The sequence below is a fragment of the Musa acuminata genome, chromosome BXJ1-7 (assembly GCF_036884655.1).
Source record: "Musa acuminata AAA Group cultivar baxijiao chromosome BXJ1-7, Cavendish_Baxijiao_AAA, whole genome shotgun sequence".
NCBI lineage: Eukaryota > Viridiplantae > Streptophyta > Magnoliopsida > Zingiberales > Musaceae > Musa > Musa acuminata.
Window position 1 is genome coordinate 6,735,869 of NC_088333.1, and position 121,932 is coordinate 6,857,800.

At 38.2% G+C, this 121,932-nt stretch overlaps 11 protein-coding genes, 1 non-coding gene and 1 pseudogene across 21 annotated transcripts in view; 3 read left to right on the forward strand and 10 right to left on the reverse strand.

Annotated features, from left to right (window-relative positions):
* Positions 1-3,976, reverse strand: part of LOC135582673 (uncharacterized) — a 20,604-nt gene extending 16,628 nt beyond the window's left edge. The window contains exons 1-3 of one of the 3 annotated variants that reach the window (XM_065191400.1): positions 3,782-3,976; positions 3,469-3,643; positions 1,003-1,054 (exon numbers count right to left, since the gene is read on the reverse strand). In XM_065191400.1, coding sequence (XP_065047472.1) covers positions 1,003-1,054; positions 3,469-3,596 — 180 coding nt within the window. In that variant the 5' untranslated portion in view covers positions 3,597-3,643; positions 3,782-3,976. Of the gene's footprint in view, positions 1-1,002; positions 1,055-3,468; positions 3,750-3,781 lie in introns of those variants that run through there. The other 2 variants (XM_065191399.1, XM_065191401.1) reach the window with 2 other exon arrangements.
* Positions 3,977-10,749: 6,773 nt separating this feature from the next.
* LOC135678504 (protein NRT1/ PTR FAMILY 4.6-like) lies at positions 10,750-15,733 on the forward strand. Its single transcript, XM_065191402.1, has 5 exons — positions 10,750-10,907; positions 11,005-11,110; positions 11,775-11,992; positions 13,998-14,441; positions 14,516-15,733. The coding sequence occupies exons 1-5, from the start codon at positions 10,905-10,907 to the stop codon at positions 15,488-15,490; spliced, it is 1,746 nt and encodes a 581-aa protein (XP_065047474.1). The 5' UTR covers positions 10,750-10,904; the 3' UTR covers positions 15,491-15,733.
* A 4,254-nt stretch (positions 15,734-19,987) lies between these two features.
* On the reverse strand, positions 19,988-25,641 carry LOC135678505 (RNA-binding protein 1-like). Its single transcript, XM_065191403.1, has 6 exons — positions 25,485-25,641; positions 23,940-24,052; positions 23,607-23,856; positions 23,454-23,515; positions 20,596-20,677; positions 19,988-20,298 (listed from the first exon to the last, which is right to left on the reverse strand). Exons 1-6 carry the CDS (start codon positions 25,492-25,494, stop codon positions 20,210-20,212), a joined length of 606 nt encoding a protein of 201 aa, XP_065047475.1. The 5' UTR covers positions 25,495-25,641; the 3' UTR covers positions 19,988-20,209.
* Positions 25,642-26,538: 897 nt separating this feature from the next.
* Positions 26,539-39,632, reverse strand: LOC135678506 (uncharacterized). 5 transcript variants are annotated; one of them, XR_010514977.1, is made up of 14 exons: positions 39,399-39,632; positions 37,602-37,776; positions 36,434-36,517; positions 35,321-35,562; positions 34,984-35,224; positions 34,769-34,848; positions 34,447-34,531; positions 31,454-31,585; positions 31,260-31,373; positions 30,762-30,806; positions 29,088-29,169; positions 27,443-27,539; positions 27,253-27,303; positions 27,078-27,140 (listed from the first exon to the last, which is right to left on the reverse strand). XR_010514977.1 is itself a non-coding variant. In XM_065191406.1 (13 exons), the coding sequence occupies exons 1-12, from the start codon at positions 39,599-39,601 to the stop codon at positions 27,264-27,266; spliced, it is 1,557 nt and encodes a 518-aa protein (XP_065047478.1). In that variant the 5' UTR covers positions 39,602-39,632; the 3' UTR covers positions 26,539-27,140; positions 27,253-27,263. The 5 variants fall into 5 exon arrangements, 3 of the variants coding, with proteins under 3 accessions (XP_065047478.1, XP_065047476.1, XP_065047477.1); XM_065191406.1 differs by lacking the exon at positions 27,443-27,539 and having other exon boundaries at positions 26,539-27,140; positions 29,054-29,169; XM_065191404.1 differs by lacking the exon at positions 27,443-27,539 and having other exon boundaries at positions 26,539-27,140; positions 29,034-29,169.
* Positions 39,633-41,975: 2,343 nt separating this feature from the next.
* LOC103991206 ((S)-coclaurine N-methyltransferase) lies at positions 41,976-48,152 on the reverse strand. Its single transcript, XM_009410568.3, has 8 exons — positions 47,871-48,152; positions 45,553-45,661; positions 45,221-45,445; positions 44,154-44,253; positions 43,971-44,081; positions 43,532-43,615; positions 43,112-43,170; positions 41,976-42,415 (listed from the first exon to the last, which is right to left on the reverse strand). Exons 1-8 carry the CDS (start codon positions 48,055-48,057, stop codon positions 42,223-42,225), a joined length of 1,068 nt encoding a protein of 355 aa, XP_009408843.2. The 5' UTR covers positions 48,058-48,152; the 3' UTR covers positions 41,976-42,222.
* Positions 48,153-53,358: 5,206 nt separating this feature from the next.
* Positions 53,359-79,597, forward strand: LOC135582680 (uncharacterized). Of its 3 annotated transcripts, XR_010514980.1 has the most exons (23): positions 53,359-54,514; positions 58,755-58,870; positions 59,547-59,755; positions 62,139-62,258; positions 63,044-63,172; positions 63,303-63,428; positions 65,542-65,597; positions 65,719-65,818; positions 65,925-66,042; positions 67,021-67,230; positions 67,402-67,723; positions 70,477-70,570; positions 72,031-72,139; positions 72,348-72,619; positions 72,701-72,828; positions 73,002-73,236; positions 75,163-75,351; positions 75,447-75,736; positions 75,880-76,060; positions 76,162-76,404; positions 77,360-77,477; positions 77,692-77,806; positions 78,978-79,060. XR_010514980.1 is itself a non-coding variant. In XM_065191407.1 (22 exons), exons 1-22 carry the CDS (start codon positions 53,661-53,663, stop codon positions 79,319-79,321), a joined length of 4,332 nt encoding a protein of 1,443 aa, XP_065047479.1. In that variant the 5' UTR covers positions 53,360-53,660; the 3' UTR covers positions 79,322-79,597. The 3 variants fall into 3 exon arrangements, 1 of the variants encoding a protein (XP_065047479.1); XR_010514979.1 differs by having other exon boundaries at positions 77,360-77,806; XM_065191407.1 differs by lacking the exons at positions 77,360-77,477; positions 77,692-77,806 and adding an exon at positions 79,174-79,597 and having other exon boundaries at positions 53,360-54,514.
* A 396-nt stretch (positions 79,598-79,993) lies between these two features.
* LOC135678507 (GDSL esterase/lipase APG-like) lies at positions 79,994-83,003 on the forward strand. Of its 2 annotated transcripts, XM_065191408.1 has the most exons (7): positions 79,994-80,353; positions 80,573-81,008; positions 81,132-81,450; positions 81,523-81,653; positions 81,746-81,979; positions 82,052-82,307; positions 82,366-83,002. In XM_065191408.1, exons 3-7 carry the CDS (start codon positions 81,189-81,191, stop codon positions 82,560-82,562), a joined length of 1,080 nt encoding a protein of 359 aa, XP_065047480.1. In that variant the 5' UTR covers positions 79,994-80,353; positions 80,573-81,008; positions 81,132-81,188; the 3' UTR covers positions 82,563-83,002. The 2 variants fall into 2 exon arrangements, with proteins under 2 accessions (XP_065047480.1, XP_065047482.1); XM_065191410.1 differs by lacking the exons at positions 79,994-80,353; positions 80,573-81,008 and having other exon boundaries at positions 81,171-81,450; positions 82,366-83,003.
* An 850-nt stretch (positions 83,004-83,853) lies between these two features.
* Positions 83,854-88,482, reverse strand: LOC103991771 (beta-galactosidase-like). Its single transcript, XM_009411318.3, has 18 exons — positions 88,328-88,482; positions 88,126-88,221; positions 87,915-88,027; positions 87,750-87,816; positions 87,570-87,662; positions 87,294-87,437; positions 87,007-87,095; positions 86,808-86,913; positions 86,619-86,706; positions 85,964-86,082; positions 85,711-85,875; positions 85,334-85,506; positions 85,132-85,241; positions 84,925-85,034; positions 84,677-84,787; positions 84,493-84,594; positions 84,183-84,388; positions 83,854-84,091 (listed from the first exon to the last, which is right to left on the reverse strand). Exons 2-18 carry the CDS (start codon positions 88,219-88,221, stop codon positions 83,980-83,982), a joined length of 2,004 nt encoding a protein of 667 aa, XP_009409593.3. The 5' UTR covers positions 88,328-88,482; the 3' UTR covers positions 83,854-83,979.
* A 5,036-nt stretch (positions 88,483-93,518) lies between these two features.
* LOC135678509 (beta-galactosidase-like) lies at positions 93,519-98,260 on the reverse strand (annotated as a pseudogene).
* Positions 98,261-99,691: 1,431 nt separating this feature from the next.
* Positions 99,692-104,590, reverse strand: LOC135678508 (beta-galactosidase-like). The gene is made up of 18 exons (XM_065191411.1): positions 104,322-104,590; positions 104,120-104,215; positions 103,909-104,021; positions 103,738-103,804; positions 103,558-103,650; positions 103,282-103,425; positions 102,992-103,080; positions 102,793-102,898; positions 102,607-102,694; positions 101,975-102,093; positions 101,721-101,885; positions 101,347-101,516; positions 101,157-101,266; positions 100,951-101,060; positions 100,703-100,813; positions 100,519-100,620; positions 100,212-100,417; positions 99,692-100,125 (listed from the first exon to the last, which is right to left on the reverse strand). Exons 1-18 carry the CDS (start codon positions 104,526-104,528, stop codon positions 100,014-100,016), a joined length of 2,208 nt encoding a protein of 735 aa, XP_065047483.1. The 5' UTR covers positions 104,529-104,590; the 3' UTR covers positions 99,692-100,013.
* A 1,793-nt stretch (positions 104,591-106,383) lies between these two features.
* LOC135585599 (beta-galactosidase-like) lies at positions 106,384-111,479 on the reverse strand. The gene is made up of 18 exons (XM_065191412.1): positions 111,042-111,479; positions 110,840-110,935; positions 110,629-110,741; positions 110,464-110,530; positions 110,284-110,376; positions 110,010-110,153; positions 109,723-109,811; positions 109,527-109,632; positions 109,371-109,458; positions 108,729-108,847; positions 108,476-108,640; positions 108,103-108,272; positions 107,906-108,015; positions 107,700-107,809; positions 107,453-107,563; positions 107,268-107,369; positions 106,961-107,166; positions 106,384-106,873 (listed from the first exon to the last, which is right to left on the reverse strand). The coding sequence occupies exons 1-18, from the start codon at positions 111,246-111,248 to the stop codon at positions 106,762-106,764; spliced, it is 2,208 nt and encodes a 735-aa protein (XP_065047484.1). The 5' UTR covers positions 111,249-111,479; the 3' UTR covers positions 106,384-106,761.
* Positions 111,480-115,881: 4,402 nt separating this feature from the next.
* On the reverse strand, positions 115,882-115,953 carry TRNAQ-CUG (transfer RNA glutamine (anticodon CUG)). Its single transcript has one exon. It is a non-coding gene; the product is annotated as a tRNA-Gln (tRNA).
* A 634-nt stretch (positions 115,954-116,587) lies between these two features.
* Positions 116,588-119,565, reverse strand: LOC135678510 (uncharacterized). Its single transcript, XM_065191413.1, has 3 exons — positions 119,348-119,565; positions 117,372-117,487; positions 116,588-117,237 (listed from the first exon to the last, which is right to left on the reverse strand). Exons 1-3 carry the CDS (start codon positions 119,456-119,458, stop codon positions 116,784-116,786), a joined length of 681 nt encoding a protein of 226 aa, XP_065047485.1. The 5' UTR covers positions 119,459-119,565; the 3' UTR covers positions 116,588-116,783.
* Positions 119,566-121,932: the final 2,367 nt, after the last annotated feature.

Here is a 121,932-nt window from a genome sequence, read left to right on the forward strand (position 1 = left end):
AACCAAAATAAGAAAAAAAATTTCTTTGCATTTCTTTTAATGTCAAAGAAAGAAAGCATCAAAGAAAGTAGAAAGTAAAAATTTGTTCTTTATAGAAATCAATTGTGTAGCAGAAAAAGAGACCTTTCAATTCAACTTTTGCAGTCTACCATCTTTGAAAACAGAAAATAAACAAAAGACTGAAAATGTCTTGTAATTTAATATTTTCTTTCCTTTTCATCTCATTGAGCATTGGACATACGGAAGCCTATCCATGTTGATCCTCTTTTACTTCAGTTTTTGTTCTTACAAGTTGTTTCCTTTTTGCACTTCATGTGGACTATAATCTGGTAGTATCCATTTTTTCTAGTTTTTTAGCAGACCCCTAAAGTTTTGGATTATCTACAAAATCCTTTGTTTCTAAAACATGGAAAGAGATAATATTCCATTTTCCACATATCTCAATCATAGAGCACGCCAAAATTACTGTCATCAACATGGATTGAGTTGGTGATAAATTAGAGCACAAGTTATTTTCACAATCACAATTTTAAACTTCAAAATGAGAGAAAGCATATTGCAAAACCGTGAAGAATCCAAAGGCTGAAATTATCTATTAGTTATCATTGATTTGTATGAATCAATGCAACATGTAAAAATGTCTTCCCTATAAACTAAACCTTAATAAAAATAAGATAGATTAAAAAGTAACACACAAAATATTTTGAAAAACAAAAAATCACAAGATCTCAAATTCATAAATTTCCAGATCCCACAAATTTATCAGAAAGGGCCAAAACCTTACATATTAGTCCCTTCTGTATACAAAGAAAAATAGTAGTGTAAATTCTGCAGTTAATCTTGAGTAGATTTCCAATTTACTAATAACCAACAAGTGACTAATCGGTAAGATAGGATCAAATAATTTTTTATTGTCTTTTGCTTCAATGACAAGGAAACATAATATAGAAAAAGGCAAAGTAGAATAATGTTCTTTAGATAACATCAAGCTGTGGGACTTACCACTATAGCCACAACATTAACATAAAAATCAATCAACGTCGCAACCATCCACCTAAACAAGATAATGAAGCACAATTATAAATATACAGATATGGACAAGAACATGCAGTTCATGAGTCATATTTGTGTTGACAAATACTTCATGCACTTATGTAATAATAGATATATGCAGCACTGCTTAATCATGTAAGCAAACATTGTGAACATGTAAACCATGGTACACTAAGTCCACAATATATTTTCCAAGTTGTAATAGAGTTTTCAGTCTAAAAATATTAGACACTTCTAAATGCCAAGCATTTGTACTTAGATATTAGCTATATCTATATTATTGTGTTCCCTATGTAAAATGATATGGTATTAGTTAAAACAAGGGAAGCATAATTCTTGACCCTAAAAGACAGGATCATCTAATTAGAAGGAAACTTGAGAAAAATGTCTATGCATGTCATAAAATACAAGGGTTGAACTTATAATCCGTAAGGCTGTTGCAATAGAAATATGATAATACAATTTCTTTTTTGTTTTTTGTGTTTTGCAGTCACTAGTTAGTCTTTGTCTGCAGAAAATGCTACTCATCATACTATTTTTTAATGGAGAAAGAGAACTGAATAGAATTGATGTCAGGATCGACCGGAAATGGATCAATTGGAATCAACAAGGTCGGTTGGTCCATGTTGGTCAGCTCAGAGTCAGCCCAGAAAATTAAATTAAAATAAATAAATGACTAAAAAATAATAATAATAGGGACAAACCAATCCACGTGGTTCCCACTAATATACGATTTTGATAGGATAAATGTATGCAACCTTACCTCTATATTTAAAGAGATTATTTCGGAATAATCATATAAAAAAATATTAGAAAATTTTATAAATCATATTTGAGAAACAATAACAATTATACATGTAAAAAATTACCTTCAAATTTCTCAAAATATCTTAAGTTGAAAAGAGACATAAATTGGTATGCAGAACACAAAACCCTGTAATATAACAATAAATGACAAATAAAACAACATATCTATTCTATAATTCTTATAAATCACACAATGATTTTTTTTTATAATAGGCAATTATTATACATACGTAATAGAGGAGACTTAAAAAACTTATTCAACTGCAGCTATGCATACAGTGATGGAACCAACTGTAATCACAATGTTTCTTTAAGCACCATCAGATTAAGTGTTAGGTAATGCAAGGACAAATTAGAAAAACTTCATTAACAAAATCTGATATTAATCATGAAATCATAAATCTCAAAACATCTCTCTTTTCTACCATCATATAGTTACTTACTAATAGATTGGGGATTACTCTTAAAAATCCTTTCCTCTTAATTTTCCCAGTGATGGACAATGAACATCAACATTGGTGGCAGACAATAAATTGAATAGTTGTAGAAAATAACAAAAATAATAACAAAAGTATCTCCTCTAATCCCACAATCATTGTTCCAGGTTTCTTTTTTGCCTTTCTTTCACTTTGACCTTCATCTTCTTCTTTTCATTCCTTCAACCTTTCTCTTCTTTTTCATTTTTTGAGTCAGTCAAATTGCTTTTGCCACTACTTACATATTACAGAAAATGGATATTGTTGATTACGTTGAACATTGGTGCAAAAGATAAAAGAATATAGAAGAAAGAAACTAATAAGTCCAAAGTCCAAACCAAACAAAAGAGAGAAAACTCGCAAAGAAATAATTAGTAAGTTATTAGCTTTAAAAGTTACTCTGAGAATCATTATGCTTTAAGTTAACCGAGTGCTTCTAGTCCAACTAAATGGTCATGAAAAGCAATTAGGTTATGTATTCTACACTAATTGTTAATCAGGAAATTGCATATGCAATAATAATGGTTGAACATAGATTATTCCTAAATATTTCGGTCCAGAAGTTCATTCTTGCCTGCTCTTGATCTCTAAATTCACAACCTTAGAAACAGAACCTCCATATCTAAATTTACCATATACCCCACTAACCCATTTTATCCAATATGTTTCAAATTTGTTTTCTTTGCCTTAGGTTCCCACTCTCAAGCAATACCCACGTATTATATCAATGCCATTCAAGTGTCATCAAATCCTTTTGAAGAGTTTAATAACTCACAACATCGTTTGCAAGAAACATTTGTATCACCAGACCTCACATCCTAATCGACAGCTTCCTGTCACTCCTATTAACTAAGTCATGTAGCTTTAGTTTGTCAGATATGGAGGGTTCCATAAACAAAAAGTTGACTTTGGATCAGTTATACACACGTCAAGTACAACAGCAGTCATTCCTAATTCCAAAGACATCATTGTAGATTGTTGTTCATTATACACACCATGCCTTACAAATGAGACAATGACAAGATCTGTTACCATGCAGGTCCTTATCTATCATAATCCTATACGACACATGGTGCCAATCACAATTGAACAGGAAAACAAAATTAGTATAATCGTCAAAAAGAGAACTTACGGTGTCAAGAGCTCGATTCGGAAAGGTGACCCATCAGTCACAGTGGTGTAGATGAGGGTTGCCAGCATGAAACAACCTAGTGCAAAGAACACAACTTTGTAGGCTACCATGTTCGCAGATGCCGCCATGCCCTCTTCCAGAGAAATGTCGCGAAAATTCCACTTTTAGGGATTCTCTAATGCCGGCAGAAGGAAAGAAAGAGGGGAAGCCGAGAAATTAGAACGTGGAGGAGAACAGTACACGTCACCGCAAGAAGAGGAGTCGTCCCGTCCACGAGAAACCACAATAGCCGCAACGTGAACTACAATCCTACCTTCGAAACATCACATTCAAGATGAGAGTGGGGAGTCGTCGGACGGCAACGTCTATCGCCATCCGGCGTCAAAGAACCCGAAACCACGCCGCCTTTCGCACCAAATATCGTCTTCACGAAAGAGTTGACTGGTCGCAGTTGGAGCGCGCCATCTGGGGCGAGCACTGGATCTCGAAGGTTTCCTTTCCGCCTTCGACCCGTTTGAGGATTTTCCACTTAAAGAGTGAGATAAACCACAAACAAAGCGCACCACAACAAAGCGGTCAGTTAACACGATTTAACTAACAACGAACATGTCGAATTAACGCGACAAAACAATATCGTATCTTTCCTCGGGCAGCATCTTTGTATGCGCTTTGACGAACGAGGACCAACTTGACACGTGCACCTTCCTGCCACGTCAAGTAAGTCTTGTCAGTTCGCTTCTTGAGTCATGCTTCAATTCGTCGTTCGGACATGGATTATTAGGATAGCGGAGTTTACATTATTTATTTTTTAAAATTATATATATATATAACCACTTCTAATCATAGTAATCAATTAGTTTAGAAAATAATTTGGATTAGAAAGTAAATTAGAATTCCAATATCTAGGATTAACTACAATGGCATTTGTAACTATGAATTTTGTCGGCATATATATAGGTATATATTCTAATATGTGAATTTAGATGGACAGAATCACTACAATTTTGCCTTAAGATAAGTACAAATAAGTGGGGAACTAAAAGATTAAAGTGAATTGTATGTCATATTATGCACAAAAGTGTGATTCAAATTTAAACACTATAATAGATTTATTAGAGCAAAATCTATAATAAAGATTTCTGGATTTCTTGCATCAATCAGTCCCATTAGGTTGGACCGAATCGTCCATTCATTCATTTATTGATCAAGGAAAAAAACACAAATTTAGGCCGTCAGATTATCTCTCTGTTAAAGATTCAATCTAATTATTGGATTAATAGAAGATTCTCATATCAAAAGTCCTGCCTATTATTAAGTAGGCAGAAATTACGTCACATACAACCCATCAAGAAATTATGTTTTCGAGAGTTTTTGATCGTATGATAAAAAATCATACTCCATAAAATTAATAAAAAATTTGATAAGTCTTAGATTAAATTGGATTAATAACATACTAAAACACACTAAAAAATTAATATACACATGCATAAAGAATTGGGATTTCTTCCTTTCCATTTCCATGGTGTCTAATTTAGTGTTTAGAAGTAAGGTTTGTTATTTTGATACCATTTAATACAAATGATATATATCGATCGAACAAGCGATCGATATGCATGATACATTAAAATGCCATTATATATTATATGTTAAATATATTCAATAATAAGTATCGTCTTGATAGCGGATGGATAAGAATCGATAAGGCAAACCATGTCATCAACTTCTTCTATGTCTATCTTAATTTTAGGTAGTAAAAATAAAAAGAAATTCTTTAATTCTCTGTTGATGCAATCTTAATTTTTTTTCTTTATTATTTTATACATGGGCCGGTTCATGCTCCAATTTGGGCTTCTTTTCACATGAACAGGTAAAATTTCAAAGATTGGAAATAGTGTATTTACTCTTATAAAAATTGATACACAGCAAATATCCATCCAAATATTAAGATTATACATGTATTCCTCATGTAAAGAAACCAGCCAAATACATAAGATCAATCATGGCTAATTGTAGTTAACATTAAACAATTTAATTTTAAAAAATATATAAAATATAAAATAACCTAATATTATTACATTATGAGTTTTAAAAGAGTACAAATATATTTAGGTTATGGAAATTAAATATATCTGGCTTTTGGATTTTACAAGAATATATATCCCAAACTAGGAATACATATGAAGATATCTTATTTTTAAAATTGATATATATATATATATATATATATATATATATATTAAAAGACATAGATTTATAGGGATAAAAATAAAAAATAACTTATTAGTTGAGGAGAATAAAAGTCCTTTCTGAGGGTCCTATAAACAAATCTACCGGATAAGATAGGATCTATGGTTCAGAAGATTTTGGATTGATATTATACAATATTATACTTTATTATTTTAAAGGTAAACAATGGAGGTGAAATTTGATCCTGCAAACTTTGCATTCATTTATGGCCTTCGCTGTGGTAAACATCCAATTACTACTATTTCAATGAGAAGGAAGATGGTTTTTTATACGCCAGTGTGGAATCCTGCTTCCCATGTCCTCTCGACACATCATTCTCGTGCATTTTCCATGAGTATTCTTCGACTCCAAAAGCAACTTTGTAAGTGGTGGTACAAAGTAGATTCTACTCTTTCTTACTGAGAATCTCCTTTTTCTCAAGGAAAAAAAAAAGGGGCAGTAATATGCCACATTTTTATTCAACCACTCTTTCCCACTCACAAAGTTGGGGCACTTTCAAGATTTTTGTTCTTTTTAGTAGGAGTTTGGTGCATTAGATTTTTTTTGTTTGTTATTTTGATGTATATTTTCATTCATCCATATGTCATCCAATGGAAGCAATAAACTCAGATTCAGGGAAAAGTGAAGTGAAATCCGAACTAATATCGTTTGAAGTAATGATGATTGATATACATCCGCTTTTGCCTTTCCCCTCTCTGCTTGAACTCGATCTTTACTTGTCAAGTTCTTCCAGATCCGTATAGCTTTAGGAGATATTATTGTCTGCGAAAGAGAACATATCGCAGGAAATAAGACCATTTCGCAGATATGATTTGATCACTAGCCGTGAAGAACATGCATCTATTAAACAAGAATAAGGATCTACATCTTGTCAGCTGTGAATTTTCTGCGAATGCAGAGAGACTTGGCATCTTCAATGTCCAGCAGCAGGCCCAGAATAATTCTGCAGTCAGTGCTTTGCTTGTGAAATGTTCGTTCCCTGATGTATATTTTGCTGCCACTCCGAAGTCAACTCAGGATTCCCCTTGTCGATCCTGTCATCGACGCTGACATATTTGTTAGATTACAATCCAATCTTGTAAGCTTCTTTGCAGAGTTGATGTGCACCATGGAAGGTTGACATCAGAGCTGATACTTGCATACCAGGCTTTCGGCAGAGTCGGATCGTAATCCTGGTCTACTGCTTAGATGCAGGAAGTGGAAGGCTAAGCAGAGGAATTAATTCCAGGAGACCTTGCCGAGGGGGTAACATGTCCCTTTCCGGTATTCCTGGATCTATGTGAGATAGCAAGAGCCGTATCTTGCTCAGATCTCTTTGCCCGACTTAAAATAAACATCAATTAATAGGCGCCCCTAGTTTTGTAGTGGTGGACCTCCTGTTTTCTCTCCTGTTCTTCGCAGCCCGAGACAACCTTGCAGCATCTTGGGTAAACATCTCGACTTCAACCCCCATGTTCATCTGTGATCCTCCTATATGCCGTCGCAGTTGCTGTCACCTGTGTTCTCGGTACAAATTAATGGAGAAGTTTGTCCTCTAGTTCACGTGGCATTTTCCTTCTGGTAGATTGCGCGTTCACCTCCTCTAAGCAAGCAGCTAATCTACGCTGCGAAGGTTGGATAAGACTTCTCAGCTTCGACTTTATGGTCCAAAACAACCTTAGAGAACTTTCAGCAAGCATCTCGACTGCAACTCCCACACCTGTGTTTTCGGTCCTAATTAGTGAAGCTTGTCCTCCACTTGCAATTTACCTTGTGAGAAATCGGTGGCTCATGCCTCTTCGGAAAGGTTGTTGACGAAAGAGCCCACGAAAGGAAGGCAATGAATGGTACTACAGAATTTGAAGCAACGCCCATAGATTGCAAAGCTTGGATGCAGACATTACAGCTTCAAGTTTGTAGTCCAAGACAACCCAAACTTCTCAACCGCAACACCCGCATTTATATGTGACACATGCATGCTTCATCAGTTGTCGTCACCTGAGCTTGTCTCCTAGTTCATCAGGTAAAACTCGAAGCGACACTCGTAGATTGCAAAGCATGGAAGAAGACATCCACTGCTATGATAAGATTTTGCCTGTACAACTTTATTTATTGGAAGAAAGCCAGCTGCTTCTTGGTCGGTACTAATATACTACTTTTCATTGCCTGAGCTTCCAAGCATGTGTGCAGGCAATTCATCTTTAGCCTCACAGCCTGCTCTCTTCTTTTGCTCGATGAGCAATGTCGAAGGGCACAGGGATGTCCTACCTTCCTGATGGCCATGTCGAGGTGTTTGATCTCCGTGCTTGGTTGGCCACACATCTACATGAAACCTACTGAAGTTTACATGGGGATAACACAAAGTCAACCATTAGAGACATGATTAATTAAGAACTGCATCATCAGATAACAGCCTTCGGTGAGTAAATTACTTGCAGACATTTGCAGAATCATATAAGCTTGAAACTTCAGAGAGAATGGAGAACATCCACAAGAAGCATATAGGATGCAGTAATTGCCAATCACACATTTCAACATGTCAAGCGCATTAAACCATGCCACAGCAAGCTAGATTGGACCATACAAGGACAAAGTTGTAGGATTTGTTGCTCACGTTGAGTTTACTTCCAGCAAGCATTAAGCCACTTTGAAATGATGAATAGTATGCATCCTAACATGGAGTTTACTGTACTCAGACAGTGACATGAATTACATGTCATATCATGATGATTTTATATCGTGCTAAATATCTCTTGAATCCCTGTGTTGCAGATACGCAGGAACAGAATTGAAGATACAAAGCAAAATCAACTGGCAACTAATATATCAGCTCATAACTTCTCGAGTGGGTGAGCAGTGACCTCTCCCCCCCCACACCCCCACCCACCAAATCCTTGACATTTCTGTGCTCTGCTTTTTGTTTGCTGTGAGGTGTGAGAGGTGAGTTTGCTTTGAAAGATATGTTTAGTGTTAATGGACAAGTAATATGAGCATCGATAGAGTTCCAAACTACATCAATGAGAACTATGCAGTGTTGTCCGATGCATCTGACATGAGTCTTTAGAATTTGGCAAGGTGAGAAAGAATTCTAGAGGATTCAGTGAGACCACTGTAGCTCATTGTTTGGCTGAACTGCCAATAGATTAGAGCTTTAAATCTGATTGATAGGTGGTCCAAATCAAACTTGTGGACAAGTTCCCACAAATCACTCGACGGGCCAAGTCGAGCACTGTACAATAGCAACGTGCCTGTGCAGAATGCATGCATGAGAATATTATCGATCGCATTCGTTTCATCAAGATATTGTCCTAACATAAGCTGCTCGTTTAGAAGGACACAGATGTTTTGATGTTAACCCCAACACACCCCCCCCCCCCCCCCCTTTTCATTCTCAGCTACTCAATCAGTCATGCTCCTGAAATGAGTTCTTGATGAAATATGATGAATGCTTTATTTGCACATGATATTTTTGTTAATGCTTTACAGTCTCATTTTACCTTGAGTTTGATTTGTCTAACGATATGAATTCTTGATTTGTCTGTCCGTAAGTGAAAGAAAAAGTCAAATTAATCATCTTTTTATCAGCATAATTTGTGCCTTTATGATGTCATGCTTCATGATATGCAGGTCAGCACTGATTGCACACATACCGATACAATATTTATATTGCTTCTCCAAAAGCATAGGAAGTTTGATGAGGTAATTGTCTTCCCATCTTGGCTGGAACTTATCTATTGATTGTTTGACCAAGAACATTAAATTTTGGTTCCTCAAGAGTCACATTTGATGTCTGTCCCTGTACACATGTATGCCTTTTTTTTAATAGAAAGCTGTACACGCTTCTCACACTTGCTATAATTCAAAAGACTAACTTATCTGCCTCCATGGATTTGAAGGGAAAAAAATTAAAACAAAAGACTTTAAGCTAGAGATTTGAAAGCAAAATTTCTAGCAGATAGTGATTTCTTGCCAACTTTGACCAAATTCTACATTTATGAGACAGCAGCACTGTTCAAATGTCAAAGGGCTTCTTTCTTTTTTTTTTCTTCAAGATTCCTATGCTTCCTATAGTGAGAGAAAACATAAAATTGGGAAGAAATCATGTTCATCAACCAGTCTACTCATTGTTTTACTGTGTCTTGGTAGTTCTACATAATATTGTTGAGCTGGTTTCATTCTGCAATTAACATTACACTATGCATCTCACACTGGATATGGTATAGAAGAGTCTCTTATAAGATTTGATGACTTCGACACTCATGATATATTCTTAACTTCCACAAAAATAATTCAAGGCCCTGTTTATTTTATTACCTAGAGAAGTTGTGCGATGCAATATCTTTTGAGTTAACATTTGCATAGGAGTTGGATCAAGTTGACTTTTCATATAACAAATACTTAGTCGGTTGATGTGCATTCATGGAGGAGCAAAACTTCCTCTGGTTCTGGATTACAAAATGATAAATTAGTTCATGGATAGGGGAATCATGTGGCAGGATGCAAAAAACAACCTTGAAAATAATTTTCATTGACCTTTCTTCCGATCAAGTTCACTGAACTGACAAGGCAGATCCTGTGGCTTTGTGCTGAAGTAATCAGAAGAAAAAAGAAGAGTAGAGAAGCTCCTCTTTTTCATGTCTTATAACAAGTTGTTTATAGGATGGCCATGACAGTATGGTTTTGCATTAAATGAGCCTAGAAATTCAAACTGGAAGAATGGGATAAGATTCCTTCACATTTTTGTATGATTCCTACACCTTTGTCTGGATATATCTCTAATGCCAAGCAAGAGAAGATAAGAACCTTTGTCTATGTCATCTATCTTAACCTTCCCCCCTGCTTTAGGTGCTTTGGAGGGGAGTTTCCTGCTTCTAGGTGAAATTTTTGGCTGGAGTCAACATGCAAGACATGGCAAGAGAAGGGACAAATACTGGAGAAGATAAATTAACCTAACCCAGAAAAAGGAAAAAGGTGATAAAAGATTGAAAGGTAGCAAATCTAAGGGATGCACAGTTGACATGGACTCATCCTTTGTTGCAGTCACTGTCACTGGTAGAACTGGAAGGCCTAGACCTTTCTCTTATGTAGGGCCTCCTTCTGCCTTTAAATATGGGTCCATCCACAACTCTCTCTACTCAGACACCAGAATTGCTTCATCCTCTTCTCCAAGTCACAGACCCAAGTAAGTTTGCTGGGAAAGCAGAAGCAATATGGTGGGTTGCCTTTCACTCTGGCTTCAATACCTTTCTCTTTATTCTCGGGATGCTTTTGTTCTTCCAAGTGGATCACAAACTTTATTTTCCATGGCAGGAAGAAGGGCGTGAAGCAGAAAGATGGGTTGGCTATGTGGATTGGAGGAGCAGGCCTGCTTTGAGGAGCAAACATGGAGGCATGCTTGCAGCTTCCTTTGTCCTGGGTAAACTTCCAAGCACATGAAAATTTCCTCAGTTTTCTGTGTCTCTTGCTAGTCGATAATTCCTAGGAACTTCACACTTTTCTCTCTCTCTCTCTCTCTCTCTCTCTCTCTCTCTCTCTCTTCCTTCTTGTTTGAGGCAACAAAGTTGATAGTTTGATGGTTTTTGAAATCATCAATCATCTCTTTATCAGAAGAAAAAGTAGCAACAAAAGGATATCTACAGTCAGTTCATTAGTTGATTTCCTGCATGCATATCATGGATAGTTGCTTATCCTAAATGAATGCCATGATTCATTTAATGGAACTACATTCATTGCAGAAGCAAAATTTTCTTTTCTGAGAGCCCCAGAAAACTCTCCCATAGAGAAATTTTCCCTAGAATTAATTCTGCAATCTAAGATATGGCATCATAGAATTCAATCTATGGTGTGATGGGGTGGTGTCAAAGAACTCCAATCTCCCACCTGTTATTGTGTGACTGCTTAAGTGCAGAAGAAGCTCTGAGAACAACAAGAGGCCACTCCCCTCTGTCTTTGTTTCCTTTGTTAGTAGTAGTTCTGATGGAACACGACATAACATATGAGCATATTAGCATCATCAACATGCTCATGTTTCTATATGCGCATGGACAAGGCAATGATCAGAAATTACTGCTTGGGTGCAGTTGTGGAGATAATGGAGAATATGGCATTTCTAGCCAACGCAAGCAACTTGGTCACCTACTTGGCAGAGTTCATGCACTTCTCGCCCTCTCGCTCAGCCACCACTGTTACCAACTTTATGGGGACAGCCTTCCTCCTGGCCCTACTTGGGGGCTTCTTGTCTGATGCCTTCTTCACTACATATCATATCTACCTGATAAGTGCTCTTCTGGAGTTCCTGGTGAGTGCATCCTCCATCCATGAGTTCTCTTCCTCTTTTGGTTTTTCAGCATGCTTACTCTATAATTCGCGATAAGCAGACAAAAACTTTGTATGCACAAACTACTGATTGAGCATCAGCAGAACATGTGATGTTTTGGTTCACAAGTAGGAGTTGGAACACAATCAAACAAAACCTAAACTTTTTGCATGGATCAGATTTGAGCCCTGACCTACAAGTAGATCATGCTTCTGTGGTACATGGAGTGCGTGCGTTTAGGAATTCTCTTCTGACCATGGCAGTTTTTGTGTGACATATCAGAGGGCCTCATTGACTGATCCATCTCTTTAGTCCCATGTGCTTCACATAGCCTCTTCATGATTTGCTTCCCCGAAGCGTAAGCTAGAAACCAAGTGTGATACCAAGGGATCATGAGATGTTGCACTGATCTGGTTCCACAGCCATGGAATGGGTCAAAGGGAATCATAGAGGCCTTGTAATTAAGATATGGTGGTGGTCCTTTTGTTCGCTCTAGAGAAATAAAGACAAGTAGCATTACTGTGGCCACACAAAGACATGCTTAACTTGTTTCTTATTCTTCTGTGTAGCATGCATAGTTAACCTCTTGGGAAGGAATACACACAATTTCATGTTCCATGCGTTGTTCTACTAGTCTTTTCGGTGCATGTGTGCATCATGCACACAAGAATATTTGCATTAATCTGGAAATATATATATATATATATATATGTTATCCTCTCATGACCAGCATCCGATGTGAGATTACTTGGAATATTGCAATGGCTTTCTAAATGCTGCTCTTTTACCGAGTCAAAAAGGAACGAATGAGAGAAGCCTACATGTTCTGGTGACTGAGAAATATGAGCTAGTGGATGGGAAATTGAGTAGCTCGTCCGTGATAGCAAGCAATTTCCCTTTTTCTTCCTTTTTTAGGTTCAAAGAGAGATGCTGCAAGCGTTCAAGCTTGTCCTCTTTGGATCTCAACATCAGCCACCTGAAACAAAACAGGGTTTGTGACCGTCAAGATTGGGACAAGCCATGGTGGTGATGCTGCAAGTCTCTTAGAACCCTGGACTGCACGCCGTTCGCCAATATGCCTAGAAAAAGTAGGATCACACAAAAAGCTCATGCACGTAATGGATTCTGGCCAATAACTCTTTTGTTAGGACAATTGTGAGTGAGAAATATTTATTTATTTATTTATGAATTATGCTGCTGCTATCAGAACACATTCTGATAGGAAGCTGGATCACGGGGGTAATGAGTGGTTTGGTTGATTGGTTCCTGGAGGAAGGATGCCGTAAGAACGCGCTCTCTCTCTCTCTCTCTCTCTCTGGATCTTTACACTTTTCCCTTTACACCAGAAAAAGTGCAGAGAGGAGAAAAAAAATCTGGAGCTAGCTGACTTCAAGGATGGCATTCAGATGAGGTAAGGTCTGAGCATTTACTTACCCGAGAAGCTTGATTCACGTGCCTTTCCTATGAAAAGGATCCCTTGGAAGTTACATAAAGCACCTCAGCCGCAATCCCAGCCTGCGGAGGGCTCGCATTGCTTTGGCACTGTGATCATAACTCTGCTGCTGTTGCTGCTGCTAGCAAGTGTGGGTTGCAAGAAAAGTCTCTGCCACTGACTCTCACTCTCCTACAACCTAATCATAGATTTCACCGTTGTAGATGGTTGTTGGTTAGTACAAAGAGTCTGCTTGATGATCTCTCATAGTCCCCTTCCTTGTCTTGTTGGTGGGTTACACTTGTACAGTGTATCAACACCAGCTCATGTACTTGAGAGTTGGGATAACTTGTTGCACGACAGCGACTAGACAAGCATCCATTTGAGCTCATGATTGTTCTAATACCGTCGGAAGCTTTGATTGGATCCAGAGTTGCAGACTTCTTGGCTGAACTCCTCCGAGGCCCAATTAACCTAAACCATATGCTGCTCGTCCTGGGTCTCTGTAATGGGCAAAGTTTAATTGCCAATGCTTTCTTGATTTGACGTCAACAGGGACTCGTCATCCTGACCGTGCAAGCCAAGTCCGCGGCCCTCAAGCCGCCTGCCTGCGACATCTCGGACGCTTTGCAGACTCCATGCCAAGAGGTCACCGGCGGGAAGGCTGCAATGCTCTTCGCCGGCCTGTACCTCACGGCCTTGGGCGTCGGCGGGATCAAAGGATCCCTCCCTGCCCATGGCGCAGAGCAGTTCGACGAGAGCACCATCCAGGGACGCAAGGCACGATCCACCTTCTTCAACTACTTCGTGTTCTGCCTCTCCTGCGGCGGCCTGATCGCGGTGACCTTCGTCGTATGGGTGGAAGACAACAAGGGATGGCAGTGGGGGTTTGGGATCTCCACCGTCACGATACTGCTCTCCATCCCGGTGTTCCTTGCAGGCTCCAGAACTTACAGAAACAAGATACCGACGGGGAGTCCTCTGACAACCATAACCAAGGTGCTGCGAGTTATCAGGATTGGACAAACCACAAGCGGGTTGGGCCTTCTCCTAACTCGTTTCCGTTTTAACAGGTTCTGCTTGCTGCACTCTTGAACCGTAGCTGTCATCAGAACCCGAGGAATGCCGTGATCGACATGGTGCCAAGCCCTGTGAAGACACTCGAGATGGAGGGGAAGGAAAGAGAGAGCAGCAAGGAAGACATGATACGTACCGAAGGCCTCGATAAAGAACTGAAGTGCCTTAACAGAGCAGCGGAGGGGAAGCCCATACACAGAGCACTCGCGTGCACCGTAGTAGAAGTCGAAGATGTGAAGATAGTCCTCAAAGTCCTGCCCATATTCTTGTCTACCATAATGCTAAGCTGCTGTTTGGCCCAGCTCTCGACGTTCTCGATCCAGCAAGCAGCCACGATGGACACCCGGGTCAGCGGGCTCACCGTACCGCCGGCGTCGCTCCCCGTCTTCCCCGTCGTCTTCATCATGCTCCTGGCACCGATATACGACCACGTCATCGTTCCCTTCGCACGCAAGGTCACCAACACCGAAATGGGCATATCTCACCTGCAAAGAATAGGCTTCGGCCTGGTGCTGTCGGTCGTCGCGATGGCCGTGGCGGCGCTGGTCGAAGTGAAGCGGAAGCGGGTGGCGAGGGATGCCGGCCTGCTCGACTCCGCCGAGCACCTGCCGATCACGTTCTTCTGGGTGGCCTTCCAGTACCTGTTCCTCGGCTCCGCGGATCTGTTCACGCTGGCCGGCCTGCTCGAGTTCTTCTTCAGCGAGGCGCCGGCGGGGATGAGGTCGCTGGCGACATCGCTGTCGTGGGCGTCGCTGGCGATGGGATACTACCTCAGCTCGGTGCTGGTCTCCATCGTGAACAAAGTGACGGGCAGAGGCCGCCACCAGGCATGGCTGTCCGGCAGCAACTTGAATCACTACCACCTCGAGCAGTTCTACTGGCTCATGTGTGTCCTCAGTGCCTTGAACTTTCTTCACTTCTTGTTCTGGGCTACGAGGTACAGGTACAGATCAAATGGCCATAAAAGCTAGTGGAAGCGTGAGCGTGCATGGAATGGCATCGATGGAGGAGCGATGGTGGTGGTAATCTCCACCATGAAGTGGTCCAACTCATTCATAACACGAATGAATGGATCCATTTGCCGAAAATTGTATTCCACAAGATAATACCAGTAAGATGTAAATGAGGATCACCGGTGCCTGCAACTTTCCAGTCCGAAAGCCAACCTCAAGATTCTTGTTTATCCTAAAGCTTACATGTTTTCGCATTCTGCATCACCAGCTATTTGGATTTGACTGGGTCTTGACTCGAGGCTACCTCGATCACATTGATTGAAATCGAAGTCTAGAGGTAGACGAACATAAGCTCGGAAACGTGGCCCAAAACCTAGACAGGGTCAAAAGCTCGAGCTAGGTTTTGGGCCACATCTTCCAAACTACGTGCTGTGAATTCTGTCATCTTCGTGCGTGAATTGGTTGCTTTGGATTGCCTTATCCTCCATGTCCGATTCTTTGATGATGCTGATACGCTGTAGCAGGCGCAAGGAAGACATCAAAGCTTTGGAATTTATTCCCAAGAAACGGTGAAGATGACTACCATCAGCTGTGGATGAAGAGAGTTGTGGAGGTTCGTTCTACCATGTTTCTGGATGTTGGTGAATTGCTTGCTTTTTTCCCTTGGTCTAAGCTATGACATCCATGTATCTATCATCTTTGGCTACACTATACGTGTAAGTCTTTTCATCCACTAAACCACCAGTAGTTCTAATTATTTAGTTGAAATTATAATTAAATTGAAACTTCTTGATGGATTAGAATTAGGATTTAGATTAGGTATTCATGTAGCAAAAAATCCTCAATTTGTTCCTATAAATAATTTTATGTGAACAATAGGTTTTGGGCTCAGATTTAAGGTAACTAAAGGAGTTATTTCTTATATAATATATAATTTTATTTTATCGTGGACTTACGTAGAAATTTCTCGAACCATCTTATACCTTACATTAAGTTTCTAATATATATATATATATATATATATATATATATATATATATATATATATATATATATATATATAGCACTCCCCCAACATTATTCATCCTCATCCCTCCATTCTTCCTTAGCTATCAAGGAACCAATTCAAAGTCAACAAGGCACCATCTTAATTATGATCGTTTCATACTTCCAAGATTTCCTAGCATTCATTCATGCTCCTAAGGCACGAGATCTAGAAACTTGAGATGAGCGGAGGAAGTCGGACGGCGTCGTATGAGAGTGACCGATCTGACGTCTTCATAACTCGGAAGATTCATGAACTTGCATTCCATGGATGAGGCTCAGCCATCAGTACGATCAAAAACCTGCAGCTCGTACAAACAGGTTTTTTTGTGGCTTCGATATATTAAGCTGACGATCAATTTGATGGGACAAAAAGTGTGAACCGACTTCGAGACCGATCCAAGTCTATATTAATCCGATGTCGAAAGCAAACTAGAAGAAGACGCCGCTGGAGTTGTCGTGTCGAATCCATGGCGTTCGAGAATGTAATAGAAAGGTCATCACCCTCGTCATAACGATAGCCCCATACGCCACACCAGACACTATATATTATCACCATCCTCCTCCGGAACCAATCCCCCCCTTGCCATGGACGACAGGCGACCATCGCCACCTCCACCACCGGTAGCTCAAGACCGGAACGCTCGCTGCAACTGGCTCTTCGATCCAATGGCCGTTATTCTATACCTTGTCATCAGCGTCATCATATCCGTCTACAGGTTTGGTGGCGATCCATCAATGCTCGTCTTCGTACTGTTCTCCTGTTCGGACCTGCTGTTCCTCTTCCTTTGTCTCAGGACGTTCGAGCGGCTCGCTCCGGGAAGCCCCCCGGCCGAGAAGGCAAGGTTGAAGATGGCTGTTTGGCTGCTGTCGGCCGCGCTCGTACTGGCTTTCAGCTGCAGAACGTCCTCGGTGATGCCACGGGCTTTGGCGGCTTTAGTTTGGCTCGTGGCGGGGTCTGTCTTGGTGGGGGGATTCTATGGACTCTTCCTGTACAAGGAGCAGCACGATGAGAGGGAACGATGACGCTCTTCTTCTCCTCCTTCCTATTCTCTCCTCTTCTTCCTCACCGACCTAAGCTCGAGCCCCGCCGCCTTTGCTCCACCATCTTATCAGTGAAGGATATTTTTTGGTTTGTTAGAGTGTCGAGGATGACCTTTAGGATAACTCAAAGTCATTGTCACTGATCTTGTAGTGAAATAGTTAAATCGTATGTGGATTAATAGATATGATTTTGATTGTTGATATCTTTAATTTTTGAAATATAATAAATTAATCTAATTTAAGTTTGAAGTATAAAAATAAGTTAATCGAATCTGAGTTAAAGTTACTAAGAATTCAAACTGAAATTAAATTGAGAGATAAAACTCTTTCTCGATACATTAAGATAGAGAGTGAGTGCCTTTGGTTATATGTAAGAATTCTTTCGTACCAATTTATGTTTTTAAATCATTATAATATGGAAACGAAATAACGTATCTCCTGTCATTGTTGTCAAGAATTTTTGTAGCAACTTCTTCTTGGTACTTCTCGACTCAGAACTCTCGCTTTAAATGATATAGGAAATCCTTTTGACTTCAAAGAGATATTGAGTCTAGGGACCAAAATCCTCGTTTATATAGATGTTCTTCCATCAAGAATATTTATTATCATCAACTCAGAACGTTTAAGAATTAATTCAAATTTGTAATGTTCGAATAATAATAATTTTTTTAATGATATTAAATATTTAATTTAATAATAACGATTTTATTTATAATGAATAAAAAAAACTGAAATTACTTAAACCATAATAAATGAAGAAATTCATGATAATAAATTATGAATCTCAACGAGAACGATTACATTATTATTAAATAAAATATTTAATAAGAACAAAATATTTAATAAGAACAGATGCCATGGATCCTTCCATACATGAGATACAGTTTAACATAGGAAAGATAGGAGAGAGAAAATATATGTATATATATTATTGATAACTAAAACTCGAAAATATTTTTCGAATATGAATTGAAATTTCTATTAAGGTGGTGATTGACATGATTGATTTAGCATAATTAATTATATCATTTATGCTCAGATATGGAGTTGAGAAACGATGATTTTATCTTTATCTGAAGTAATATAAACTGATGGAACTTTACAAATATATTATCTGAGATCTGAGATCGATCATGTGAACATGAATAACTTGCATGCAAAGTTTCAAATGATTTTTATGGAGCAAATTATATCCAAAAAATCATATCTATATATTATTGATATAGCACTCTCAAAATTCACCATATTCAAAATAATATCTATATATTATTTATAGAGTACGTTATATTCAAAAACTATATCTATGTATTGATAGAGCTCAACCAAAATTCACCACGTTGCAACAATTTATTTATCGATAAATGATTTTTATGGGATAAATTATATCTAAGAAACATAATCGTATCTACATATTGACAGAGCTCAACCTGAATCACCACGATCATCTTTCACCAGTTGCAACACTTCATTTATCGATTAATGATTCTTATGAAGCAAGTTATATTCAAGAACTATGTCTATATATATTAACAGAGCTCTCCTAGAATTTCCACCATCGTCTCTCACTAATTGCAATACTTCATTTATCGATAAATGATTCTTATGAAGTAAGTTATATCCGAGAACTATGTCTATATATTGATGAAGCTCTTCCGGATTTCAGCATGATTCTCTTTCACCTACTACAGCAAATTCATTTATCGAGCGAGATATGATTCTTATGAAGAAAATTATTATGTAAAAATTATATCTATATATTGATAGATAAACTTAAGATGTAATATGGTTTGTGTGTCTGACAAGCAACTTATTAGCCTCCTTTCGAGGGAACTCGCAAAACTTGACTTCCCTCTGTTAAGTTAGGGAGCACTCTTATTATGGAAAGTCGAGCTTCTTGAACTATGTATGTTAAAAGAGAGAAAAAAAGATGGTGACTCGGCCTTATCGATGTGCCATGGCGCATCCCAGCCATGTCATAGGAAGCGTCTATCCGATCGCATGAGTGATGCTGAGCTACGGTCAATAGTGTTGATGTCATAATGCTGGCGTAGGATATGCCGTCACATGAATGCCGATGTAGATGATGCTGGCACATCGAACACCTCCATGGAATATGACTAATGTATTGACGTCTCATCGGTGCATCGAATTCTTCCCTCGTCGATGCCTTATACGAAACCATGGGTTTCTATGACAATAGCGTGATCCTTGTATAATGTGATTCGACACTTGTGAGACAAACATGAAGCATCAATCCCTAATTTATTAATATTATTAAGAGCATAACTATATATATAATTGGTCTCCATAACTGAAAAGGGCAACAAGAGGAAACAAAGCAACCAGAACAACAACTGCCAAGCAAGAAAAGGAAACTGGGTGAGAGCAGTGTGTCAGCCAGCTCCTGATGTATATGTGAGACAGAGATTAGCGAATCATTTTGTAATCAAGTGTTGTTGGTACATTCATCATCCATATCATCAGTAGGATCATTTGGTTGCATGACTAATTTGGTGCAGAAGCTACCTGGATATCATGACACGACACGACACAGAGGTCATTCCAATCAGAAACAGATAACCATCTTGAAAGATGTACATCTTTGAACTGTAAGAGTGGATCCGATATGACTTCAACTATCTCTGGGCATCATGAACGGAAAGCTGGGCGGAAGGGGAACTTTACTAGTTGGATTCTCAAGACCGGTGCATCTGGTTTCTTATCATCGAACTTGTATCCTGCATGATAAATTAGGAACTGTGCAATTAGGACCAAATTCGTACCATCTATTTTCCATTCATTTTATACACAACAAGGTAATCTTGCATAAGATCAACTAGCTACATGTAGCAGAAAAATACTTCTTAAGAGTTCAATTTTATCTCAATTCAATAGAAACATGCCAATCGTATAAACTATTAATAATGCAAACTGACACCTGTATCCGGACTAGTTTCGAGTGTACCAAGTGCATAAAATATCAGGAACTTCTAGACAATCACAAACAGAGTATGAAAGTACCATGAAAAGTTTACCTTGGAGAGCTTCTAGTGCAGTCAAAGCACATTTGGCATTGTCAAACTCCACAAAACACAGAACTCTAGCCTTGTCCCCGGTCTGCTAGCAGTTTTCAGAAACCAAGTTAAATTGTTGAAAATATAAATCAGAATACTTAATCATATCTTTCTTTTGAAAACTTGCAACTACATTTTGAAAGAAAAAAGGTTATTGTAAGCTTATATTAAACTTAATTTCATAGATTCACATGTGAGAAATTGAAACAGATACAAGGTATGAAATTTTAGATAGTCATTTAAAATGACACATTTCTGTTAGATAAATTATCATCAGTCATTGGAAAAATAACTATCATCAATCACATGAAGCGAAAAACAAATTTTGTATACCAACGACATGCCAAAAGTAACAGGACTTTTCAATTTTAAAATTGGTTATTGATAAATGCAATAAGAAATAGTTGAGACTTACGGTTTTATTGTTATTGTTGTTATTGTTGATAAACATAATAAGAAAGAAAAATTTGCGTGGCCTAGTAGATTTGACTAATAAGGCACTTGAACAACTATAAATATTTTGGTAAAAAAGTTCTACATTATGAATTTCCATTTGTGAATCCAATGTAATTACTTCTAAATTGTGTCATCAAAAGCAAGTACTTCATCTGCTTAGCATGAATGGTCATAAGTGGCTAGAGTAAGGTATCCGTTTGATAGTTTATAGTGATAATGTTCCATAATCCTACAAAAATCAAGGCACCAGAGAAGAACGTGATAACATTAACTTCAAATACAGGATAAATCTTACATCTCTGTTAATAACCCACAATAAGGATGATTTTTCTTTTTTCTCTTTTTTTTGTGTGAATGGGATCAACTTAAAAAAAAAAAAAAAAGAGTGGTGGTCAACCAAAACTTTCAAAAGAAGAAAAGAGGGGGATAAAGGAGCATTAGCAATATGTCTTCCAAAAGTTATCTAATGCATTTCACGATGGGCTTATATACAAGAAGTCAAGAATAAACATTTAAGAGTGGTACATATTGTAGATCCTGTCAGCATTAAGTTCAAAACCAAGCAAAGGATGGAAAGAAAACTTGGCAAATGTTGATTGGCTGCAGAAGGAAACACTCAAGTTTGGTATGCAAGTTTTCACGAGTGCACACCCTCTAATCAACTTCATTACTTTGAATCTGAGAGTAAAACCACCAGATCATCAATCAGAACAAGGACATAATCTAGTTTGATATGAAATTAGAGGAACTAAAATTCTATGTTCTTCATCGCATGAAAATGGGCCAACAAACATATCCAGACCCATGGTAACCTGATCAGCCTGATTGGGGTGGGTTTTCCCTGGTTGGCTGGAGTTCGAGGAAACCCAATCTTCTATCAACAGAGTAAAGGCAGGATTGGCATATGCATTCTGCAATAGTGCCTTGTGTCAATTTCTTGCCATCCCCTCGCCTTCCACAGAATCCCTTCTAGTAATTAGTGTACCATTTGCTTCTTCCCCTCACAGTGTTCAGCTACCTTCTCTTCTCATATGTGCAAGTACCATCACTTGAAGATTGGCACATGGCAAGTTCTTCCAAAACACTCTACCGGTTGAAGGATCACCCCAACCCAAAATGGTAAAGGAAAGAAAACAAAATAAAATAGTAAAAGTGGATGGCATCAAGGAGTGGTAGGTGGCATTGTTTGCCTTACAACATCAGCCCTCTTCTCAACAAATTTGGATTTTGCCTTTCTTTTCTTTTCTTTTTTGGCTTTTTTTGTGGCTGCTGGGACACCAACAGAAAGGAGTTTACTATTCCCTGTGGCCTTTAATATTCAATTACAAAAATACTGTTAGCTTTTGATTCTTCTGTTGGAATGAGAAACCCAATTGATACACAAATGTGTGAAAATAGGAAAGAAACAATATGTCGGCACATCTGGGAAGAATGGAGGAAAGCAAATACTGAAGAGAGAAGGGAAAATTGAGAATGACAAAATCTTCAACTAGCTATCCTGCCTTATCATTCTTAACAATAAAACATACTATACTTAATAGATGAAGATCTTTATACCAAATGACCTAAAAAAAGGATACATGTCATTATGTTGTTAAACAAAAGTTGGTAAAAGGTTGTCTTAACAGTGGATCAAGATAGAGGCAATGAAGAATCTAGCATGGCTTAAAATACCGAACTTCATATTGTGAAAGGTGTTATCGTGTCTTTCTCCAAAAATCTCAAGTTGAATTAAAAATACCAAACTTCAGATTGTGAAAGGTGTTATTGTGTCTTTCATTTATAAAGGAAAATGCAGATAGATACAGAAGTAGAATTTTATGTCAAAGTTTTGGTTTTTACAGTACATAAATCTCTCAAAATCATAACCAGGATGTTACACATAAAATAATACATTGATACACTTTATTATTTGAAGCATCAATCCACTGGAAACTATCAGAATATAAGATTTGCACAATCTAATGCCACTTGCCTGAGGTTTTGAAACTAATCACTGTTAGGTTTGCTTGTTCCATAAGACCACTTATGGATATATAACACAAAGTTCACATATATAAATAGCTCCAGCAAGAAAGGGTTTTTAGATTACTGAATGAATCAGGAAGGAGGAAAAAGTGAAAGAAAACTTTAAACTGAAACTGCAACCTGTTTGCAGACAAAAATATTATCTGGTAGTACCATAAATTGATTTTAAAGGAATTTTCCATCAATTGTTGCAAATTGACTACATAAGCAAGTAGGAAAAGTTCTTCTCCAGGACAATCAATCAACAGTAACCAATGACATCCTCAAACTTTTAATTTTTTGTGCACCTTTCTGAAGCTTTTAATAAAAGTAGAGGTAAAGATCAGGAAACATACCCGACGAGGCTCCTTGTGCACAACTCGAATTTCCTTGAACCCAATAAATGGGCGAAACAAGTCTTATAAGACATACTTAAGGATTAACAAAGAAGAAACAAAACCAGAATCATGAACCGAGGCCATGAAGACAAGTTAAAGCAGCAAGGATACGACCTACTTCTCTCCTTGTGCAATCAGTAGGGAGACCATCAACAAAAAGAATGTTGGACTCCTCAGGCGATAGACCATTGGCCACGATGTTATGGTTGATATTTAATGGAACATCTCTTCTTGCTAAAACTGGGCCTTCCAATGCTCTAATGCTATCTCCAGCAGCCAACCCACCAAGCCTGGTCATAGCATGACTGCTCACTCCAGCATGATCATCCAACCCATAACTACCAGAACGCAGTGGTAACATCTGAAGAAGGTCCAAACATGATAGGGATCAGTTACCAAAAATATCACCAAGTATGCATTTGTCAGTGCTCTGTGAATTCCTACATTGATCCGTGGCAAATCTGGTGTTCCCTGTGCGCCACTCACGTCCCACGTCTGATGGGATGCTGTGGAAGGAACATCAGATGGAATATAGCCAGGCACAGCAGCTCGTGGATCTATCATAACAAGAGCAGATAATCAATGGACAGAAGCTAAAACTATAAGTTTATCAAACACAACAATAGCTGCATTTAGCACACTAAAGTGAACAAAAATATGCACTTGAAAGGTAGAGGAGCCAATTGCAGCTGCAATAGGTGTCTTGTTTCTCAAGTAGCTTAAATTATGATTGACCCTAACCACTTTCCAATACCTACGTTGCATGATACAAAACGCACCAGCTTTTTTATTCTATGTTGATTTCTTTTATTCCTTTTCAAAGACATATTTTAAGCCTCAAACGAGTCCTCTCCTTATTCCAAATTTATTTGATTCTCTTAAACACATCTTGTGCAAATGAGAGAAGCATATCCTACAACTACTATCTGTCTTTTATATGAGTGGCTACATTCTCAGGCGAGCATGTCCTATATTCACAAGGATGTCAACCTTCTGATGCAAAATGAACTCATCACTGGAAAGGCAGGAGGGTGAAGAGAAAGTATCGTAATTCCATCTTCATCATTATGAGGTTAAGTTCATGCAAATACCAAACTGAGTGTCCTACAGTGATTTTATAGGATTACATCAATTACATATTTGTTGCTTCAACCTTTGTTAAAATAACTTGAAGATGCAAGAAGTGCAAGAAATCATTCTTGAACAGAGTAGTCAAAACTTGACAAACATATTTCCTCTCGCCTAAAGCACGAGGACAACAACAATGTAAAGTTCAAGTAGGTAACAGAATAAAAACAGGTAAAAGGAGACAAAAACATAGAAGATTGACAATCTGATCTAGATCAGGTAGGCTATGTAACCTAAACACTGCCTCAGAAGAACCTCCATGGGCACCTCAAGCATGTCAATTCCACCATCCATCAGAACCTCCATACTTCTACTATCTAAAAACGCACCATCTTAAAACGTTTATTTATTAATTTTTACTTTTTGAGAAAAGTTGTGTAACTTCTAATAAGTGAAAGCGATTTTAAAAAAATCAGAAAGTTAAAACAGTCTCTTCCAGTGTTCAAATTGGTTACAACCCTAAATTATTTCACTCTTTCCCTCCCGCTCAGAAGAAAGAGTACATCACATGACGCACGAAGAGAAATAAAATACTCTGGCAATAGAAGACCTGATCTAACTCCAAGTTGTTACCTTTCATTTCAGAGTTACCGCACCTCATCAGAACAATATAATGCTCTAGGGTCAATCCATTGCTCTTCCACCACTCAAACCAAATAAAGGAACGCCAAGAAATCAAGCTCTCGGCTGATCGAACAGCCAAAAATCTAAAAAAAAAAGTATTTAAAATAAAAAAAAAAAATCAATTCTTATCCCCTTCTTCGGCATTACCCTAAAATGGCGCTCCTCGTCGCACTTAGCTACACATACACACACACAGAAGGCACGGTTGAGAGGAAGGGAGAGAGAGAGAAGGGTCACCTCTTTCCATCGAAGGGTGCCTCCAGTAAGGATCGGCGATCGCCGCAAGAGAAAATCACAGGGGACGGCGGGGCTGCAACGACAGGAGACCGGAGGCAGGGAAGAAAAAGAGGGTGCGGAGGCCGTGGATTCGTGTCCATGACGCTTTATGATTGGCTCGGAGAATCCCGTTGATCTGCTTTAAGATCCACACTTTGATCTAGGGGATACCTCACTTCATTGAGTCGTGCGGAGACTGGATCGCCGCTTTGAGATCAAGACCTGGACCTACGGACGGTCAGATTTCGTCCAGTACGATCAGCGATTCAAGACCCGGTAAACGGCTAGATGTCTACCACGGCCAACCATGCTATCTTTGCATGGCACATCAACAATGCAGCACCGGTTTCGGAACATGGTTGATACGATCAATTCATCTTCCGAGGTTAAAATGAAGAATGGCTCAGATTACTGGAAAGTACATTAAAGAATAATACCTATTTTTAATGTCAACATACAACAATAATTTTGGAACCCTTGTTTTAAATATATATATATATATATATATATATATAGAGAGAGAGAGAGAGAGAGAGAGAGAGAGAGAGAGAGACCTGATGACAGTTGTATTTTTTGCATTGAGCTTTCAAGACAGTCATATAGCTTCAAGAAAAGAAAAAGCTAAGAACAATTAAAGCTGCTTGCAATAATTTAGAGGCCACCCCAATGTGAAGCTAAATATTAATAATGCTTAGCCTACCTTAATTCTTCAAAGTTGGACAATGAGAAGCCTGCGTAACCCAAACACTTGGATTGGATCATGTTTGATATAAAAGTGACAAATAAGTGTTTAGGCAATAATTTCCACAAAAATCCACCAACTTCATATTAACATCTTCAGTTGAAAAGTAGAGTCAATGATGGTTGTTTTGGTTAGGAAGCAACTTTCAAATAACAGAAACATGAGTTGCCAGTATCATCACAATCTTAAGAAAAGTCAAAATTTCTTTTGACACTAATACTTGCTCTCTAGTCTGTCAGAATATGAAACATCATGCAGGAAAGACTTATCACATACCTTCTAAGAAATAAATTAAATTGCTGGAGCAAACTCATGGCAATCACAGTGAACATATACTTGTACTAAGGCAAAAATGATATCACAAATAATGCGTGGTTCAACAAGACACTAACGAAACTAAAATTCCTAGAATACACATCGAACAACACCAACATATCCGCAGCGTGCACAAAGTATTATCATGTTGTCATCGAAGTAAATCCAGATAGAAACTGCCACAAGAGAAGGCATGTTTTGTCTGCCAACCTGGGCAGCCGGGACAAATATGTGCGCACAGCCATCTCTTGTCTCAGCCACCATAAATACTGCAGCATTTTGGCTTTTCTTCTAGACATCATTAATACACTACTGTACAAATTAAAATTTGGTTTGGTTCTACAAAATGTCAAGTAGATAGCCTATCAGGACCTCGGAATTGGGCAGACCTGACTAAAAATAAGCAGGTAAGTCCAATAGCCACATTTGGTTGGGCATGTGTCCGGATAAACCCCTCAATGGATATGTGAATTATGGGGACATTGCATCCCCTGATGAAACCATGTCCACATCAGTATTCCCTCCTGTTGATTTCCTTGCATTGTCCGTGACTGAGTCACCTGGCAAAGCAAAGAAAAAAATCCAGTATTAAAAATAAAGAGAGCAACGTGAAGTTGAATCATGCATGACATAAAAGAGTAGAATAAGTAGAAAATGTCCCCCACAAATTACCAAATATAGAATCAATTGATGGTCGCTTCGGTGACAAACTTCTTTTTGAATCTGCATATTATAATTGGTAAATGCATGGTTTAGTGATGTGCTGTTTTAGACAAACAAAAGCCAAAACTGCAAAGACATAAAGAAACCAAAACAACATAACCTCGATAACTGAAAATATATTGTTCTAATCTCATCTTACTGTTACATCCAATGGTACATCCATAACCTCAGCAATCAACCACATGCCATAATGCAACAACGATATATATAACCAATGGTATCATCAGTGCCGGATACTGGACAGAAACCAACATACAGTGCGGGTAAGCTACCATATTTCACATGGTTTATATGTCTGCAGATGCTATTTTTATGTTCAAATGGAAAGATTAATCTAGAAAAGCAAGAGTGAAGTTTGGAACAAATGAAAAGTCCATATTATGAAACGGATAATCTAAATATTTTGGCTGATGAATATGCAGTTCAACTAATCAATGACTTTTGCATGAAGTCAACAATCTAAATAACTTAATAACGTAGGATTTCCTTCACGTATGATAAAAACATGAGGGTAAAGGAAAATAAGACCAAGAAATACCAAAACAATAAAAGTGAAGATGCAAGGGTCCTTTTAGAGATTGAGCATAAATAAAACGTGAAGTAATCTCCATAGGCTATTCAATCTAAACAAAATAGACAACCAACATTCACATGTAGATAATGGCAAGACCAAAAGATGAATCAGCAAACACTTTCAGTCTTTAAGTAATTGGATAATACAAGACCTCAACTTCTAGCTAGAACAATTTATGGATTGCATCAGAAGTGAAGGTAGAGGTTGCATGGACCAGAAGATGAATCAGTGAAGACTTTCAGAGTCAAGGTGTCGGATAATACAAGACTTCAACTTCTAGCGAGAACGGTTTATGGATTAGATCAGATGTGAGTGCATCAAGAATTAGATTACATGATAATAACTTCATCATCATTTCATTTAAACTCTACTGAGTGGATCAGCTGATCTAGACAGCTCATCCACTACTTAAGTGAGATATATTCATCTCTTGTTCAAAAGATGCACATAACCTATGAGCTGGTAAATAATATCATGGCTGAATTAGTCTCTGCAAAACAGCAACAATTCTCTTAATCTTTTCTTTTAAGAAGCTTATATATCATCTTCTATCCGCTTGATGTATGCCAAAGCCTCCACAAGATAATGTCTACCCAAAATTTCTGCTGGAAATGTGAATCAAGATTCTTCTGACAAGCCAGGTTGCCCAGTATAATTGAAGAAGAAAATGTTCACCATCCAATTTTGTTAACTATGTTGTGAACTGGATTACCAAACGACTAATGACTATCATTAAGGTACTATTTTGATAAAAGCATGCAATCTTACTGTCTCTCCTTAAGCTTATCCCTCCTGTTCTCTCCTTCAAAGGGAGGGAAAGATGAAAACCGCACAAAGCAAAACTAGAGATGCTTTTTAACTAATCTTTTCATGTGTTGAACAATGGCCACCATCTTCTGGCATAAAAAATTGCAGTTCAAGAAAAAACATTCCATCTATCACGGGCAATGAATTTTGTTCCATCTTTCATCGCCATTTTTGCCTCTTTAAATTAGCTTCTATATTTTGTAGTTTTAGAACCCATTATTGCTTTTTTTTCCTTTGTTTTCCACCTTTCAAAATACAGCATACCTGATTATGAAAACAGAATGAACATATGCAGATATATATCAAATAAAAGAACTGATCAAATATTTGCTGACAACAAGATCATAACTGCAATAAAATGAATTAAACCTCCAATATCCTGTGGAAAGGATAGTTTTAATACCAAGAGATTTTAACCCTTTCACAGCATCAAAGTTCTTGTAAGTATATCCAACAAAGCTCAAATCTTGTGGATTTAGCAATTTCTGTTAAAATATGTTCCAACAATGAGTCAGCAAGTTTCACAAGAAGCACATTAAAAATTAATATGATGAAAAAATGATAAATAAGTGCAAATTATAAACATAAGGATCAACAGAACTCTCACATCAAGTGCCCTTTATATTAAAGACAATTTTCAGATATTGCAAATGATACAAATGGTAGAATAAGTGCAAGTGGAGTGTTGACAAATCATCAACTAACCTTAGATTAAAAGACAATTTGACAAGAGATATAACAAAAGTGATCCAAGAAGATACAGTCATAAAAAGGAAGATGTCAAATAAACATGTGATGTCACCACAAAAGATAGGAAACCAGCTGTTCGCAAGTGCAGAAATTTAGGGATGACACCGATTAAAGGAGAAGATGAAGGAAACTAACTTAAGGTGATATGACATATTCAAAGAAGTTATATAAATACACTAGTAAAATGAGATAAGCTAATACAGATTTGTAGTGCTAAAGGAGCTAGCTAACAACCAAATAGGATTTGTACAAGAAAAGAGATGATAAGCTCTAACTGGTGATATTGCCCAAAAAAACAACTCAATAGCAGAAAAGGATCCATGTAACTGCACTCCAATGACTAGGAAATCTCAGTTGATATCATTGTTTCTTGACCAGTGCTGACGGATGGAGAGAAAAATCATGCCCACTCTTAACAAATTGCTGAGAAGGTGATTACTATTCTTGTCCTTACTAACTGTCCTATAGGTGAATAGATAGATCACATTGTGACATTCTAGTAAAAGAACTTGTAACTTTGTCAGGTAAAAGAAGCATATCATATATCGCAAAATGCCAGGTAATTCTGGTAACCAAGCAAGGTAGCTAGTGGTTCAACATAATGTATCAGAAGCACAGAAGACAATTATGTTGAATAACTCTAATGTCACACTAAATGCAATTATTATATGAATAGTTGATACACTGGATGATGGCCAAATTAATCCTCCAGCAGCAAAGAATCTCTAGGTGATCCATTTTATCGACACTGATAAAACTAAATAATCCTGACAAGAAAACTTTAGGTGATCTGTCTTATTGAGACTGACAAAACTAAATAATTCTGATAAGAAAACTTTAGGCAATCCATCTTATTGACACTGATAAAGCTAAACAATTATGATAGGTAGATTTAGTGACAATTTCTATGATGAAAATGTTTTCAAATTTGAAGAGGTACAAATACGTTGTGATGGTGAATGCACACAAAAAATGGCCTCCTCTTATGACCACTTCATCAGAAAAAATAGGATTTAATCTTATCTATAATCAAGATTGACAAATGGATGTAGTAAGCTACTTTTACCCACTAAAATTTACTGGTTTAAGACTGCATTTCTGTAGAACTATAGAAGAAAGGCATAATTACAATTTACAGTCAACTATCCATCTGTTCATTTGCTCAATTCTTTGATACTTACCACCAAATTCCCAATTAATGAATGCCAATTTAATTAAGTTTTCCAAACGAATCTATACCACAGTAAATCAGAAACTAAATGTATCAGCATATACGTTATTTTTATGACCAATGAATACTAAGAAAATACTCTAGTAAGTTGCACACCTTCCTTGTAGGCCCAGATCCGCTTCTTGCTGGAGGAGGATCCAACTGGATCACATACCAAAAATATAACAAAAGGTGAAGTTCAGAATAAGAAAATTCAAGAATTCAATATTTCATTGCTAATAAACCATTTAAAACATATAATTTTGGAAAATAAATAGAAAAAATTAACTAATAATAGAAAGCAACGGCTGTGAGCAAAGAATTGGGACATATAAGATCAAGTCCAAAATGGAGTCTGAACTAGAAAATGCTTGCAGGATGTATAACAGAAAATCTGAGTACATTAAATAGTGAGCATATCATATAATTTGAAGGTTTTGGAACGGAACACAGGAGCTGTAAGAATAAATGTAAAATCAAAGTGGCATTGTTTGCTAGATGCTAATTAATCAGCTTCAGTTTTGTAATGACTATAAGCATTGAGAAAGTAAGTGAAAAGAACTAAACTATGATTCACAAGCAATAAAAAAATAATAACTTCAGGTTTAGACATACGTCATCAAACTTCAAGAAGTTCTGAGTATCTAATTCGCCATTAACTTCAGGTTTAAATGCTGCATCCATTTCATAAAGTTTATCCCACACAACACCTTTGAACCAAGGATGAGCCTGAAAAAGTACAATTGTCAACAATTTATAGAAATCAACTAAAGATTATAATTTCATGAATTTATCTACTTTAAAATTACCTTTATTTGATCTACCCCTCCACTGCCAAGTCTGTGCTCAACGTCACATAATAATCGACAAATAAGATCCTTTGCCTCAGGAGACAACCTTGCATCTTCTGGAAATCTCAAATGGTTTCGCCAATGCACAATCTAAAATAATGGTAAACAACTTTGAGAAACAGGACAGAGGATGTCTTTTGTAGTTAAAAGGCTTAAAGCAACCATGAAAATGCAATATCTAGAAGTTGCTCTAATTCACAACTTAGGAGATGTTGCCATCATATGATATAAAGCTGTTTTTTGCAACACATATGACATCCCAGCAAACAGAATTTACAAGATAACACATCTTTAAAAACATGCTAGAATAGAGACACATTGTGGAAACATATATTTAGAATCAACTAGTAACCATTTAGTTGCTTAGATGCAGCATGACTTGAAAACATTCCTATGGTACCTACACAGTCTATTCCAGTCTATTTATTTATTTATTTATTTATTTGAGCAATTTTAATCACAAAACACCAATGCAACATGCTTATGTCAGAAGTATAAGGTCAAGCTATGCTCAAGCTTGATTTAAGCATTAATTCACTAGTTTGAGATGTTCTAAATAGGTAAACATTTGAGCTCCGGTTAAACAAGTAGAAGCAGCAATGTGCATTATTTAAACATGAACAAGAGAATTCAGCTCAGCTAGTAGGCAGTTTAAAGAAAATTTTATTTTACAGATGCTTGATCACCCCTGTTTCTACCGCCTCTCATCTCATACACGTTGACAATATTTGTTGGTAATAACAGTTTTTATTTCAAAATGCAAATCTATGTCAATGTGTATATTTCATCCAATAACAATTTCAGACCTATCCCATCTAACCCAAATTTGCTGATGCCAGTTCACTACATAGGATCACTTTCTACTCATGAAGGCTTTAAATACCAGAAACAAAACCCAATCTTATTAGAGTTTATTTTTCGGAATTGGCAAGGATACCAAGGACTAGATACCACACTGTTTAGTAAGCTGGGTTTCTGTTGTGTTAAAACTTAATATGTTATGGTTTAGCACACTAAACCACATTTATATAATTAATTACTTACCAGGTTCTATGCCTTCCACAGCCTTCGCCCTCATGGGGCTAAATCTTTACAATAAGCATGGAAGGCTTCCACCATGTTCGACACGTGTTAATGTGTTGATTCATAAGCATTCCACCCCAGTTCACGGAGAGTAATTTGAAAATGTCAACAATTCAAAATGTTTCCTGAACCTACCAAGTATGGACTCAGTTCTTAGTTATCCACATTCTCCATTCTTCATCCCACCATAACCACGTAATGTTTCCTCTTGCCAAATTTATTCTTTAAAAAAATGCTTTTTCCTCCTAAATGAGATATAATGGTCCACATTAAGTCAAAGTAAGTACCTGAATACACTTTTTTATTGTTCTATTTTCTTGATAGTCGAATTGCAACACAATATACTTACAACTAAATAATTTATGTGCAGTGAGTCTAACTGGTGCAAGAGTGGTTCAGATTAGGTCTAGCTCAGGACTTCAAGCTAATTTGAGACTCGAATAATATCAAACATAGGCTGTTTTTTCTAATTCTCTATAATTTTCAGGTGGGCTATCATTATTTTTTACTCATTATTCAATGTTGCTCTTCAATTTTTAGACTTTTTTTGAGAAGTTGTGACGCTAAGGATTCCTACTTCAGGAATTTGAGTTCACAGATTTCTGGAGGTCTGTCTGTCTGAAATTTTGTTGGATTCAACTTCTTAGAAAGGTTGTCCAAGAGATAATTGACTTTAGAAGCCTAGTTTAATCAAGAATAGGGTTTAATTCCTATAAGGAAGGGTCATACAACTGATTGTCACTGATCTGATTTATGGATGAGTAACTTGTTTTGGTTGATGATGGCCAGGTATTTCACTCTTTTCTCGTTGATCTTTCTTCTCAAAGAACATTCCCCATTCTTTTTAACTTCCTTCCCATTTGCAGCTAAATTGTCCGAGGTCATCTTCCAGAAAAGAAATAAACTGGTATTATTCTCTTAGCTGGCCATCAAGCTTTAGTGTCTTATATTAGATCAGCCACAAATTTGATCAGATTTAACCTTAAACCTCTCTTATGGTACCAGATCTTGCAACCTCCTGCCTTCTACCATTATCTCTCATAACAAAAGAAAATGGTTATTTAACTTGTTGTTTGAATAGTAAATACTTTGTTGTAGTAGGTCCCCAAGTCAGCTTGGAGAGACTGAATATGATTTTCTTTATAATTTGTCGTGAATGGATACTTGTCCACGTCTTTTCAAGATAAAGGATACTGTAACTGTAATATGATTTGTTGGTAGTACAGTTAATCAAATGAAAATAGGTGTATATTTTAATATCTGAAAACCTGAAGATATGAGAATATGGAGTTAACAGAAACAACCTAGGAAAAATCTTCAGTAAAATGACACTCTTAGATATGAACAATGTGATTTATTATGCACTATGACAAAGCAAAATAAGTGTAAAATGCACAGTGAGTGAAATAAATAAAGTCAGTATGTATCAGATGTTATATAACAAGTATGTGTTTTTTGCTTTTAGCTCATGAAAGTGCTCAAAGAAGAATCTGCACCACTAAATGATATAAAAGTGGAGCTTGAGATAAAAAGGAGAAAAAAAATAGTTATGAGAATGTAGAAAGGGGTTGTTCTGTGTAAAAGCATGAACATAGAATAGAGAATGACCAACATCAGCCAGCAGATGGAATATGTAAGAATGCAATTGTTGAAAATTTGATAGAACGATATTTCACAAGTTATGAATGACACCTAGACATAGTCTAGTATCAAAAAGGATCAATAGTGACATGCTATTCAAGTCTTTGTGGTAGCCTTTGCAAACTTATAACATCCTAAGAAACTGCAAGCACACCGAGAAGTTTCATAAAAAAGGAAAGTATTTTTAAACGACTGATCTATAAAGCTCTGAGATTTAGCAGATTAACCTTACGACATGTAGTTATTGGATCATCGGAATAGAATGGTGGATAACCAACAAGCATCTCATACATTATTGCACCCAAAGACCACCTGCAATATTTCCACAAGTAAATGCCAATGAACCTTTTTCACCACCATGTAATGTATTTCATCAACATAAGAATGCAGAAATAGAAAGTTGACACATCTTAATAGTTTAGATTAGTTGATAAACATTTGCAACAAAAGATTCTAATTTCATTTACAGTTGAAAGATATAAATCAACATTCTTAAACAGAACCATCAGAACATGGTTTAGGTGGGTTTTAATTTTAGCATTATCATACCAATCACACTCCATGCCATATCCTTTCTTCAGTAACACTTCTGGAGCAATATAATCTGGTGTTCCAACTGTGGAAAATGCCTAAAAAGAGAGGTCGATCTTATCATAGTTATATGCCTTGGATATAAATACTACAAGCAGTAAACTAAAATGGACAGAACAGTCATGGCACAAACATTCTTTCAGGATAGAGATCAAGCATTTTAGAAGATGTACCAGCGTCCTACGATTCATCTGCCAGTGCTGCAGTTGTTCATGGGGGCTTTTCCACCTTCTAGCATTTTTTGTATCCGGAATTCCATCAATATCCATCGACTCCCTAAGATTTTCATCACTCATGGGTTCATCTTCGTTCAATGTTGAAAGCTTTGAACAATCAATTGGCTTACACAAGCCAAAGTCTGACAACTTCATGTGACCGTTTTTGTCCAAAAGAAGATTGTCAGGTTTTATGTCCCTGCAAACAATATATATGTATACATCATATCAATAATATACAGCAAGATGATGACCACAACAATCATCTGATCAGATGAAATCTATGATGTGTGACCTGTGAATATAATTGTGTTTATGAATGGATTCTATGGCCAACACACTCTGAGCAATGTAAAATCTAGCCACGCTTTCAGTTAAGGTATCCTCTCTGATAAGCAGGGTCATCATGTCCCCTCCAGGAAGATATTCCATAATTAGGTAAAGGTATTCAGCATCTTGAAATGAGTAGTAGAGTTTCACAATGCAGTGGCTAGCAACTTCAGCAAGCAAGTTTCTTTCAGCTCTTACATGCTCCACCTAAAAGAAAATGTGATGAATCATAAGTACAATAAATGAATCTATCCAAATGGGAGGCAAAATGTTATAGCATAACAACAAACAGTGCCAGTTACTATTACATAAACCTCTAGTTACTGTTTGTATACAAAGAAAAAGTTACATCACAAGAAAAGTAATCTGATGCTATAATAATCTTAAACAGTGGAGCAATGCGCATAAAGAAATGAATGGTAGAGTTTAACAAAAAAGAGACAACTACGAAGATAAATATAGAACACATAGTAGAAAAAGTTTGACAGCGATTATGGACAGCACCCAAACAACCTTTAGACATTTACTTTTACTTCATGATCAAAAGTTTACAAATACAAACTCATAACAGATTCTTTACATGAAAAACTATTTCTATACTCAAAATGTCCCTGGACTCCAAGCACTTACAAATCTGTAGACACAATGTTTCATCTGAATACGTTTTGCCAAAACTTCAGGTAAACTTGGCCACGCATATCTTAGATGGAAAATATTACAAGTTTCACTCTGTAAGGCTACCGAAACTAGTTACAAAGACATTCAGAAGGTTACAAGTACAAAAAAGGAGATATACACTATGAAACTTAATAAACTGTGATGAGTCAAAAATTATTCAAGGCATTCAGAAGGTTAGAACAAGCAATCATAAAAGGTTGTCAAATTTATTACAGGCATTTGGAAGGCTAAGACAAATTCCCATGGACGTAAAGTAGAACACTAAGACCTAAGTACAACATAGATGAAAAGGTTGAAATCATTAAACTTCCATAAACTCAAGGATCCTATGACATTTAAAGAGGAAACACATCAAAAAATTTGTTACACATACTACAAATAACTGACATGCATTAATTACCTGACCCCTGCTAACCATTTCAGATTTCTTCAGTTTTTTCATGGCATAAATATTCCCAGAGGACTTCTCCCGACAAAGTCTGACCTGTAGTTAGTAAATTGATAAGAATCCAAATGTAAGCAATATAAAGTAGCATGTTCATTTGGCAGGTTGTATGTGATTCTGCAATTTGTGCTAAGCTCTTTGACCTAATTTGCATAAATCAAACATCATAATTTCTAATGCATTTCCTCAAATAGGTGCTGTCTTTCGTGGTGCTAGAGCAATGATTATAAAAATAGATGACAGAGAGAATGTCAAACTTGAAGCATGTCAGTTGACATCTATAATTAATCATGGAACGCGTAAAGAAATAAAATAGCAACCAGCTAGCCCAAATGATTGAGTAATATTTGAAGGCTAAATAATAAATGCCTCAAAGGACAAAAGGTCCTCCATAGTGATGACCCGAGAAAACTCAGATACCAGAAATTGACATACTATGGCCAAACACTATGGAATCCATCTATTAAATTCCAAATTTGATCTAACTAAGTAATGTGATGGGAAATTTATGAAATGTTTGTCACAGCCAGTTGTCAGATTAATGAAAGATCATATAAACACAAAAAAAACCATAAAATGATGTACAGAACTCATGAATTCATCCTAAAGACTGAGACATATTGTAGTCAGCCATATGAGATATACCTGGTAAACCTAATCAAGAATTGAAACTAAGAATACGAAGCACGAGACATTGAAGCAAAAAGAAGGTTAAACCAGTCAATGGATCCGTGGCTACAGAATTAAGTCAATATGTGGGTATGGTGTTATGTCTGTTGCATTACAATAATCTAACTGATAAGACTGGGAGATTGTACAGTATGTCCATGAAATGAGCACAAATATCTAAAAGCATTCACAAAGTTTTATCAGTATTTTACATCCGTTTACCAGAAGCTTCCTTTATATTTTCAGAATGACACTTTAACAAATATCTAAAAGAAAACCAAAAGAAAGCCAAGACTAGCAGTTAGTTATTAGTGTCTCTACAGTTACTTTAATTATATGCATTTGGAGAGATCTAATGTTCACATCAAAAGGCTGCAAATTTGCTTGTTTTGGCCAAAAAAAAAGTAAAAGAATGAGTTTTATTCTTCTAATGAAAAAACATGCAAGCTCAGACCTCCCCAAAAGCTCCTCTCCCGATTATGGTCAGCAGCTCAAAATCATCAACACAGATCTTGTGCCTTTTAAGTCTCATATACTCTGTCTCCTTCCTCTCAAGATCCTTTAATAAACTGAGTTGCTCCTCCTTGGAAACTTGTGAAGAAGCTAATTGTCTCTCCAAGAACCAACGTCTGCATTTCAACTTAAATATCATCAGCCATCAAAATATATGAACTTCTACCATTTTTCCAAATTATGAGTGTATACAAACAGTAAAAGAATTGGATGCAAAACAAATTCATGTGTCAATTAACACTCAATAGAAAAGAAAAAAGAAAAGAAAAAGTCTCTACCCCTGAATTACAAATCCTACCTAAACAGTTAAGGCACAAACTTTCTCATGGAAGCTAATGATAGACCACTTGAACTTTCTATCAAAGGAGATAAAATAAAGCAACAGACCACAGTTTATTTGTTTGAGAAGGGAAATTTTAAAAAGCTGGTGGGTCAATTTTATATGATCAACATTCAAAAACAAAAAGAACTCCGATGAAGAAGCAATCAAAAAGAAGAGAAAGGCTGGTCCTTGGGGATTAGAACTTTGTCCGTCAGTCAAAAAAATAGAAAGTGTCCTCTTGCCAATACCTATATTCACTGAACTTTTAGAATGCAACCATATTGAATGTATCCTGCAATGCAGGTTATGAAAAGGCTAGACTGAACGTATTAACAGTTTTATTAACCTACACAAACAAGCAAGTAACTTGAATGACACTTCTCATTAGCAAACATAAAAAGAGGAGTTTAATATAGCAATATTGATCAGCTCGCTGCCTCTTAAACTCATTTAGGTTATGTCATCATCCCATTTTTTGGAAAAAAAAAAACAAAAGAAAAGGTTGGTTTCCCCTTTTAAACACCATGGGAACTTTCAACTTTACAAATTAAGTGGATCTGCTTGCACAACCCGGACTCATGATCTGTTGGAAATCTAGATTGTCATAGAATTTGATGATGCAAAACTTATATATATTTGGTAAAAAGTAGCCGATTTACAGAACTACTAAAACAAACACATGCAAGTAAGTATTCCTAAAGCAAACTCACTTCTTTTATGATATTTTTATGTTGACAAGGATAAGGGAATATAATAAGAAATTTACAGACTATTTGCAACATGGCTGAAAAGTGGGAACCAAACCTTTGTGGCAATTGTTTAATTGTAAACTATCTGGAACACCACAAGTGCTACATTAATGTTGAAGAATTCATGGGTGCACCAAATTGGAAACTGTGAACTGCATCAGCAGTACACAACAATGCTATGCAGGCTGAAGTCACGGCACTAGTATCTATATCACGTTACTTCTAATCAAACAATTACCACGGTTTACCACTCAAATTACTGTAATGGCATACCAAAATCCGGCAAATCTATTAATTAAAACTCTAAAGACGTCGACTTAGCCGAATACTAGCTCTGGCATTGAATATGGCACCGGCTGAACGTTTCCAACTGCGGCACTCAAATTAGGGGGTGGACCAAGCAACGAATTCTCCAATCCGTGCTTAGCACATTATGCTGTGTTTCACGAACTGGACAATAACTAAACACATCTCGGAAAATACAGGCCAGGAACTAAATTTGTCCGTCTCTTCACGAATTAATGAATAAACGATCCCGCAAAGCAGTAACAGAATGAGCAGTAAGAAATCCAGCGAGACAGACCCGAGAAAGCTAAGATCAAGCTGTTCGAGATCGAGGGGGAAATTTCCTAGAAGACAATCGGGCGAAAGGAGGGCGAGGACTAACCGTTCTTTCCGCTCCTGGATGTTCTTCATCTGGTTTCTATAGTGGTTCTCGATGAACTTCTTCGCGGCGGCCACCCGCTCCATCGTCAAGCTCGACCCCACCGCCTCTTCTTCCTCCTCCACCTCCTCCGCCACCGCCGCCAGCCCCCCCGCCGCCGTCGCCGCCTCCCCTACGTTCTCCCTCCCCTCTTTCTCCATCTCCATCTCTCTCTCCCTTCCGACCCTCTCTCTCTCTCCCCCTCTTCTGAGCTCTCTCTCTCTCTCTCTCTCTCTCTCTCTGCCTTCTCCTTCTTATTTATTGTATAAATATATAATTCTTCGGGGAAAAAAAAAACCATCACCGCTTTCGATCTTCCCGCAGCACGATGCGGACGAGCTATCCACCGTCAGATTCCGATCACCCCAAATCTAGAAGCAACAAAAAACCCCGACCAAGCATCAAACGATCAAAACTGTGTCTCACTATGACGAGAGTGCGGACGAACCTACAAAGTTGTCGCCTCGTCTTCTCTTTTAATATGGGGAATCCTTCACATTAGATGTGTCCACGACGAGGTCAGATCACACCAGCGCGGACCCGCTTCGGCGCCGCCTCCTCGCCGTGGATCTACGATCCGACGGCCACGATTCCCCCACCCTGGTTTAGGTGGGCGGAGCATCGTGTCTCCAGCTCACGTCCATGGGGCGATCAGGAGGCACCAACCCGACGATTGGGATCCGACGGCTCCCGGACCGCCTTGCCTGGACCACTCCCGATGTGCTGCCCTGGAACCACACAGCGTTTACCGATTCGCCTCGGAATCAGCAACGTCGGCGAATGATTAGTTGCCGAGTGGCTGTTTGCTGTGTTAGTCCGATGCTTTTCTTTTCGCATAATTAGGGGTTTGATATAGTTTTATATTGATTATTATTGGGTGGAAAGGAAGAAGGTGGGCATCGAATCCAGCTGTTTTTAATTAGCGACTTCGAATAATAATTATTATTATTAATAACAATCTCGTCGGTAGTATGAGTTGGATGTCTTTATGACTTCGTTATTTGAGATTACTGAAGTACCTATTTAGCAGAGTTTTCTTATTGCAGCAACTTAAATATAGTATTTATAACGAAATAAATTATTTTGCACCTAATATTCTTTTATCATTTTATGATTTATATTATGCCTTAATGATGTTTATGCTCTTCTTGATCGCCTCTTGATCTGTGATGAAGCGGACAACAAGTCCAATCCTATAAGGACAAGAGTGTATGCCGTAATATAGCAGAAACATTGGGTTAATTATTTTTTATCCTAGAAGGATCAACTATCTAAATGTCATTGGTGAGTGATGGCAAAATTATTATTGAATTACACTTTACATTAAATTTGTGACAAATTGTCATATATATATATATATATATATATATATATATATATATATATATATATATATATATATATATAATATTTTGTAGGCATATATTTACAATATATGTGCATATACATATATTTATTTATAATTTTTATATAGAACAAATCAAGAAAAAAACAATGGGCTCAAAAACAAACAAATAAGCCAGGATAAAAGAAATCCCAAATTGATTGTAGGGCCCACAGTACCTTTCTTTTACCGCTGCCGCTTGAGTCGAAGCATTCGCCCTACCCATGTGCTGGTTGGACAGGCAACGTGGGACCCAACATGGGGTATTTTTCTTCCTTTCCGGATATTTTAGGGAAGGAAAAGACGGGCGAAAAGTTTGGCTGGTCTGATCCTGATCGTTAATCACGAGATTAACGGGCTAGGATTGATCATGCGGGAATAAGGGTGGAGCCCTGCTCGAGGACCAGGCCATACTTTCCCCACCAATAGGAATCGTCCTACGTGTGGGCCAGCGATGTAGGACTCCCATTCGTAAGACGCCCCATGCGATTTTTCGCGGATCAGCGTCGACAACCCATTCTCGGCTTCCACATCTCTGATCAGAGAAGGCAACACCGGTCCCACTGGTGGGTCCGAGGTGGGGCTAGCGTCGTCATCCAATCCCAAGATAGATTGGCTGCCTCGACCAGCCAACCCAAGTACTGGACTCGGTCTCATGACTCGGAGAGCACGGCCTACTGCGCGAGTCGCCCGAACACGGGGAGAAAACCCCGGTGTGCGCGCGCCACGTTACCCGTCGCGACTTATGTCGCGTAACTGAGCAGCGCCTCGTTAGAAGAGTTGAAGTCAGTGGGAAAGCGATGGCGGTGTGACGGAGCTAAAGTCGCGACTTAAACGACGCTCTCTTTTGTGTCTCGTTCCACGTATTTCACAAAAGCCGCCTCCCGACTCGCCGAGGGTGATGTCGATAGCATCCCGATACAGATTGATTGGTAACAGCCAATAGGATCAAAAGATTGTAACGTGTCACTATAACGTAAATATCAGCATAAAAACTCAATACAAGTATGTGGTTATATTTGAGTCCATGCCTAAAATACAAACACAAGCAGGAGGAGATCTGAATACAAACACAAGCAGGAGGAGATCTGAATGATTCAACTTCATGAACTATTTAGATGAAACTGTATCCAGTTGAGTTATTTACTAATATGAGATTTCGAAACAAACAGATCTACTTAATGAATAGGGTTTAAATACTTGTACAACATGATTTCCAATATCGGTTGACCCTTTTTTGTCAATTCAATAAAAGATCGATACGAATGATTCGGGTATCGATCAAGATCAAACCGAGATATAAAACGTTACTATAAAGTACAAACTATTACGAGTAACACTAGCTTATTAAATGTTTCATCTATGCATTCTCACAGATGATCATATCCAAAATGCACATACCACTCATTTCTTCTTAAATAGGAAAAGTGCAACCATCCACTCATCTCCATTGTTGTATCCGAAGAGCTCAGCAACTGAGATGAAGAATGTTCTCCAATATGCAATCCACTTGGTAGCTGAATCCTTGCCGTAAGTAGCCTCAAAAGTTGGTCTTATGGAAGTCAAGTTGCTATCCATTCTTTTGAGCCACTCTTCACTGCAAAAGATATTTTTCACTACAAACATGTTACAACTTAATGCCTTAATTATCTTAAAACATTTGGAAATCATTAAAATATTAACTGGAAAAGCTTCACATGCTATCTAATGCCTTATAGGATCCTGCAAGTCTCTAAGGTTATGGAGCAGATCTTATCATAACACATGACAAGGAGATGAATACAAGGAGAGCAATGCACTTGTCACGATTTTCATCAACCAAGAAAGAAAACTAATGCAACTTGTATTCTATATACATTGATACTACAAATTACCTTTATATGATTTAACATTAATCAAATTATGAATTTTCTAAGAGACACTGTTGGCGAGTATTAGGAAACTAGATGCATGAATCAGATATAGCAAATATAGAAATGTTGAAGGGCATGAACCTGACCATAGAAAATTAAAAGAAGAGTAACTCAGACTCTCACTAAGCACACATGACAATAATAATCATGTACCAAAATTCAATAAGAAAGGCAAGTCAAACTGGACCATAAATCCAAGTTACACCATCATAATTGCAGTCAATTATAATCTAATACCTTTGCTCATAGGATTATGATCTCACAATACTTTTACTTGATAAGGATCTTCTTCCAAATCACATGTTTTGATGGATGCCAATGCATAAATCATGAAAAGACTTGGTTTCAAAAGTTTGTCAAAGATTTAAGCTTTAATATACCTTGTTCTTGAGTAATGTGTTCCGCTGAGGAGCCAATGATTTAGGACAGCAACATCATCCTACAAAATAAGATTAGAAATTGGAATTTAGTAATGTCCTTTAACTCTGACATAGCTAATACCAACCAGCCAATCATCAATTCCGTCCATATAGTTAATAACCATAGAGTACCTGTTGGATGCTTTATTGACCTGGTACATCGACCAAAAAACTGCACATTATATTTAAAGTGGACTTGTGGGGGTAGTAATACGTACTCGTCTCCCAGTAGGAAGTGATTAATTAAATTATAGTATAATATTATTTTGCTTAATTATACAATAAAAGAAGTTATATCAGATACACTTTTCTTAATCTTTAAGAACAGAGCATATTGGATAAGAATATCCAGATTAACCTTTAGCAAGAAAAGTAATTAACCTGAAAATAGAGAAGCAGGTTAGCAGAAGGCATAGTCCCTCCAGTGAAGAAGTATCTTGTAATCCAATCATCTTCATTTTTGTCCTGAATGAGAGGAACAGTCAGTATGTGTTTCCACAAAGAAGAACAACGTCATAAAGTTCGATCGACACAAGGCTGTTACAGAACTCTTAAATCATTAATGTTAGCAACCACTAAGATGAGGAATAGTATTTACTATAAACAAAAAAAGTAGGTAATTATTTGGTCCGATAAAAAGAAAGGAAGTTACAAACATTAGAATACACGGATTAAATATGTCCATGAAATTGATATGTAAGTAGAGTACACTATTTGGTAAATCCTCACAGATGAACACAGTGTGTGATTAATATGTTCAAAACACCAATAAGTCACCAAGTAGCACATCCAACACTGTACAAGCAAGAGCAAAGAATACCTCAAAGTGGTAAGCAAATGTTTTATGACAGAAGTGATGAATGAATAGCAAACTATCTTGCTTCATCCACATTGATATCTTCTTAAGGAGCATCTTGTAGTTCTTCATGTGCTGTGGAAAGAGAGTAAATTTTAATCCAAAGTTTATCAGCTTCGAAAAGTGGGATATAATATCTTAAATTACCTCAAACATCTCTATAGATACAACTCGATCAAAAGAAGCCTCCATCTCGAATTTGGTGATATCTGCAACAATTATCTCTACATTGGATAACTGAAGGTGCCTATAAGTAGTTGGACATTCTCGAGTCACAATTACCAATTAAACAGGGTAATCAAGACAATGCAGTTTCATTATTGTATACAGTCAAGATGCCATTAGCTTGTCTGAAGAGCAAAGTTTTGTCATGAAGAACCAAGATTCAATGAGTTATAATAACTTGTTTGAAATTTGTCTTAAGTTAGAATATTAATAATCTTAACAGAAATCATACGAGGAACAATCAATAGCTTGATATTTTTCATCCTTACATCCTTTGTCCTATTTACCATTTCAGAATCGGTTGAAGAGAGAAGATCAAGTAGAATTTGGTGAGTCCTAACGAATTCTGTGTTCTGCACCGCACCAAAAAATTTTCAAGAAGACAACACTAAGGACAGTGACACGATATGTACAAATGCAAGGAAATAGATATCCAGATATAATGATGGTCATTCAGAGATTAGAACGCCATGACAATATCTAGCCAATCGAAGTTACCGGTAAACAAGCACCAAAAGGCAGGATGGGAAACCCATGAAAGTGGCCTGAGCGTGACCATATATAACATGGAATGGAATTAGTACACCAAAGAAACGAAAAAAAGGGTTGCAGTAAAATATCAATAGAGCCTACATCAAATTACTAAGATATATGCTATTAGACTATATTGAGTATAAAAGAAATTCATGCAAGAATTACTAATAAGCTTATCACATTCTCAAATGATAAATCCAGAATAAGAATTATGACTCCCTATGAAATTGCATCTTTTGAACAACAATAAAAATGCAAATACTTATATCAATGATGATTAGTTAAAAGCTTAATCACAATAAAAAAAATCCTTCTTAAATTTTGATGTGCACATATAAAATCAATCAACATGATGTTTTTCATGTTTGATTAAAGCATTAAGAAGCTAGCAAACTGAAAGCACAATTCTTTCAGGTTGCATGAGCACAAACCAAAAGGACAAAAAAACAATGTACCTGCACTGCTCCTCTATGTGAGTTTTTTGGGTTGATGAGTTGCATATTCCTGTAATGCTACAATTTTTGTATTTTTTTGCGATGTATATAACAAAGGACCCCCAGCCACATCCTACATCCAGAATTTTTTGGCCATCTTTCAGCTGAGCTCTTTCACTATACAACTCTAACATTGCATTCTCAGCATCTTCCAGCGTGCTTGTTATGTTCTTGAAGTAACAACAGCTGAAGGGATTGGAAAATTCACCAAAATAAAAAGACCAGACAGTGCCATAAAGAAAATGAACAACCAAACGTAAATACAAAAGCTATAAATTGGAGACACCATTAACCTGTACTTTAGGTTCTCTCCAAGCACCAACTTGAAAAATGAGGTAGGTAACTCATAATGCTGAGATTTTGCTTTATCAGTTTCCACAGCTATAGGCATATCTTCAAGTGCTGTTAAAGCAATAGCAAATCAGAGCATCACAACCGGGTTATAAATCTCTCAAGCTAAAAAAAAAAAGGTGATCAACGAAAACATGGGTAGTTCAGGTAAAATTTAGAAGCAACAAATCAATTATAGAAAACAAATAATATTAAAAAATTGTAGAGCAATCTTTGCCACAATGGTAAGATTGTTTTTTCGCAACTTGGTAGACCTGGATTTGAGTTGCAAAAATAATGTCTTGTCTTGCAGGTGTAATGTCATATAAGTTGTCCCTTCCTAAAGCCTTCATTTGCAAGAGCCTTGTGCAATGGGCCATCAAAATTTTGGTCAAATATAATGAAAATTCACGAATGTAAAATTAATATAGTAAAAGATACAACTTCAAAGGAATACGATGTCTTGAAGGAAACAGAAATATTGCACAAAGAGATCTGGATATATGATAAATACACTCCAACTATGCTAGGAGAATAAGTATCAGTATAGGACTTGCCTCAGGTGTAAGGTAATGGCTTGGAGAAGCAAATTAGGAACTATAACCAAGGACTAATTTGAATGTACTTAAAAGAAAAGACAGCCTAAAATTCAGGATGTAGAAGAAATATAAAGGTTTACCTTCAAGTTGAAAGACCATTTAAAATTGCAGGAACATCAGATGATCTATGGGGGATAGACTAGGAGAAAACTGAATAGAAAGATGGATTTACCAGCAGGAAAATTGTGCGACTCCATTTTATGTGGTGCTTAAAGGTTATAAGGCAGTGAAACAATTATAGCAAAAGAGAGGTAGCATATATATCGCAGAGGTTATTGAGAACAGTTGATTCAGTAAAACTATAGCTAGATGAACATATAAGGAAACTGGATTAAAACACTGTGCTTACAGCCTACATAGAGAAACACTGGGACTCAGATGGAACACCAATACTGAAACAGTACCTAAAAATGTGATTTTCTTCTACTTTTTATTGAAGTTCTTGCTCTTCACATTTGACTTATACATGCTACTAAAAGATTTTACCTAATCGAGCCGAAGACAGTCCTGTTTTATGAGTCTACACTATCCAGTATAAATCCTTATTTAGTTGCAGGACACTTTGGCATAAGTAAACCTAATAACATGGTATGCTAACAGAAAGGACCAAAACCATCACTTTGACCTAATCAATGAATACTCCAGTTTGTCATGCAACCTTCTGTAAATTCATGAATGTAATAAGCAGACTGAGTCTCTGTTTGAACTCCCTGAAATTTGGATTTGGCATTAAAAAAGAAGCATCTAATTCATGCTAGTTAAATGGCAATGAAGTACTTCAAAAACATCATATTTGATGTTGAAACAGGTAATTCTTCAGAATTCTCCATTCAACCATCCAATTAAGGACACAAATTTATCATTCACAGAATAGGGAGAGAATGTTAGAAGATATTAGTGTGTGATGATAGATTGAAAAAAGATGACTAAGAGAATAGGTTTATTAACGAGGGCTTGATGAAAGAATTTCACAAGTTTCCAAAGATTGAAGATACATATCAAGAAATTAAATTTAAATTATTTGTTGAAAGATATCAATTGGTAGAACCCTTGATAAGCGATAGAGATGTTGTGTGTGAATCACTCGCATATTGTTCTGAACTATATGTACCTAAAGAGATGTTGTGTACGAATCACTCACATATTCTTCTGAATTATATCAACCCGTGGGATTAATTTGGAAAATCGATAGAGATATGCAAGAAAAAACCATTTTTATTGGAAACATCCCTCTAACGAATTCCAACCCATAATCTATCAGCTTAAGTTTTTGGATTGAATTGGTGTTTGTAAATCCTAACTAGTTTGACTCACTCATTATTAATGGATTTATACTGGACTTAGTTGGATTTATTTAAGTTATGTGGATCTACAAAAGAGAAGATAAGTCAGAGAAAACGTTTAACTCGGAATTATATAAGCTGACATTTCACGATATAAATTACAAACAGAGAATTCGCAAGCTCTCAACGATTACGCGATAAAGCTCTAACACGGATTCACTGTCTTATTCCACAGAAATGTCATATGGGATTTTTGGCCACGGCGGACGGCCCTTTATTGCGAATTTATAACAAAATGGAAGATTTTTTAAGGCAAAACATGACCGCTCGTGAGAGGACAGTCGAGGTTTTTTCTTTTGTAGTAAAAGAGAAAGTTTATGGGGGCCGGCCAAGCCTTACATTGCTTGAACCGGAGGAGTTGGGCGAGCTGGAGGTCGGCCGAGGGGAGATAGCAGAGACGGAGGCGGCCGGCGAGGAGCAGTCGCGTCAGCCTCCGGACCACCGCGTCCGGCAGGAGGTTCCGCTCCAGGGCCGCCAGCGCCGCCCGGACCGCCGCCTCGTATGGCACCCTAATGATCGCCTCCATGTTCCCACTCTCGCGCGCTGGGCTCACCACCTTATCCGTCACCCGCCAACGCCGAGACCTTGACGCAAGACTCCCGCAACGCTGCGTACACAAGCCATTATTATCCTAACTGAACAGTTGCCGCTCATCTTACCAAATTATATGATGTAATAAAAAAGATTAAAAATATTTTCAACAAAATTCATGATGACTTATTCTATAATTTATACGTTATTATGTCGTCATATATTGACACTATAATTATTTATTCATTTTCTTCATTTTATTTGAATAATAATAATAATAATTTTGACGAAATAACTTGTGTGATTTATGATGTGCTAATTATTTAAAGATACAATCGATTTAAGAGTACCTTCTATTATATTTTATTAATACATTTGATACCATATGCTTTCTACCTGCATACGATCTATCCCACCTGTCTACTACACTCGATGATGGTACAAGTGATGCGGGCCCATGGAGTACGGCCACTGATGCTTCCAAATGATAGGTAGGGCGAGGCGTACGTGTCTTCAGAGTACAACTTTGTTAGTTACCAAAAATGAGTGGATCATATGTGCCCACGTCCCCATGTTTCACATAATACATACAAACCACATGTCAAGTTGGTGACGCAGTACTATTAAAAAATTTGATCCTGAATTATTATAAATAAATAATAATTTTTTAAAGATTTAATCTTAATATTCATATCCATACCTTTCGAAGTTTACCATGTTGTTCTTATAAAAAGAAAAACCTACATAATTAATCTTCATAAATCGATACTATCATTCTCATCATTTCATAATGAGATTATTGTTGTTATCATCATGATTATTTAGCATCGATATCATCAATATATACCATCATTGTTAACAATTGCTATCGTCTCATCGCTAACGTCATTGTTATCATTATTACTATATATGTTTTCTCTTAATCGAAAACTATTGTTAGTATGTGATTAACAATATGACAATAAACAGTATGATCATCACTATTATTATTGTTGGCATTATTAATTATAAACTTTATCACATTGGTTATCATCAGTATCAATGTCTTCGCTAACCTTTAGCATTGGATCAATGTCTCTACCGTAACAATCATCCCCCTCGATCTAAACCATTCCGACTCTACCATCTTCTTCATTAACACAAATCTTATTATAATAATAATTATATGTAAGATAAAAATTCTAGAGAGGATTAAGAATAATTTTATGTTTCTAAAGATAGGTGATATAAGTTTTTCAATTACATTAATATATAATATCATTTATATTAGTCTTGATCCATGACCCAAGTTAATTATAATTTGACCTGAGTGAAGACAAATAAACTTATGGATAAGAGGGATATTGTCAATTTTTTTTCTATGAATATAAAATGATGCTAGAAAATTAAATAAAAGATATTAGATAAACAAGAACAGTCCATATTAGAACTAATGATTGATAGGGTTGAATTATATATATTAATTTGGATAAAAAAAGCTCATGTTTTCTAGATATGTTAATCTTGAGCATTTCGATTTGGACTCGTCTAATTCAATGACTAAAATAAAGAATAACAAAATATTAATAATACATTTTAATAACTTCCGTGGAGATAAAAAAAAACACGTACTCATGTAATTTAATTCTCAACATGGTATTAAAACTAAGGTTGATAAATATTAAGATGGAACCAATGAATAAATTTTCTGTAAACGAAGCAAGTGAGCCAAATTATATATTTTGGAGGGAACATGTTAAGAAAACATTTGTTGGTGAGATGAAATATTGAAAGAGTATTAAGAATAATCTATAATAACAAAGCATGCAAAGAATTGAACGATCAGATGAAGCTTTTAAATTATATTTGTTTGCATAAAAACTATAATATGTTATTATTGTGCAAAAGATTTGAATATTAAAATCTAAAATCAAATAACAATATATCTGAATTTATGATGTTTATATTTTGATGTTGCTAAAAAACCTTTTATTTGATCAATAAGTATACAATCGTCGTATTTAATATCTATATTAATACGATATGTAATGAGAATTAGACTTGTCTCCTCAAATTTTTCTTGGACTACGATAATCCATAAATTTATAAATAAAAAAGAGATAAGAGAATATTTGTAATATTGTAATCTCTCAATCATCTCCTGCATATTGTGTATATAATCCAAGTTTTATTTATTTATAGATGAGAGTAAATGATTTAGGATAAATAATTAAGAGAGTCCCTTCCATCAATATCATATCATAAATAATCCAAATTAATTTTTATTTTTATTGATCAATAATCATAATTAAAATTTAATTATATTCATAATATATCTTAATAAGATTATATAATCTTACAATATTTTGTATCTGATCCTATAAATATCAAGTGATTAAGATTCACCTTCGCTCTCTCCACCAAGTGACTGCCTGGTATTCTCTAAAGATGATCCAATCCATGTAGACCTGTTCTAATACTTTTGTGCTGCTCTTTTCCACATGGAACTACAAGGATAATAGTTTAGCGATGCTTGAAGTCTTCATGTTTTAATGTCTTGTCGATGATTTGTTCTTGTTCATGTCAAAAGCTTAATATATAAGCTTTCTAGTTGTATCTTTGATCTTGCAATGTGCTAGGTTTTCTTTATGCTAGCAATGAGACTATTCATTATTGATATGCTCAAGTTGTTGCATTACTGTGATACAAGTAATATAAATCAACAACAAATAAATTCTTTTATATGCTCTTTTTTTTCATTAACATATTCTTGTGTTTTTTTAGAAGCATTAATTAGGGAGGAAAACTGCGGTGGAGATTTCACAAATATGATTTAAGAAAAAGTCAAGAAAAAATCCAATAAAATTAAGGTTGCATCAATTTAATGTAAAATAATAATACTTTTATTGCATTGACCATCATCGAAAAAATTATGAATATTATTTTGCAAGATCCCATGACTTTTACGTTCTTATCTCACTGGTGCACCGATGTGAAAGATGAAGGGTCAAGTCACATTCTACAGGGCAATAACATGAAGGTTGCAAAGACCTATTGGCCCAATAGGCCAATAGATAGCAATCTATGGGTAATCGATTGGGTTTACCCATTTTGATCAGCCCTCGTAATCAAAACGTCAAAGAAATGACATTATGGTCGTTATGGGTTGATCGTCTCCTAAGACGAATTACTAGAGATGGGACATTATAATCATTATTCGCCGATTGCCCTATGTGACAAAACACAAAAAGGAGAGGTTTTACAGTTATTTTAGATGATTCTCTCTTTGGGCATATATTCAAGTCCATCCCTGACACCCATCTAAAGATAGGATCTTTCGGAAATTAACCTTTTTACTATACAAATCTCTTTGAAACTAATTGGCACTAGTCTTTGTATAAAAATTTATCAATGTGACCAAATCCATCTTGGTCCAATCTCGGGCTCGTCTCGGATGCTTGGACTCCATTTGAAAGATTACTTAGGTGTCACCTCACTCATATCAAAGCCCGATGAATTACCTCGTACAAAGCCGCAAAGGTCTCTCTTAAACGTCCCTATACCTTTAGGTCATGATCGAATCGGCTTGACCAATGATCGATGGTACAATTTCACAACAGTGGTAAAGCTTAATCATTAACCAAATTACATGATTAGAGCAAAGGGATCTATCCTCATTCGTATATTTTCTTCGTGCAAATTAGATTTCTCTACTTAATAAGATGATCATCGGTTACGTCTCCTTTATATATTATCCTCCTTGGAATAGTGCTGTGTATCGCATGTCGAGTGCCGTATTTGATGTGATGCGATGAACAATACCGAAGAGCACTCTGATGCGCAAGAATTAGTCACCGAAGGATTGTGACGACATGGTTTAGAACAACGTCCCAAAAGTATAATAACAACAACAAAACCAATGCTAATCAATAGTCTAATCAATACTTGTCTTACAAAGAAACCACAGACAGACAAACACCCTTTTATGTGCAAGTGTTTTGAAACGCCGAGAACATGTTAGTTCGCAACACCACAAGCAATGCACTTTCCATGTCACCTTTTTTGTTCTCTCGAGAAAAGCCAATCCAATAGCTTCGTAAAGCCGAAGATGTCAATTCACCACACGCTAATTTTATCTCATCAACTCGTGTTCCACACTTCTGACTCGCTCTTCGTTTGTCCTCTATGCCTTCTTTTAATCCCCATCTCTCCTTTCCTCTCTCTCTCTCTCTCTCTCTCTACGGTACGTTAAAGGCATGCAGACGACGTTGAAGTCCTCGTGACGACGGAAGACGAGATCCAAAATGGTCTGTTTCTCCCAAAAGCTACTTTGCCGAAAGATCCAATGAATGCTTAATCGCAGCAAATCTGTGCAAATGCACGCCCAACGTTGAATCCTTCCTTGGCGACAAAGGAAGAGCAAACACCGAACACCCAACCCAAACCGATTCTTTTCCGCACTGTGCAGCGGTGAAGGAAATGTCAAAAAATAATAGTAAGAAATGATTAATACACAGTTTTCAAAGCAGAATTACTTGTGATTTATAATTTAGTTTGTACAAATCCATGAATAAACTCTTGACAAATTCATCATTTATCATTTAAAAAATATAAATAAATCTCTCAATTTTATGTTTATTATAAAAATCTAAATACTACTTAAGAAATATATAAATATGATACCAAACGATAATGTTAATTACATGAGAATGACTTAATTTTTTTTTTTAATAAAAACTATAATAAATATTTAAATACATAAATTATTATAAATTTATGATGGTAAAAGATACATTGAGTCGATCAATGAGATTATCAAAATTGAATATTATTTAGCAAGTCTTGATGAGGTAAATTGTTTTTGATAATAATATAATTATTACTTAGTCAATTAACTTGTCAATCGAATCAGATTAACTCATAATTTATAATAATAATAATATAATAATAATAATAATAATAATAATAAAACCATAAATCTTAATTATTTAGAATCAACATGATAAATTAATTCATAATCTAGGACTAAAAAAATGCACTTTTTTTAGATTATTTTGATCATTAAAAGTAATTATATAATTAAGGGTTTTTTTTTTCCTTCAAAAGTTCATCCTTTTATTTTTAGCAAATTAAGTGATGTTAACAACCCGAAATTCTATAAAAAGACCCCGCAAAACTCGGTTTACGCTGTCCGTCTTCGAACAGGGAACGCAAGCTCCATCATCAACGTTTCGCCACGTAACAACATTATCTCATCAACGGGTTACGAATCACGAGGCGGGTTTGGTCTGTCCGCACAACTGACCGGTGCGCTCACCGCCCTTCTCTTCTCCTTTTCTCGCCTGCCGACTCGTGTCTCGCCCATGTTTTTCCCTCTTCTCTGTTCGCATCCCTCTCGGGCGACCGTAAATAGCAGCATCTGCTTGATGCGAGCGATCCCCGTATCGCCTTCTCTTCGGTCCTCTCGTCAAATTTGGCAAAGCAAAGCAAGAAGAGTGGAGAAGCCCCCAATCCAATCCAACCCAACGCTGGGTTTGGGGATCGTTTCTTCCCCAAATTCCTGCCCGATCGACGCCCTAGGGTTTCCCCAGTTCTCATGAGTTTCCCCTTCCCCCGCCCATGGCCGCCGCGTCTGTCGTCGTCGTCCGTGTCTTCCTCCTCCTCCTCATCTTCCCTGATATCGACAACCCTCGGCTGGCGTCCGCTCTTGATGCGACTGTGGCGGACGACGACGGGCCGTATCGCAGTGAGCGGTTCTCGATCCTGAGCTATGAATCCTTGTGGCACGACTACTCCCCGCCCGCCCCGCCGCCATCGCCCCCTGACCCGCCTTCGTCTTCCTGCGAGGGCGACCTTGGCGGCACCGGCGACTTCAATACCCTCTGCGAGCTCCACACCAGTGTGCAGCTGTCCAGCGACTTCTTTGCCAAGGCGCACGGCAGCTTCGTTCTCTACCCCGACGTGGTGCTCAGTTGTTCCGTCGCCGGGTGCTCCATCGTCGTCAATCTTACGGGGGAGATCCGGATCGGGCGGAATGCCAAGATTGCGGCTGGGACTGTCCGCATGCAGGCGGGCAACATGAGCCTCGCCGAGGGTGCGGCGATTGATACGGTAGCGCTGGCGGGGGATCCGCCTCCCCAGACCAGTGGGGTTCCCACGGGGACTAATGGGGATGGCGGTGGGCATGGTGGGAGAGGCGCTAGCTGCGTGGTGAAAGAGGGGCAGACACAGGAGGACTCCTGGGGAGGGGATGCATATTCCTGGTCCACGCTGATGAAACCTGACAACTACGGCAGCAAGGGCAGCTCGACAAGCACGGAGAAGGATTATGGAGGGGGAGGGGGTGGACGGGTTTACTTGGTGGTCAATGATGTGATTGAGGTTAACGGTAGTATTACAGCGGATGGTGGTGAGGGTGGCTCTCTAGGTGGTGGAGGGTCAGGTGGGAGCATCTTCATCAGTGCGGCTAAAATGTAAGCGGACTGTGATCTCAAATTAGCATACTTGGCCTATAGTTGGTAATTATATTGCACACACAGCATTGTTTGGTGGAAATTATACTAGCTGATTGCTGGTAGTACTTATCATAAACATCATAAACCTGGATGCTTTGTTCAACTTTAGGTAACACAATAAAATCAGGATGCTATTTCAGCACAGAAATATAAAATTTTGATCTAAAACAAAAGGCTAAAAAATTATGATTTCCTGAAGTAGCTAATGCTAAAACTGTTCTCCATGAATAAGCACTACTTCCTCAGATTCAGCTTGGGGCAGTAGAAACTACAGTGTTGACCATTACAATATATACTTTCACATATGATTTTGCCAGTTTAAATTATTGTGGTAGTTACAGACCAGTATTTTTTTAGTAACTTAAACTTAGAGTAAAAGAAATATGTTTTTCTATTTGACATTTAAATCCAAGTCACATGGTTCTCCATATCAGCATCTGCTTTATTGGTCTACGTTTAGGTTGCATGTCCAAGCATGAGTTAACAAATGAAACCACTCTTGTAACCCGTAGAGGAGAATATTATAGGAGACATATGTGTGTTTGAGGGTAAAGGGAAATAAGAAATACTGGTTGCTTGAAATGACGTTTGGGATTGATTTAACTAGTTTTGTTGGTGCATAGTAGAAATATTAAGATTCCTAGGTTTAGGTTTGTTATTAGTTATATGATTTTGGTTGTGATCTGGCCTGTATTAAGCATAATGGATTATGTAAATTTTTTGGACTGGGATTAGTTGGAAAGTTGGCTGGTTGGATGTCTAATTTGTTAAGCTTGATCAGTAATTGGAGGGTTGTCTAAAACTGGAAGCAATCAACTGGTAATTGGTTGGAACACCAATCAATTGAGTTAGAATTGGTTTCTTTGAATTGTATGATTCTGAGATTGGACACACTGATTTCAATTAGACGTGAGGCAATTTGTGAATTTCACAAAAGTTTGGAGGCTTTTGGTTTAGATTTGGTTGATCTTCATGCATATCTTGCAAATCTTGTTGAAAGAAATGAAAACATGGGCCAGCATACTGCAATATTGATTGTTTGTGAGAGATTGAGTTCATCTGACCCTTGTTGGAAGCCTATGTGAAAGATGCTCAAAAAGTGGGAGCACAATGCTGTATTTCACCTAGTCCGAGAGGCTGTGGTAACTGTAGTAGGATGAGCCAGTTCCTGATGAACAAGCTGCTGTGAGAGGGCCATGTTACCGATAGAAATCCAACTTAGTAAGAGAAGAAGTGCCGAGTAATTGATGAAGAGCCAAGTAATTGATGAATGGGGATTCTAAAATGATTTTCTATTTTATTATTCCCATCATCGATCAGTGTGACCTTTGAATTACCAATTTCGTAGGATTGAATTGCTTAGAGAGTCTTGTATATGCTTTTAAAATTTGTATCTTCTTTTATAGAAATTTCTTGGTTGAATTGGTCCTAAACCTAAGTTGCTGGGTGATTGGGTCTGATGACATGGTTCCTGTCTCTTGGAGATAAACCCTCTAGATTTTTGCAATCATTTGTTTGCAATATAATTTACTGGGCTGCATGGTATGATTTGGCCCGTTTATAAAGCATTAGAAACCATAAATTGTGAGCATCCAATTGACACCAAATAAATTCATTGCAGAATGACTTAATAAGGTTCTTTCACTGCTTATACTTTATTCACTCTCAAGGTGAGATTGTGTTGTGAAAAGTAGGAAGAGAATAAATAACAAAGAAAAAGGGTGGCTTCGTAACAAATAAATTGTTAACTAGTGGCATACATGTTTGTTAGTGCATGGTTTTGGTTTGGCCTTAAGAGTATAAGAAACCAAACCTATTCAGAAACATTATCGTCTAGACCTTTATTTTAATGAGCAATCTAAGCATGTCACGACCCGGGCCTGATGGACTAATTAGCATATCAATTTTGTTTGGCCCAAACCATTGGCCAAAATGCTTAAGCTGAAGTTAATAGTAATACACTCATCATACCTTTATAAGTCAATCTTAATCTTGTTCACTTTCGATGTACGATCAATCGAGGTGCTATAATTTTTCCCACTCAGGGGCTTGATGTTCTCATCAAGGTCCAACATAGCCCAGACCAAACCCTAGCATGATGCATGTGAGGTGTAGCATAGTGGTGGCTCCATGCTGTGACGAGTCTTTTGACTCTATCTACGGGCAACCTTTTTCTACTCGAGCTCCCTCATCATGCTTAAATACTATGTCGACTTTGGTATCAAATGTCATGACCCAGGACTGATAGGATAATTGGTCTATCAACTTCGTTTTGCCCAAACCACTGGCCAAAATACTTATGTTGAAATTTATAATAGTATACTCATCTGACCCTTATAAGCTAATCTTAGTCGTGTCCACTTCCGATGTGGGACTAATTAGGGTGCTACAATTGTAACACCCCTGATTAGTCTCACATCAAAAGTGGGTAAGATTAAGATTGACTTATAAGAGTCTGATGAGTATACTACTATCAAATTCAGCTTAAGCATTTTGGTCGGTGGTCTGGGACAAAGCCCATCAGGCCTGGGTCGTGACATTTGGTATTAGAGCCGATTTAGTATTTGAGTTTGGTGAGAGAGTTCGAGTAGGAAAGGGCTACTCGTGGATGAAGTCAGAGGACTTGTCATGGCGCGGAGCCACCATTGGGCTACTCCTCACATGAACCATGCTAGGGTTTTATCTAGGTTATGCTGGGTCGGGAGATTGTAAAACCCTGATTAGTCCCATATCGAAAGTGAGCAAGATTAATATTGACTTATAGAGGTTTGATGAGTGTATTACTGTCAACTTCAGTTTAAGCATTTTGACCAGTGATATGGGCTAAACAAAGTTGATAAACCAGTTTGCCCATCAGGCTTGGGTCATGACAGAGCAGCCTCCTAAGGCAAGTATGATTGAGACATGTAAGGTTGCGGAGGTTGCATCGTTGCAGTGTACTAGAACTTTGGCTATTGTTATTGATCTATTGCTCTATATCATAAAAGCAATAAGACTTGGGAAAAAAAAGAACAATTATCATCATACATCAAGACCACAATTATCATCGTACATCTAGACCATAAGATCGAGTACAATGAGCTCATACTAGTGTTGACATGGTAGAGGCTCGGCTGCATCTACTCAAAAGTCTTTGATTGCCCTTCCCTTTCCTCTATCTTTCCGACCATAATCGATATGCGTGGATCCTCTAGCTCTGTGATCTAATCCTAGGTGGCATGTGTAAAGTGTTGCCCATTCGACCGTGCCCTGTTGATGATATAAGAATTGCTGTTGTTTTTTTATTTTCTTTTCTGTTATGATATTCGCTAGGAACTGATCGAGTGAGATTACTTTCTGAGATCCAGATTATCCTTCTCCCAATTATTTTGGTTTTAATTTTTCCATTATTTTGCATATGGCTGGTGTTACTGTTTTTATTCTAGGACTACGTATTTTCAAATAACGTGAGTCATCCTGGGAATTAGACCTAGCCTGACTCCCTGATGGTAGCCTAGTTGCCTAGGTTTACCATATTGATGAACCTGATTATAAGTCAGCTCACTTTTTGGCTTTGTTTCTGTCTGGAAAATATTATATTATTTTTGAAAAATAGAAAACTTGCATTCATATGGGGAGAAAAATTGTTCTAGAGCAACTTTAGGATATCTTATAGTTTATAGAATAAATGTAATTTTGTAGATGCCTTATGACGCCCTTATGATGCTAGGATGATTCTTACCATATAAGCTGTAATAACATACAACTATTTATTATGTGGGCAACCTACTTAGTTTTGTCACAATGAACCTACATGATTATACATATGTATGTATGATAATTCCAAGCTTCTTGGCAATCACTTTGAACAATCACTTTACATACACTTGTGTTAGACATTTCACATATATCTATGGGAAAACATATCAAGCTTGTGCAGTCCTAGCGACTCGACAGCTTCTTTAGTCTTATAAGCCTATATGAAGGTTGATGAAATAGTCCAGTTACCTAGGCCAATGTCAAGATTCAAGACTAAGCAGGAAAGATATCATGCATCTTTTAGCTTCTTATTGACATAGTATAAGTGCATGTCAATTATTGCCCTTATTTTTCCATGGAAACTTGTATAATTCGTTTAATGACGAAATGATGTTTGATGCTCATATTAAATTATCATGAACTGTGTGTGGGGTTTATTTAATTCCTCCTTGAAGAGCAGGAAGGGCACTGGAAAAATAAGTGCTTCTGGTGGTAGTGGTTTGGCTGGTGGCGGAGGAGGACGTGTTTCTATTGCAGTTTTTAGCTGGCATGATGATCCACGTGTTTTTGTTCACGGTAAGTTATGGTTGTCCATCTTCGAGTATTGATTGATATTTGTACTTATTTGTTTATTTTACTTTTGCATACGTTAATTTTCATGTGCCTGTTATTTGTGCATTTAACCATATGCATGCACACTGCAGGATTCTTATTTTGCATGCTGATCTATTTTTGCTATTTTTGTTTTATTCTTGCGTGGTTATTCTTTTCTTAGCTAATTTAAACTTGCTTGGATACAAATTCCTGCTAGACTAAGCTAATGGTTGTTACTTAGGGAAGCACACTTCATCTCCATCTTGCTTGAACCATTTACAGTTTGCTTTGTATCTTGACTTTCTAGAACCAACACCTCCTTTTATGTTCCCCCAGCTGAATGAGAGAACTTGTAAGGAACACCAATACTTTGGATAGTCCCTTAGTCACTGTTTGATTGCTTTCCTTTATATACCTTTTAATGTTCTTATAATCTTTTATTTGGAACTGAGTTGTAATGTATCCAATTTATCTTACCAGGGTAAGCCAAAAATCTTATGCTTAAGCACTTCAAAACCATGGTTTTCATATGTTAAGTGCATTCTTTGTTTTTCAGATTCTCCATTCTTGGACTTAATGATAACTGTTAGCACTTTTCTTGTTAATGTCGCTGGATTTTGAATTTCTTGGATGCTGTATAGTGATATTGTCTGTGCAGGTGGAAGGAGTTTTGGTTGCCCTGAAAATGCTGGAGCTGCAGGGACTCTTTATGATGCAGTTCCCAAGAGCCTTATAGTTAGCAACCATAACTTGTCAACACAGACTGACACACTTTTACTAGAGTTCCCTTATCAGCCACTTTGGACTAATGTTTTCATTACAAATTGTGCCAAAGTTGCTGTTCCTTTACTTTGGAGTCGCGTACAGGTCAGTTTCTTGTTCTTTTATATTATTTTGGTCATTGATCAATAGTCATATACCAAAACATCTGCTATGACTACATGTCACAACATGCCTAATCTGTTGTGTTACTCAAAATGTCTATAATATGTTTTTGAATATTAGTGGTGCATGTTGTGCTTTTGCTTGGTTAGGACATGTTTTAAAGAGATAATTGTTCTCATTTACAAGGTTTTTATATTGGGTTTATGGGTTTTTGATATGTTGTCTGCATGACAGTGATTTAAAAAGCGCTAGGCGCCAAAAGGCGCCAAGGTCCAAAAATGCCCGAGGCGCTAGGCGCTTGCCTAGGCGCTCGCCCGAGCGAAGCGAGGCGCTAAAATATAAAAATATATAATATAATTATTTAAATTTTTAAATAAAAATATGCTATTAAATTAAAAAAAATCTAAGATACAAAATCACAAAATTAATAACATTAAAATAAAAATAATATATTATTAATCTATTAATGAAAATTAATCATTTCAAAATTCAAATAAACTTAATATTAAGATTTAAGAGTATACTGAGCAGTCTGAGCTTGACGGAGAAAGGAAGCAGCGTCGGCAGCGGCGAGCGGCGGGGGGAAAAGGAAAGGGAGCGGGAGGCGCGAGTAGCGGGAGGGTTCGCGGGAGTCGCGAGCAGAGGGAGGGCTCACGGCAGCTTGGAGGGCTCGCGGGAGGCGCGAGCAGCGGGAGTCGCGAGCAGAGGGAAGGCTCGCGGAAGGGCTCGAGGGAGGCGCGAGCAGCGGGAAGGCTCGCGGGAGGGCTCGCAGGAGACGCGAGCAGCGAGAGGGCTCGCGGGAGGCGCGAGCAGCGAGAGGGCTTGCGGGAGGCGCGAGCAGCGGGAAGGCTCGCGGGAGGCGCGAGCAGCGACAGCGGGAGCAGCGGCAGCGAGCGACGAGATCGCGATCGCGATCGAGAGCGGCAGCGACAACAGGTTAGTGTTGGGTTAGGGTTAGGGTTGGGGTTATATCGGTTTAGTTGGTTCGATTGAACCAACTAACAACCGAACCAAGATCGAACCAGACCTAAAATTCTGGTTCGGTCGCCTTGGTTTACCCAGGCGCTCTCCCGAAGCGCCCAGCGCCTGGGCTCGGGCGAGCACCTAGGCGGCGCCTGTTTGAAGCGCGTCGCCTGGGACATTAGCGAGGCGCTCGGGCCTCGCCTCGCCTCGCCCGAGCGCCTAGGCGAGCGCCCGAGCGCCTTTTGCAATCACTACTGCATGATATAGCTTGGCACACTAGTTTGTGCAAATCCCTTATGCTGGCGGAGACCAGTCAAAAAATCTTTTAATCATAATATGAAATCAATATATTAGAAAAGGGATTTGCAGTATGTGGGTGGTCAAGTTATCACATGGTGCATATGTGGAATGCTAAGGCATATGCAATTGCTTATGTAGTTTAATTTAAATATCCAAAATAACATTATATCTGTGTGATTAAAGAATATACAATCAATTCTGTATTGTTAATGGTCAAGTGTATGCTAAGACCAAATCATAAATTTATAGCTTTACATTTATGCTCATTAAAAAGTTATTTTTTGGGGAAGTTACAAAAGACAAGTGAAATTTAACTTATGCATGTAATGTCATCTTGATCCATATATTTTGCAATTGGTGTCATGTATTCCTTTGTCTTTTAGAATTGCTATATGATTATATTTCTCTATTGATCTTGAAAACAAGTGATATAGGTATGTAAATGATATTTTGTACATAAATTGTCTTATATTGTTGTATGTAATTGTTTATTTTACCATTCTCAATGGATTCTAACGGCTGTAACTTTAAAATTAGGTAAATTTAGAAAGCGCTGACAAAATAGTTAACCTAACTTTGCTTACTTTGGACCCTGTTATTTATCATTTATCTGGGTTCAAGTACTCCTTTGACTAGTAAGATTCATGTTTTATTATGAAAATATGCTTCAGTTTTGCTCCATCTGTCATGGCTAATTAAGATATACTAAAAATTTGAATGTGGGTCATATAATAGTTGATTGTGGTTGTCTGCCATAATCATTGTGATTTGAAAGGCATCTAGTTTTGTATTTAATGGTCCATTGAAACCTGCTTTTTGGTGAATTGTTCTTCTGGGTCACATTAGAACATGATTATGTATTTGCTCTAAATGTTTCTATGCATGGTATTGCTTGTTTTAAATGTTGCACAAAACGGTTGATATAGATGACTTAGATGTGGGTATATGTTTGAATGTCTTTGATGTGGGTAACTGTGTACTTCTTTTGTCGTTTATGGTAACAAAACAAAGTTCTTTTGTTTCTAATGTCCAATAATTAAATTCATATCGTGATAAGTCATTCACATGCTTCTGAATTTGCCTTTTACTATATTCTTTTCAGGTTCAAGGACAACTTAGCCTTCTTTCTGGTGGTATGTTGGCATTTGGTCTGACTCGTTACCCTTACTCCGAGTTTGAGCTATTGGCTGAAGAACTTTTGATGAGTGACTCAATAATTAAGGTGCCCCCACACACCCACTCTAAGTATTTGTTTCTTGTCTTTTCTATGTCGACTCAAGCAAATTGTCACTAGGCATTTGCTTCTGTTGCCACATATAGTGAATGGTAATCTGCACTTTTGCTTCTTTATATGTTCTTTTCTCTGTGTGTTTTTGTGTTTAATTTGATATAGTTGCATCAACAGCTTGCTGACTGACCTGTTTAGCACCGTAACTGGCTGTTTACAAAAATTGAAGCAAACTTGGAAAATGAACTATAGGATAAAACTATGCTTTGGCATTCCATGAGGTTGAAATTTGCTTGTACCTAGCATTTACATGCTTGGACTTTGTTCCTTTTGACTGTAATGAATAGTCATTATGGAACTTTGAAGTCCTGTTAATTGGTGAAATTGTTCTGAATTAGTTGTACTATTTGCAATTGCTTAAGAAAGTGCAAATATAAATTTGAATTCATCCTGATGACAATTTTAGTAAACTAACTGTTGGTTGATCATGTTTCATGATAAAATATCCTGAAAATTTTCTCATATAAATAGTCAATTCTTGTATGTAGTTATGTACCAACACATTATCAAGTAGAATCCATCATCTTTGCCTGCTGTTATCTTCATAGATGCGTTTTGGTTGTTTAATGAATTTAATGAGTTAAATATCTTTTTCACCACTGTCTTTCACTCTTTTTTTTCATAGTATACTGCTCACTTCTTTCTTTCAATATATATCTTGCTCTCTTGTATGTCATTAATCTGATATCAGCATTTTTCATTTTGTTTTTGGAATTTAGGTGTTTGGGGCTTTACGAATGTCTGTGAAGATGCTTTTGATGTGGAATTCGAAAATGTTCATTAATGGTGGTGGGGATGCATTAGTTGCAACCTCATTACTTGAGGCGAGTAATTTGATTGTTCTGAAGGTAGTCTAATGATTCTAAGTTTGTAATGAATTTTGTTTGGTGATTAGTCCTTTTTTTTTTCCCCAAAAAAAGATAAGTAGTGCGCAAAAGATGGCAGAAGCTCTATTTTCTAGCTTTGTTTCTATGTCAGGAATCTTCCATGATACATTCTAATGCCAATCTTGGAGTTCATGGTCAAGGCCTGCTTAATTTATCTGGACCTGGAGATCTAATTGAGGCACAACGTCTGATATTGTCACTCTTTTACAGCATCCATGTAAGATATAGTGTTTATGCAATGTGTATATGCTTTAGTATATGTAATTGCATAATAGTTTTGGTCACAAGATCTGTTGCAGTCGAATATGTCATGAAGATTCTTTTATCCTTGAGTAATGATGTACATCCTTTAATCTTGGCAATTGTCATATTTGTTAATTTGAACATTAAATTGTTTTATAGTTATTTTTGGCAATCTGCACAATATTATCTCAATATTATCTCAATGATGTACCTGTTCTTGTTTCTGATCAAAAATTGTCTTTTTTTTTTCTCTTTCCACCTTTTGTTATCATGTATTTATAACTTAATGCTAAATTGCTTATCTTGTATATCTACATGTAACGCTGGTCATGCATTTATGTGTACAAGTTATTTGTAATGCAAAACCATGATGTATGACACGTCTAATCCTTTGTACTTGAGATTGACTGGTGGATTGCTACTTTTTTTTGTAACTCATGCAAAAATGTGTTCCTTGCGAGCAATTTCATGAGTGTGAATAAACCAGGGTCTGCTGTACCGAACAGTACTGCCCGGTACAGGTGGTATGTACCGGTCCGATAGGTTGTTGGTACGCGGACCGTCTGTTACCGGTTCGAGTGCACTGTAGCATTGTAGCACTGCTATAGTACTCGACACACCTGGGTGTACCGCTCGGTATACCGTACCATACCGGTACCGAGCCCAGGTCGAAATACCGGTACGGTACGGTATTGCGAACCTTGGAATAAACTATATAATTTCTATAAGCTCGCGATTTTAGGTAATTTAGAGGGCCACACATGAATTTCACTTATTTTGAAGAGTACATAGTTGAATATATTTTTCATCGCTACAGATACATCCTTGGTCATCTATATATTTTTGTTTACCTCATAATATAGTCATGAACACTGGTAGAACTTAGCAGACAATGTTTTTTTGTCTGTTTGTTAATTATATTATACTGTATATTATAAGATTTTATACTGGCTGAGGAATGATTTAGTCTTTCCTTTGTTCATCTTGTTCTTGGAATCTTAATAAAGGTCCTAGACAGTAGCTTCAGAGTTAAATAGTTACATGGTTGTGTACCACTCAAGGGAACTTTCTTTTTGATGCTTTAATGGTTGAATTAGGGTTAACTAATACAGAGTCTTTTTTATTGGTTGATATTGTAAAATATTTGTCTCTGCTGAGACATCCGAGTTAGTTAGTGTATTGTTACATAAGTGATAGGTCTGAGGTTCGAGTCTACGTGTTTATGTGTGTGTCATGTATGCCGTTTGATATAATGGAAATTTCTTCCTTTTTTTATACATTGTAGAATACTTAGAAGATCATTTGCTGAATGAACATCTGGCATTCTGAAACCTTTTTTTATCTAGAAGTTTGTGGACTCCTGGGACTGGGGCTAAAAGGCTATTAAATCAAAATAGTATTTTTGCAAGGTGTAGATATGAGGCGCACCTTTTGTTTTTCTTTTGAGGATCATATTAGATGATTCACATGCATATCTTCTCTAGGAAGTAATTCTAGTGATTTAGCCTTCCCTATTGGCACATGCAGATTCCAGGTGATTGTTAAAGAAGAGTATTTTGGTATGTAGTTCAAAGGGATTCTTATAGGTTAAATTTTCAACCAATGAGACTATTATGGGTTTGAATCTTGGAGACAGTCTCTGCTTGCAGGGTAAGGCTGTTTATTATACCTTGGAAAGAGCCTCATGCGTGCAGCCACCTTTTTTCGCAAACATGTATGCATAGCTTAACATGAGTTTGATCACCGCCGCCAACCTTTTGGAATCGCTCAATGTATATTATGTTCAAGCTTTTGGAAATTTATATCTGGTTGTGTACCCAAGAATGTTTTTCTGTTTTTAGTCAAGATGAAAAATGATGTTAATAACTGATGAATATTATTCCTACAGATGCTTGCCTTTTACTTTGTACAGACTGGATTCATTGCATTAACTTGCATCATATGGTTGCTAATAATTGCTTTTAAAACTTCTCTTCATGAACAAACTCATCATCCCATATTTCCACCCTTTAGATCCACCATCTCAAGAACTTTTGTTTCTTATATTTTTATTTATAATGTATAGTTACTATTTGGTTTTTCTGTAGGTTGGACCTGGTTCTGTTTTGAGGGGTCCACTAATAAATGCGTCCGGTGATGACATGTAGGTTTTGTTAGTTTTTGTCTTTGTTTCTTTTGAGAAATATCTGTGTGCATTGCTTGTGTATTATTGTGTTATGATGTCTGGTTATATAGTTGAATTCATTGATCATATGTGGTCTTAGGGCCCCTAGGCTGAATTGTGAGGAAAAAGATTGTCCTTTGGAATTGATTCATCCACCAGAAGATTGCAATGTTAATTCTTCATTATCTTTCACCCTTCAGGTAGTTCATTTTGCATTTGTTTATTTATTTATTTATTTCAACTCTGTTTCTTCTAGGATTTCGATTTGCCTTAGAATTTTACTTGTGGGTGTCTGTTTCTTTTCAGATTTGTCGTGTTGAAGATATTGATGTTGCTGGACTTGTTCAAGGAACTGTTGTTCATTTCCATAGGGCACGAAGTGTAGTTGTGTCTCCTACTGGAAGAATTAGTGCAACTGGTTTGGGTATGATCTATTTACTTCAAACTGGTTTAAAGATAATGATGATGTCTTACATATATTACATACACCATTTATGTTCTGTTCCCTCACTGATTTTAAGTGCGTAGTCTTTCTCAGTTATTAATGAAATAAACAGTGTAGTGGGTTATATTATGCCAGCCTAAAAGTACTGGCTACCTGGCAACATAGATGTTTTGATTCCATTGATTCATTAAAGGATTTAGTTGCTTTTGAGTGTTTGGACCAAATTTGGTCAACTTATGCAGGCTGGTTCTAGTTAGCATATTTCTTTTGACAAAATTGTAAGTGTTTGTTTGTGTTTTTATGGTTCAATCCATCACAATACACTAATAACATCAAAATCAATTACAAGTCTTGTTCTCTATCGATTTTAGAATTACTAAGATTCCTTTGGTGGTTCCCTGATTCTCCTGCCATGTTTGGTTTGATTGAGGGATGAAACTATGATTTGTTGGAGTTAATCACTTCCTAATATATGTTTCGGGTGTGTTTGGCTATCCATATTCCATAAATGTGTGTATTGTCACTTTTTGATAGTTACCCATTTAGCAACTATAGGCTTTACTGTCATGTTTATCATGAAAGTGGTCAAATGAAAAGTGTACTTTATTTATTTTAAGCTATTTTTTAAATGAAAAAATCTTTGAACAAAACTCATATACACTATTTGTTTCTTTTCATCATCATTGTAGATTGTTCAATACTTCAATACTTCAATTGGCCAACATGTCTGGTCAGTTTATGCTTGCCAGCTGGCTGACTTGTCTCTTTAATTTTTCATTTTAAGTAGGTTAAGAGGTTTTTTGAACATAAGTGTTTTCCTATGAAATTTGATAAGGTTTAAGATTTTTTTCTTGTCTCTTGTTCAGTTTTTTCCTATTTTATTCTTTATCAACTATGATGTTTAAGTGACTAATCGATAAATTTAACTTGAATTTTTCTTGTTTTACTCATATGCAGGCTGCAAAGGTGGTGTTGGGCGGGGAAATATATTAGGCAATGGTCTAGGTGGTGGTGGTGGACACGGTGGGAGGGGTGGAGATGGCCGTTATGGTGGAAGCATTGTCAAGGGTGGCATTGCTTATGGAAATGCTGAATTGCCATGTGAGCTTGGTAGTGGTAGTGGTAATGACACTGTACCATCCTCGACTGGTGGTGGTGGTATCATAGGTATATCTTATCTACCATCAATTACGTTTTTTGACATATTTTGCTAGTATGTAGTTGTAAAAGTTCATGTACAATATGAATTCTGATATCTGGAAATATGTTATATACTTTTTTACATTATGTTGATGCTTTCGGCTTGGAATTATCATGCTATCATGATTACCTTTACAGTGATAGGGTCGATGGAGCATCCATTGGTTAGTTTGTCTGTTTATGGCTCAGTTGAAGCAGATGGTGAAGACTTCATGGAAGCTGGTGTCACTATTGGCTCATCTGATGGAGGGCCTGGTGGTGGTTCTGGTGGTACTATTCTTCTATTTTTGCATTCTTTGACCCTCAGTGATTCTTCTATCCTTTCAAGTGTTGGTGGGCATGGCAGTCAAAGTGGTGGTGGAGGAGGTGGTGGTGGAAGGATTCACTTCCATTGGTCCGACATTTCTACAGGGGATGAATATCTTCCACTTGCAACTGTGAAGGGAACCATAAACACGAGGTTTGATTGGTTCTTGTGTCTGCATTCTCTTAGTCTTATATGTCTGTCTTATTCTTATATGTCTGATAATAATTAAACTTAATGGAATAAGGTTGCCATTCAAACTATGTAAGTTTGAAAGTTTATATTAGTGAATGTTGTGCCCTTACAATGCTGTGATTGGTGAGCTCTCCTTAAGAATTTATAGGCTGTAGGACTTCATTATAGTATTAGTTAGATAATATCTTGTGTCATGTCAGAATGATTGTGAGAGACATCTTTGTATACACTTTGATAAGCATTTTGTTGAAAGGAGCTCCCACAAGCTAGTTGAATCTTCTTTCCAATATTAGGTCCAGTACAGTCAACGAATCACATATGCTGGGCCTGCTTGATGCGGTACGATCTCACTCAGATCTATCCCCATACAAGATTTACGATTTATTTAGGTCTATTTTGATATAGTATATGTCAATAATTTCTACTTGTTTCTCTTGAAAGCGATTTTGATATAGTAGTATATTGCAATAAATTTGATATGGTTATCATTGAAGTCATTTCCCTCTAGTATATTAAATGCTTCTAAAACTGAAATTTCCTTTGATCATATTGGGTTGTGGGTAGTGCGAAATCGTAAAGTGGACCAATCGCTTGGTTACTGGTATTGATGGTAATTTTAACAAGAATTGCTTGCAATTCAACATGACCTTGTTGCAGCACATATAAGTCAATCTATGAACACAGCTAGTTCCGTAAGAGTTAGGCAGTATGCAGGTTTAGGTTTAAATTGAGTATATATTGCTTAAGACTGTGGCTCAAACCACAGAGCAATACAGATTCAAGCTTCGCTTACCAATCTTTTCCAACTAGATCCTATTTGGCCCAACAGGTCACATTTCTTATGCAGGTTAACTTTGATCTCTGTTAAGTGAAATCAGCTTGCTCATGGACAACTGAACTGACTCTTAGTTTAAGCATTATGTGGCTAACATTCACATTCCATACTTCATTGCCTACAAGCATGAATGCATAGCTTTTTATGTTTCTGCTCAAATGTGTGTACCAAGTTAGCATAATTTGTATTGTATTGTGTGGAATGTATGTGGAATTCTTGCTTCTGTTAGCAGCAATCAAGGGCTGTTGTCATAGCTTTTATTATGTATTTATTACTATGCATGTGCATGCTCGTGCCTGGTTGTATTCCGTAAGGTTTAAAATATCTCTCATATTGATTAGCATGAGCTGGTATTTATCAGGTGTTGACAACTAGCCCCCCCCCCCCACCTATACAATTCCTCTTCTTTCTCCTCTGAATAATTATCCTTTTCCTTCTCTTCTCCTCATTCCCGCTTCTTTCCCTCTTTCTCCGAGGTACAGGCAGTACCAATCTGTACAATGTATTGGTACGTTGATCCGTAATGGAACCACACCAGTTTGACCACCAACCGGTATTGACACTGGATTTAGATTTTAAACCTGCAATTTGAAGTCTTGGTATTCATATATCTTTGCATGACTAGGCATGCCAATGTTTTAATTACATGGTACCTTTTGAGATTTGGCTGGCAGTGTGGCACCTAAATACTGGTCTATGGTATATGGAGTTGTACTGTTAGAACTCTGGCAAAGACTGTTACAGTGTCACAGTTCAAATATATTTTCAAGTCCTTAGGTTGGATAAGTATTAACGAATGTGTTCTCGTCTTCTATTGGAATAGAGAAAGTCCAATCTCTTTCTCTTAAAATATTTTTGTAGTAATTAATAATTAATGTGATCTTGCTTTATGCAAATTATGGTTTTCCTGCATAGTTGGGAATATTATATCATTTGTGATTCTTTTGATGTCTTCTCAAGACAATACCTGAGTGAAACAGTGGAGGAGCCGAGTTGAGCATGATTTTGATTGATGTGGATGGAGATGAAGTATGTAACGCTTGAGTATCTTGTTAGTTAAAACAAAAAGAAGAATAACCTTTAGTCTTGTTGAATTAGTTAAGGTCAGCTAGATTGGGTTTGGGTCAGGGTTTTATTGGGTTGACAACAATCTACTCAGTCCTAACTTGACCCACGTATAATTGGGTTATTAAATCTCAACCTGATACTGTGCATTCTTTTTCAGGTAAACCACATGAATTTTGTTCACTAAGACCTAATGTTGATTGAACAATAAAACTATAAAGATCTACTTCATGAATTGTAAGTTTGCAAGAGGATACATTAGTTAAATGATAAAGTATTCACATGTTGTTTTTGTTGTTTCTGCAACTAGTCAGTTGCATATTATTTTTGTTCATAATGGTTGAAATTTGTCAATAGATCATTGTAACATATTATGTCTAATCCCTGCCTCCAAATCCGTTCCTTTGGGAACAAAATCCAAAATCCTGGCCCTGGTTGGTCATGTACCTTTTGTTATTGTGTGTGATGTTCTTTTATTTGAGGTTGTCTTTCTTAAACTTTTGGAATAGTTTATTTATGCTTAATATTCAGTTTTAGAAACATCTTTGTGTTAGTTCATTATAGTCGATTAATACTTGTGTTTTAAACCTGTCACTGATGAGAAGCTTTTGTCCTCGTGAATTTGCCTAATGCATTGATACATGTTCTTTTTTTGTTTAGTAAAGCTAACAAAGAGAATTCTATCTAATGAAGTTTTACAAAATACAATTGCAATATTTTTGTTATATAAAATAATTGATGAATAATGAAAATCTTACATAAATACGGTTAACTTTTATTGCTTTGCATCTTAATCATCCACTTCTTCTGACAGGGGTGGCATCAGCAAAGGCCATGGTTTGGCAGGGGAAAATGGAACACTTACTGGAAAAGCATGCCCCAAAGGCCTGTATGGAATTTTTTGCGAGGTAACTCATTAGTTTGTGCTCTATCCATGAAGGCATTTTATATGATTCTTCTCATTTTTATTTAGTTTAGTTACTGTACAATATTATAGTGCTTCACATATTTTAGTTCTATTTGTTCTTCTAAGGTGGCCTTTTATGTGACATTAGTCAGTCTATGAAATGATGACCTTAGGTCAGTCATATCAGTATTACGCAAGAGTTCACTCAGTGAGAGTGGCAGCACTAGTAAAACAGAAAGGGAATTGATGAATGACTATATCCTAGTTCGTAAAGCCTTGATGTATTGTAACAAACTGTTCCAAGAATGAGAACAGGAACTATCCTTTTTCCATTTAGTTTTAGAATGAATTTAAGAGAGCTAACCATGCACATTCCTGATATACTTTTCTTGTTTATCAGTTTGAATAGATATAGTAAAGGATCTTGCTTGTGCGTGTGTGTAAAGGGGCTCATCTTGTTTTTACATGTTGATAACTTACATGTTTAGATCAATTGATCTTAACTAATTGACCTTATTATTTACTAGTGGAAACAACTACCATGAGATAGGATTGCTGGAAACAATAGAACAGGGGAAAAAGGAAACGAATAACATAGAAGAGGTGGACAAATAAATAGGGATGACAATAAGGAAGATGTAAGAAGAAAATACGTGAAATGGAGAAAAGAAGATAAATAACAAAGAGAAACAACTGACAAAATGTTTCGGCAAATAACAGCAAAGGAAATGTTGCAAAGTTAAATTGCTTGGTGGGTGCATCCATGGTTTTAACTTTTAAATACCAATATATGGTGCTGTGTTTAAGTTTTTTTTAATTGCCCATGTATCAAACTATTGTTTGCACTCCTAAAATTTTAATGTAAAGGTTCATAATTCTAAAGCCATGGAGCCTAATTTGAGATTTCTGAGAATCCGAATTACTTAATTATTATCATTTTAGTCTCGTCTTTAGATTCAGTATTAATTAGTGAATATGAGAGAAGTGGTGGAGCGCTATGATATTGTGTGACAGACCTGTGGTTATCACATATTGGTACAAAATGTAGAGGCAGTGCTGCACAGTGCCGTGCTTGTCCTACTATGTGCAGAGGTCCATAAAAGGTAGATTTGATGCATGCTAATGTGTGCTGTTGTATTCTCATTGGTACAGTATGTGGCAATAATGTGTATATTGATACGTTGCTACTATAGCACTTTTATCCTTGTTTGATAGCAAGTGCAATCTGCAAGCTGATAAATGACCAGTGTAGCTTTCGTTACTTAAACTATAGATGGTTGTGAATATCGTTGACAAATGGTGGCATTTGAAAGTCAACAATATTGTGTGATTAGTGTCCTTATTTTCTGCTATATATACTTGTTCTTTGGTATCTTTGTTTTGGTTTTCATATTACAATATTGTTAATAACCTTGATATTTCACTTTGTAATGAACTGTAAATTTTTTTTATATACTACAGGAATGCCCTCTGGGTACATTCAAGAATGTTACTGGATCAGATGAAACTCTATGTTTCCAATGCCCTTCTAATGAACTTCCTCATCGTGCTGTATACACAAGTGTTCGAGGTATGCGTAACATTTATTTTTCATATTTTTATAATAGCTGAATTTGCATTCTTGAGTATTTGGTAAATTATGTGTTAGTCTTTTGATCCATTTGTTTGGAGGTATTGGTGTAATATTAGTATTACATTTAATGTATGCTAGCTTAATTGATGAATTTTTATTGGATTTTCTGTGATATTATTTTTGAAGTTGCTAATAATTCTAACAGGAGGTGTTGCTGAAACCCCTTGTCCATACAAATGTATTTCTGAAAGATATCATATGCCACACTGTTACACAGCTCTTGAGGAGTTGATAAACACTTTTGGTGGACCATGGTTGTTTGGTCTTCTTCTTTCTAGCCTTCTTGTCTTGTTAGCCCTAGTTCTAAGTGTTGCACGGATGAAATTTGTTGGTACGGATGAGTTACCTGGCCCTGCTCCAACTCAACATGGGTCTCAAATTGATCATTCATTTCCCTTTCTGGAGTCATTAAACGAGGTTCTTAGTTATTTCTCTATTCTACATTTTTAAGACAAGTATTATGTCATTTGTGGTTATGACATCTTTTCTTGTTTATAGGTTTTGGAAACAAACAGGGTCGAGGAGTCACAAAGCCATGTTCATAGAATGTACTTCATGGGCCCGAACACCTTTAGTGAACCTTGGCATCTTCCACACTCTCCCCCTGAACAAATTACAGAGATAGTGTGAGTAGGATGTTTTATGAATCTCTTACCTTGGTTAAACATTACCCTTTCTTTTTTGTGATTCTCTTTTGGCGATGAATGTTTGTTTTTTCATCCTGTCAGTTATTTAAAATAAAACAGTATACTTGAGCTAAACTGATTTTGAATATTTTTTTTTTCGTATTCTTTCACAGATATGAGGATGCATACAATAGATTTGTTGATGAGATAAATGCCCTTGCTGCTTATCAGTGGTGGGAAGGTGCAATCTACAGCATTCTATGTATACTTGCCTATCCACTTGCCTGGTCATGGCAGCAGTGGCGGCGTAGAAAAAAGTTACAAAGACTGCGTGAATTTGTTCGATCAGAGTATGATCATGCATGCCTTCGTTCTTGCCGCTCACGTGCACTTTATGAAGGGCTTAAGGTTTGTATAGTATAGTTTATACCTTTGAATTATTTGTTGTTTCATTGGCTTATGTGAAGAACAGTCATATGAAGCTCAAGGATGGAACACATGGAAAACATACTAGCATGTACATGGATGTTCACATGTATAAATGCTGGAACATGCCTAGGCACACTACTATTATAGCTTTGCATGGCGCTTAATGGTGTGCAGCACATTAGCACATGGCAAGAGCTGTCCTTCCTATGGAATGTGTCCGCATGTGCTGGATGTACTGTGCCAGAAGTTTATTGACATGCATCATGCCAGCCCCTGCTGAAGGTGCCGTCATATAGTTTGGCCAATTCTTTTGGCTTCTGCCAATCGAAATTGTGCTATTACATAATAGTATTTGGAGAACCACATGCCACATTGATCCTCGGCATGTACAATGACCTGCCAGGTCTTTGTGTCCTGGATGGTTATCCACAGTCCCATTTTACTGGCTGAAAGTTAAATAGAACATTCATACTGATTCGCTGCAAGGGCATGGCCTCTATGTCCATACCTTGTTTCACTCCATAGTCCCCAGTGTAGCATGTACATTCTCTTATTGGGAAACCTGATGTAATAGATAAGAAAAGTACATGCTTATATTCATAGCCACAGTGATACATAATTTAAAAAAGTAGGAAATACAGTGAACAAAAGGTTGAAATGAAGTCATTCTCCAATAATATATATTTCTTTCATAATTGGCCTCAAGAATTTTTAGCTGGTTGTCACTCAATGCCTTCTGTAAGTCAGTTGCATCCTGGTTTGAACAGTCTTTTGGATATTGTCTTATTTGTAAGTTGTTCTTCCATGGTTAAATCTTTGATTGCCCTCCACCTTTTGCTCAATTATAAATGGAGATTACATTCTATAATGCAGTTGGCAAGCTTTTTTACTTCCATCTTTCATGGAATTGATAATTGGAGTGCAAGGCAGTTAGCAAGCTTTTCATCTACGTGATATTGTTTGTGGATAATAAGTTAGAAAGATGTCATCAAAATTCCTAACTTGTTGCCTTCTTAATGTTAGAGAAGACTTCTGACTGATAAAACATTACAACCTATGCCTTCCCTCCTTGTAGATCTTGAGTCAAATGGTCAAAGAATTCAACATGATTTCATTATGATGTATTAGCCATAGAAAAGGCACCACCAATAATGCTGTTTTTTTATTGGCAAAGACATTCACGCTCTAACCAACTAATATTCTAGTTCTTATTCATTTCATGCAATTTTGGAAGACTTGACTGGGGGACTCTTTGAGGCCCAGCTTTTCTAAGTGCAGCTTCTTGATGAATCTATAAATCAACTTTTTTCATAACTCAATATCGAACTACTTTTTATTGTTTTTCTGGCTGGTTGTGGGCGGTACAATTCAGTGTATTGCCTAGTACACTGTTATCATATTGGTCTGGAAGATTTTTGAAACTAGAGAAGATTTCTCCTCATATGGCATTGGTGCTTTTTGTGGTAGCAATGTTAAGGCCAGTAGGTGATGTCACTGGCAAGGACTAAAAAGGTGTTGTAATTTGGGTTATCATCATATGACGTCAGTACAATGAAAACCATTTAGGTAGTTTAGAATTGTCTGAAGAAGATTTTTAGGACGTTTTGAGGGGTGTTATTGCAAATTTAAGGTGCCCTGAGAGGCAGGAGCCAGTCCTCTTGAAATATTGAGTCAGGTGGATCTTGCCATAAGAATGTTGCTTAGTTATTCTGTGGAAAAGGCCTTCTACTCTATAATGGGCCACATGTTGAAAGGAGGCCATCGATAAGTTTGAAGGTAGGTAATGCATATCTAGAAATATGCTGCAATGAGCTCCAGGTTTTGTGGCGGTTTGCAGTATTCCACTTGTTTCTCATTCGACCTCAAAATTTCAAGTTTTTTATGTATCAATATTTATCATTGTAGGTGGCTGCAACTCCAGATCTGATGCTTGGGTATTTGGACTTTTTTCTTGGTGGTGATGAAAAGAGGCCAGACCTTCCACCTCGTCTCCATCAAAGATTTCCCATGTGTCTAGTCTTTGGAGGTGATGGAAGTTACATGGCTCCTTTTTCCCTCCACAGTGACAATGTCCTGACTAGTCTTATGAGCCAGGTCTAGTTCTTATTTTAAAACCTCAAACCTATTTCTGTAAATATAAAACACATCATTGATGAATACATGTTAATGTATTTTTTTTTAAATTGCAGGCTGTGCCACCAACAATATGGTACAGGCTGGTAGCTGGATTGAATGCACAGTTGCGCCTAGTTCGTCATGGGCACCTTAAAGTGACATTCATGCCTGTCCTCAGCTGGCTTGAAACTCATGCAAATCCTTCTCTGAGACAGCGTGGTATTTGCATTGATCTGGCCTGGTTTCAAGCTACTACATTGGGCTACTGTCAACTTGGTCTTGTTGTTTATGCTGTGCAAGGAGAGACGGAGACTAATGCAATTGATGGTGGTTGTAGAACTTTGAAGGTCAATCAGATTTTGCGGTAAGTTGTTCTGTATTTCTATTTATTATTTAATGAAAGTGTTTCCTTTTGCTATTGTTATTTACATTGTTGTCCAACAAGTCATAGTTGAAATTGAATTTCCTTCTTATTTGTTTAAATGTCGTTATAAATGTTCTCTGCAGAGTTCATAGCCCTCACAGGAACACAAAAGCTGGTAGTCTGAGGAATAAAGAAGCTGTTACACGTAAAAGGATAAGTGGAGGGGTTTTAGACAGTTACAGCCTGAGAATGCTTGCAGAGAAAAAGGACTTATTTTACCCTTTCTCTCTCATTGTGCATAATACTAGACCTGTTGGGCATCAGGTGCCGACTAATTTTAGATTTCAGGTCTCTTATGCCAATAGGTGAATGAATAACTTGTTGACAATGTTCTTAATATCTTGTTTAATTTTATTTTTTTGCAGGATCTTGTTGGTCTGGTCATATCAATATTGCTCTTGGCAGATTTCAGCTTAGTGCTGCTTACGCTGCTCCAGTTATATTCGTTTTCCATGGCAGATGTCTTCTTAGTTTTGTTTGTTCTTCCTCTTGGTATACTTTCACCATTCCCTGCTGGAATCAATGCTCTTTTTAGTCACGGACCTCGACGTTCAGCAGGCCTTGCACGTGTATATGCTTTATGGAACATTACATCTTTGATTAATGTCGTAAGTTTTCTTCTCTTGGTTCTTCTCACGCTATAATTTGTCACATCGTTTCTTTGTTTTGTTTTTCTTGTTCTGAAGTTTAGTTGAAGTATATAGGAAAGTTTCTTTTTACTTTTATCTTTATTAACTCCTGCAAATTCCATGTTTCATAGTTAACATGCATTTTAAAGTATACAAATTATTCTTTCAAGAGAGGTTACACTGCAAAGTGCTGGTAGTTTACCTGAGGTTCAAGCAGCTATGGGCATTGGAAAATGGAAGTCCACATAGATAGATCAAGAATAGTGAAACATCTGTGGGTTTTGGGATAGCATCAAATGTGTTTTTGTAGTAATAAACTATGGCAACTCCTAGATGAATTCTAGATATGAAATTGCTGGTATCATGATGAATATAAACAAATGCATTCCTATCCTAAAACATTTGGAAGTTCTACTTTGATCAGCATTGCATGTAGGTATTGGAAGGTAGCATTTACTGTAGTTTGGAAGGTTGTCTCTTCTGGTTCTGTCGTGCAATGCATGGGTATAGTTACATGATACTGGTACAAGGAGTTGTTGTAAGATGTCCAAAGTTGGAAATATAGAATAGGATATTGTATATTGCAGTAACAGAAAAATGTTTGAAGACAATTTTGATACAACAAACTTTGTCATTTCTTTAGTTTGTTAAAATTGTATATTAATGATGTATGATGAGTAACTATAACTTTAAAATATCCCTAATCTATTGATTACAACATAAACTACTTCCAGTAATAATGCTCTAATAAGTGATGAGACAATAAGAACTCGTGATACAAATATTTTTGAATAATTAAATGGCATATGTGACATCATATATCATCTTACTTATCTTTAAAACATAAATAGAAACAAAGACATCCCGAATAGTTTCTCTAATGATCTCCAAGTATCTGGAAGGCATTTATTCTTTTTATATTGGTTTTGAATAGCTGGAGGTCAAGGAAGCATCATCTGATGTGTCAAAGAAGGTACCCGATAATAATTTGTATTTAACATATAGCTGATACTGGACAGCAAGTATCCAGAAGTTTTCTTATGCCTAACCAGGTATATTAATTTTCATCTCTACCACCATGCAATTTCTGTACTTTGCAATGAGCTACGTGATCTAGAACCAAATAATTTGGTCAAACTGTAGCTTGGTACAACTCTTGAATGCTTTGATGCTGACAAGAGAAGCATCTTTTGGAGGGTTTTAGTTTCTCTAATGATCTCCAAGTATCTGGAAGGCATTTATTCTTTTTATATTGGTTTTGAATAGCTGGAGGTCAAGGAAGCATCTGATGTGTCAAAGAAGGTACCCAATAATAATTTGTATTTAACATATAGCTGATACTGGACAGCAAGAATCCAGAAGTTTTCTTATGCCTAACCAGGTATATTAATTTCATCTCTACCACCATGCAATTTCTGAACATTGCAATGAGCTACATGATCTAGAACCAAATAATTTGGTCAAACTGTAGCTTGATACAACTCTTGAATGCTTTAATGCTGACAAGAGAAGCATCTTTTGGAGGGTTTTATTTTTCTGGCTATTAGTAAATAATCTGCATTTACTTTATCTGGGTGCCATAGACTCCATCAATTGACAGAACATGTGCAATTCTTACAGTCCCCATTATCCTCTCTCTTCTTCGAAGAAACTATCATTACTGATCCTTGTTTGCCTAAGCAACTGCATCTCATCTGTAATCTCTGCTTATTAAAATTAATGCCTGCTCGACAGATCTGGTAGGGCTGAGCTGGATTAGAATATCAATAATACTGACATTGCATAAAAGAGGAAATTGGATCTATTTAACGAATGATGTATTGATTGTTCATCTTTGTAAACAAGTTAATCAGTGTCAACAATCAGCACTTTATTTTTCCAGAAACAATCATCACTTCATTTTTTAATTAAATAATTTCAAGCTTCCCCTAGAGGCCTAGAGAACAAAGAGGAAACCAATAATCTTCCAGTTCCAGATCTATGTATCCACATCATATCTGAACTCATGTGTGAGTTAAATTTTGTTCTATCCATGACATGCTTTTACTTGACATGTGAATGGTCTTTGTTCTAAGTTTTGCCTTGATAAGACCTAGGTCATGTGGAGACCAACTCTTATTTATTTACATATGGAATACAAAATGTGGCTCCTATATTATATATAGCACTTTTGTTCTCAGCTTATGTGCTGTATTCTCTGAGAATAAGAGAAACATAGGTCAGTTGTTAAGCCTTTTATTAGGGTTGAGTTATTCAGCTTAAGGCAGTTTGATATATTTCAATCTGTAACTTATTAATGAGCTTAGGACTGATCATTGGCTTATAGATTGTATGGCTTTCTGACGTGAGAGTTCCTTATGCCATTACAGATTATTCAATTAATAAATAATAGGTCAACAAGTTGTTAGCAATAATTATTGCATGCATCTTAGAAGAATGTGTTATCTAAAATCTTTAGCTTCACTTAATTCATGGCACTTCAAATATCTTTTATCCTTTGGTGTTTTTTTTTTTAATTTTGGGAAAAAGATGCTTATATCTTTACCTTGCAGATTGTGGCCTTCATATGTGGCTTTGTACATTACAAGTCTTCAAGTCAAAAACATCAAAACCTACAACCATGGAATTTGGGCACGTGAGTAGTTTTTCTGGCATTGCCTAAAAGATTAGTTTTCATTGCATTTACATAAAATATCTTTATGTACTATATTTCAACTTATTTGTGGTTGTTTCCTATTTTTTAAGCAGGGATGAGAGTGGATGGTGGTTGTTTCCAGTTGGCCTGGTTCTGTGTAAATGTATCCAAGCAAGACTTGTTGATTGGCATGTTGCAAATTTAGAGATTCAAGACCGTTCACTGTATAGCAATGACACAACCCTTTTCTGGCAATCATGACATTTTGAGTGGTTAGCATTACCAAAATCAAAGAACTCGATTTTTTGGAGTTACGATGTGAGGGTAAGAGGAAGAAAACAAGTTTTTTCTTCTTTTTTTTTTTCATCTGCATCAAGCCCTATTTAGCATTCTTGATGCAGGCTAAGCATCCCTCACAGATATTGTGCAGCCACAGTTTTCACTTTGTAAATATAATTATGTACGCCATTCTTTGTAGACAATCAACTTGTATCGACCTATAAATTGACCCTCTTCTAACGAGCAGGAAGTTTGATATCTGTAATGGTCATTGTTATGTCATCTGGTCCAAGCGTGGCAAATATCATGCATTGCACTGGTGTGCCAATGTGATCATTAGCGGCTGAAGGTGATATTCCACCCTTGAGCTTGGGATGAGCTCTGGCAGGCAGAGCACTTCTGTAGATGTAAAACATGCTTCCCTGCTGTTCGTCTTTCAGAGCACCAGAGCATCATTATCTCGATGTCATTAGGCCCTGTTATGTGGATTGTTATCAGTTATATAGCAGCCAGCACAGTGATAAATTACTTAATGATATGTAGATTGCAATCTCGATTCCATCCTATACTCTGTTTCTGGGAAATCTTTATGATGAAACTCCTCTCTCTATTTTAAAGTCCTAAATGTGCAGCAATTTCTTTCCTCCTGTTTTTGTGTAGGAGTCGGCCTACGATGTTTCGGTTGATGTGCTTTCAGAAGCTGTCAGTGACCAAGTGAGTGGGCTGGGAGTTGGACATTCGATGGGACTCTGATGTGCCTCTCAGCTCACTTCTCCCTGTGCCGGCCTCAGCGAGGACCTGTGGGCACAACTACAGGTTTGCAATTTGCGTTCGGTCTCGTGGTTAGCCTAATTGCCCAGCTAAATTGTTTCACCAACACTATCACCGGGGCAGGTTCAGGCTATTGCAGCTAAGAGAGCTATGGTTGCATGTCAAGTATGCGTTTCTTTCCATTTTTCTCATCACTAAATGTGCACAGCACATCCAATCCATCTCAAAACGGAGCAGAATCAAGTAAATCGCTGATCATTATTTTCTGAATTATTCAAGATATCTCCTCGTTTTCCTCGATCGAATGAAGGCTGAACCTGTGACTTTCTGAATTATTTTTCCTCGTTTTCCCCAACTAAGCTAGTTTCTGCCGCTCAATATATAGTGCTTTGAACTTTTCTGGTTTCTATTACAAGGCCCCTCCTGTTACTAATCTAGCTATGTTGATCTGTTCACGAGCAGGTAGATTCTTGCACGGCTCTTGCCAACAAGTCGCACTATTACAAGGCCTCTATTACCCGAAAGCAGCTCGCTTTTAATACCCTCGCTAGCACTCAGCGACTGTAAGCTTACCTTCGTATCAGAGAATATGGAGGCAACCCCTCACACGTACTGCTTCGAAGATCCAAGAAGTTCCATAGAATTCATTACTGGAAAGTGCATTTAAACCAAAGCCCGTTATAGCACTAGCTATGCAGTAGTTGGACTCCCTGCAAACACTGAACGCACTTGGCACAGTTAAAGAAGCTGTTCTTCTCATCAGAGACCATCGAGGCAGCCCCCCGTATTCCTCATTATGACCGCCCAACTCTCCAACAACCGCAGTGCGTCACAGTTCATCAAAATTAAGCGTCGCCATAGTAGTCGCAGAGATTAATGGAGGGCAAGTGCGAGACTGGTAAGTCTCGTTCTCGGCGCTATCACCAGCTCGCCCACATGCATGCATTGAATGCTTCTTAAAGATCTCCTCAAACTTTAATGTCTCCTCAGCCTTCAAGCACTCGTGTATTTATCGTGACAGAGAACTTGTACTTCTCGTAATTAAGTCTGCCAATTTGGTCCCGTGGAAAGAGCAAATATGGCAAAGAGTGGCAACAGTGCTGTGGGGGCCTTGCTGGCTTTGGCCCTCTTCCTCTTGCGACCCATCGGCGGGAATGCGCAGGCGTCCTCCGCGCTCGTGCCGGCCATTATAACCTTCGGCGACTCCACTGTCGATGTGGGCAACAATGACTACCTCAAGACCATCTTCAAGGCGGACTTCCCTCCCTATGGGAGGGACTTTAAGAACCATAAGCCCACCGGGAGGTTCTGCAATGGGAAGTTGGCTACAGACATCACCGGTACTCATGCATTCCATCTTTGATCTTCTTTCTGATGTGCTCTTGCGACCCTCACAAGCTTTTTTGTTGCAGCTGACACCCTGGGATTTTCCAGCTACCCATCTGCTTATCTTAGCCCAGAAGCATCAGGAAAGAACCTTCTTATCGGAGCCAATTTTGCTTCTGCTGCGTCTGGTTATTATGATGACACTGCTTACTTATACGTAAGTTAGTGGGAATTGGCTCACTGAAATGGTTTCGGATCATTCTCTGCAACAATGCTATGATGTCCATCTTTTTGCTACTTTGCATGCAGCATGCCATTCCCTTGTCTCAGCAGTTGGAGTTCTACAAGGAGTACCAACACAAGCTTTCTCGAGTGGCTGGAACCAGTAAGGCATCGTCCATCATCTCCGGCGCTCTCTACATAGTGAGCACTGGAGCCAGCGACTTCGTGCAGAACTACTACATCAACCCTCATCTTTACGAGACCCTTTCACCGGATCAGTTCTCCTCGTTCCTTGTGCACATCTTCTGCAACTTCGTTAAGGTTAGTGACATGCCAACTCGAGATGTGCTTCGTTCTGACTGTCTCAGTTTCTGTTGTCCTTTCCCGACGCAGGATCTCTATGGCCTAGGTGCTCGAAAGATTGGAGTGACTTCCTTGCCACCACTGGGTTGCCTTCCTGCGTCCATCACGCTCTTCGGACATGGCAGCAACGAATGCGTGAGGCGACTCAACTCCGACGCACAGAACTTCAACAGGAAGCTCAATACCGCAGCAGACTCGTTGGCGAAGCAGCTGCCTAACCTTAAGATTGCCATCTTCGACATCTATAAGCCTCTACATGATCTTGCCACCAAGCCTTCCGACTTCGGTAGGTCAGCGTTTACATTTCCACATCGATTCCGAAGGTCTCATTCGTGTACTCTCAGGATTCTTCGAGACCAGGAGAGGCTGCTGCGGGACGGGAACAGTGGAGACGACATCGTTTCTGTGCAATCCGCATTCGGTCGGGACATGCGCCAATGCCACTGGCTATGTGTTTTGGGACAGCGTCCATCCATCGGAATCGGCAAACCAAGTGCTTGCCGATTCCCTCATTGCTCAGGGCATCAACCTTATTCTGTGAGGAAAGGGAGGGTGAGAGATGCAGCAGTCCATGTGTGTGTGTGTGTGTGTGTTCTGTTTCAGTAGCTCGTGTCGAGGAAAAATAAGATGTTCTGCTGATAAACAAATCTATGACTGGTGGAGTTGTGAGATGTTCATTAAAAGGTCAATTAATATAGTGCTCTGCAGTGACTTGGATGCAATGATATCTACAGTTTCTGGAAGAGCAAGCATGCAAAAAGCAAGAAGGATTGCAGATGAGTTTCTGAAACCCGATCGGATTCTGTTGTTTCCAGCTAAAGCTGCTCTGTTAGAGGATAATGGAAGATGAGTTTAATTGAGTAATGATAATTTTGTTTGTAAGAGAGTTGAGAATACTGAAAGCTAGATTTTAGTTAAGCAGATAAGATTCTTCTTTTTGTTCCTACTCCTACTGATGTTTGGGTACCAATTGATTGGTATCAACTATAGCTGATGTATTTTTTATCTGGAGATTCATCTTAGTAACTTGAAATAGGAATCTTAAGTTGAATAATTTGGATAAAAAATGTGGATTTTGCTGTATATGTTGAAATCTAACCATCCATTATCTTTAGGTCCATCTATTGGCTGATTTCAGCCCAAGTACTGACCAAACCCAGTAATACTAAATTATAACATAATGAAATTATTATAAAAAAGATATCTAATCATTAATATTAATTCATTATAACATAATAAAATAAATAGTAGTAGATTAAAAAGATAAAACTGTATAAGAGAGGAAATAATTTATAATCAACTATTGTTAATAGAAATCAAGTATTACAACTACCAACATAGCATCATGCCTGTACGATAAATTTTTTTATAATATTATACATAGCATGAAAAATTATAATATGTTTTAATCCATATATATATTTTTTAAAACATATAAAGGAATAGAAGAAAATATTTATTTTTAGAAAAGATAGGGGAACCTATCTTGTTTTTTTCCCGTAATAGAATGAGGTACTAGACTTGACACAGTAAGAAACGAAGAAAACAAATCCCTCCCCTCCTAATAGAACCTAATAGAAGGAGGTGAGCCCTACTCATAAGCAATTCAAGTCCTCCATGCTTTGCATAAGCAATTCAAAAAGGTAAAGAATGATCACTTAAATATGGATCAAAATGCTTATAAGCTTAAATAATACAAAAGCAAAAGCTTAGCTCTTGCAATTACAATATGTTATGAGAGTCTCGCGTGCAGTAAGTAATATGCAGAGTGCATTCAATATTTTCTACGTACATTTACTCACGTAACCAGGCAATACCTTAAAGTAAGTGGGTGTGCCGTTCCTGCATCTCCACCAATCACTCAACTTTGGTTTCTATAAATTGATATTAGTACATTTTCTTTACTTGGTCTACCATCTATGGTTATCATCTGCAGATGGTTTTGACAACAAGCTTCTTCATAGCGCTACTCTTTTCACCAAAGAAATCCCAGTTGGATCACCACCCCACTCTTCAAACACAACCAACAAGTTTCCTGTAGGGTTCAGCCAGTCGCGAGGGACATGATACCTGAGATTTGTGTTCAGTAATCAGTCATTTATTCGATTCTTTTGCAAGCTTTGACTGAAGTGGACAAAATGGTAGGTAGGTGTTTCATTACCATTTTTGAGAAGGCTCCCCACAGTCAGTCTGACATTTCATCTTTCTGTATGTCCCTTTGTAATCACACAAATCACAAACCCCATTTGCCTTATAAGCAGGCCAGTGTCTGCCAATGCTTTGTCCATTGATCCATATCTGACCTTTGCCCATGCTACTCATGTCTAATGCCAATGGCTCGTTCCCAGCTGGAGCATTAAAGAAAGCCTGGAAGGTGACAAAGAATGAGTGAGAAAATAGTCTCATGCATGAGAGGAAAGAAGATGAACTTTAGGATAACATGTTTCTGTGTTGCAACCAGTACTACTGACCTTGTACCAAGTCAAGGGCTGCCTTGTAGATGCACCCCCCCACTTAACTGAAGAACTGCCACTAAGTGTATAGATGCTCAGGGATTCACCTCTAAGGCCGATCTACACACACAAACATGGAACTCAGTAACCAGTAAGCAAGTTTTAGTCAGAGAGTAAGCAGGTAGGAAGAGTTGATTGGAACCTGGTAAATCCATTTCTGTGATGAAAGGTTTCTCTTTCCTTCATTGAGACCTTCCAGGGTCACTGGACCAAGAACACCAGCATTCCATGTGTCAAAGTGGGGGCCAATATTCTGAAACAGATAAAGAACAGGAATATGAAGTGTAAACATCCATCTTTTGTGTGTATAATTGTATAGGGTTATTGGTATGATATTTCAACATTTGGATCAATAGCCAGGAATTATTTCACAATAAAGAATGTACTCACAGGAAGACCAACAGCGACACTCAGAATCGAGATTTTGTTGCTTCCTGCCCGCAACTTCACATTTCCTGTGAATCTTACCTTTGGACTGCCAAATCTACCGTAGAAAGTCCCTGCCGGAAGAAAAGAAAAGCAAAAATCAAATCGGAACCTCACCAAAAGTTGAGCATATCATCAAGACACAATTCTTCACAAGGCAAAGCCACTCACCGGCCAGTTCTCCATTGATGAAAACATGCATAGAATGACCTGCCGACATCACGGTCAGGAGAGGGTCTCGGCCATTCTTCAAGAATTGTTCGTTTGAGTCTATGTTAACACTGAAGAGTGGAGATCGTGAGTCATCGAGTGATAGAGGTCATTGATTCTGTCTCAACTCAAATACACAAGCTGCAAAGGAACGTCTACTCACTCTGTTGTGTACCACAGGTAGTCTGTCCGATCCCGCGTCATGCTTATCTGCTCCACCAATCCATCTTTTGAGAATGATTTATCCCTCAGTAGTGAGTGGGTATCCTCACCGAAGGACTCCCAAGAAAATCCCCCAACCCGAGTCATATTAATCTGCGACGTCGGAGCTCCTACCTGTGTTTATCATTAGCATCTTTGTGTTCAAGACAGTCATGAAAATTCAACCATGGAAGTCCTTTTCCATCCAAGAAAATTTGGAATAAATAGTGAGAGATACATTTTCTTGAGCCGAGAAACAAATAACTCAACGGAGAGGTGAGTTTTAAGAGTACAGTAATGGAATACAATCATGAACATTAATCATAAAAGATTTCTCACCTTTGCAGTGTTGAACACTGCGGTTTTGCAGTCTGGAAGAATGCTGGTGGACCAAGCTGGAATTTGATACTCCATTCCGTTGAACGTAACATTTGCAGAAGAACCACGGTTGAAATTAGAAAGGAATGCAGCACAAGCTCCTGACTTGGATCTGTATACATGCGCCTGCAACAAGTCGAATGTAGAAAAGTTCCGAAATGCAAATCATCGAAAAGATTCTTGCAAATTTTACAGCAAGATATAAGAATTTAACCGTCTGATATTTTCCGACGTTTGTCACTGTAGGATCCCCAGAGACGAGAGCTGGTTCACACGATTTGATTGCTTTATGCAGGTCTCTCAGATGTCCCCATTTCGGTTGCCTTAACAGACCTGAGAAAGATTACGATACGTTTAACACCAAATAGAGGGAATGGTAATAGTCGGCATCAAATAGATTTGTATTGCATCATCAGATGCTTGACCAATGAGACTGCACAAAGTCTTCTTCGTAGAAGAGGAACAAGATTTTAGCACCAAAAAGAAGACATAGGAAAAGGATAAGCAAACTGATTGGGAACTGTATTACCACTAATCTTCTCTTAATCTTGAAAGAACCCAAGTATTTGACCTAAATAATTCTCTAGGTGGGAAATCACACGTTGAACCCCATGCAGGAGAAAAGATCGAGCATTTCTTTCTAAAAGCTGGATGAGACGATCCAAAATCACATCTTTTTGGAATTATCACAAGCAATGCTGTGTGTGGTAGATGATCAAGCCAACCATTCTTGCACTTTTCTTCCCCCGTCAAAAGCATGAGCTCCAACAGGGGCGAATCCATGAGAAGTCATAAGTTAAACTAAAACCATACCATTGCAACATGAAAATTGTTACATATGTTAGAATCTTAGAAGAAAAATGGCATACCGTATTCATCGATTGGGGCATCATAGTCATAGGTCGTCGCAATAAAGGGACCACCAGCCGTCCTGCCGAAGTTTGTTCCTCCATGGTACTGCAGTTGACGTAAACATGAAGATTCTTTTACTTCGATATGATGTAGTACAGCGTTCAGTAATTACTGAAACAACTCAAGTAGAACATACAAATTCTTACCATATAGTAGTTAACGAAGGATCCACCCTTCTGTATAAACCTTGCAACGGCAAAAGCCAAGTCCTCAACAGGTCTGTGAGGAACTGGAGCTCCGAAAGCACTGAACCTATTGAGATAGAATACATGGAATAAATTCACTAGATCGATTGATTTCTTGTGAAAATTTATATGAATTCAAATGTGAAGAAGTAGAGGTTACCAGCCACTCCAAGCTTCAGTCCACATTGTCGGTTTATACGGCTTGTTTGGTGAGAAGTAATCACAGTAGAACCCGTTGCAGGCATTGATCTGTAAAGACAAAATCCAAAAATGAGGTCACAATATGTCAACCTAGCTGGTGTAACATGCAATTACAAATCCTCTAATTAGTGCAGCTGTAATCTTAGTAGAAGAAAGTGATGTTGAACGGGACAAGGTCGAGAAGGAACATGAACTTGGGGTTCTTCCTGATGTTACAGAACATGAAAACCGAAAGCTTGGACTTACCACTGGATCAGGTGCATCATCTTGCTTGCACATGACCCACGGCACACTGGTGTTGAGGCCCACTGCCATTTGAGCAGCCCAGTTTACGTAGTTCTTGGCTCCAGCTCCGCCAAAGGTCTCCATTGGACCATATTCATTTTCAATCTGCTCAAGTTAGACAAAGAGCATGGAAGAGCAGAAAGCGAATTAGATGAGATCTTTGGGAGCTGATCAACTCGATGACACATAAAAGCTAACGAATTGATGAAAGCAAAGAAGGAATGGATTCGATGATACCTGAGAGAGGATAATGGGACCACCCTGTGATTCGAATAATCCTTCAGATTTCATCATGGCGACAATCTTCTCTGTGAACTTCGCCATGGCCGCCTTTTACATGAACAGACCAATTAGCAATTGCTCAGTTAGAGGAGTTCGAGTATACACATGTAAAGAGAATTTCTTGTGGATTCTTACCTTGAAAGGTTCATTGTCGGTCCTGAAATTGATGCCAGGAACATATTTTAGCCAGACAGGAAATCCCCTGTTTTACAAAGACAAGACGAACAACAGAACAACGTCATCAGATTGCATGATTAGGCTTTTGATTCCACATAGAAGAATTAATCGAAGACCTCGTACCCGAAGTTCCATTCGGCACAAACATAAGGACCAATCCGGAGATGAACATAGAGGCCGGCCTGCTTCACCAGCTTGATGAAGCGAACCAGGTCGTAATTACCACCAAAATAATACTGCCAAAGATCAAGAAAAGCAACAAATTGAGGCACACTGGGGGAAGGAGCAGTTGCCTCAGACGAGAGGGCTGGGAAAGGTTGGGTGATCTCCGAACCTGGCCAGGGGACGGCTCGTGGCCGTTCCAGAACACGTAGGTCTGGATAACATCCAAGCCGCCATCTTTAGCCTTCTGGATGAGATCCGGCCACATCTGGAGACGATCCAATCGACAAAGTTAAGATTTTGGCGCGGTAGAGTAACAGTGCACTAACAGCTCGCCTAAAAGGCCACGTTTCCCACAGAGTTGGAGACCTTACCTCCGGGGTGCTCCTGGGATAGTGAATGGACCCGGAGATTAGAATTCTCCTCTGCCCATTGACGATGATAGCCTTGTGGTCGTAGGAAACGGAGGCATCGACCGGAGAGGAAAGCCACGGAGACGACACCACCACGAACGCCACCGCCAGTAGCAGCAGCGTCGACAGTCCGCGGCCGCACCCAAGCGTCATAAGCTCGAGGCTCATGGTGGCCGGTCGGTCTTAGCTTCAGAGTAGTCTCCTTTAGTGTTCTGGCTGTATAATATGTGACTGATGGAGATTCGTGCGCGCTGTTCTTCCGTCTTCTCCTCCGCTAGAGAAGTTCTGATGGAACTATTAAGCAGTAGCGTTACTGCAACAAGCACACACCGAGGAAGAGAGAGGGAAATCTAAGAGGAGGGAGGGAAGAGGGCGGACGCGGAGAGGGAGCGGGGCGTGCCTCTGCGGTTTAAATACCCTGCGGGCGCAAGCGAGCACAGGATTGCATCTGCTTACCTCAGAATTCAACCGGGGTCAAAATATACCAAAGAGGGCGGATTACCAATAATTTGATTCAACTAAGTGATATATATATATATATATAAACAAGATTAATAAAAAATATTAATTTTGAGATAAATTTGGCTATACTTGATTATGTTTATATTTGGATATATTTGTATTTAATATTATTTATAAATTTTAATTTTCTTTATTAGTTTCAATAATATTTTTATTTTCTAAATATAACTAATTAATTAGAATAATATAGTAAACTTGAGGGTTCCTTATCTCCGATGGGGATTCATCTCCCCGTCCCCACCCCGTGTCAATAGAGAATGGGTTGAGGATAAAATAGAAAAATACTATTCATATTATCTTGTTTATTGATATCTCTATATTGGAGTGGTGATAATATTTTTATTTTATTGGATAACTAATTTTTTATGCTCTCTTAGGTTGAGAACCTTTTTTATTACTATTATTATTCCTTTCGAAAGTATTATGTTCGATTGTTAATGGTTCATAGGATTAGCTAATAGAATCATATATACTTTTAGAGTTTATCATCAAATTTGTGACCCTTTATAATATTTAAATTCTAATATAATTTCAATTCCTTGGGTCAATTAAGAGAATCTTTGATAATTGGTAAGGGTTGAAAGAGTCAAAATCGTTTGTTAAAAATTATTATTTAAGAAAATTAGGATAAATAAGTTATGTGAAATAATATTAGAAACTAACAATGCTAGTTTAGTTTTGTAAGAAAGTTTTATGTTGATGATATTTTTTAGTTGTCTAATATATCGATATACTAAGCGGGTTTGATAACTTATCCATAATATATAATTTTTTTTATAAAGTTACGGATACATGATATATCTAAAGGGTTTGATGAGATATATCATATTATTATTTTATTATGAGATATATCTAAAGGGTTTGATGAGATATATCATATGATATTTGTACTATTCTTATCATGAGTTTAAACAATAGTTCGACCCAAGTTAATGGGTGTGGGAATTAACTCAAATTACAGTCAAACTTGGGCTCGAGTCAAGTCAACCAGAGCTGACTTGAATCCTCACTGAACGGAATCAAGCGAATGCCCCCGCCAATGCCTGCGTCCGCGTCAGCGTCGCCGCCCGCGATCCTCACCGTGCTCCTCATCGCGGCGCGCGCTGTCACCCGCACCCTCGCCTATGTCACCCGCGATCCTCACCGCAGCCTGCGTTGATCACCCGTGCCCAACTGCCAGCATCCTCGTCGCCTCCCTCGACCGTTTCTCACTGCGGTTGATTGGGTGTCGCAGCACTTCCCTTGTCGCGGGCGTAACGCACGGCGATGAGGAACAGTCGAGGGAGGTGAGGAGCCACACAACCATCTTCCTCTTCGCTCGCGGGCGTGACTCGTTGCCTTCCCTCGCTCCTGTAATTGGAGCTTCGAGGAAGAGTAGAGGAAGGCAGTGATGAATACAAGAGAGATCACTCACTTCTCCGGCCCAAATCCGACCAAAACTTCCATCCTCGTCTTCGACATCAAAGTTTCTTCTCCGACGTGCCTTCCGGTCGCCATTCTCCACCGCTGACCGGCCATTGTGCTCGTTGCAGCAGCCGCAGAGAACAGAGGAAGAAGAGTAAGTTGACTGCAGTTGACTACGATCAACATTGATCATCAACTTTTGGTCAAAATGTTTTATTGAGATATTTTTTTTTCTCTCGAGGAAGTAGGAATGATATATATAGTAATTCTGTTAAATTATTTAATATTGTTTTGTGTCATTGTCGTTCGATTTTTTCATCGATTTTATCTATATCTTTTAATTCTATAAATAATAATCAATAGTACGAGGTACACGATAAAAAAAAAATATTTATGGACCGCTTATCTTAACAAAAAAGTAACTTTAAAACATTATATTCGAAAAAGAAAAAATAACAGACATGAGAAAGCACAAACTAATCAGTGTCACAATAACCATATTCATGAGTATATTCAATAATGTACTTTGGGAGGTTATTATAGAACAAATAATAGCAAAAGTTTAGACCATTGATAGTGGTACTTCAAGACAAAAGCCTTGTAGGTAAGATTACCTTTAAGTAGAGGTTGTACCTATTATAAATAACAAAATGAATCTCAATGAACTAGCACATTGATGTTTTCCGAATCATAATCATGGATTCGAAGAATATGAGCATCACTATTGAAAAAAACATTATTATTATTATTATTATGTTATCTTCCTATTTTATATAAATTTTTTTACAGAATAATCTTATATGAAAATAGTATTATTTCTCTAAACATTATTAGTTTAACCTTAGTGTGGAAAGAAGTTATGTACTCGTGACTAACAACCTAAACCTCCAAAAGTTACTATGATACTTTGAACCTGAAAAGGGGAAATAAGTCTATAAAAGGAGATAGAAATAAATTAAGATCAAAGGATATTTAATGCTATTATTATTATGATTGAGTCGAGTAAAAGGGGGATGAATTAGTGTTTTTGACTAAAAACGTCAATTTTGAAATTTTATATGGTTAAAACTAATATCCGAAAGATGTTAATTTGAAAGCGTAGGGAAACATATTGAATAAGTTTGCAACGAAAGTAAAGAGCTTAAAGCAAAGGTCTTCCTTCAATGGGCGATGACTATCGAGACCTACATCCACTCCCAATTCTTACATCTATTACTATACAAATCATTTTACAGTGGTTCGATCGTTGTGACCTACATCCACTCCCAATTCCTCTTCCATCGAGGCCACTGACATTCACTAATGGTCTTCCTTCAATGGGCGAAGACCAACTACCCTTACAACTCTATTCTCCTCACTTACTCCCTCACTTACTTCTCTATTAAACATAAATTAATTCTTAGACTAGAGGAGGAGAACTCTCGTAAAATTACAATAGAATTTTCACTTGTTTTTGTTTTTAGTTCTTGTGTTATCTGAGTAGGGATGAGAGTGGTATTTATAGGCTCCAAATGGATTCAAACTTGAAGCCTAAAAGTATCTCATCCTAGGTTTTTGGAGTACTGGTGGTACCACCACCTGTGCTAGGCAGTATTACCGCCTACAATACTGACATTAGGCGATACCATCGCTTGACATAATTTGAGAGATTGTGTTTGGGTGATACCATCGTCAGTCTAATGGTATTATTGCCTGACACAATTTTAGAGACTATCTCGAAGATTGATCCACCGGTGGTGTCACTGCTTGACCCAACTTTTGGGTCACTAAATAGGCTTTTTTCTTAGCCCAAAACAGTCTCAATTCGGGCCCAGGTGGCTCCTAATTGAGTTGGCCTAATTACGTTCTAAACCAACCCAATTACAACTAAAACTACTTCAATCTAGATAAATTATTACAAGTAAGAATACAAAGTTGTCTGGCATGTCATTTGTTCATTTGGTGTTTCATCCGACCCTTCGATGTATCATCATTTCCTTCGGCGTATTGCCCAATCAACATGTTACCTACTCGCAATATCCGATCTTCTTGGCGTAATGTCCGATTATCTTGGCTCGATACTTGAACTCACGACACGAAGTCTTCTGCCAACACATTGATCAATCCTCTGGCTCGATATTTAATCTTCTAACATGTTCAACTCCAGCCCAACATTCGATCAATTTGTCTCTCTTGATCGAAACTAGTCTTACGTCACTCAAAACATAAATTAGATCATAACATTATCAATTGATTTCATCATCAAAATTTGATATTCAACAATTGTTGTATATCAAAGCAGAGTATCTGAGTTCTGGAAAAAAAAAAAAAAAAGTTAGAATAAGTTATAAAAAATTTATTGAAGTCTTAAACATATATTAAAAAAAATTAAATTGAAGATATTTATGGTCTCTTTTATACCAGGTGATGAGTATTTTTTAGGCGTCCAACGTTCATTTCATATGACACACTATATCAAAATTTGTTGTTGAAGGTAGGAGATATACTTAAGGGGAACAACTCGATCTACAAGATCATCCAAATAAGATCAATTAAAATTAGAATGCATGATTGGATTATAAGAACAATAACAAAAGTTTGACGCATTCCTAAGTTAAAAGAAAATTATAATTTTTCTTCTCTCACATGAAGATTATATACGTGGCACATGAGGCTAAGCCACATAAGAGAGAAAGGTATGTTTTTAAATAAATAAAACTTTTTAAGCAATAGAATATTATCAAAATTAAAATAATATGAATACTATATTTTTGAAAAGCAAATAAAGTTTCTTGAGTTGTAATGATATCCATTTTAAGCAAATATAATTGCTACATTATATTTTTAATTTCAATACCAATATTTATATTCACTGATTAAAACATGCTACATATAATATTTTTTTTTCAATACCAGAAAGATATTTATAGTATGAATGAAAGGATAAATTTAACTGAATATGTAACATGATGAGCTATATCATAACCAATCGTCAATTGAACTAAAACTTAATCCTTACAGAAATAGTTTGTGATCATCTTAAACTGGTCTAAATAGATTTAATATATTCTATTTTAGGTTAAACTGGCCTAGACAGTGCCTGACCCAGTCTGATCCTTGACAAGTGGTTGCCACATAGTTCAGAGGTCAAAAACACAGCCACACAATTGCATCAGGAATCAAGTCCTCCATGCTTTGCAGAAACAATTGAAAAGGCAAAGGATCATAACTTCATATGGATGAAAATGCTTATAAGCTTAAATAGTACAGAAGCAAAAGCTTAGTGCGTCCAATATTTCTTATACACATTTACTCACTTAACCGGGCAATACCTTAAAAGTGAGTGGGTGTGCCGTTCCTGCATCTCCACCAATCACTCAACTTTGGTTTGTATAAATTGATATTAGTACATTATCTTTACTTGGTCTACCATCTATGGTTATCATCTGCAGATGGTTTTGACAACAAGCTTCTTCATAGCGTTACTCTTTTCACCATAGAAATCCCAGTTGGATCACCACCCCACTCTTCAAACGCAACCAACAAGTTTCCAGTTGGGTTCAGCCAAGCGCGAGGAACATGATACCTGAGATTTGTGTTCAGTAATCAGTCATTTATTCGATTCTTTTGCATGCTTTGACTGGAGTGGACAATAAGGCAGGGGTTTCATTACCATTTTTGAGAAGGCTCCCCACAATTACTCTGGCATTTCTTCTCGTTGTATGTCCCTCTGTAATCACACCAATCACAAGAACCATATGCCTTATAGGCAGGCCAGTATCTGCCAATGCTTCGTCCATTGATCCATATCTGACCTTTGCCCATGCTACTCATGTCTAATGCCAATGGCTCGTTCCCAGCTGGAGCATTAAAGAAAGCCTGGAAGATGACAAAGATTGAGTGAGAAAATAGTCTCAAGCATGAGAGGAAAGAAGATGGAACTTTAGGATAACATGTTTCTGTGTTGCAAGCAGTACCACTGACCTTGTACCAAGTCAAGGGCTGCCTTGTAGATGCACCCCACCACTTAACTGAAGAACTGCCACTAAGTGTATAGATGCTCAGGGATTCACCTCTCAGGCCGATCTACACACACAAACATGGAACTCAGTAACCAGTAAGCAAGTTTTAGTCAGAGAGTATGCAGGTACGAAGAGTTGATTGGAACCTGGTAAATCCATTTCTGTGATGAAAGGTTTCTCTTTCCTTCATTGAGACCTTCCAGGGTCACTGGACCAAGAACACCAGCATTCCGTGTATCAAAGTGGGGGCCAATATTCTGAAACAGATAAAGAACAGGAATATGGAGTCTAAACATCCATATTGTGTGTGTATAATTGTATAGGGTTATCGGTATGATATTTCAACTTTTGGATCAATGGCCAGGAAATAATATTTCACAACAAAGAATGTACTCACAGGAAGACCAACAGCGACACTTAGAATCGAGATTTTGTTGCTTCCTGCCCACAACTTCACATTTCCTGTGAATCTTACCTTTGGACTGCCAAAACTACCGTAGACAATCCCTGCCAGAAGAAAAGAAAAGCAAAAAACAAATCGGAACCTCACCAAATGTTGAGCATATCGTCAAGACACAATTCTTCACAAGGCAAAGCCACTCACCGGCCCGTTCTCCATTGACGAAAACATGCATAGAATGACCTGCCGACATCACGGTCAGGAGAGGGTCACGGCCATTCTTCAAGAATTGTTCGTTTGAGTCTATGTTAACACTGAAGAGCGGAGATCGTGAGTCATCGAGTGATAGAGGTCATTGATTCTGTCTCAACTCAAATACACAAGCTGCAAAGGAACGTCTACTCACTATGTAGTGTACCACAGGTAGTCTGTCCGATCCCATGTCATGCTTATCTGCTCCACCAATCCATCTTTTGAGAATGATTTATCCCTCAGTGAGTGGGTAACCTCACTGAAGGACTCCCAAGAAAATCCCCCAACCCAAGTCATAATAATCTGCGACGTCGGAGCTCCTACCTGTGTTTATCATTAGCAACTTTCTGTTTAAGACAGTCATGAAAATTCAACCATGAAAGTCCTTTTCCATCCAAGAAAATTTGGAAAACATAGTGAGAGATACGTTTTCTTGAGCCAAGAAACAAATAACTCAACGGAGAGGTTGTTGGAATTAAACTTGTTCAAGCATTATTTATTTCATCAAAGATAGATTCATTGCATCAAGCGGGAGATTCGTTACATCAAGAAGAAAAAATGGATTAAAAATTTATAGAAGGATAAGACAAATTGATTATTAATTCTTGAAAGGATTTCTTGAAAGAAAATGATTCATCTTGAATACAATTAATGTAATGTATCTTTGAGGAGAATATAAACCCCATAGGGTCATGGAAAAAATTAGAGTTTCTGAATTTGTAAAGAGTTTTCTTGAGAGGAATATCTTCTCCTACTCCTTTCAACGTCAACAAAGATTAGTTTCATGAATACAGTAGAATGCAACCATGAACATTAATCATAAAAGATTTCTCACCTTTGCAGTGTTGAACACTGCAGTTTTGCAGTCTGGAAGAATGCTGACTGACCAAGCTGGAATGTAATATTTCATTCCATTGAAAGTAACAGGCGCATAAGAATGTGGGTTGAAATTAGAAAGGAATGCGGCACAAGCACCTGACTTCGATCTGAATACATGCGCCTGCAAGAAGTCGAACGTAGAAAAGTTCCAAAACGCAAATCATTGAAAAGATTCTTGCAAATTTTACAGCAAGATATGAGAATTGAACCTCCTGATAGTTTCCGAGTTTTGTCACTGTGGGATCCGCAGAGACAAGAGCTGGTTCACACCATTTGATTGCTTTATGCAGGTCTCTCAGATGTCCCCATTTCGGCTGCCTTAACAGACCTGAGAAAGATTACAACATGTTTAACACCAGATTGAGGGAATGGTAATACTTGATATCAAATAGATTTGTATTGCGTCATCAGATGCTTGACCAATGAGATTGCACAATGTCTTCCTTGTCGAAGAGGAACAAGATTTTGGCACCAAAAAGAAGACATAGGAAAAGGAGAAGCAACATGAGTCGGAATTGTATTACTACAAATCTTTTCTTAATCTTGAAAAGATCCCAAGTATTTGACCTAAGTAATTCTCTTGGTGGGCAATCACACCTCTGTCATCCTCCCACCCCCACGTACGAGAAACGCTGGACGAGACGATAAAAAATCACGTCTTTTTGGAATTATCACAAGCATGCTATGTGCGGTCGATGATCAAGTCAACCATTCAAGCTTTTTTTTCCCCCATCAAAAGCATGAGCTCCAACAGGGGAAGATCCATGAGAAGTCATAAGTTAGACTAAAACCATATCATCACAACATGAAAATTGTTACGTAAGGCACAATCATACCGTATTCATCAATTGGGGCATCGTAGTCATAGCTCGTCGAAATAAAAGGACCACCAGCCGTCCTACCGAAGTTTGTTCCTCCATGGTACTGCAGTTGACGTAAACAAGCAAATTGGTTTACTTCAACATGATGTACAGCAATCAGTAATTAATGAAACAACTGAGGTAGAACATACAATTTCTTACCATATAGTAGTTAACGAAGGATCCACCCTTCTGTATAAACCTTGCGACAGCAAAAGCCAAGTCCTGAACAGGCCTGTGAGGAACTGGACCCCCGAAACCAGTGAACCTATCAACATAGAATACATGGAATAAATTCACTAGATCGATTGATTTCTTGTGAAAATTTATATGAATTCAAATGTGAAGAAGTAGAGGTTACCAGCCAGTCCAAGCTTCAGTCCACATAGTCGGTTTATAAGGCTTGTTTGGTGAGAAGTAATCACAGTAGAACCCATTGCAGGCATTGATCTGTAAAGACAAAATCCAAAAATGAGGTCACAATAAGTCAACCTAGCTGGTGCAACATGCAATTACAAATCCTCTAATTAGTGCAGCTGTAATCTAAGTAGAAGAAAGTGATGTTGAACGGGACAAGGTGGAGAAGGAACATGAACTTGGGGTTCTTCCTGATGTTCCAGAACAAGAAAACCGAAAGCTTGGACTTACCACTGGATCAGGTGCATCATCTTGCTTGCACATGACCCACGGCACACCGGTGTTGAGGCCCACTGCCATTTGAGCAGCCCAGGTTACGTAGTTCTTGGCTGCAGCTCCGCCAAATTTCTCCAATGGACCATATTCATTTTCAATCTGCTCAAGTTAGACAAAGAGCATGGAAGAGCAGAAAGCGAATTAGATGAGATCTTTGGGAGCTGATCAACTCGATGACACATAAAAGCTAACGAATTGATGAAAGCAAAGAAGGAAAGGATTCGATGATACCTGAGAGAGGATAATGGGACCACCCTGTGATTCGAATAATCGTTCAGACTTCATCATGGCGACAATCTTCTCTGTGAACTTCGCCATGGCCGCCTTTTACATGAACAGACCAGTTAGCAATTGCTCGGATAGAGGAGTTCGAGTATACACATGTAAAGAGAATTTCTTGTGGATTCTTACCTTGAAAGGTTCATTGTCGGTCCTGAAATTGATGCCAGGAACATATTTTAGCCAGACAGGAAATCCCCTGTTTTACAAAGACAAGATGAACAACAGAACAACGTCATCAGATTGCATGATTAGGCTTTTGATTCCACATAGAAGAATTAATCGAAGACCTCGTACCCAAAGTTCCATTCGGCACAAACATAAGGACCAATCCGGAGATGAACATAGAGGCCGGCATGCTTCACCAGCTTGATGAAGCGAACCAAGTCGTAATTACCACCAAAATAATACTGCCAAAGATCAAGAAAAGCAACAAATTGAGGCACACTGTGGGATGGAGCAGTAGCCTTAGACGAGAGGGCTGGGAATGTTTGGGTGATCTCCGAACCTGGCCAGGGGACGGCTCGTGGCCGTTCCAGAACACGTAGGTCTGGATAACATCCAAGCCGCCATCTTTAGCCTTCTGGATAAGATCCGGCCACATCTGAAGACGATCCAATCGACAAAGTTCAGATTTTGGCACGGTAGAGTAACAGTGCACGAACAGCTCACCAGAAAGGCCACATTTTCCACAGAGTTGGAAATCTTACCTCCGGGGTGCTCCTGGGATAGTGAATGGAACCGGAGATGAGAATCCTCCTCTGCCCATTGACGATGATAGCCTTGTGGTCGTAGGAAACGGTTGCATCGACCGGATTGGAAAGCCACAGAGACGACACCACCACCAACGCCACCGCCAGTAGCAGCAGCGTCGACAGTCCGAGGCCGCACCCAAGCGTCATAAGCTCGAGGCTCATGGTGGCCGGTCGGTCTTCGCTTCAGAGGAGTCTCCTGTACTGTTCTGGCTGTATAATATGTGAATGATGGAGATTCGTGCGCGCTGTTCTTCCGTCTTTTCCTCCGCTAGAGAAGTTCTGATGGAACCATTGAGCAGTAGCGTTACCGTAACAAGCACACACCGAGGAAGAGAGAGGGAGATCAAAGAGGCGGGATGGAAGAGGACGGATGCGGCGCGGGAGCCGTGGGTGCCTCTGCGGTTTAAATACCGCAGGGGCGAAGACGAGCACAGGATTGGCGCCGGAGTACGCGGGTCCCACAGCGCCAGCCAGTCAACGTTTTCTTCCGTTCCCCGTGAACAGCAGCAGCCAAAAAAATAGAAAAAGAAAACGGTGTTCGTTTGATCATTCCTTTGTGAGTGTTCTGTCATAATCTGATTATTAATGGCTCATAGGATTTGTGCAATCGATAATTTTGGGAAATAGAATCATGCGTACCGGCAGATTTTACCATCCTAACGATGATCAATTATGATTCCAATTCCTTTGGGCAGTTAAAGAGAAACTTCGATGGTTGGCAATGGTTGGAAGAGTAAAATCTATTGTTAAAAATTACTATTTAAAGAAAATTAGGATAGGCAGGTTATGTTGAACATTATTAGAAACTAACAATGCTAATTTTGTAAGAAAGCTTATTGTATCGATATTTTTTGTATTGTCTAGTATATCAATCTACAGACTTAACTTAGCTCAGGATCAATTTCTTTTCCTGGTTGATATTAGGGTAGTAAGCGGGTTTATTAATATATCTATAATATAATTTTTTTATAAAATTAAGAAATACTCTGGATATAATATTTTTATATGGGTTACGAGCTCGGTCTCAGTATCTTATTTTTAGTTTGAATAAAGATTTAAATCGAGAGTATTATAAGTGTATTATGGAATCTTTTCTTATCTTGGAAAGTTTCATTGGAAATTTTTTTTCCCCGTAGACATAGGAATTATATTCTTAATAATATTATATTATTGAAATTTTGGGCTTAAATTAATTGATCCTGTATAAAATAAAAGTCTCAAAGGGTGGTCACTTAAGATCCATCAAAATGCTTATAAGCTTAAACAGTGCAAAAGCAAAAGCTTAGCTCTTGCAATTACGAGACCAATCATTCTGTGTAAACATGCTATCCCAATTGCTAATATTATGTCCACACATAGACTCAATATATGCAAAGTCTCACGTGCAGTAAGTAGTGATATGTTGAGTGCATCCAATATTTTCTATGCACATTTACTCACGTAACCAGGCAATACCTTAAAGTAAGTGGGTGAGCAGTTCCTGCATCTCCACCAATCACTACTCCACGACTTTGGTTTGTATAAATTGACTTTAGTTCATTTTCTTTACTTGGTCTACCATCTGTGGTTATCATCTGCAGATGGTTTTGACAGCAAGCTTCTTCATAGTGCTACTCTTTTCACCATTGAAATCCCAGTTGGATCACCACCCCACTCTTCAAACACAACCAACAAGTTTCCAGTTGGGTTCAGCCAAGCGCGAGGAGCATGATACCTGAGATTTGTGGTCAGTAATCAGTCATTTATTCGATTCTTTTGCATGCTTTGATTGAAGTGGACAAAAAGGCAGTGTTTCATTACCATTTTTGAGAAGGCTCCCCACAATTAGTCTGGCATTTCTTCTCGTTGTATGTCCCTCTGTAATCGCACCAATCACAAGAACCATATGCCTTATAGGCAGGCCAGTATCTGCCAATGCTTTGTCCATTGATCCATATCTGACCCTTGCCCATGCTACTCATGTCTAATGCCAATGGCTCGTTCCCAGCTGGAGCATTAAAGAAAGCCTGGAAGATGACAAAGATTGAGTGAGAAAATAGTCTCAAGCATGAGAGGAAAGAAGATGAACTTTAGGATAACATGTTTCTGTGTTGCAAGCGGTTCTGACCTTGTACCAAGTCAAGGGCTGCCTTGTAGATGCACCCCCCCACTTAACTGAAGAACTGCCACTAAGTGTATAGATGCTCAGGGATTCACCACTCAGGCCGATCTACACACACAAACATGAAACTCAGTAACCAGTAAGCAAGTTTTAGTCAGAGAGTACGCAGGTACGAAGAGTTGATTGGAACCTGGTAAATCCATTTCTGTGATGAAAGGTCTCTCTTTCCTTCATTGAGACCGTCCAGGGTCACTGGACCAAGAACACCAGCATTCCATGTCTCAAAGTGGTTGCCAATATTCTGAAACAGATAAAGAACAGGAATACGGAGTCTAAACATCCATCTTGTGTGTGTCTAATTGTATAGGGTTATCGGTATGATATTTCAACTTTTGGATCAATGGCCAGGAAATATTTCGCAACAAAGAATGTACTCACAGGAAGACCAACAGCGACACTTAGAATCGAGATTTTGTTGCTTCCTGCCCACAACTTCACATTTCCTGTGAATCTTATCTTTGGATTGTCCAAACTACCATAGACAGTCCCTGCCAGAAGAAAAGACAAGCAAAAAACAAATCGGAACCTCACCAAACGTTGAGCATATCATCAAGAACAATTCTTCACAAGGCAAAGCCACTCACCGGCCAGTTCTCCATTGATGAAAACATGCATAGAATGACCTGCCGACATCACAGTCAGGAAAGGGTATCGACCATTCTTCAAGAATTGCTCATTTGAGTCTATGTTAACACTGAAGAGTGGAGATTGCGAGTCATTAAGTGATAGAGGTCATTGATTCTGTCTCAAATAGAGAAGCTGCAAAGGACTCACTATGTAGTGTACCACAGGTAGTCTGTCCGATCCCATGTCATGCTTATCTGCTCCACCAATCCATCTTTTGAGAATGATTTATCCCTCAGTGAGTGGGTATCCTCACTGAAGGACTCCCAGGAAAATCCGCCAACCCAAGTCATATTAATCTGCGACGTCGGAGCTCCTACCTGTGTTTATCATTAGCATCTTTGTGTTTACGACAGTCATGAAAATTCAACCATGGAAGTCCAATTCCATCCAAGAAAATTTGGAATACATAGCGAGAGATACATTTTCCTGAGCCAAGAAACAAATAACTCAACGGAGAGGTGAGTTTTATGAGTATAGTAATAGAATGCAACCGTGACCATTAATCATAAAAGATTTCTCACCTTTGCAGTGTTGAACACTGCGGTTTTGCAGTCTGGAAGAATGCTGACGGACCAAGCTGGAATATGATACTTCATTCCGTTGAAAGTAACAGGTGCATAAGATCGGGGGTTGAAATTAGAAAGGAATGCAGCACAAGCGCCTGACTTCGATCTGTATACATGCGCCTGCAAGAAGTCGAACGTAGAAAAGTTCCAAAATGCCAAATCATCGAAAATATTCTTGCAAATTTTACAGCAAGATATAAGAATTGAACCTCCTGGTATTTTCCGAGATTTGTCACTGTGGGATCCCCAGAGACGAGAGCTGGTTCACACGATTTGATTGCTTTATGCAGGTCTGTCAGATGTCCCCATTTCGGTTGCCTTAACAGACCTGAGAAAGATTACAATATGTTTGTCACCAGATAGAGGGAATGATAATAGTCGGCATCAAATAGATTTGTATTGCATCATCAGATGCTTGACCAATGAGACTGCACAGTGTCTTCTTCGTAGAAGAGGAACGAGATTTTAGCACCAAAAAGAAGACATGGGAAAATGAGAAGCAAACTCTTAATCTTGAAAGATCCCAAGTATTTGACCTAAATAATTCTCTAGGTGGGCAGTCACACCTTTACCCCCACGCAGGAGAAAAGATCAAGCATTTCTTTCTAAAAGCTGGATGAGACGATCCAAAATCACATCTTTTTGGAATTATCACAAGCACGCTGTGTGTGGTAGATGATCAAGTCAACCATTCATGCCCTTCTCCCCCGCCACCCCCCGGTCAAAAGCATGAGCTCCAACAGGGGCGAATCCATGAGAAGTCATAAGATAGACTAAAACCATATCATTACAACATGAAAATTGTTACATATGTTAGAATCGTAGAAGAAATATGGCATACCGTATTCATCGATTGGGGCATCATAGTCATAGCTCGTCGCAATAAAAGGACCACCAGCCGTCCTACCGAAGTTGGTTCCTCCATGGTACTGCAGTTGACGTAAACATGCAAATTGGTTTACTTCAACATGATGGACAGCCATCAGTAATTACTGAAACAACTGAGGTAGAACATACAATTTCTTACCATATAGTAGTTAACGAAGGAACCACCTTTCGCTATAAACCTTGCGACAGCAAAAGCCATGTCCTGAACAGGCCGGTGAGGAACTGGGCCCCCGAAACCAGTGAACCTATTAACATAGAATACATGGAATAAATTCACTGGATAGATTAATTTCTTGTGAAAATTTATATGAATTCAAATGTGAAGAAGTAGAGGTTACCAGCCAGTCCAAGCTTCAGTCCACATGGTCGGTTTATAAGGCTTGTTTGGTGAGAAGTAATCGCAGTAGAACCCATTGCAGGCATTGATCTTTAAAGACAAAAACCCAAAAAAAGAGATCACAATGAGTCAACCAAGCTGGTCTAACATGCAACTACAAATCCTCTAATTAGGGCAGCTGGAATTTAAGTAGATGAAAGTCATGTTGGACTTGACAAGGTAGAGAAGGAACATGAACTTGGGGGTTCTTCCTGATGTGATAGAACAAGAAAACCGAAAGCTTGGACTTACCACTGGATCAGGTGCATCATCTTGCTTGCACATGACCCACGGCACACCGGTGTTGAGACCCACTGCCATTTGAGCAGCCCAGCTTAGGTAGTTCTTGGCTGCAGCGCCGTCATAGTACTCCTGTATACTATATTCGTTTTCAATCTGCTCAAGTTAGACAAAGAGCATGGAATAACAGAAAGCGAATTAGATGAGATGTTTGGGAGCTGATCAACTCGATGACACATAAAAGCTAACGAATTGATGAAAGCAAAGAAGGAAAGGATTCGATGATACCTGCGAGAGGATAATGGGACCACCCTGTGATTCAAATAATCCTTCAGACTTCATCATGGCGACAATCTTCTCTGTGAACTTCGCCATGGCCGCCTTTTACATGAATAGACCAATTAGCAATTGCTCGGTTAGAGGAGATCAAGTATAAACATGTAAAGAGAAGTTCTTGTGGACTCTTACCTTGAAAGGTCCATTGTCGCTCCTGAAAGTGATGCCAGGAACATATTTTAACCAGACAGGAAATCCCCTGTTTTACAAAGACAAGATGAACAACAGAACAGCATCATCAGATTGCATGATTAGGCTTTTGATTCCACATAGAAGAATTAATTGAAGACCTCGACCTCGTACCCAAAGTTCCATTCGGCACAAACATAAGGACCAATCCGGAGATGAACATAGAGGCCGGCCTGCTTCACCAGCTTGATGAAGCGAACCAGGTCGTAATTACCACCAAAATAATACTGCCAAAGATCAAGAAAAGCAACAAATTGAGGCACACTATGGGAAGGAGCAGTAGCCTTAGACGAGAGGGCTGGGAAAGGTTGGGTGATCTCCGAACCTGGCCAGGGGACGGCTCGTGGCCGTTCCAGAACACATAGGTCTGGATAACATCCAAGCCGCCATCTTTAGCCTTCCGGATAAGATCCGGCCACATCTGGAGACGATCCAATCGACAAAGTTCAGGTTTTGGCGCAGTAGAATAACAGTGCACGAACAGCTCACCAAAAAGGCCACATTTCCCACAGAATTGGAGACCTTACCTCCGGGGTGCTCCTGGGATAGTGAATGGAACCGGAGATTAGAATTCTCCTCTGCCCATTGACGATGATAGCCTTGTGGTCGTAGGAAACGGAGGCATCGACCGGAGAGGAATGCCACGGAGACGACACCACTACCAACGCCACCGCCAGTAGCAGCAGCGTCGACAGTCCGCGGCCGCACCCAAGCGTCATAAGCTTGAGGCTCATGGTGGCCGGTCGGTCTTACCTTCAGAGGAGTCTCCTTTAGTGTTCTGGTTATATAATATGTGAATGATGGAGATTCGTGCGCCCTGTTCTTCCGTCTTCTCCTCCGCTAGAGAAGTTCTGATGGAACTATTGAGCAGTAGCGTTACTGCAACAAGCACACACCGAGGAAGAGAGAGGGAGATCAAAGAGGAGGGAGGGAAGAGGGCGGACGTGGAGTGGGAGCGCGGGGGCGGGGAGGACGGGGGAGGGCGATGTGCCTCTTGCGGTATAAATACCCTACGGGCGCAAGCGAGCACAGGATTGGCGCTGGAATACGCGGGTCCCAAAGCGCCAGCCACGTCAACGTTTTCTTCCATTCCCCCTGAACAGGAAAAAATCAAATGGACCGAAGCGTGGGGCCATCTGCTTACCTCAGAAATCAAACGTGGTTAAAATAAACCACAGAGATGGCGGATTAGGAGTTTGGTATCTGCCGTGCCATCAAGTTTGCCTTTGGCCATATACAATTCTATGTCGTCTTGGACCAATTAAGATAAGCTTTGATAGTTGGCAAGGATCGACAGAGTCAAAATATTTTGTTAAAATTATTATTTGAGAAAATTAGGACAGATAGGTTATGTGGAATAATATTATAAACTAATAATATTAGTTTAGTTTTGTAAGAAAGTTTTATGTTGATGATATTTTTTAGTTGTCTAATATATCGATATACATTATGATAGTAAGCGAGTTAGATAACATATCCATATCCATGATATAATTTTCTTTTTATAAAATTACATATACATGATATACCTAAAGGGTTTGATGAGATATATCATATTATTATTTTATCATGTGAATAATAATTTTTTTTATATGTTAATTTAGTTTCACATAAAAAATGGATAAAGATTTAGATAAGAGTATGATAATTATACTATTCTTATCGTGAGTTTAGAGAGAATTAACTCAAATCACATAAGAAGTATCTCTTTCAGACGAAGAATATATATATATATGTGGCAGATAAGGCTAAGCCACATACGAGAGAAAGGTATGTTTTTAAATAAATAAAGCTTTTTAAGCAATAGAATATTGTCAAAATTAAAATAATATGAATACTATATTTTTGAAAGGCAAATAAAGTTTCTTGAGTTGTAATGATATCCATTTTAAGCAAATATAATTGCTACATTATATTTTTAATGTCGATGCCAATATTTATAGTCACTGATTAAAACATGTCACATATAATATTTTCTTTCAATACCAGAAAGATATTTATAGTATGAATGAAAGCATAAATTTAGCTGAATATGGAACATGATGAGCCATATCATAACCAATCCTCAATTGAACTAAAACTTAATCCTTACAGAAATAGTTTGTAATCATCCTAAACTGGTCTAAATAGATTTCTATTTTAGATTAAACTTGCCTAGACAGTGCCTGACCTCTGTGTTTGTAACTTATGATGAAATTCTAAGTGACATTAGCAATTTCTTATTTATAGTTGATAAATCATTGTCATCTCTTTCTAAAAAAATAAAATAAGCTGGGAAAAAAAAGCTCTTTGATCTTTAAATGTGTCAGAGCCTTACCAGAGATATCATAGATCATAGAAAAACTCATAGAAGTTTCAACTATTCCTGAATAATTCAAAATATCTATAACAATGCCTTTTTCCTGGCACCAGATTGTCTCTTTACCACTAATTTCTTGTTTCTTGCACTGTTGCACATGATCCTCATGCATCTTGTTAGAGATCTCAAGTGGTTGCCACATAGTTCAGAGCTCAGAAGCACAGCCACACAATTGCATCAGGAATCAAAATGCTTATAGGCTTTGCAGAAGCAATGGAAAAGGCAAAGGATGATAACTTAATATGGATCAAAGTGCTTATAAGCTTAATGTAGTACAGAAGCAAAAGCTTAGCTCTTGCAATTACGAGACCAATCATTCTGTGTAAACATGCTATCCCAATTGCTAATATTATGTCCACACATGGACTCAATATATGCAAAGTCCCACGTGCAGTAAGTAGTAATATGTTGAGTGCATCCAATATTTTCTATGCACATTTACTCACGTAACCAGGCAATACCTTAAAGTAAGTGGGTGAGCAGTTCCTGCATCTCCACCAATCACTACTCCACGACTTTGGTTTGTATAAATCGACTTTAGTTCATTTTCTTTACTTGGTCTACCATCTGTGGTTATCATCTGCAGATGGTTTTGACAGCAAGCTTCTTCATAGCGCTACTCTTTTCACCATTGAAATCCCAGTTGGATCACCACCCCACTCTTCAAACACAACCAACAAGTTTCCAGTTGGGTTCAGCCAAGCGCGAGGAACATGATACCTGAGATTTGTGGTCAGTAATCAGTCATTTATTCGATTCTTTTGCATGCTTTGACTGAAGTGGACAAAAACGCAGGGGTTTCATTACCATTTTTGAGAAGGCTCCCCACAATTACTCTGGCACTTCTTCTCGTTGTATGTCCCTCTGTAATCACACCAATCACAAGAACCATATGCCTTATAGGCAGGCCAGTATCTGCCAATGCTTTGTCCATTGATCCATATCTGACCCTTGCCCATGCTACTCATGTCTAATGCCAATGGCTCGTTCCCAGCTGGAGCATTAAAGAAAGCCTGGAAGATGATAAAGATTAAGTGACACAACAGTCCCAAACATGAGAGGAAGGAAGATGAACTTTAGGATAACATGTTTTTGTGCTGCAAGCAGTACTGACCTTGTACCAAGTCAAGGGCTGCTTTGTTGATGCACCTCCCCACTCAACGGAAGAACTGCCACTAAGTGTATGGATGCTCAGGGATTCACCTCTCAGGCCGATCTACACACACAAACATGGAACTCAGTAACCAGTAAGCAAGTTTTAGTCAGAGACTAATGTAGGTAGGAAGAATTGATTGGAACCTGGTAAATCCATTCCTGTGATGAAAGGTCTCTCTTTCCTTCATTGAGACCTTCCAGAGTCACTGGACCAAGAACACCAGCATTCCATGTCTCAAAGTGGTTGCCAACATTCTGAAACAGATCAGAGAACAGAAATATGATGTCTCAACATCCATCATGTGTGTATAATTGTACAGGGTTATTTGTATGATATTTCAACTTTTCGATCAATGGCCAGGAAATATTTCACAACAAATTATGTACTCACAGGAAGACCAACAGCGACACTTAGAATCGAGATTTTGTTGCTTCCTGCCCACAACTTCACATTTTCTGTGAAAGTCAGCTTTGGATTGTCCAAACTACCAGAGACAGTCCCTGCCAGAAGAAAAGAAAGCAAAAGCCACATCGGAACCTCACCAAATGTTGAGCATATCATCAATAATCAATTCTCCACGAGGCAAAGCCACTCACCGGCCCGTTCTCCATTGATGAAAACATGCATAGAATGGCCTGCCGACATCACAGTCAGGAAAGGGTATCGGCCATTCTTCAAGAATTGTTCATTTGAGTCTATGTTAACACTGAAGAGTGGAGATTGTGAGTCATTGAGTGATAGAGGTCATTGATTCTGTCTCAAATAGACAAGCTGCAAAGGAACGTCTACTCACTATGAAGTGTACCACAGGTAGTCTGTCCGATCCCATGTCATGCTTATCTGCTCCACCAATCCATCTTTTGTGAATGAGTTATCCCCCAGTGAGTTGGTATCCTCACTGAAGGACTCCCAAGAAAATCCACCAACCCAAGTCATTTTAATCTGCGATGTTGGGGCTCCTACCTGTGTATATCATTAGTAACTTTGTGTTAAAGACAGTCATGAAAATTCAACCATGGAAATCCTTTTTCATCCAAGAAAATTTGGAATACATAGTGAGTTATACATTTTCTTGAGCCAAGAAACAAATAACTCAATAGAGAGGTGAGTTTTATGAATACAGTAGTAGAAGCAACCATGACCGTTAATCATAAAATATTTCTCACCTTTGCAGTGTTGAACACTGAGGTTTTGCAGTCAGGAAGAATGCTGATGGACCAAGATGGAATATTATACTTCATTCCATTGAAAGTAACACTTGCATAAGAATGTGGGTTGAAATTAGAAAGGAATGCAGCACATGAGCCTGACTTTGATCTGTATACATGTGCCTGCAAGAAGTCGAATGTAGAAAAGTTCCAAAATGCAGATCATTGAAAAGATTCTTGCAAATTTTACAGCAAGATATAAGAATTGAACCTCCTGATAATTTCCGAGTTTTGTCACTGTGGGATCCCCAGACACAAGAGCTGGTTCACACATTTTGATTGCTTTATGCAGGTCTCTCAGATGTCCCCATTTCGGCTGCCTCAACAGACCTGAGAAAGATTACGATACGGTTAACACCAAATAGAGGGAATGGTAAAACTTGGCATCAAATATATTTGTATTGCATCATCAGATGCTTGACTAATGAGATTGCACAATGTCTTCCTTGTAGAAGAGGAACAAGATTTTGGCACCAAAAAGAAGACATAGGAAAAGGAGAAGCAACTTGTGTGGGAATTGTATTACTACTAATCTTCTCTTAATCATGAAAAGAACCCAAGTAATTGACCTAAATAATTCTCTAGGTGGGCAATCACAACTTTATACCCACGCAAGAAAAAAGATGATGCATTTCTTTCTAAAAGCTGGATGAGATGATCCAAAATCACATCTTTCTGGAATTATCACAAGCATGCTATGTGTGCAGATGATCAAGTCAGCCATGCCATTTACCCCACATCAAAAGCTCCAACAGGGGCAGATCAATGAGAAGTCATAAGTTAGATTAAAACCAAATCATTACAACATGAAAATTGTTACATATGACACGATCATTGAAGAAAAACTGCACACCGTATTCATCAATTGGGGCATCATAGTCATAGCTCGTCGAAATAAAAGGACCACCAGCCGTCCTACCGAAGTTTGTTCCTCCATGGTACTGCAGTTGACGGAAACATGCAAATTCTAATTACTGAAAGAACTCATGTAGAACATACAAATTCTTACCATATAGTAGTTAACGAAGGATCCACCCTTCTGTATAAACCTTGCAACGGCAAAAGCCAAGTCCTCAACAGGTCTGTGAGGAACTGGACCCCCGAAAGCAGTGAACCTATTGAGATAGAATATATAAAATAAATTCACTAGATCGATTGATTTCTTGTGAAAATTTGTATGAATTCAAATGTGAAGTAGAGGTTACCAGCCAGTCCATGCTTCAGTCCACATAGTAGGTTTATAAGGCTTGTTTGGTGAGAAATAATCACAGTAGAACCCATTGCAGGCATTGATCTGTAAAGACAAGATCCAAAAATAATATCACAATAAGTCAGCTTAGCTGGTGTAACAGGGAATTACAATTACTCTAATTGGTGCAGCTGTAACGTAAGTAGAAGAAAGTGTCGTTGAACAGGACAGGCTAAAGGAGGAACATGAATTTGGTGTTGTTCCTGATATGACAGAACAATAAAACCGAAAGCTTGAACTTACCACTGGATCAGGTGCATCATCTTGCTTGCACATGACCCGCGGCACACCGGTGTTGAGACCCACTGCCATTTGAGCAGCCCAGCTTAGGTAGTTCTTGGCTGCAGCTCCGCCATAGTACTCCACTGGACCATATTCGTTTTCAATCTGCCCAAGTTAGACAGAGCATGGAAGAGCAGAAAGCGAATTAGATGAGATCTTTGGGAGCTGATCAACTCGATGACACATAAAAGCTAACGAATTGATGAAAACAAATAAGGAAAGGATTCAATGATACCTGAGAGAGGATAATGGGACCACCCTGTGATTCAAATAATCCTTCAGACTTCATCATGGCGACAATCTTCTCTGTGAACTTCGCCATGGCCGCCTTTTACATGAACAGACCAATTAGCAATTGCTCGGTTAGAGGAGATCGAGTATAAACATATAAAGAGAAGTTCTTGTGGATTCTTACCTTGAAAGGTCCATTGTCGGTCCTGAAATTGATGCCAGGAACATATTTTAGCCAGACAGGAAATCCCCTGTTTTACAAAGACAAGATGAACAACAGAACAACATCATCAGATTGCATGATTAGGCTTTTGATTCCACATAGAAGAATTAATTGAAGACCTCGTACCCAAAGTTCCATTCGGCACAAACATAAGGACCAATCCGGAGATGAACATAGAGGCCAGCCTGCTTCACCAGCTTGATGAAGCGAACCAGGTCGTAATTACCACCAAAATAATACTGCCAAAGATCAAGAAAAGCAACAAATTGAGGCACACTGTGGGAAGGGGCAGTAGCCTTCGACGAGAGGGCTGGGAAAGTTTGGGTGATCTCCGAACCTGACCAGGGGACGGCTCGTGGCCGTTCCAGAACACATAGGTCTGGATAACATCCAAGCCGCCATCTTTAGCCTTCTGGATAAGATCCGGCCACATCTGGAGACGATCCAATCGACAAAGTTCAGATTTCGGCACAGTAGACTCACAGTGTACGAACAGCTCACCAGAAAGGCCACATTTTCCACAGAGTTGGAAATCTTACCTCCGGGGTGCTCCTGGGGTAGTGAATGGAACCGGAGATTAGAATCCTCCTCTGCCCATTGATGATGATAGCCTTGTGGTCGTATGAAACGGAGGCATCGACCGGAGAGGAAAGCCACGGCGGCGACACCACCACCAACGTCACCGCCAGTAGCAGCAGCGTCGACAGTCTGCGGCCGCATTCAAGCGTCATAGGCTCGAGGCCCATGGTGGCCGGTCGGTCTTAGCTTCAAAGGAGTCTCCTTTATTGTCCTGGCCGTATAATCTATGTATGATAGATCGGTGCGCTCTGTTCGTCCGTCTTCTCCTCTGCTAGAGAAGATCTGGTGGAACTATTGAACAGTAGCGGCACTGTAACAAGCACACACCGAGGAAGAAAGAGGGAGATCAAAGTGGAGGGAGGGAAGAGGGAGTCATGGGGGGGCTGTGGAGCGGGAGCAGGGGGTGGTGCCCTTGCGGTTTAATACCCGAGGACCGAAGGCGAGAACACGATTGGCGCCGGAACATGAGGACCCCACAGCCCCACCCACTAACGTGGATGCTTGAGTCACGTTTTCCTCCGTTCCCCGTGAACAGCTTATCAGGAATTTTCTTGCACCTAAAAAAGAAAAATCACATGGAAAAAGATGGGTAGAATTTTGCATGTGATTACCTCAGATGAGGTCAATACATATTGGGAGTCAGGGATCTGCGTGCCATCAAGTTTGGACTCTCTCTGATGAGCACACCACTCTAATCCTGAGGCTAAATAGTGGTTTAAGCTAAACAAAACTAATAATTTAATTATCCTTTCAACAACTAATCATAATTTACGGAGAACTCTCATGGCTCTTCCGTTCCACTGCAACACTGAGACTTCGAACCAGACGCCACAAGGAACCGTCGAGCATGCAAAGGTACAAGAGCTTCTTGTTCTTTTCCTCTGTTTCTTGTGGCCGTGAGCAGCAGCAGCAGTCCTCCCGCGAATTCAAACACATTTGAACCCCAAAGGAGCTGCCACCCCTGCAACCCATACGTAGGCTGTTAAATCCCACCCAGAAAAGAAGGGAACTGCCTGCATGTACTGACCAACCACACACACCTCAAATGCTTCAGCAACTCCCAACACACCATCGAGCCGCAGCAGGAGTGTACTCCAACCCGTGCTCTGCTTCCTCCTGCATGAAAAAGAAGGGTAGAAAAGGTTTAACTTTGTCAGTGAAAGTAACATGCGAGAGTTCAGTTTAATCTCTTTGTGAGAGGTTTAGTTTGGTCAGTTAAGGATGCATCTTGTTCTTCTTTATCATGCTCATTGTTTCAAGCTTTGGTCATCAGTTTCTTCCATAGGATTACAGCACTTTTAGGTACAGCTTTAGACCTTGCATGCATGGGCACCTGCATCAAAGTCTTGAAGAAGACATTGCACCAACTGAGCCTACCCATATGGACTAACAACAGCCACCACAAAAGCTGTAGTAGTTGTAGTAGTATTCCTCCTACCAGTTCTCTTGCGTGACTCATTGTTTCAGAGTATGTGCCATCCGCATCATACTCTGGAAAGAGATTGCTGGATGAATTCATTGTGTCATCAGACTTTTTGAATGGGTTAGATAAGATCATAGGTGTACATGTGTTTTGTTGTTTCTTAGCCAATTAGATTGATCTGGAAGATAAATGTAATGAAGGATGGAGGGATCAAACCTTCATTAGATTAATCTTTCATATTGTTAATAACCTATTATTTTCCTCACATTCCATGTTCTTGTTGGTTCCATTTGGTTTGGGTGAGGGAATCTCATTATAAATACTGACCTTGCAAGAGACATGCCCCTAAATCACCTCCCTCGACTTGGGGGTGCATTAACAACTCTATCCACATACTATTTATCTACCAAACACACACAAGCAATTTGGTCTCCCTACCTGATTTTTAGGATCCTAGTGCCATCTTATCTGTCATCATGTAGTCACCTTAGTCGAGAGGCAGCAGTCTCAACTGCCATTACAGTTCATCTTCTTTCTCTGACTCCAATCTGAAGAAGAGAACATCATTGTGGAACTGAGCTGAAGCGATTTGGCACATAATTAACTGTCTATGTTTAGGTTCGTCTTGGTTTCAATTAAAGGTGAATCATCTTCTGATGTGACCATGATATTTAGCAGCCGAGGTTGCATAGATAGATGAAGAACTTCTTCACGCTACTGCATGGAGTGATGAAGACCCCGTCAAAGAAACAAGAGAAACTGATTGATGGAAACCCATTGCGTAGGGTAAGAGGAGAAGAGAAAGAGAAGAAGGCCGTAGAAAAGGTAGGGATGGATTTCATTGGTGTCATTATCCTTTAATTGTTGGGGTATTTCCATAGAAGATTTGACTCCTTATACTCAACTTTCAGCTTGAAGACGACCAGCTCATAACTGAGCACTTCATGGCTGGCCTGTGTTTGATGGGCCAATTAGTCCAAATCAAACCACATTATCTCATTGAAAGGTAATCGAAGGAAATGGTTTGAACTGAATTTTCAAAAAAGAGATTTTGAGGTCTAAAACAACAAAATAAGCCATTAGCTGTGTTTTTAGCAAAAGAGAAGAATGGATTTCTTTTTGTTCTTTTGCTTCATTTATTCTTCCGCTTGATTAAGAATCTCAATAAATTATTCAACGAGTTGTGCAATCTCTTCTTATCAGCATAAACAGAGTCCAAGAAAGTGGACTCTCTCACCACTTCAAGCGAGCTTCTCCTCTATCCATTTTGGATGAGAGCAACCTGGTGTTGTCAAAAGTGAGCAGCAATTGCAACGTAGATCTAAAGATAAACAATTGCTTGTTGGCCATTGTTCTTGTCATTCCTAACACGAACCTTTGTATCACTCATGTATTCATGTATGAAGCTACTCTCACTTCCACAAATCTTGGCCCACAAGGCCATCCTATCCTTCTTTCTCGAGAAGCTTACGTCTCTGTTCTTCTTGTTATGTGTCCAAAAGAAAATAAAGACAGAAAGGGAAAGGAAGGAAAAGAAACATGAGTGGCCACCACTGCATTTTGTCAAATCATGATATGCTCATCTCACAAAATGTTCCAGAGGCAAACCTATCCATGCACATCTCTGCTTATCTTCCACTCCTAGTCATCACCACACTCATACTTATCTATTTCTTGCAAGAAACAACTCAACTCACAAGATTTGGATGCAGGGAATCTCACTGTTTAGAATCTAGACACTCAACTCCCGCAACTGCTTTTGTTCTTAGCCACTTTTGGTTCCTTTTTCGGGTGAGTGTTTGGATCTGATCTCATCTCCAAGTCTCAAATTAGCAAACTGTTGACAAACTTTAGGTTCACTTGCTCGGAATCTGATCAACACAATCCAAACAAGTTAGCAAACTGACTTCATCTCCATGTCTTTAAACAGAATCAACCAAGTCATAACTCAAGGAAGTATACATTGATGGTCCCATGCCACACATGGTTGGAGCTTTCATTAGCCGACTGCTGCATTACATTCATTCTGCAACCTCCAAAGGGATAAGGCTTGTTTGAAGGGAAACAATTCCTGCGCATATTCTTTAAGGAGAAAAGGAAAAAAAATAAGAATAAGAGAAAGAGATAAATGCAAGAGTTCTATCGGAAGAAGCAATTGAAACCAGAGACATGCAAGAGTAGGCCACCTCTCTCTCCTTATCCCTTGGGTACAGGAGTCCGCCACACTTGCAGCTGGCTTGTTGATGACGGGTCATGGAGCTGTCAACCTCATCCCACTAATTCTGCATGACATCTTTAGTAGGTTGATTTGAGCTGATATCAAGTTGTATCTCAGTGATCATTCAGCTGAAACATTAAGCTTAAACAGCATATTCAGATACAGAAGACCATTGAGATGCTTGAGGTGTGTGTTGAGAGAAACAACAATATATGAGAATGAAGAACACAACTGGCTGGTTTGCCGGTGGATAAAGCTTGGAGTCAACATCGAGGATGCAGGTCTGCTACGACACCACAAAAGACTATGACTTATTTTGAGGTCAGTATCGACTGCTTGATCTATCCACACCCGACATTGGTCATCCTGCAACAGATTTTTCTACCTCAAAAGACTCGAATTCTTTCCTGGAGAACGGCATACAAAGAAATCTTTCTCAAAATCTACAAGATTTTGACCAGATAGCTTGACATGAAGCAGACAGGAGTAATTTGGGTTAAGAAATGCAGGTACTCAATTATTTGTCAATCTCAAGTCATTTTTGAATATGTTGCTGATGCTTTCAGCTGATAAATCTTGCAAGACTTTCATGTACTTCTTGGCCACAGTACCATCTTCGACCAAGTCATTGATCTCTATAGACTTTGATGGTGGCAAAGTCTTATCCACTCTTTCCTTTAGTCTAACTAATCCAAGGATGATCTCATCACTGGTGAGGGGAGAGATTGTTTTCATGAAACAAATCCTGATCATCAAGATCTTGAATTTGATTTAGAAATTATGAATATAAATATATAGTCATTTAGCATAAGGTCTTCAACTTGATTTAGATTTGAACTTTTCAACATTGGAAAAGGTGGAAGAGAAAGAAAAAGGTTTACTTGTTTTGTTATTATGTGTTCAAAAAGCATCCCAAAGTCATATTAGGAAAAAATATATAAAAAGTATTAACATAAATGCTAGAAAATCATGTTTCTCTCCCAGTGACCAGAGAGAAGATTAAAATACTTCAAACATCAAATTTAATGAGGAATTGACTTTAGAACAGAAAATAAAATCATTTTTCTCAAAAATCAGCAAATTTATTTTGTAAAATAAAAGGAAGAAATGAGGGATTAAAGATCACATAGAGAAGAAAAAAACATTTCACAAATTATTAAGGTCCCACCGAGATTTGAACTCGGGTTACTGGATTCAGAGTCCAATGTCCTAACCACTAGACCATGGGACCGGCTGTGAAAGTTCTCATACAAAATAATATTAATTGTATATTTATAAAGCATGCCTAAGGGACATCCTGTTCAGCTAATGTATTCTGCGGATGTAACACCAAAACAAATGGTTTGATTGAGAAACAATTTTTATGCGCTAATACCTGCAAAAGTCATCTCCATCAGCAAAAAGTTCCAATAATTGTTCAAAAATGGAATGACTTATTGCATCACAAACACATTCCCAGAGAAGAGACTCTAATTTATATCCTAGCTCATATATATAATAACTGAAGGCAAATAATGAACACAAGGAACAAACATACTTGAGAACAATGGAATTTGGCTGCAGAAAGGAAAGGAGATAACAAGATGATTGCTATGGCAGATGATCTTGGGATCTACATTAGTGACTCATCTGCATATTCTTTCTGAGATGAAATATAAGTTTGAAGTTTATAGTATGCCGCAAAAGATCTTTCGTTCTAATTTTCTTAAGCATAGAGAGTTAAGCTTGACTTAATTTAACAACCCGCAGAAGAACTTGATGAAAAGGGCATTGACAAATAAGAAAAGCCAGGAGAGTTGGTCATAAATGTTCAATTTGGAATTACTAGATGAGCACTCAATTTTTCAATACATTATAACAAATCATAGAGCAACACTGCAGATTCTCACCTGGACACTAATTCATCCAAGCACTGGAAATTTATGTACATAAAATAAGTTGTTGTGTGAGACTGGCATTCAAAAACAGAGTTTGTTAAAAAAATGAACACTGAGCAAAACAAGGTAAGCCACCTATTTTCTCCTAAGCAACCATCAAAATCAACATTAAACTAAGGTAACTTTACCCAAAACCTGGAGGCACATCAGGGTCCTCATCGCTGACACCAACTGGAATGATGGAAGAATTAACCGGTGGACCAAAACCGGGTGGCACAGCATCAATCTGTTCTGGGTCATTGAGCGCTTCATTTGATGAGTGTGGTTGCTCATCATGAAGCATCATGGTGTGTTCAACTTTGCTGCTTGGCTGATCAGTTGAACAAAACCCTGGCGGTACTTCCATTTGTTCATTTCCATCAGACACATTCGTCTCACATGTAGAAGGTGCTACGAGAGAAGCTTGATCCTTTTCGTCACCAACAGGTAGTCTTTTTTGAGGAGAAACGCTGTCTTGTTTATTCACTTCTGGTTTAACAATTCTATCATATACAGACTCCACAGTACCTCTAATATCATTTTCACATGATTTGATAACCTTCCACACCTCATCTGAAATTTGTCCCATGATTTTGCTTCTGCAGAAATAGTACTTTGTCATATCAGTTGCAGATGGCAGCCTCAGAGCTCAGAACTCTCACTTCAAGAATTACATAGTGTCATAATACAATATAAACTAGTGATGATCAACTTATAGTTGTTTGATGCTTACCCAAGCTCTTGATAAATAGCATCAGAAAGTTGTCTTAGCTTCAATTTCTCAGAACCATCTTCATTAAGTACCATTGATTGTCTCACCTCGGATACAATGCTGCTACGCAGTTCCTCCTGTAAAAAATACCACATTCAGCTACAGCTACATAAATATATTAATTAATAAAAATTATATAACAAACAAGAAATCATAGAAACTAGTACTACGAGTTCACAATGTCAGTTGCAAACATCTAATAATTCCAACAATGGTAATAGATACATGGATCAGGCCCAACCTCCATAATTGGATTGTCATGCAAAAGTATTAGTTGTATGCAAATGATAAATTTTGACACCACTAAAGGGCATTATTATAGTGATGGCTTCTACCACTATGGAATCTAGGAAAAATTAGCAGTATGAAACTTTACCCTCATATAAAGAGGTTAAATTCTGCAGACACAAGAAAAAAGAGACACAATTAAGATTGCCTTGATATAAGATGAAAAACAAATAATTAGTTGTTGCTCTACCATCCTAGGACTCAGAAGTTCTGATCTTAGAGAGAGCAATGAAGTGGGTGTAAAAACAAACTAGAAGTACATTTAAGGGAGCAATCAAGTGGCTATGGTGACATTGTTCCTAGTAGATCATGTGTGTCCAACTTGGATCTCAATGCAGTTTCATATGATGCAAAATCAGTAACCTCTTGTTAGTCATGACAAGTCAAGAATAATATATAACTTGATAAAAGGTACTGTTAAGCTAAATGAACAAACAAATTAACTCAATTCTAAAAGAACTCAGGTTAGCTAAACATCTTAGTCGACCATGTTAACATGGCTGCTTCTAGTATTCTCTTCAGTTTCATGTTCTCATCTATTCTTTAACATCTCACCATTGTCCAAGCCCAAAAATTATCAATCAGCACATATCAACGGGCATCCACAACATTTTAAAAACATAATTTTTTATTACTAGAGTTTATTAGCATTTTAATATTATATAATACAATAAACAACGAACGTTAGGATCTGGAAGCAAAGAACTTGCAACAACTTTTTCAAGAAAAAAATAAATTAATCAGCAACAGAAAAATGCTTTATTAAACATATCCGATTCTAACAGCTTACTCTATGAATTTAACTAGTTTAAAACAACAAAAGAATGAAACCAATAACAACAACTTAGAGTTGCATGCCAAATTTGATCTAAAATTCTTTCAAGACTGCTAGTTGCCTGTCGTTCCAATGTCCAGATGATGTTAGGTTATCAACAATATAAATATAATACATGAATATCTTCCACATGATTATAAGAGTTACCATCGACTTCTGGCACTCATAAACAAACTACCCCAGGGCAATTATATCAGTCCCAACTATTTTCTGATACAATACAGTTAAATCAAAACCTACCTAATTGAATAGCTATTTTAATATGGGTAATTGCTTGAAACAGCTAGGGCATTATGCATAAGGGACCTCCTCATTTCCAAGGTCTGATGTTTCTATGCCCTAAAAATATCTTCACTGCCATCATTTGTTCTCCTACTCTCCATTTGTTTTATCTTTCTTCCAAAGCTCTTCTTAGAGCATTTTTTTCCCCAATCTGTGACTCATACTAACTTAAGCATGGAGGAGGATCCCGCCAAGCACAACCGCGGTGCTAGGACAAAGTGTCCTAGCAATGAAAAAGCTTACTACACGCCCTTGTTGGCAGTTGGCGCCACCAAAGCTTCTTCCAAGATCAACTCCATGTCACATTCAAGAGCTTCCTAAGCATCACAAAACCTCATGAAACAATTTTCCGGAATAGTTCCATGTTTGGCAATGAATAAAGCAGATGCGAATTGGAGAAAGTTCCGCTTCACATCAACGAAGGGATCAGAGGTGGCAATTTGATGAAAAACCAAACAATGCCAAACTCATACAATTCTCATCCAATAATGAAGAAAAGGCGCACAAAAGGAAGAATCTTCGGCAAACTCACATTTTCTTTAACTTTGCGGATGATCTTGAGACGGAGGGAGTCGAAGTCACCGTCATCCTTCAGCCTCGCGATCACCTCCTCCGCAGTCGGCCGCCTTTCGCCGTTCTCCATACACCCGGCTCCCCGATCTCAACCACGGTCGGACAGATCGAAACCCTAATTTCCTCCGATCCCAAGAGGCATCTTTTAACGATCTCACTCCGACTCCGGGAGAGTCAAGAATCCGCTGCAGTCATGCGACGGAGGCTATACTAATCGAAGCGAGCCCGGTCCAGTAACATCTGGACCGGATCAAATGAAGGCCCGCTTCCTTGGAATTTTAAGAACCCCAAATAAAGGCCTGATTCGAGACGATCCTACAATTGGCTACCGAAGCCATGCTACGTAACATGGTCGATCAAACGATGTCAATTAATGCACCGATGACGAGAGCATTCCAGATCTACAAATCTACCACCGCAAAGCGCGGGTCCCACCAGAGTCCACATCACCCGAGCAACTTATCCATGGTGACTAACGCTCGCACGTAACCCTTGAAAAAAGAGTCTTGGAGCACTTGTGTAACCTCAACGATCCATGACTGCACTTATCTAGTAGACGTTGCACTCGATCGATCGAATCGAACTGAGTAATAAAAGAAATCCAAGATTAATTAGGATGCAAGCAAACTAGTGCAAATCCATCTGCTGATTCATCATCAACTTCAACCATCAGTCAAAAAGATGGGTAATGATCAGCAATGCACCAAGCATTCTTGTTATATATGTATTCATCTGAGCACTAAATCACCTACAGAAACTAGCAGATGTAGCCCTCGTTTATCATGCTGAGGATCTCAGTGTTCAACCCTTTTCCATCAAGCTACCAGTATTCTTCATTCCACTGTCAACCTGAGATGGTGTCTTGAGCACTCTAGCTATGAATCTAGCTCAACAATGTCGATTGCATCTGGTTCTTTTCATACATATAGTCTTAGCAGCCATAGTCTCCCAAGCAATTCAACAATGACTTGGTCACAAACAAATCCATCAAAATCTCACAGAATCTAAAAAGGATTTTAAGTATTGACTGGCCAGTTTAGACAATTGAACCCACTACTACTACTCCCACTGATAAATGTCATCCAACCTTGTAGATTTCCACAGGTGGCATGTGTCCCACCCTTACTGTCAATTAATGACAGCTTGAACCTATCATAATTCTCTTCATATCTTTGTGAAATTTCATGCAATAACTCGATCATAAGAATGTTTGTTACAGCCAAGTTTCTCGTCTTTGTTAGCATGCAGATCAGCCGAATTAAGGCTTAAGCTAATAGATGCGCAACCGGATATGTCAGTATCTTTGTTCACCCAAAGAAAAAGTGTTTCTTTTTGGTACAAGCCAAAGTGGTGTTCTACTAGAGCTCTACGTCATGAGTGGATTCTTCTACCCATATAAGAAGAAGAAGAAGAAAGCTCAAGGACATCATCATATCATGAGAAGATTCCACCTCTACCAAGGTAGACAAAGACTTGACACACATAAAGAAACATGTCACACCATGAGAGCACTACATTGGATGTAAACCGGCAAAGGAGACCCCATGTTTTGAGCAGGAAACATGCAGCTGGGATAAAACAGATGCTTCTCCCCCAAACTGCTGCAAAGTAGAATGTAAAGGATTTCTTGTTCGGTCCCCAAGGAAGATTTCTTCTGAACAGGTAACCTAGCACACAATGCTGACTGCTGAGGACAAGCAGACCTATGAGGACAAGAATGGGGCAGGCATGTGGCCGTCGCTAGCACACAGGAACAAGATTGCTGAATCCTAATCCACAAAACCATGGTTACTTGCATGATAAGCTTATATATTCTTACACACAACCCCACATGGAGTGTTGCTGACTTTACAGACACAAGAAGAAGATGGTGGTGTTTTAGTGGCCATGCTGTTTGGTTGGGAGTTGGGAGTTGCTTTAGTTACTGAAACTAACAAGGTGTGCAGAGAAAGTGAAGATGCAATGCATTCTCTCCAAACAATGATGTAAAAGCCTTAGTGTGTTTGGATAATTAGAGTTCAAATGCTGTTGGACATAGCACTATTTATTCTATTATTTTGTTGGTGGCCCTTACTGAAATCATATTGTCCTTCAAACAAGTAGCAATCAATGTGCAACAACTTCTTTTGTCACATTTCATTAAGATAGAGCTAAAAAATATAGCTTATCATCACTCCCTAAAAATGAAATATGCATGAGTGAGGAGGTGCAGATCATATCTCACATTTCAAAATATAAAAAAGAGACTCTCATGCATCTCTGTCATTCTCTTTTTTTATCTGACTTTTTATCTAAAATTTTTCATCGTAAACATAACACTATATATATATATATATATATATATATATATATATATATATATATATATATATATATATATATATATATATATATATATATATATATAGAGAGAGAGAGAGAGAGAGAGAGAGAGAGAGAGAGAGATCTTGACGTCACTTTCAGTCCGACGCACGTCAAGCCCTCACATCAACCATGCAAATCAAGAGTGATGATATAAATAATGCTATTAGTTTCTTTCTCGGT

What these genes read in the sequence shown, in the direction of transcription:
- LOC135582680 (XM_065191407.1), top strand. Translation starts at nt 53,661, where the DNA reads ATGGCCGCCGCGTCTGTCGTCGTCGTCCGTGTCTTCCTCCTCCTCCTC. An exon ending in AATGCGTCCGGTGATGACAT is followed by an intron (nt 65,598 to 65,718) that starts GTAGGTTTTGTT and finishes ATGTGGTCTTAG; the next exon opens with GGCCCCTAGGCTGAATTGTG. An exon ending in GAACAAATTACAGAGATAGT is followed by an intron (nt 72,829 to 73,001) that starts GTGAGTAGGATG and finishes ATTCTTTCACAG; the next exon opens with ATATGAGGATGCATACAATA.
- LOC135678508 (XM_065191411.1), bottom strand. Translation starts at nt 104,528, where the DNA reads ATGAGCCTCAAGCTTATGACGCTTGGGTGCGGCCGCGGACTGTCGACG. An exon ending in ATCCCAGGAGCACCCCGGAG is followed by an intron (nt 104,216 to 104,321) that starts GTAAGGTCTCCA and finishes GATCGTCTCCAG; the next exon opens with ATGTGGCCGGATCTTATCCG. An exon ending in CCTTCGTTAACTACTATATG is followed by an intron (nt 102,695 to 102,792) that starts GTAAGAAATTGT and finishes CGTCAACTGCAG; the next exon opens with TACCATGGAGGAACCAACTT.
- LOC135678507 (XM_065191408.1), top strand. Translation starts at nt 81,189, where the DNA reads ATGGCAAAGAGTGGCAACAGTGCTGTGGGGGCCTTGCTGGCTTTGGCC. An exon ending in GTTGGCTACAGACATCACCG is followed by an intron (nt 81,451 to 81,522) that starts GTACTCATGCAT and finishes TTTTTGTTGCAG; the next exon opens with CTGACACCCTGGGATTTTCC. An exon ending in TCTTCTGCAACTTCGTTAAG is followed by an intron (nt 81,980 to 82,051) that starts GTTAGTGACATG and finishes TTCCCGACGCAG; the next exon opens with GATCTCTATGGCCTAGGTGC.
- LOC135678505 (XM_065191403.1), bottom strand. An exon ending in TGCACAAGGAGCCTCGTCGG is followed by an intron (nt 20,678 to 23,453) that starts GTATGTTTCCTG and finishes AACTGCTAGCAG; the next exon opens with ACCGGGGACAAGGCTAGAGT. An exon ending in TGCACTAGAAGCTCTCCAAG is followed by an intron (nt 20,299 to 20,595) that starts GTAAACTTTTCA and finishes TTTATCATGCAG; the next exon opens with GATACAAGTTCGATGATAAG.
- LOC135585599 (XM_065191412.1), bottom strand. Translation starts at nt 111,248, where the DNA reads ATGGGCCTCGAGCCTATGACGCTTGAATGCGGCCGCAGACTGTCGACG. An exon ending in CACAGGAATGGATTTACCAG is followed by an intron (nt 107,370 to 107,452) that starts GTTCCAATCAAT and finishes TTGTGTGTGTAG; the next exon opens with ATCGGCCTGAGAGGTGAATC. An exon ending in AGCCCTTGACTTGGTACAAG is followed by an intron (nt 107,167 to 107,267) that starts GTCAGTACTGCT and finishes ATCATCTTCCAG; the next exon opens with GCTTTCTTTAATGCTCCAGC.
- LOC103991771 (XM_009411318.3), bottom strand. Translation starts at nt 88,221, where the DNA reads ATGTGGCCGGATCTCATCCAGAAGGCTAAAGATGGCGGCTTGGATGTT. An exon ending in TGCCCCAATCGATGAATACG is followed by an intron (nt 86,083 to 86,618) that starts GTATGCCATTTT and finishes AATCTTTCTCAG; the next exon opens with GTCTGTTAAGGCAACCGAAA. An exon ending in CACAGAAATGGATTTACCAG is followed by an intron (nt 84,595 to 84,676) that starts GTTCCAATCAAC and finishes TTGTGTGTGTAG; the next exon opens with ATCGGCCTTAGAGGTGAATC.
- LOC103991206 (XM_009410568.3), bottom strand. Translation starts at nt 48,057, where the DNA reads ATGGAGGCGATCATTAGGGTGCCATACGAGGCGGCGGTCCGGGCGGCG. An exon ending in ACTCCTCCGGTTCAAGCAAT is followed by an intron (nt 45,662 to 47,870) that starts GTAAGGCTTGGC and finishes TTGCTTTAACAG; the next exon opens with CACTTGAAGATATGCCTATA. An exon ending in TATCTATAGAGATGTTTGAG is followed by an intron (nt 44,082 to 44,153) that starts GTAATTTAAGAT and finishes CTCTTTCCACAG; the next exon opens with CACATGAAGAACTACAAGAT.
- LOC135678510 (XM_065191413.1), bottom strand. Translation starts at nt 119,458, where the DNA reads ATGGAGAACGGCGAAAGGCGGCCGACTGCGGAGGAGGTGATCGCGAGG. An exon ending in TCCGCAAAGTTAAAGAAAAT is followed by an intron (nt 117,488 to 119,347) that starts GTGAGTTTGCCG and finishes TATTTTTTACAG; the next exon opens with GAGGAACTGCGTAGCAGCAT. An exon ending in GCTATTTATCAAGAGCTTGG is followed by an intron (nt 117,238 to 117,371) that starts GTAAGCATCAAA and finishes CTATTTCTGCAG; the next exon opens with AAGCAAAATCATGGGACAAA.
- LOC135678504 (XM_065191402.1), top strand. An exon ending in TGCAGCTTCCTTTGTCCTGG is followed by an intron (nt 11,111 to 11,774) that starts GTAAACTTCCAA and finishes GCTTGGGTGCAG; the next exon opens with TTGTGGAGATAATGGAGAAT. An exon ending in GTGCTCTTCTGGAGTTCCTG is followed by an intron (nt 11,993 to 13,997) that starts GTGAGTGCATCC and finishes TGACGTCAACAG; the next exon opens with GGACTCGTCATCCTGACCGT.
- LOC135678506 (XM_065191404.1), bottom strand. Translation starts at nt 39,601, where the DNA reads ATGGAGATGGAGAAAGAGGGGAGGGAGAACGTAGGGGAGGCGGCGACG. An exon ending in AAACACAATTATATTCACAG is followed by an intron (nt 35,225 to 35,320) that starts GTCACACATCAT and finishes TATTGTTTGCAG; the next exon opens with GGACATAAAACCTGACAATC. An exon ending in AGATGAATCGTAGGACGCTG is followed by an intron (nt 34,849 to 34,983) that starts GTACATCTTCTA and finishes CTCTCTTTTTAG; the next exon opens with GCATTTTCCACAGTTGGAAC.